This window comes from Onychostoma macrolepis, chromosome 03 (genome assembly GCF_012432095.1).
Source record: "Onychostoma macrolepis isolate SWU-2019 chromosome 03, ASM1243209v1, whole genome shotgun sequence".
In the NCBI taxonomy this organism is placed as follows: Eukaryota; Metazoa; Chordata; class Actinopteri; order Cypriniformes; family Cyprinidae; genus Onychostoma; species Onychostoma macrolepis.
In genome coordinates, this window is record NC_081157.1 from 14,626,587 (window position 1) to 14,770,765 (window position 144,179).

At 39.3% G+C, this 144,179-nt stretch overlaps 5 protein-coding genes and 1 long non-coding RNA gene across 6 annotated transcripts; 1 reads left to right on the forward strand and 5 right to left on the reverse strand.

The window, feature by feature from the left end:
* Window positions 1-497: 497 nt before the first annotated feature.
* LOC131537188 (gastrula zinc finger protein XlCGF57.1-like) lies at window positions 498-11,191 on the reverse strand. Its single transcript, XM_058770485.1, has 3 exons — window positions 11,078-11,191; window positions 10,712-10,950; window positions 498-2,323 (listed from the first exon to the last, which is right to left on the reverse strand). Exons 2-3 carry the CDS (start codon window positions 10,878-10,880, stop codon window positions 1,017-1,019), a joined length of 1,476 nt encoding a protein of 491 aa, XP_058626468.1. The 5' UTR covers window positions 10,881-10,950; window positions 11,078-11,191; the 3' UTR covers window positions 498-1,016.
* A 16,787-nt stretch (window positions 11,192-27,978) lies between these two features.
* LOC131537204 (trypsin Blo t 3-like) lies at window positions 27,979-35,243 on the reverse strand. Its single transcript, XM_058770505.1, has 6 exons — window positions 35,108-35,243; window positions 30,173-30,193; window positions 29,914-30,079; window positions 29,559-29,827; window positions 29,304-29,446; window positions 27,979-28,558 (listed from the first exon to the last, which is right to left on the reverse strand). The coding sequence occupies exons 1-6, from the start codon at window positions 35,160-35,162 to the stop codon at window positions 28,211-28,213; spliced, it is 1,002 nt and encodes a 333-aa protein (XP_058626488.1). The 5' UTR covers window positions 35,163-35,243; the 3' UTR covers window positions 27,979-28,210.
* Window positions 35,244-63,096: 27,853 nt separating this feature from the next.
* LOC131537174 (zinc finger protein 271-like) lies at window positions 63,097-80,181 on the reverse strand. The gene is made up of 2 exons (XM_058770466.1): window positions 79,676-80,181; window positions 63,097-66,203 (listed from the first exon to the last, which is right to left on the reverse strand). The coding sequence occupies exons 1-2, from the start codon at window positions 79,992-79,994 to the stop codon at window positions 64,645-64,647; spliced, it is 1,878 nt and encodes a 625-aa protein (XP_058626449.1). The 5' UTR covers window positions 79,995-80,181; the 3' UTR covers window positions 63,097-64,644.
* A 12,937-nt stretch (window positions 80,182-93,118) lies between these two features.
* On the reverse strand, window positions 93,119-94,632 carry LOC131537276 (uncharacterized). The gene is made up of 4 exons (XR_009270237.1): window positions 94,497-94,632; window positions 94,239-94,291; window positions 93,722-93,905; window positions 93,119-93,354 (listed from the first exon to the last, which is right to left on the reverse strand). It is a non-coding gene; the product is annotated as an uncharacterized LOC131537276 (long non-coding RNA).
* Window positions 94,633-98,468: 3,836 nt separating this feature from the next.
* LOC131537189 (gastrula zinc finger protein XlCGF57.1-like) lies at window positions 98,469-114,474 on the forward strand. The gene is made up of 5 exons (XM_058770486.1): window positions 98,469-98,906; window positions 100,385-100,913; window positions 103,841-104,046; window positions 109,848-110,963; window positions 112,851-114,474. The coding sequence occupies exons 3-5, from the start codon at window positions 103,908-103,910 to the stop codon at window positions 112,928-112,930; spliced, it is 1,335 nt and encodes a 444-aa protein (XP_058626469.1). The 5' UTR covers window positions 98,469-98,906; window positions 100,385-100,913; window positions 103,841-103,907; the 3' UTR covers window positions 112,931-114,474.
* Window positions 114,475-134,276: 19,802 nt separating this feature from the next.
* LOC131537251 (fucolectin-4-like) lies at window positions 134,277-140,694 on the reverse strand. Its single transcript, XM_058770572.1, has 4 exons — window positions 140,633-140,694; window positions 134,938-135,220; window positions 134,680-134,817; window positions 134,277-134,498 (listed from the first exon to the last, which is right to left on the reverse strand). Exons 2-4 carry the CDS (start codon window positions 135,060-135,062, stop codon window positions 134,495-134,497), a joined length of 267 nt encoding a protein of 88 aa, XP_058626555.1. The 5' UTR covers window positions 135,063-135,220; window positions 140,633-140,694; the 3' UTR covers window positions 134,277-134,494.
* Between the last annotated feature and the right edge of the window lie 3,485 nt (window positions 140,695-144,179).

Sequence of the window (144,179 nt, forward strand, 5' to 3'; positions counted from 1 at the left end):
TTTTCCCCTCCTATTTATATTTCTGTGAAACAGGAAGCCATGGCTGGATAATTTCATGTTCATAATCATGCTGGTGTGCTCAAAATTGTGAATATATTTCAGATATATTTTACTCATAAGAATTTCTAGGGGTACCAGTAATTGTGTCCGACATGTATTTGAGAAAAAACATTTATTTCATAATGAGATTTCCCCCCATTCTTATTCTCCAATGAAAGCTTAGATGTTTGTGATTTTAAAAAATAAAAGATCAAAAGGATTAACAATGCACTTTTTTTTTTTTTTCACAGCCGCCTTTGATCATATTTACCAAGGGTACCAACAATTCTGACCACGCGGGTACTAATATATAATTTTTTTTCTTCTATGCACATTCACACTGTTGTGTGAAATGTCTGTAAAAAAAATAAAAAAATAAAAAGTACTACTATTATTTATAGAATAAAAATATTTAATAAACAACGCAGATCATAAAATTCAGTCAAACCAGAAAGAACTGTTGTATAAAATATAATAACTATTTATTTTAAAAGCAGCAGTGAAAAACAAAATTAATTTAATCTCTCTTAAAAGTGTTATAGCTTCCAGAACAAGAACAGTTTGTAAAAAGCTTCTGCTTTCCTTCCTGAAAGAGTAAACAAACTTCAAATGACACATGAATAAGACAATTGAATGTAATATGAAACTCATAAAAAAACAAAATATTAAAAAGAAAACAATTATATCATTTATATTATGAAGCTAAATAATACACGATAATAAAACATTTTGACATTGTCCTTTGGGGATGAACTCCATCTTTGAGTTGATCTGAATCTCAGTTGAATCTGCTGGTTTTGAAGATGAACTTTATTCACTGTGAAAACTTAAACACTGTGATGTTTCTTTGTCATGTCACTTGTATTGACTGGATAGGACAGATTTATCCAGATGATATTTTATTGCTTGATGCATTATTGTGTCACATTTGGTGAAGATGCAGCATCAGACCTGAAAGTGCTGGATCTCAAGATGATCTACTTACTGTGATTGTTTTTTGTATGACGGCGTAGAGCAGATGAATTATTGAAACACTTCCCACATGCAGTGCAGTGATACGGTTTCTCTCCGGTGCGGATCCTCTCATGTGTTTTCAGACTTGATGACACACTGAATCTCTTCTCACAGTGTGAACACTTGTAAGGTTTTTCTCCAGTGTGAATCCTCTCATGCAGTTTTAAACAGTTCGCTGAAGTAAAAGTCTTTTCACACTCAAAGCACAGATACTCTCTCACACCAGCGTGTATTTTCTGAACTTTCAAACTTTGTAGACATGAAAAACTCTTTCCACACAAATAACATGAATGTGGCTTCTCCTTTGTATGAACTGTTAGGTGCTGCTTCAGGACTGAAGCCCAGAAAAACGTTTTCCCGCATTGATCACATGAGAACAGCTTCTCTCCAGTGTGGATGTTCATGTGATCCTTAAGGGTTGATGAATTTGCAAAACTCTTCTCACACTGATCACAAGGATACGGTTTCTCTCGAGTATGAACTCTCATGTGAAGCTCAAGTTTATATTTGCATTTCAAACTCTTTCCACACTGATTACATGTGTACGGTTTCTCTCCAGTGTGGATCCTCTTGTGTGTTTTCAGGTGTCCCGACCGACTGAATCTCTTTTCACAGTGTGAACACTGATAAGGTTTTTCTCCAGTGTGGATGTTCATATGATCCTTAAGGTTTGCTGATCGTGTGAAACTCTTTCCACACTGATCACAAGTGAATGGCTTCTCTCCAGTATGAACTCTCATGTGTGCTGTAAGGTGTCCTATTCGTGTGAAACTCTTCCCGCATTGATCGCATATGTGCTGCTTCTCTCCAGTGTGGATGTTCATGTGATCCTTAAGACTTGCCAATTGTGTAAAACTCTTTCCACACTGATCACAAGTGAATGGTTTCTCTCCAGTATGAACTCTCATATGCTCTGTAAGGTGTCCTTTTCGTGTGAAACTTTTCCCACATTGATCGCATATGTGCTGCTTCTCTCCAGTGTGGTTGTTCATGTGATCCTTAAGGCTTGCAGATTGTCTAAAACTCTTCCCACAGTGATCACAAGTGAACGGCTTCTCTCCAGTATGAATTCTCATGTGACGCTCAAGACTTGTTTTGTGTGTGAAACTCCTTCCACACTGAGTGCAGGTGAAAGATTTTTTGTCTCTTCTTTTTTGTAAATTTTTCTGTTTTGTTTGAGAGCAACTCAGAGGTATTTCTCCAGTTTTAATATGATTTTTTCCCTCAACTTCACTCAATTCTCCAGTCTCCTGATTTTCTTCAGTCGATTCTGAAATAAAATGAAAAATGGTTCTTTTTTAGTAACTCAGAACAAAACAGAACACTTTACTTCAATTATGATTATTGAATGATTTTATTTTTAATTACATTTATTTATTTCTTGCCCTCATAGTTCATTAAAGGTTCATACAGTAAATATACCCATTTTTTTTCCAATGAAGGAGTTCATTTCGTATCTTGTGATTTGAAAATAATTGAAGAAAATTAACTATGTATGGTCATTTGTTGAATTATGTTAAATATTTTTTATAGTTTAGTAACCGGGTCTGCACTCAGTTTGTGATATTCCTGTCAAGGCCGTTTCACACTGAGCGCGATGCAAAAAAGCGAGGCAAATCACAGATGAAAGGTGCTTTCACACCGAGGAGCACTGTTGTCTCACAGCAAGAAGAAGGAGGCCTTTCTGTGTGGAGTTTGCATGTTCTCCCCATAGATATCATATAGAGACTAGATACCCTATTGGCTGCTGGGCGCCGAGAAATACGGCTGCCATCTTGAACCGGTCGTACTCCTAGTTTCGTTGCGTAGCAGCAGTTAAGATGCCAGAGCACTGTGGAGCATTTTCTTGTTCTAATCGGCGAACCATCGCAAATAGGGTCAAGGGGATTACTTTTCACAAGTAAGTTTCAACATTTACCGCTCTATTGGTTGTATTTTGTGAATAGAATACTACCAGATAAATGACAAGGAGCAAGGATCTTTGACATTACTACTGGAATCGTAGTCAGCTAACGTTAGCTAGGCTATGTTTACTGCACCGGCATGGAGAGGTGGGGTAAAGTAATAATTACAAGAACGTCTTGGTTATCAGATACAAGCATTCAACGGCCATGTACGTTAGTATAAATATATATTGGTAATTTAATTTGTGTTTGTGCACGTGATTTCAGGAAGCAATGTAATACACACATGACGACGATACGCAAATCGAGTTACCCCTCCCACTTCTGCTAGTTTTATTGAGATATCTTATCCCGTGTGAATTGGCCATTAATATTACAGAGGTCCTGTGGTAAAATTACATTATTACTCCATCTACCCTTGTAAAGTTAATCCCGTCCGAATAGGGTTTTAGATTAAAATCGACACAATAATTCTATGTAGATTTTTTTATTATTATTATTGGTATATTAACATTGGCCAGTGAATTTTACACAAGTGTCATAGACTGTATTATCAGTCTTTATAAATATGTCTTATTTTTATTATTATTATAAGGTGCTGAGAGCTGCAGAGAGGGTGATCCGCTGAGCTTCAACAATACAAGCTCCTAAGGTGTCAACAGTCACGCACATTGTGCGGGAGGAGATTGGAACAGAGGATGTTTTCCTTCTTGGGGAGCACATTGAGGAGACCCAGTTTGGCATCGACAACCATCAGTCTGACTTGTTGTCATTGGTTGTGTCTGTGTTTTTAAAGATAAGGCTCCACCATGTTGCCAAACTCGCCTCTCTTGAACTACAGAAAGGGAGCACGAGAAAGAAGCTCTGCAAAACAGTCCTCTTTCTGGGGTTTTAGTGTGTTTGTGTGTGAGAGCGAGTGTGTGTGTGTGTGAGAGCGAGTGTGTGTGTGTAAGAGCGAGTGTGTGTGTGTGTGTGTGTGTGTGTGTGTGAAAGCGAGTGTGTGTGTGTGTGTGTGTGTAAGAGCGAGTGAGTGTGTGTGTGTGAAAGCGAGTGTGTGTGTGTGTGTGAAAGCGAGTGTGTGTGTGTGTGGCGTGTGTGTGTGTGTGTGAGTGTGTGTGTGTGTGTGTGAGAGCGAGTGTGTGTGTGTGTAAGAGCGAGTGTGTGTGTGTGTGTGTGTGTGTGTGTGTGTGAAAGCGAGTGTGTGTGTGTGTGTGTGTGTGTGTGTAGGCGAGTGAGTGTGTGTGTGTGTGAAAGCAGTGTGTGTGTGAAAGCGAGTGTGTGTGTGTGTGTGTGTGTGTGTGTGTGTGTGTGTGTGAGAGAGAGAGAGAGAGAGAGTGTGTGTGTGTGTGTGTGTGAGAGAGAGAGAGAGAGAGAGAGTGTGTGAGAGAGAGAATGTGCGAGGAGAGATAGTTTGTGTGTGTGAGACAAATCATAATAAATTGTTTCTTAAACTTATTAAAATACCTTACTTTACTGTAACTATCTGTTTTGCTTCTTTATCATATTTATAGTGTGTGATTTATAAAATACCTTATATCCTACATCACATATTTTGATTTTGGACGTCTGGTCACTTTATATCTCATATCAGAATGTTATATTACTGTTAAGTATATTAAATGAATATTAATTCCTGCTATGAATATTAAAATATGCCGAACCATGTGTCCTGTATCATAGCTACATATGACCTTTGCAGAAAAAAACCCGCGTGAAAAATCAGTTCGGTTTTAAGTGAGGTATGATTAATTAAATGCGCTGACAGCTCATTGCACCAGCCAAACACATTACAGTGAATGGAGCGGGTGACCGGTTTAAGATGGCGGCCCCACCGCTCGTCAGCGCCAATAGGCAGTAGTGGTCGATATGGCGTCTTTCTAATATGATGTCTATGGTTCTCCCTGTGTCTGCGTGGGTTTACGCCAAGGTACTCCATCCTGTTTCCTCCCACAGCCCAAAGACTTGCAGGTTAGGTGAATTGACTTTAAATTGTGAGTGTAAAGACAAGACTTGTGTATGGATTAACTGTTTCTCGTCATAGACATAGCCTTAGATGCTGGAATGCCATTAAGAAGAAAATAAACAAACAAACACACAGAGCGCAAAACAATAGTTTGCCTTCTGCTAATTCACACCTGCACACTAAGTGGTGCTAACCAACAATTTATTTTTCCTCCGATATGTATCTCGTATATGGATTTAACATCATCCACTGCTCAATATACAGCATTAAATTAAGTAAGTTTGGTTCTACACCAGAAACACATTTTTAATAATTAAAGGTACAATTAGCATCAAGCTATACTTGAAAATGTATACAACTTTGATGGTTTAAAGTGACTTAAATACATACAGAGTCGGACTTGTAACCCAAAGATCGCGGGTTCGAGTCTCAGGTCCGGCAGGGATTGTAGGTGGGAGGAGTGAATGACCAGTGCTCTCTCCACCCTCAACACCACGACTGAAGTGAGACCCTTGAGCAAGGCACCAAACCCCAAACTGCTCCCCGGGCACCACAGCATCGGCTGCCCACTAGGGCTGTCAAAATGGCTGAAAAACTCAATTCGAATTTTGTACTTAAATATGATCAAAATTAGAATTATATTCAAATTTAAAAGGCATAATTTCAGTTAGGGGGAAAAAAGCTTTTGGCTTCTCTCCTGAGGCCACAAGAGGGCGCATTGAACAAAATATTACTAATCCACGGTCCTTCAAAGCATAAAATAACATAACTATCTTTGAAAAATGTGCATAACGTTTAAAATAATGTTTAACCTTATATAATTAAGTTGCTTAAACAATTAGAAACAAAACAGCATCATGTATACAAGTTTAAAGAGATCTCTCTTTGTAGCAATGCATGTGGTGTTGCAGAGCAAAGAGAGCAGTGCTATGCAGTGAACAGCTATTAGCTGTTTTTAAATTGGGGTAGTCGTGGCCTAATGGTTAGAGAGCCGGGCTTGTAACCTGAAGGTTCGATTCTCGCGCCGGCAGGAATTGAAGGTGGGGATTGTGAATGAACAGCACTCTCTCCACCTTCGATACCATGACTAAGGTGCCCTTGAGCAAGGCACCGAACCCCTAATTGCTCCCCGGGCGCTGGAGCAAGGCTGCCCACTGCTCCGGGTGTGTGTTCACTGTGTGTGTGTGTGTGTGTGTGTGTGTGCGCACACTTGTTCACTACTCACTGCTGTGTGTGTGCACTTGGATGGGTTAAATGCAGAGCACCATTTCGAGTATGGGTCACCATACTTGACAATACGTCACAACTTAATACAAAGCACAGAAAACCAATCATAAAGAGTAACGTTACTTTTTTTCATTTAAAAACATGAGATGCAGTGGAATGGGGAGAGACCCATCCCGCCATAACGTTTTGAGACATGTTTTTTCAAAATTGAACTTACTATGATTTTAAATGGCTTTCTAAATATCCGACTCTCTTTTGCGAGACGCGAGTGCAACAATGATAGATGTCCCTCTAGAAAATGCGATAAATATGCGTTTTGTGTGAACGGTTTGGTTCCAGTTTTGACATAAACAACATAATCTCCGCATTGATGTTCTCTTTTTCAGCAGTATTTTAAATGAACAACGTATCCAGTTGGTTCATCATGCAATGATACCTACCTACATCTTTATCGCATCTCGTGTGCCAGATAAGGCTGCCTGACGCACCCCAAAAATTCGAATGCAACGTTTTGCATTCGAATGTGGATTTTTATTTTAAATTCGACGTATATTCAAAATTAGATTTTTTTTTTTTGACAGCCCTATTGCCCACTGCCCCTGGTGTGTGTTCACGGTGTGTGTGTGTGTTCGCTGCTGTGTGTGTGCACTTGGATGGGTTAAATGCAGAGCACAAATTCTAAGTATGAGTCATCATACTTAGCCACGTCACTTTATTTTTTTTAATTTTCTTTGTGTTTTGTATGCAGCTTATGGTATTTTATAACAATAAAGAAATTAAAGCTGCTAGCAGCACTGAAAGGGCCTTCACACCTGGGTTCACACCACCCAGTGGCTTTAGAGAAACTGCAAACGGTAGGCAATACGCTTTTGAAATGGTTAATATAGGAGGACTAAGTCATTTATGTGTGCCAAATTTCCTGCTGCCAGTGCTGGGGCACTATGACTATAACTAAATACTGATGTGTAGATGGCCAGAACCTTTATCAAATGTGAAGTTTGGTGCAAATTGAACAAGGTATGTTTGAGTTGTGTAAAAGTGTAAAACTTGACATTTCTTGTTGCCAGCAGGTGGTGCTGTGATTATAACTGAATAGTGACGTGTCGAAGTTTTCTGGGCAGTACTATTATCAAACATGCAAAGTTTGGTGCAGATCAGACATTGCATGTTTAAGTGTAAAACAAGTAAATTCCTGTTGCCAGCAGGTGTCACTATGATTATAACGGAATATTGGCCTTTTGATGTGTTTAGGCCAGGACTCTCATTGAACGATTGGACATTGTATGGCTGAGTTTAGGGGTGTCGCGATATACTGGTATTAACGATAACCGTGATATTCAAATCATTAAATATAGACATCGTGTTAATTTAGGGTGTGACGATATACCGCAATGACAATATTGGCAATAACCATGATATTTTAAACGAACAGGAAACTTACGATAATACGACATGCAAATAGCCTACTCCAACGCCAGTAGCTGGTTGATTTCCCAGGTGTCAGTATCGCGCCTTAACACTGACACCTGTCAAACAAGAAGACGCAGTGCATGGCCGTGCTACTCTGAGAAGAACCGTGCTCAATATTATACAGACAGCAAGTTATTTTACTAGTCATGGAATGAGAAATGTTACATTAACCTGTTAACAGCAGTTTCCTGTTTTCATATATTTAAATAAAAGGGTGATTATTTTAATAAGTAACGCATTTTCTTTATTCATCTAATTTTTGTATTTGTATTTGCAATCAAGTCATGGCCAATACTGCCTTTGTGTAGCAATTGATTTCTTTGTTCAAATCTATTACATGATTAAAGCTGATCTAGAAAAACTGAGCGACCACATTAAACTCTGTAAAATGTAAAGTTGGTCGCAGTGCCATGCATTTAATGCAGGGGTGTCAAACTCAATTCCTAGAGGGCCAGAGCCCTGCAGAGTTTAGCTTCAACCCTAATTAAACACACCTGATCCAACTAATCTGGTCCTTCAGATTTATTTGAAAACTACATGGTTTGTGTGTTGGAGCAGGGTTGGAACTAAACTCTGCAGGGCTGCGGCACTCCAGGAACTGAGTTTGACACCCCTGATTTAATGCCTCATCTGTGGCCATTCTAGGTGCACATTAAAACTGAATTAGAAGCATGTTAACTGCATGACTTCATTGGCACCGGAGCAACTATAGGTTAAAGAGATTAAAAACAGAGATGCAAGTTAACAGGTTAAAGTACCAGTTTTGATGTTAATATTTATTCATCATACTGTTGAACTTGACAGCATTTTCTCTCTTATTATTTCATAGAGAGCTTCAAAGAAGACAGAAAAAGCCAGAGTCTCAGGTCAGCTGTGACCTGGGGCCCGTTCTTCGTACGTCGCTAACTCAGTTAGCTGGATTTGATTGTTGACGATTTCACTTGATCTTGGATCATTTGGTTCTTCGAAGCTCATCCTAGACTTGCTGTCATAGCAACAGGTCCGTAAACTTAAACCTGCTCAGGAGCAGGCTTATTTCATGTAAACAGGATTAGATTGCATCTTTTTAAGCAGAATTGATATTTAAAATATGTCCCAGCCACCATTACTTTATTACAAGAGTATCCTACTGATCCAGGGACAATAATTTAAAAATTAATTTGAAAATAATATAACAATGTTGTGTAGTCTATAATACTATAGACACAGCCAGTATTACTCATTGAAAGATTTATTAGTGATGAAATAATTACTTTATAATTGTATAGGAGTCTTACACACATGCTATACCCGAGTCGTGCATTATTTTGAGTGGCAGCTATTATGGGAGTGGCTTGATGGAGCGCAGGAGATGCAGATAACTTGATCTCTAAGAAACTTTAATGCTATCACATAAGTGTCATAAACCTGCTTCAAAGATAACATTAAATGAATTGCTAATTACAGCATTGGAATAAAAATGTTAAGCCTGTACAAATACTAGAAATCATGAGTATAAATAATTGGGAATCATGTATGAATCATGAATTACAAATAAATTAAAAACAGTGCACATTTAATTTATCTATTAGGCTATAACATTTATGTAGTTTTGTACATTTGGCTGTTTCCTTAAAAAGGTATTGAAATTTGTCAACTTTTTCGTCAGGTGTGTTTTTTAATTATATGATGTCATTACGTTGCTGTCTTGCCGCCAGCCAATCGCTGCATTGCTGATCGCTGTTTCGGGTATCGATACATCTACCCTTTTCGGGGAACACGAGAACGCGATGTAATCTTAGACAACTTAATCCAGATATTTTAATCTAATATGCAAATTCGTTTGAAGAACCAAATTAGCTGGAAAGATCTGGAATCTTTCAAATCATCTCAGATGTAATAAGCGATGTACGAAGAACGGGCCCCTGAAGAATAAGAAGTTAAAATGCATGTGCCCTGTGTTTATCAGTATCCTTATGTTCATTGGGTAAAAAAGAAAAAAGAAAAAAAGTAAAAATTTGGCTGATTCCCTACAGTTTCTATAGATGTTGCAATATATCGATATTGTGAATTCTTTTGGACACAATAACCGTGGTGTGAAAAATCTAACATTGTGACAGCCCTAGCTGAGTTACAACAACTTCTATTTCCATGACGAAACATTGAACTTTGTTAGGCCGCCACGGACACACCCTTTAACAAAAACTCAAGATTGTCGCAATTTAATATCGCAAAGGCGTTTAGATTAGACTGACCAATTATAATGTTGATGTCATTAAATCTCTAGAAGTTCGTTACAGCATAAAACTTGTAACTTCCTGTTGCCAGCAGGTGGTGCTATGACAATAACTGAATATGAGCAAGTAGACCTCTTCAGGTCAGGAGTCTTATCAAACATGTGAAGTGTGGGGCAGATCGGACATTTCATGCCGGAGTTATAACATCTTCCGGTTTCATGACGAAACATCAAAATTTGTCAGGCCGTCACGGACACGCCCGTCAACGAAAACTCAAGTTTTTGGGTTTTCTCGACACTCGATAGGTTAACAAATAGCCTATGTACGGCATTAATTTTTCTCTTTCACCATGCAGCAAACGTAAAAAAATATATATTTTTTAAAAAAGTGGAATTTTTTTTTTTTTTTACCGTTTGAGAGTATTAATTCGGTTAAAATTCTTACTTTCAGTTAATGGTTAAACGGTCAATATAAGCATCCCTCATGCAGGTCGTAGAAGTACTGTTGTGAATGAGTGAGCATCATTTTCTAACAAAAAAAAGTCTGAACGAATGTTCTGTATGTGTTTCATGGCTTTATTTCAGTGACTTAAAATTGTTTGTTTTTCACTAACCACGCATAAATGCAAAAACACAAACATGTAAGCTACATTCATGCTACTCATGTATTATTATTGTAGCACAATTTGTGCTGATTACAGTGTAATCAGACTTTAACCATGAATATGTTTTTAAGATACTAAAAAAAACCACCATTGTCAGGGCATGTCAAAACTACTTAAGAGCCCCAAAACCCCCTCAGACCCCAAAGGGTTAAAGCTTTGTAAGCCTAATGTACCACAAACTGTCATTAAATATGAATGAAGAATAAACACCAACCTTCTTGTTCCTCCTGTTTTATTCTCCAGGTTTCTGGTTCCTCATCTTTTATTCTCCAGGGTTCTGGTTCCTCGTGTTTTATTCTCCAGGGTTCTGGTTCCTCGTGTTTTATTCTCCAGGTTTCTGGTTCACTCGTGTCCTCCTCTCTCTCCTCTTTAACAAACACCATCTTCACAGCAGATCTCAGTTCAGATGATACTCCTCCAGATATTCCTGCTTGCTTCAAAACTTAGTCACGACTGTGAGGATGACAATATTACAGGTATTTACTGACCTGATTCAAAAACTGCATTTTTCTACTTACAGAAACTACATTTCTAACAGTTTAATAGATATAATATAATAATACAACTGTATTAAACCAACATCACGTGAAAACAGCAGAGAGCGCGGTGAAACTAATCTTCCTCTGAGGTTTGATGGTGTTTGGCAAACAAACGCATGTGTTTTAGCGCCACCCGCTGGACTGGAGCGTGAAGCGTCGAGAGGAGGGAAATAATACGGGGAAAATTACTTAGTGCGTGTACAAGGTGCGCTGATTTGTTTTCCTTTAAAAAAAGGCGATCTGTATAAAAAAAGAACTTAAAATTATAGACTCGCATGGTATTTGATCAACACCAACAGTCTTCGTGAGTGAGGATTAGAAGAGAGAAACGAGATTCTCTGATTCTGATTCTGAAGTCAAATATTTCAGTGAAAATTAACTACACAAGGTTCTCTGATGGTTAAGGGGCATTCCACCAAATGCTATTTGCTTCGAGAACTCTTCCAAAAAACTTCATTTTTAATCTACTTGATCTACACTTAACTGTTCGAAATCTGTACTGGTCTCAGGTAACTATTTAATTTTGACACGGTTTTTAAGTGAAAGATGGGTACATTTTTCTCAGTTCTGTTACCAAAACTCTTATGTCTTTTAAAAAAGCATGTTTCAAAATATGTCAACAAGTTCCTTCATTTTCCCTCAGGCAGGTTTTTTTTTTTTTTTTTTAAGAAATTGATGGTTTCATGGTCAAAAAATTATACTTATCATCACTATCCCTAAATCACTATTTTTCTTCTAAAGTACACAAAACCTTTTTAAAGGCGACTGAACTTCAAGCCTGTCAATTTTCTATGATGCAATTTATTAAACAATGGGATAAATTATTGACCAAACTTCATTTAAAGGGCACCTGTTATGCAAAATCCACTTTTACATAGTATCTCTAGCAATACAAGTACTGTATCCAAGTATTACATAAAGTATATCAAATTTATACTTTGCTCAAGGAACTTCTTGATGAAAACAAAAACGTACAAAACAGTACAAATACAAAATATTAAGAGTAGTGACACTAGAAAAGACAACAAAAGTAAAACAGAGTAAAATAATAATAATAAATAAACTAAAAAAAAAAAAAATGCAATAAAGGGCCATTATTTTACATAAAATTTCTTACACAAAGATCTTAAAGTACACATGAAATCAAAATTGACTATTTATTTTGTTTGCACACATTGCTATTTTTGTGGTAAACAATACATCAGTGCAAGTCAATCCACCAAAAAAAATTGTTTGCTTTCGTAATCTTTAATCCAAATCTAAAAATGCACCTCCCCTCTAAAACGAGAGGCCTTCTCTGATGATGTCAGTTTGACGGCAAGGCATGAGCATAACATCCTTAATCACGCCCATCCAACTGTCAGTGTCCTGTGAGCTTTGACAGCGCACAGGAAAAACCACGTAACAAACACATAAATGGCGAGGAGGTGCGGTTTAGGTTGTGGTTCTCCCGAAACCCTATTTCCAATCCCCAAAACACCCTGGTTGCGGTCACAATGGCTCGATCTTTTGCATTTAGAGGAAGGAGGAATATCAGAGAGGTCGCGGTTGTGTTTGAAGCACTTCACATGCGAATGGGTTTTGTGAAATATCTGTCATTAACAGATACGGCTGTCCCGTCAGTCTACACCGTTGGCTCCTCACAAAGTTTGAAGGTAAGTGCAACTACCTAGCAACCAAGATTTATCAGACTTTAAACATAATATAGGTCTGCCAGCAGAAATTCTTGTCATAGTACGCACAATTAACTAAATTATTTTGGCGCGTCAGCGCGCTAACGACAACAGCACTAGTTTAGTACTGAGATTCATCATAAGGATAATCTCTTCCTCTTTACTACTGGTTATATCACTAAGTGCAAATGAATGAACATCAGAAGGTATGTTGAAGAATACAGTACAGCCTATTGAAATGTATAACCAATCAATCAATCAGTCAGTCAATCTATCAATCAATCAGTGTTTCAACCGCAGAAATCTTAAGAAAGACTTACGAATAATTCTTACTCAAAGTTTAATTCAAAAGCTGGCAGTACTGTCAAATGATATAATTTTGCATTGCACTCATATCAGACTGTGATGCAATTCCTGTTATACAGCCCCCAACAAGAGATGTGGCATGTCAGTGTGATGCACCATCTTTGTGTGTCAAGAGTGTGTCGATCCAAACAATAACACAAAAGCTGAAAAGACGGAGTAAAGGTAAAGTTATAGTATGCTATCTGTGTACATTAGCTGAGAATAGTTTTCTTGTGTTGTGTTTCATGGGTTTGATTGTCATATGTGTGTGTTGAAAAGTTTAGCGATTCAAGTGAAGCCTTTTGGGTACTCTGTTGGCATCTCTTGTTCCCGAGAGTGTTGGCACAATCTCGAACCACCATGTTTCACATCAACACCAATTAAAAGGCCACGCATGGAAGATACCACAATCAGTGACAGCTCAACCTGCACCTCAAAGCAATTGTCAGATGTCACCTATGAGCCTGATATCACTCAAGAAGGCAGAGAAAAGTAAGTGTAGTTTTATGTATACACAGGTTAGATGTCAGGGCACCTAGTGCAGATTTGAGATGATCAAAAAAGATCCCTTATTAGAAAGTATGATATGATTTTGGAAGGTATATCTGTTTGTCCATGGTTTGCCAACCACTCTACAAAGCCAGGAAATTCATGGTATATGAAGACAATTTGCTACAGCTATTTCAGAAGTGTCCAACATGCTGCCATACCTACACAGTTGACAAAGTTATAAATGGGACGTTTGTATCTATCACATAGGTGATGATAAATGTAGCACTGACAAATTGGTATAAAAATATTTTTTTATTTCATTATTTATTTGATATTGCCCATATAAATTCTATTTTTTCAATTTTGCGTAGGTCTGTTCACACTGCCTCCACAAAACACAATGGAACAGCCAGCCATTCATACAAAACACACCAGCTGGAAATCTGCATTTGTCAGCGGCAGTAGCCTTCAGTGGGGCATCTTACATACAGATCCACAAGGTTTGTCTTTTGTTAAAATGAACTATAGATGGAAATTTTAAAGGTTTAAAGGACCTCCTGCTGAGGTCATGTGATATCTTCCAGGTCCTGTCAGCTCTCTGTCTGGAATGTATTTGTCCAAGAACATTTTTTAATCACCAGAAGGTCTTTCTTGTGGCACTGGAGGTCTGAACAAAATACAATGTTGGAGAGGGCAAGGCATTCTGGAAATGATGTTGTCTTGGGTGGTGACATGAGAGCTGATTCACCAGGTTTGTTAATTTTGCTAATCTGTCAAACTGTTAATCGCATCCAAAATTAAAGCTTATGTTTACACTAGGGAGCTGTTTTTCTGACGTTTTTCTGACATATTAATAGAATATATGTGTATTTTTTCATGTAAATAGTCAAATTCTTCAAAATGTAATAAATAAGAAATCAAGTGTACAATAACAGTTCTTTAGTATTCACCACCCTCCTGGGGTGGTGCCGCTCTTCTCTCTAGAAATATGGCACATAGTCTTAGAGTTCGTACTTGACTAACTGGGGCCCAGGTCAGGAAGCAGACAGACTGGATAAACAGACCGTCTGCTAGCCTCCTCATGTCACAGAAGTCAGTTAATTCTCAGCACATAGAGACTCTTTCACCTAGATATCACTCTATAGAGACTGTGTCTGTTCGCCGAACTAGAAAATACAGAAAACATCCAAACCAAAGTAATAGTAACAATTTAACTGATGTTCAAAAAATAAAAAACAGATATAATACATATAAACACATGATAACACTTGGCTTATTGAATATTAGATCCCTTTCTTCAAAAGCACTTTTTGTAAATGATATGATCACTGACCATAAACTAGATGTGCTTTGTCTGACAGAAACCTGGCTAAAACCAGATGATTACATTACTTTAAACGAGTCTACACCCCAAGATTACTGTTACAAACATGAACCGTGTCCAAAAGGTAAAGGGGGAGGTGTTGCTACAATTTATAACAATATTTTCAGTATCTCTCAGAGGTCGGGTTTCAAGTATAATTCGTTCGAAGTAATGGTGCTTCATATAACGTTACCCAAAGAAACAAGTGTTAATGATAAATCCCCTGTGATGTTTGTACTGGCTACTGTATACAGGCCACCAGGGCACCATACAGACTTTATTAAAGAATTTTCTGATCTTCTATCGGAGTTAGTGCTGACTGCAGATAAAGTCCTAATCGTTGATGATTTTAATATCCATGTTGATAATGAAAAAGATTCGTTGGGATCAGCATTTATAGACATTCTAAACTCTATTGGTGTTAAACAACACGTGTCAGGACCTACTCATTGCTGAAATCATACTCTAGATTTAATACTGTCACATGGAATTGATGTCAGTGGCGTTGAAATTTTGCAGCAGAGCGATGATATCTCCGATCATTATCTAGTCTCCTGTATATTCCATATAGCTAAAGCTGTAAAGCCAACTCCTTGTTACAAATATGGTAGAACCATTACCTCTACCACAAAAGACTGCTTTATAAATAATCTTCCTGATTTATCTCAGTTCCTCAGCATATCCAATAGCTCAGAACAACTTGATGATGTAACAGGAACTATGGACTCTCTCTTTTCTAGCACTTTAGATGCGGTTGCTCCTTTACGCTTAAGGAAGATTAAGGATAAGAGTCCAACACCGTGGTATAATGAGCACACTCGCGCCCTAAAGAGAGCAGCCCGGAAAATGGAGCGCAGCTGGAGGAAAACAAAACTAGAGGTATTTCGTATAGCTTGGCGGGAAAGTACCCTATCCTACAGAAAAGCATTAAAAACTGCTAGATCTGATTACTTTTCATCTCTTCTAGAAGAAAACAAACATAACCCCCGGTATTTATTCAATACAGTGACTAAATTAACGAAAAATAAAGCATCAACAGGTGTTGGCATTTCCCAACAGCACAGCAGTAATGACTTTATGAACTACTTTACTTCCAAGATCGATACTATCAGAGATAAAATTGTAACCATGCAGCCGTCAGCTACAGTATCGCATCAGAGAGTGCACTATAGATCCCCTGAGGAACAATTCCACTCATTCTCTACTGTGGGAGAGGAAGAATTGTATAAACTTGTTAAATCATCTAAACCAACAACATGTATGTTAGATCCTATTCCATCTAAACTACTAAAAGAGCTGCTTCCAGAAGTCATAGATCCTCTTTTGGCTATTATTAATTCATCATTGTCATTAGGATATGTCCCCAAAACCTTCAAATTGGCTGTTATTAAGCCTCTCATTAAAAAACCACAACTTGACCCCAAAGATCTAGTTAATTACAGACCGATCTCGAATCTCCCTTTTCTGTCAAAGATACTAGAAAAGGTAGTATCCAAACAATTATATTCCTTCTTAGAGAAAAATGGTATCTGTGAGGAATTCCAGTCAGGATTTAGACCGTATCATAGTACTGAGACTGCTCTCATTAGAGTTACAAATGACCTGCTTCTATCATCTGATCGTGGTTGTATCTCTTTATTAGTTCTACTGGATCTTAGCACTGCGTTCGACACTATCGACCACAACATTCTTTTGAATAGACTAGAAAACTTTGTTGGCATTAGTGGAAGTGCATTAGCATGGTTCAAATCATACTTATCTGACCGCCATCAGTTCGTAGCAGTGAATGAAGAGGTATCATATCGATCACAAGTGCAGTATGGAGTACCTCAAGGCTTTACATGTTACCCTTGGGAGATATTACCAGGAGACATGGTGTTAGCTTTCACTGTTATGCTGATGATACTCAGCTCTATATTTCTTTTGCCCGGTGAAACACACCAAATTGAGAAACTAACGGAATGCATAGTCGATATAAAAACTGGATGACGAGTAATTTTTACTGCTAAATTCTGAAAAAACAGTGTTAATTATCAGACCTAAAAACCTCACATGTAATAACCTAGAACACTATCTAACACTTGACGGCTGCTCTGTCAATACTTCTTCATCAGTCAGGAACCTAGGTGTGCTGTTTGATAGCAATCTTTCATTTGAAAGCCATGTTTCTAGCATCTGTAAAACTGCGTTTTTCCATCTCAAAAACATATCTAAATTGCGACCTATGCTCTCAACGTCAAATGCAGAAATACTAATTCATGCGTTTATGACCTCAAGGTTAGACTATAGTAATGCTTTATTAGGTGGTTGTTCTGCACGCTTGGTCAACAAACTACAGTTGGTCCAAAATGCAGCAGCTAGAGTCCTTACTAGAACCAGGAAGTATGACCATATTAGCCCGGTTCTGTCAACACTGCACTGGCTCCCTATCAAACATCGGATAGATTTTAAAATCTTGTTAATTACTTATAAAGCCCTGAATGGCTTAGCTCCTCAGTACTTGAGCAAGCTCTTATCGCATTATAGTCCTCCACGTCCGCTGCGTTCTCAAAACTCCGGCCGTTTGATAATACCTAGAATATCAAAATCGACTGCAGGCGGCAGATCCTTTTCCTATTTAGCACCCAAACTCTGGAACAATCTACCTAACACTGTTTGGGAGGCAGACACACTCTGTCAGTTTAAATCTAGATTAAAGACCCATCTCTTTATCCTGATGTACACATAACACACTAATACGCTTCTATTATTCAAATCCGTTAAAGGATTGTTAGGCTGCATTAATTAGATCAACTGGAACCGGGAACACTCCCCATAACACACGATGTACTCGTTACATCATAAGAAGAATGACATCTACGCTAATATTTGCCTATTTCTTTCTTATTCTGTTTCTCAGTCCGTTTCCGATCAGATGGTGGATCAGCACCAAGAGATGATGTAATCGTCAGCGGAGAGCCCCTGAGACATAAATTTTAATTATAATAAACAAACAAATATATATTATAAAAATACACAGAGAAACAATAAATGCATTAAACTATACATTACAATTATAGCAAATGAATAAATGAAAAACTTCAAATAATGAATAATACACAAATATAACATGCGTAATCTCTTCAGAACATTTAATTCCTCCTCTGTCCCCTCCACCTCCTCCCTCCACCTCTATTACAGCTGATGACTTTGCCACTTTCTTTACAGACAAAACTAGATCAATCAGTGGTCAGTTTTCACCTCCACGCACACAGGACCCTCACCCTACCACATCCACTGCTAAAACTCCCATCTTTTCTTTCTGTCCACTCACTGAAGCTGAAGTATCCAAGCTTCTCCTCTCCAACCATCCTACAACATGTCCTCTTGACCCAATCCCCTCACACCTTCTCCAAGCAATCTCACCCACACTCTTACCTGCACTCACACACATCATCAACACATCCCTACTCACAGGTAACTTCCCCATTGCGTTCAAGCAGGCTCGGGTAACCCCACTGCTCAAAAAACCTACATTAAACACTTCTCTTATAGAAAACTACAGACCTGTCTCTCTCCTTCCGTTCATAGCGAAAACACTTGAACGAGTTGTCTTCAACCAAGTCTCACTGTTTCTTTCACAGAACGACAAACTGGATGCTAAACAGTCAGGTTTCAGGAGGGCCATTCAACTGAGACTGCGCTTCTCTCGGTCACTGAAGCCCTGCGAATTGCAAAAGCCCATTCCAAATCATCAGTCCTCATTCTGCTGGACCTATCTGCCGCTTTTGACACTGTCAATCATCAGATACTCCTGTCCACCCTCTCATCACTGGGCATCTCTGGCATTCCACTTCGCTGGTTTGAATCCTATCTCACTGGTAGGTCTTTCAGGGTGGCCTGGGAGGTGAGGTATCCAAAGCACATACACTGGTCACTGGGGTTCCTCAGGGATCAGTTCTTGGACCCTCCTCTTCTCCACATACACTACATCACTGGGTCCCATCATACAGGCACATGGATTCTCATACCATTGCTACGCTGATGACACACAGCTCTACCTCTCTTTTCAACCAGATGATCCAACGGTAGCTGCAAGGATCTCAGGTTGCCTGGCGGACATCTCGGCATGGATGAAAGAACATCACCTGCAGCTCAACCTGGCAAAGACTGAGCTTCTTGTCCTCCCTGCCACTCCGACTCTACAGCATGACTTCACGATCCAGTTAGGTTCATCAACAATAACCCCATCAACTTCGGTCAGAAATCTTGGTGTAATCTTTGATGATCAGCTGACCTTCAAAGACCACATTACAAAACTGCTCGATCTTGCAGGTTTGCACTATATAACATCAGAAAGATCAGGCCCTTTCTGACAGAGCATGCTGCACAACTTCTTGTCCAGGCCCTTGTCATTTCTAGGCTGGACTATTGCAATGCTCTTCTGGCTGGACTTCCGTCTAATACAGTCAAACCTCTACAAATGATTCAGAATGCAGCGGCACGACTGGTCTTCAACGAGCCCAAAAGAGCCCATGTTACACCTCTCTTTATCTCCCTGCACTGGCTACCAATCACGGCTCGCATCAAGTTCAAGACACTGATGCTTGCATATAGAACAACCACTGGCTCAGCACCCGTTTACTTGCACTCTCTATTAACAAACTACATCCCCTCCAGAAATCTGAGATCTGCTAGTGAGCGACGCCTCGTGATACCATCACAGAGAGGCGCAAAATCACTCTCTAGATCATTCTCATTCACCATTCCTGGCTGGTGGAACGATCTTCCCACCTCTATCCGAATGCTGGATCCCTGTCAATCTTCAAGCAACAACTGAAAACTCATCTCTTTCGACAGCACTTGACTTCATCCTAAACTTAAAAAAAAAAAAAAAAAAAATTATCTTTACTTATTCCTTCCTTTGGTAGTTTGTATTTATTTGAACAATGTCTGAGACTTGGTGTTGCAAGCACTTCGTATGTCTGATTGCCTCTTCAAGATTAATCGCTCGATGTATTCCCCAATTGTAAGTCGCTTTGGATAAAAGCGTCTGCTAAATGACTAAATGTAAATGTAAATGTAAATGTACTAAAAGAGCTGCTTCCAGAAGTCATAGATCCTCTTTTGGCTATTATTAATTCATCATTGTCATTAGGATATGTCCCCAAAACCTTCAAATTGGCTGTTATTAAGCCTCTCATTAAAAACCACAACTTGACCCCAAAGATCTAGTTAATTACAGACCGATCTCGAATCTCCTTTTCTGTCAAAGATACTAGAAAAGGTAGTATCCAAACAATTATATTCCTTCTTAGAGAAAAATGGTATCTGTGAGGAATTCCAGTCAGGATTTAGACCGTATCATAGTACTGAGACTGCTCTCATTAGAGTTACAAATGACCTGCTTCTATCATCTGATCGTGGTTGTATCTCTTTATTAGTTCTACTGGATCTTAGCACTGCGTTCGACACTATCGACCACAACATTCTTTTGAATAGACTAGAAAACTTTGTTGGCATTAGTGGAAGTGCATTAGCATGGTTCAAATCATACTTATCTGACCGCCATCAGTTCGTAGCAGTGAATGAAGAGGTATCATATCGATCACAAGTGCAGTATGGAGTACCTCAAGGCTTTACATGTTACCCTTGGGAGATATTACCAGGAGACATGGTGTTAGCTTTCACTGTTATGCTGATGATACTCAGCTCTATATTTCTTTGCGGCCCGGTGAAACACACCAAATTGAGAAACTAACGGAATGCATAGTCGATATAAAAAACTGGATGACGAGTAATTTTTTACTGCTAAATTCTGAAAAAACAGTGTTAATTATCAGACCTAAAAACCTCACATGTAATAACCTAGAACACTATCTAACACTTGACGGCTGCTCTGTCAATACTTCTTCATCAGTCAGGAACCTAGGTGTGCTGTTTGATAGCAATCTTTCATTTGAAAGCCATGTTTCTAGCATCTGTAAAACTGCGTTTTTCCATCTCAAAAACATATCTAAATTGCGACCTATGCTCTCAACGTCAAATGCAGAAATACTAATTCATGCGTTTATGACCTCAAGGTTAGACTATAGTAATGCTTTATTGGGAGGTTGGAACCGGGAACACTCCCCATAACACACGATGTACTCGTTACATCATAAGAAGAATGACATCTACGCTAATATTTGCCTATTTCTTTCTTATTCTGTTTCTCAGTCCGTTTCCGATCAGATGGTGGATCAGCACCAAGAGATGATGTAATCGTCAGCGGAGAGCCCCTGAGACATAAATTTTAATTATAATAAACAAACAAATATATATTATAAAAATACACAGAGAAACAATAAATGCATTAAACTATACATTACAATTATAGCAAATGAATAAATGAAAAACTTCAAATAATGAATAATACACAAATATAACAAATACATTAAATTATAAATTAAAATGCTCCATCGGGACAAGACCACGGGAATCAGATAAGCCCTTTACACAATCTGACATGGCTGCGGTTGGAATTGAACTGCTGGTTCGTCTGGCCAGAGGAGAACTGGCCCCCGACTGAGCCTGGTTTCTCCCAAGGTTTTTTTCTCCATTCTGTAATATAAATGTTATGTATTTCAAATGTTTAAGTTTTTTTAATTATGCAGTCATTTTGCAGTCATACAGTTTTAACTGTCTTAAGTCCTACTCTGCTGCTGCTTCATTTATAGCCTGGTATATAACATGATACTCATTCTGCACTTTTGTCACAAACCTGTCTAACCTCCCTACAACACAGTCTTTCAGTGTCCATGTTCTGGCAGCAGCCACAGGAGCACCTGAATGAGAGGCATAGTGATGTTAAGACAGTATAACTTGATAAATTAAAGTTGCTAATTGATCATGGGAAGCAAGTCATTAGTGGTTGTCACTAAATAATTTATCTGCCAGCTAAACAGTATTAGACAGTTCTAAGCTACTATTCTATTCTATATCCAATTAAAATGTAATTAAACACCGGTTAATTTAATATAATATAACGTTACCATTGGGAGACATCCAGATGTGCTTGAGGGTGAACCTGCTCCACGTCCAGGTGACCATTGGTACTCTCCTCTGACGTTAATAGTTCAAACATATAGGGCCTGATTCCTGCGACAAAACGGTCCTCTGTGTGCTCCTGCTCCTCATCTTCCTCCGACTGCTCCAAACACAATTCTTCTCGCTGGAACGAGACTGCTGGTGGTGTGTCAGGTGGCGAGTAATCCTTAACAACTGACTGCAAACTCGCATTCAAATCTGCCTCCGTTTCTGAATGAAACGCCTACTTTACTACATCCAATCAGTTTGCAGTAGAAAAAAAAAACAAGCCACGCCCTCTGTTTCTGTTTCTCTCCGAAGTACGTCACAATACGTAACTGTCGGTCACAACTTCCGGTTCACGCTGACTTTAAATGCGGAGCAAATTCTAACAGTCTTTATAGCTTTCTTATTAGATACTGAAATCACATTCAAATAATTCTCCATATCTCTTAAAAAGACCACAAAAACAGGTGTAGTAAATGAGACTCACGTCACCCAAGACGTTGTGAATTTTGGGTCACACGTCACTCAAGGTGCAGTTATGAGCATATCAGATGACCAATTCCCACCTCGCTTAGTTCAGCGCACCAGTCAAAGACTGTTCATTTGGCAATATGGGAGTGCTTCCCACAAGCTGTTCAACAATTTGAGATTCACAAACTAGAGGGAGCTGGTTAACTGATTTATCTGAAAGATTGGTGGTTTAGATACCTAGTAGAGCCTTGGATCATCAACACAAAGTAGTCACAATTGTAATAAGATTAATGAAATTTATTATACAATTGATATGCAAGAGTAAGTACAACAACTAGTAATGATACAAATAAATGAATATGCACTGCTAATAGATACCGTATTGACCCGAATATAAGAGGATGTTTTTTTCTTGGAAATACATCTGAAAAAACACGGTCGTCTTATATTCAGGGTCTAGACCAGTGTTTCTCAACCCTGGTCCTGGGTGCCCCCCAACACTGCACATTTTGTGTGTCTCCCTAATCAAACACACCTGATTCAACTCATTAGCTCGTTAGAAGAAACTCCAGGACCTGAAATGGGTGTGTCAGATAAGGGAGACATACAAAATGTGCAGTGTTGGGGGCGCCCAGGACCAGGGTTGAGAAACACTGGTCTAGACTTTGACATGTCAATAATACACCCACAACAATAGGTGGTGCCAAACACGCTTAAAATGAGTGTGCCATGAAATATGTAATGTAATATGTGTTTTAAAGATCGCGAGTGAAAGCAAAAGAAAAAGAAAAGCTTACAGCGGCATGAGTCGTGACTGTCATGTTAGCCTGATGGGACCAAACTTCCTCTGTAAGTGATTTTAAAACATAAGACAGCACCCAGATTTGAAGACTACAATAAGATTTCACTTCTACCGTTAATAAAATTTTGGTAGGCTACTACCAATGAGATGGATAGCCTAAATGTAATTTAAATATATGGATAGCCTGATATAATTAAGATGGGCTACCTGTTATTTTTATGGTATATCAAATATTTTTCAATGTCAGTGTTGGTACATTTTTCCAGTATTTACCATACTTTCAAAACAAAAATTAAAATAGGAAAAATATGCAATATGAAAATAATTTAAGAAAAAAACGTGTTTTACAGAGAGAAAAACAAACAAGATTTGGTTTTCAAAAAGCCTTTTTCCAAAAGGTACATCTGGAAAAAGGGGGGTCGTCTTATATTCGGGTCAATATGGTAATAGACAACTAAACAAGAAGGAAGGTACTGAATACATCGCAGAAACAAATAAATGGAATGAACAAAGAATGGCTGAATGCAATGCTGTTGAGCTGCAATGGAAGAGATTTCTATGGTAATGCTGCTTATGGGAAAACCACTTAATGGCTCTTGTAGAGTTAACGATAAATAACTGCTATCTTTGAACAAATAACATAGCTATTATTTGTAATGCTGACCCAAGCTAAATGTTATCTAAACTGATAGACTTTAGCTCCACGTATGTCATAAAAATATAATGGTTTTTGTTCGGGAGCTCCCTCTGCTACTCAGGTCGTATTTTTGATGGAAAAAATATAGAAATTATCATTCTTTCTAAATGTGATGTGACCACAAATAAACATAAACAGACTCGACTGAATAAGTAGGCTGACGTTATGTGTTCTCTTTCTTTTGCGAAATAACGGTTCATTCATACCGCTTTATTTCTGTGACTAATTTTCAATCCTGATAAATTAATTAATTATGACCAATGTACCACTTATTATTGTAAAACATGGATCCTTTTGGATTTAAATCTTTAACAAAACATGCAAACAAATGGCCGCTTTTATCATGTTCGTTTTGTGATCGTGCTAGTTCCAGTGACTTCATTCTTATAAGTTTTCTGATAACTTCTTTTTGTTCGTGAAATGATGGGGCTGCGTGACGTTGTTCCAGAGAGGCATGTAAAGGGGCGAGTTTTAGTAAAGTGCTGCGGAGCTTCTGGCCCAACAGTGGAAACGCATTGTGATTTTGGGCTTGGTGCTACAGGTCCGAGGTTATTAGCCCCGCCCGGCCGGTTTAAAGCACTGGCTCGCACTGGATCAACAGTGGAAAAGCGGCTATTGAGGAGCCGTGTGTTTCAGGCAGTGTCTGCCACTGCGGAGGTCCTTTGTGGACTGGGCTGCACTGCTTTTGGAGCGGCAATAGTCAGACGGGGTCCTTTGCAACTGAAGGGCAGCCGAATACAATATTGAAGGTTTACTCAAGGCTGAGTTTCACCTTAGTTATCTTGAAGTCTCTTTCCTCGTCAGGCCAGAAACTCAGAATGTTGTATCTGTTAGTGTCCTTTCCTGCGCGGGATTGGAACGTTGTTTCTGTTGCTGTCTTCCTGGTAACAGGACTCAGACTCAAAACAGGGAGTGTCTGTTGGAAGGATACATTTATCTCTTTCTAATGAGGAGGAGATTGAAATCTGGCGCCTCTCCATTGCAGAAATATGATTGGCCACTTGTGTCCGAAATGGCTATGGTGTAGCCCGCCCTAGTGTGGAACTCATTTGCATATAATGGAGTACAAAGTTAAACAGTGTCTTTAACATTTCACCCATGCAATATTTCTTTACCAAACCTCTTTCAAATTGTTACCAGCATCATGAGGAGCAAAAAGAGTCCAAACATGATAGGAAACTGTTGAACTATCACTTATTCATTCCATAATATGTTAATAGGCCTGCTTCCGTGAACTGTTATGTTAACAGTCAACGGCCATCAACATAAACTGAGGATGAACATTCAGTCTGAGGATGAAGTGAATCCCATGCAGTTTACGTCCATTTAAGTTCTCGAAACATGGGTATGAATGGATTTGGATAGATCTTTTGTGGCCTTTCTTTGTTTTGGCCACTGCTGTTGCATCCAGCGATCTGAAGGAATTTTTCTGGCAGTCATTTCTTAAACCTTAGGATTGGGTGTGATGGTGAGAGTAAACCCATAGTCCAATGAGAAGTCCTCTCTTAGGTGGTACACTATAATTACGAAACATACACCGTAACTTAAGTTTACTTACGCAGTTCTTTGTAGGTTTCATATCAAGGGCCTCATTTATAAAGCGTGCGTACGCTCAGATTTTATCTTTGTGTACGCTTAAATCCACACCAGCGCTCATATTTGTAAAAACTGTCTTTGACGTGGAAAAGTGCTTAGCAGACATCAGGGTCTGAGCAGACATACACACTTTTTCTTCTTTAAGTATTGCAAGTTTATGGAAATGTATGCTGTTTTGCAGCTCACTGTTCTAAATGAAAGAATCTGGATGATGACTGGTGATCTTTTATATGTTAATGACATTAATTAGGAGTCGTTTACAAGGCAGAGAGCTGGAACCATTAATTTGCGCGTAAGTTCAAGATCAGTTGCGACTCGTAGATTTCGATTTCACATCTGAAAGAGACGTGTACATGTGTTTTCTGTACGTACGTTCATTTTATGAATCACAGGTATGTTTTTTTTTTCTCATTTCATTGAGCATTTTCATATAATTGAAAATTTTATTAAACATGGACCTTTGCTTTCATTAAAAAGGCATGTTTCTGCTATTCTGTCTATATTCATATACAAGCTGGCTGACAAGTTGGGTGCTTAATGCAAATGTAATTGGCCACATTTACAAAATCAGGTGATTATGTTCACCCATCAATGCAAATGTCTCTTTATATATAGAGACAAAAGAATGAGGTTAATCACTGACTGTCATGTCAGTTTATGTGTATTTGCCAAGACACTAATGAATACACCACAAAAAAAAAAAAAAAAAATTAAGTTTTTTGTTTTACTTCTCATCAAACATAAAACAACTTTAAGCAAATAGTGTTAAATCATAAGGAATTCTGAATTTAATCCATTTTAATTATCTAAATTTAATCTAATTTCAATTGGCTCCGTTATCGAAGATGCACATTATTTAGTTTACATACGTGTATGCCTGTGCACTGGGAAAAACTCATTGGTTCACTTGTTTTACGAAAGTCCTAAAAGCATGCAGCATTATTTTTTCCCTCTTGATTTATCTTCAGAAATTAAAAGGAAAATAATAACAAATGGCCTCTTAGGGCTCTGTGCTTTTCTGATTGGATAGTTAAAAAGTATGAGCTCAACGGCTGCAGTCCTCGATTCGTGAGAGCTGAGCTAAGTAATAAAAGTTTGGGCATTTTGTGTAAATGTTGGTTTCTCACCAACTTTTTCCACCTTTGATATCATTTCTCTTCAGTTTGGCATGTCAAATCCATCCGAAATCATATTTACTGTCATCTATATAATTTTAAGTAATCATTCAATAGATCGATAAGCGAGCGAGTACGAGTAAACAAGTAAAACGAAATGACCGTTATGAAAGCGCGTCCTGGAGCAGCGCACCCAGATCAGAGGCACGCAGTAAATGAAGATGAAACAAACCCACGAAGTTATGATTTCTGTTATCACTCTCTGCTTAATCCTGGCTTAATAAATTAAAACTTGTTTTGATTTATATAATTTCTGTATTTTAATAAATGCTTCATTAAACGAATTTCAGGGCTGTCATTACACAAAAACATCTGCAAAGTTTTCATTGGAAAGTCTTACAGGGTTATAAAAACCTAAAACTAACCATTAGGGAACGTTCTATTTAACCTATTTTTAGGTTATTTTAAAAATAACCACCCTGCAACGTTCTGGGAACGTTATTTTATGGTTGCAAAAAATAACCTAAAACTAACCATTTGGGAACTGTCAGTCCTCTGTCGTGTGTGTCATGTGTTCCTGCCTCTTGTTTCCTTATTTGGTCTTGTTCCTGTCCTTGTTAAGTGTGATTATTAGTTAAGTCTTGTCCAGCCGTGTTTCAGTAATTATCAGTAATTGTCATGTGTATTTAGTTCCTGCCTGTTTAGTTAGTTTACGTCTGGTCTACTCGTTATTCCCCGGTGTTCCTGTCTGTGTGAACCTTGCCTTGCCTTGCCTTGTCTTGCCCTGTCCTGATGTCACCATTAAAGACTTATTATTTTGAAGTTTATCCTCGTCTCCGTGTTCCTCGTTCCTCCCTGCTGTGTGCACCGTGACAGGAATGTTCTCTGTAAGTTATTTTAAGGTTAAAAACCACCATGCAACGTTATGGGAACATTATTTTATGGTTACAAAAAAAAGTAACCTAAAAAGAACGTTTCCCCAACATTAGTATTTGGTTCCCAAAAAAGCAACCAAACGGGAACCAAAAACTAACATTAGGGGAATGTTAAAATATTTTTAAGCATTTGTTGCGTATGAGTATGATAACTTAGCCCAGTTATCATTTACTCCCGGAAACAGTGGTAAAATTGTGTTTATATATATATATATATATATTAAAAAGATTGACGCACGCTCACGTTTGGGGAAGGTTGGGCACCCACTGGCAGAAACAAAACGGCATCTATTCTCCAGACCCTATATCGGTTTTGTGCATTGATTATCAGACATATAAACATAAAAATAATTGGCAACAATAAAAATGAAAAATAAATGAATAGTAGAGATGGACCATATTGATTTTTTTATTTTATTTTTAAGATCCTGAATCTCAGAGGACATGCTAAACTTCATTATGATCTTATAATATCAATAAGAGAGCTTTTCAAGAATAGTACATTTATAGAATGATAAAGAATGAATGGTAAATACAACAATATAAGTGCTCTTTCTCATATTTATGAGAACATTTATAGCAGAACTGTCCTCTACATAAAACAACCCTGATAATTACTGTTCAAACTATCTTTAGGAAGCATGAATGAGGGAGAAAGGAATGATGGAGAATGTGAGAGAAAGTGGAAATAAGAGGAGGTTGGGCATGCTTCTGAAGTTGGAGTTGGATGATTGAGCTGGAGTTTTAGTTGTAGTTGGGGTTGTAGTTGTAGTAGGAGTTGATTGTTGAATGTCATTGTTGAATTCAACAAATCCAGGCTGGTTGCTGCCCGTGTAAGACTTGATCCAGTCCTGGTACTGAGAGACTCTTGCGAACACAGTGGGAAATGTGGGGTCAGCACATTCTCTACCAAAACTCACAATACCAGACTGAATCCACAGGGAGCCGTTCCTACTGACCATTGGACCTCCAGAGTCTCCCTGTATTGACAAACATTCAACATTTACCGTATTGACCCGAATATAAGACAATGTTTTTTTCTTAGAAATACATGTGAAAAAATGCGGTCGTCTTATATTCAGGGTCTAGTCTTTACATGTCAATAATACGCCCACAACAATAGGTGGCGCCAAATACGCGTTAAACGAGTGTGCCATGAAGTAATGTAATGTGTGTTGTAAAGATCGCGAGTGAAAACAAAAGAAAAAGAAAAGCTTACAGCGGCACGAGTCGTGACTGTCATGTTAGCCTGATGGGACCAAACTTCCTCTGTTAGTGATTTTAAAATGTAAGACTGTACCCAGATTTGAAGACTACAATAAGATTTCACTTCACTGTTAATAAAATGTTGGTAGGCTGCTATGAGATGGATAGACTAAATGTTAAATAATTCAGATGGGCTACCCGTTATTTTTATTGTATATCAAAAAGTGAATATTTTTAAATGTGATTGTTGGTACATTTTAACAGTATTTACCACACTTTCAAAACAAAAATTAAAATAGGAAAAATATGCAATATGAAAATAATTTAAGAAAAACTATGTTTTGCTGAGAAAAAAAAAAAGATTTGGTTTTCAAAAAGCCTTTTTCCAAAAGGTACATCTGGAGTAAAGTCGAGGCTTAATTATGCAACTGGGTTGGCAGTGTAAAGTTTGCAGGTGACAAAACTGGTGATTAGTGTTTTGGTAAATTGATCTAAATGAATGAATGACTGATGTCTTACCTGACATGCACCTTTTCCTCCCACATTTAACAATCCAGCACAAATCATATTGCTCGTGATTGCTCCTCCATAATTCTTATTACAGTCACCGTAACTCACAACTGGTATCATCACCTCCTGCAGTAGATCAGGAAGCTGGGTGGCTATGACACAGATCAGAGGACAATTTTATGGCTTTAAAAAACATTTCTTGGTAAACTGTTAAGGTTTACAGTATTGTTTGTATTTGGTTAATTGTCAAGAATGTTCGCACACCTCCTTCTTGCAGCCTGCCCCATCCAGTGACCCAGCTCTCAGTACCTCCGCTAAATACACTCCCAGCTGCTGCCAGACAGACCGGCCTAATGTAATCAGAGAAATTCACAGAGGAGGAGAGCTGGATCAGTGCTATGTCGTTGTTATAAGGAGGACTGCCATAATTAGGATGGTTGATGATTTGACTCGCTCTCCTGGATGTCCCATTAAGGTTTGAGCCGGATTGGCTCAGACGACCGAAGTATATCACAACTCTAGACAATACAAAACTGTAAATAGAGAAAGTCTGCTTTAATCCCACTGCTGTCAATCTACAAATGTACCTTAAACTTTAGTTCAGCCTTATACTTCATACCTCTGGAAGCAGTGAGCTGCAGATAAAACCCAGTCTTTAGTGATGAGAGTCCCGCCACAGTTATGGCTTAGGCCAAAGACATGAATGCTGACCTGCCATGGCCAATCACCTGCCGTCGCATTCTCCCCTCCAACAATCCTGTCTCTGACACGGGCTTGACCACATACTGATGATAGAAAGCAAGATTTCCTTCTTAAAGTGCCTCACAGGCACAGAAGATTCACATTCGGACAGTTTTATGGCCATTATTACAACTTACCATCTAACTGGCAGAGGGAACCTGTGTGGACAGACAAAATAAGCAGTCAATCATCTGGACAGAGCTGATAAACTGGTTTGTGTAGCTCACAATCACTTTTTTACATCAGCGCTGGTGCATATTTGTGTGAAAACAATATAAAATTGTTCACCTGAATAATGTTGTTTATGGATTTTAGCCAAAATACCTGTTAAATGATTTCATATTCATGACATGAATAAAGTAACTAATCAGGGCTGCGTTTCCCGAAACCTTCTCAATGCTACGCCATTCTTAAGTTGCACCTTAAGCTGTACCTTATCGTTAATACGTGTTTCCCGAAACATTCTTAGTTAAGTATACCTTCTGTAAGTCATACTTTCATAAGGTTGGTCTGGACCACTCTTAGCTATACCTTATCACGTTTGACAGTTCACATTTCTTTACATCTCATACTATACGAGTATAATAGTTGTGCAAAATCAAAGACGGCACCGTCCGTGGAGCCATATACTAAAACTTTAGAAAAAATAAGTAAATAAACCAATTCAGCAAATTCAGCAGCTTTTAGATCTATTTGGTCCGATTTTGTCGAGACAAATTCAGCTGCTGGCAGCTCTCCTCTTTCTCTCTTTTTCTCCGTAATAGCCTAGTAGATGTTGATTATGTTTCTCTTGTTGCGTTTTTATTGAGTAGGTCATCCAATAACAGAAACTAGTGATTTACACCAATATGTGATGCGGCTGCTGGACGATCAACCCTGGTTGTGGAGAAAATGAAGACACTATGGTAAATATATTATGATAATATTAATGAACCATTCAAAGGCCAGTGAAGGCATAGCCTACAGCCAATTAGTGATATAGGCTATGTTTGGGCATCAGGTTCTGGGTTCGCGTACTCATTTAAAAATTATATAAAATCTAATAAAATTATATAAAAAATTTTATTATTATTTTTCTCTCTTCTGTTAAAAGCTGTTAAATTATTAAGCAGTGTCTCGTGTAGGCTTTTTTTGAAAGTTGATGAATGTTGCAAAGTTTCAAGCAAGTTCTTTGCATTCTAACAGGAAAGAGTTCCGTGTCTTTATTTAAAATCAACACTTCTTTTATAAAGCTTTCTCACATAACGCAGTGAAGCAGCCCTTGCATAAAATGAATAATCGATTCTCGAGCCATTGATATCAACTAATTCAGCACCACCGCCATGGACAGCACCTGGTAATGTCGCACGTAAGAAGGTATATCTTAAGCAACCTCCTAAGGTATAGTTCGGGGAACACGCCTAGAAATGGTACACCTTTAGTTAAGGCATACCTTTAGAGTCTTCGTAGCGCGCTAAGAGACAGCGTTATCGGGAAACGCAGCCCAGGTCAGTTTCACATGCAGTCTGTTTGTGAATCAGATACTTCTGGGTTTCTATAGTTTCTATTATAGTTTTAAAATGGTCATAAACATTTAGTGAGAGTTACTAAATATAAAATAATTGTGTGCCTGTCTTGAGACCAAAATATTAAACAAATTAAAACACTCTTTTAGCTTCTTCAAAGTCACTCAACTGCATCCTTATTTTTGGCATCCTGGAATTTACATGAATTAAATTCATCCATTAAAATACATAAATTAAAGTGCGCCTATTATGGAATTTTGAAAATTACCTTTCATGCAGTGTGTAATGTAGCTGTATGTGAATGTAAAATGTCTGCAAAGTTGTAAAGCTGAAAGTGCATCATAAATGAAGTTATTGTCTCTCAAAAGAAAGATTCGACTGTGAACCGCCGAGTCATTTGTAATTCGAATCCCATTTCCGAGAAGTTCACAAGTCACAACGTAACACATTTGCATTTGCATAATGACTGCCTACTTTCTGCGTGGAAATCCCGCGAAAAGTTTGTTCGTGTGCATAACGTAATGTCAAGAAGATGTTGTGCTCTGAGCTGTGAAAGTGAATTCGCTTTATTTTCACTTCCAAAGGATGAGATGGTAAAGAATCAGTAGTTAAAATTCATCTTGACTCTCATACGACAGCAGTATAATCACCTTTTGCTGTGTTCCTGTCATTTCACTGACGACTGCTTCTCCAATCTTCGAGTTCAATGCGCGATTCGTAAACCGCTAGTCTTTGAAATAAGGGTCAGTGCCCAGTTTATTGGACCAGCTTGCTCCTCTGAATCACAAGTATGATTAATAATTGGGTTACACTTTATTTTGATAGTCCACTTTAGACATTTTGCTAACTTTAAGTAACTTTGCCACTACATGTCAACTAATTCTCATTAATTTGCAACTACATGTCTACTAGCTCTCAGAGTAGACTGTTAGGTTAGGTTTAGGGTTAGAATAAGTTGACATATACTTCCAAAGTTTCTTATAGTCAGTATGTTGTATGTTGTGGACCCATCAAATAAAGTGTTAGAAGATATTAAGCAGATAGTTTACTAATACTCTAATGACTGCTAGTTGACATAGTTTCAAAGTTACTTACTGTTAGTGGAAGTGGACTGTAAAAATAAAGTGTTACCAATAATTGTTGCTCTAATGTCCTCTCAAGCATGCAAAATATGTAGTTTTGTGTGTTGTATATAGTGTTACGTCCTGTGACGTATGTTTTTCTTTAATGTGTTTTTGTGTTCTGTGGCCTGTAGCACGAAGCGAGATGAACAAGAGTTGCAGAGTAAGTGTTCAGTTGACAAAACCGGATAAAGCCAACCTGGTTTTGATCAGGATCAGCGGGCTCACAAAGCTCGATATAAACATTATCTGACAACTCAAAGTTTTAACCAGAGTTTGTGATTGATTCTGGAGCGCGTGCACCTGAAAGTGTGACGTGTGCAGCAAACAGCCAATCACACGAAATGTGGAGAGCATTGACTCTCGCGAGAAGTGAATTCAAATTGCCAGTGCAATTCACTTTTCTGCTGAAGATTAAGAGATGTCCTTATTAAAAATTTAATAAATTTAAATGCATTTACAAGGCAGGAATAAACACTTCTGGTGCAGCAAACGTTTGGCAGCAGAAAGAAATTATATGACTATGCAAAGTAATCAACTGAATTTAATTATTTATATATAGTTTCACACAGAGCTCAAAAGGAAAACAAGTTTAGTCATTTTAAAAGTTGGATATATTAAAACTTATCTATCTATCTATCTATATATATATATATATATATATATATATATATATATATATATATAATTTAATTTAAATACAAAGCTTAAAGTCCGTGTAAAGTCAATATTAAATGTGTGTTCTGAGTTCAGCACACCACAGAAAAATGTATTAACCACCCAGCCAAATTTGAATGCTAAAAAAATCCACCAAGTGAATAAAATAAGGCATCAAAATCTTGAAAAAATAAGCAGTATTCTCTGCTCTCAAATTCTGGGGGCGTGTCCGCTGGTGGCGCTGAAACCACGCCCACTCGCGGAAAAGCTGCCATCTCTCTCAACTGTCTTCCTCTGCATTCTTATTTAAATGAGGAGACCGAGCTGTTTTGTAAATTATTGCAACCAGGTGTTATGCATTTACGTGATGAAGGCATAGCTAGCTAGCAACATCTAGGCCAGGGGTTCCCAAACATGTTCCTGGAGCCTCCCCAACACTGCACATTTTGCATGTCTCCTTTGTCTGACACACCTCCAGTCGATGGAACCCTCTGGCTCCAGGAATGTGTTTGGGAACCCCTGATCTAGGCTGTAGTAACGAAACGGTAACTCGCGATTGAGCGGGCAAACCACTGCGCTGTAGTTAGGTGTGTTCGACTTGAAGCAGGGCTGTGCAGAACGATCAGTGTATGACACGAGAGCGATTCGAAAGCAAGAGGAGCCGTCTGCTCTCTATAACTCTGTACTTTGATGTCACACATTGATCGATCTGTGGAGTGCTGCTTCAAGTTGAACACACGTCTTATAGTGTTAGGGGAGGGGCCATGCTCAGTGACTCCGTTTCGTCATCGAGGCATATTGTATTATATTTTCACTACTTACACTTTATTTGTTTCCCTTTTTGTCTGTTAAATAAAAGATCGCTTTATGGCTATCATTTTTTTGAACAACAAAACCTGGCGACGGATACATCAACGTCTCCCCTCCTTTTTATTATTTGTTTCTATTTTATCCCCTAGACTAATTTAGGAATGTAACAATAGACACTGCTAATCAGCTGTGGGCCGCTAATGTCTAGAAATGTGTCGATTAAAATAGAATGTCTGCTGTACTTAACTTTCTGTCTTAACTTTTATAAAGAATATATCTTTGGTTTTGAGACTTTAGTCTTTGCAACTTTAGGGATCTTATCTTGATGGGCGTTCATTTCCGACATGCGCTGTATGCAGTAGACCAATCACAACAGATTGGTTCATCTGACCAATCAGTGCAGAGTAGCCTCATGCAAAGGAGGGGTTTGGAAAGATGAATCTTTGAACAAATCGTCTGAGAGTCGTTGAGAAATAAGTTAAAATTAAATGCATATTATAAGAAAATGAAAGCATTTTAGACCTGTTGTTGGGTACTCCCAAAAGCATATTATGAACTTTTCAAACAAGATAATAAGGACACTTTAAGCATTTGTAAAAACATTCATACAAATGCAGAATCTGTGTTTATACAAAACCAATTTAAAGCATTTGACCATAGTCTTTAGATCCAAAGGTTTTTACATTAGTTGTTCAGGGTGTTTACAAAGGTTCTTAAGAATTAAATGGCTTGTCAGTTAATAAACAATTGAAACAAACATTATTAAATGTTTGGCTTTCCTGTAGCTCAAATAGTAGAGCATGGCGCTAGCAACGCCAAGATCATGGGTTCGATTCCCAGGGAAAGCAAGAGCTGATCAAATGTAAAAACTGTAACTTGAATGCAATGTAAGTCGCTTTGGATAAAAGCGTCTGCTAAATGCATAAATGTAAATGTACTTTTAATATTGTCATGTTGTAGGCTTTTTGTAAGATCTTACCTGCTATGTAGAGAAGTGTGACTCCAGCAGCACTCAAAGCGCTGTTGAACTTCATTCTTCTGTTCTGCTCTGTGATCTGACTGCTGTTTCTCCACTGTCAGAGATGGAAAGCAAGTTCCACTGCATTTATCAAGAGTTCCCTGTCTCCACCCACCACTACGTTCATCTCTGACTCATATTTTTTTCAGGGAAAAAAAAAAGCTTCCTGAGCTTTTCATAGGTGTCTTTTGTGGATGTTTGTGGGACATGTCATCACCACCTTTTACTAAAGTTGATTTTGTCCCCACAACTTTTTGAAAGAAAAAATAAATAAATGAATAAAAAATCTCCAATCCATCATACTTCATAATTTAATTCACACCTGCATCATGAAATACACACAAGGCATGTATATTTAATCCCCCATCCATTTACATGTTTAGCACCAGTAATTGGAAATGAATTGTGGATTAAATATATAAAAAATGTCTGTGAATGTTACATTTCATACATTTTCTTGCTATGTCTGTTTATGTTTTTTTTTCTCTTTTTTTTTCTTTAATTGCTTGTGAATCTTAGATTTGGTAGGGTCTGTTTTTTAAATTTGATAAAAAATAGTTTCATGAATAGCAACATCTGCTTAATGCTTGAAGTAGTGAAACTGTTTAAAATTCACTTGTGTTCATTTTGTGATAAAAGAACACTGAGTAATATGATATCTATCTTTAACCATCATGCTATGCACTGATGTTGTATTGCCCTGTTTATGAGATTGATGGTCTAATCAGAGAAAAGATCTGCACATGCTTTCATTATTCTAACCTACTTACATAGGCACCTGTATGGCCACAATGTGAGAAAAACCAGTATGTACAAACAACACTATTCATTCTTCCAATAGCAGAACAGTCGATTATCAATTAAGATTCGTCTGTTAACAGCATTTTAGGTCTGGAGATACATCACTGAAAATGACTACATTATGACCCTTTGACAAGAACTAGAACAATGAGAGTGGAATTTTTACAAGAAGTGGAAGATCCCTGGTTTCTTCACAGTCACACGACAGGTAAAACCAGTCGACTTTCTGCAGTTTCCAGTGAGTGATTTGTAAAAATGCATTTTATACTAAGAAAAACAGTTTTTCAGATTGATCAGACTTATGTATTAATAATGATGCTGAAGAGTGATGACTGGAAACTGCTAACCTGTCTCTATTTCTCCTGATTATTCAAGATTTTTAAATCTGTCCTCATGACTTGGCACATGTATCATGTTGTAACTCGCAACATGTATCATGTTCTTTACAAAAACTGTCAAAAAGTCACTTCAAGAGCTAATCATCTAAAGAGCTGAGAAACACAACAGATATGCTAATATAATATATTGTGATGCAGTATCTTTTCAACTCTTAATTTGTTTTCTTTAATTTGAGAAAAAAAAATTATTGCATTTTTTTTTTTATCTTTGAAGCATTCGTTGCCCAAAATCACAACATCTGCTTAATGTTTAAAGTTAAAAACTCAGTCACAATACCAAATGCTATTGCCCTGTTTATGAGACTGTTGCTGCATTACATTAACAGAGAAAAAAAACGTCATGTACTTTCATAATTATGATCTGCTTACTGTACACAGGCACCAATATATTGTCAAAATATGAGAAAAAGTACTGCGTCTTACTAGACGCATATAAGAAAACTCCTTTTTCTCCGATAACTGAAGCCTTTCTTTTTAATAACACAGTGTTACTGCACGGCCATTGGTTCATGCAGTGATTTAAAGACGAACCAATGACTCGGCAGCAGTGCTCCACGAGCCTATGGCGGCGATGCCTGCCAGAATGGGCGGGGCATCTGGCTATATAAGCAGCCGCATTGCCATAGGATCCTCAGGTTTACATCGACTGAAGCGACGACTGCGTCGTACAGCACCATAGCATGGCAAGGAACGCAGTACTCGTTCCCGTATCTCAGGGAACCGAGGTTACGATAGTAACCGAGTACGTTCCCTTTCGATACTTCACTCATACTGCGTCTTACTAGAAGCATATGGGGAACCAGTACAACCACGCCATGCTATGGTAGGGGAACGACTGAATAACTACCTTGCCATGGGCACCGAAGAGCCCAGGGGACAAGTAGTAGAAGCCCTTGAAGCAACGGGTTGAACTCCAACGTGTCCATGTCCTTCGAATAATAGGTCAGGCAATGAGATTTGTCTTTTGAGGCAAAGAGGTCGACCTCTGCCTTGCCAAAGATCTCCCAGATCTCCTGAACCACTTGCGGATGGAGCGTCCACTCCTCTGAGGGGACGTTGCTTTGTGACAGCATGTCTGCACCCTGGTTCAGTCTGCCTGGCACAAGCGTTGCTCTCAGCAAACGCAGGTTGTGCTGAGACCATACCAAGAGGCACTCTACTAGAAGGAGGAAGCGCCTCAAAGAGAGCCCCCCTTGGTGATTTATGTAGGCTACCACGGTCATGCTATCCGAACGGACCAGAATGGGGTGCCCCTTTAGGTCTGATAAGAAGGTATGAAGGGCTCAACACACTGTCAGCATTTCCAGGCAGTTGATGTGGAGACTTCCTTTCTCCGCCGACCACAGGCCGGTCGGCCCTCGCACAGAGCTCCCGAACCTGTGTTGGACGCATCTGTTGAGACCACCTTTCTCCTGCAGACCATTTCCAAGGGCACACCCTGATCCATTCACTGATGACACCAAGGACTCAGGGCTGCCACACAGGCCCGGTTGACCTTGATTCGCAGGCGTCCACGACGCCAGGCGTCAGATGGAACCCTCGATTGTAGACAGCATATGCTGCCCTCATTTGGGCTGAGTTGTAAACTGTTCCCAGGAACGATATTCATTGGCTGGGGGACAGTGCGCTCTTGGCAAAGTTGACCCTGAATCCCAGGTGCTCTAAGTGGCTGAGAAGGAGGGACTTGTGCGACAGCAGTTCCACCTCTGGGCGAGAACGAGCCTGTCGTCGAGGTAGTTGAGAATGCGGATTCCCATCTGTCTCAGAGGGGAAAAAGCCATGTCCATGCGCTTTGTAAAAGTGCGGGGAGCCAGGGACAGCCCAAAGGGCAGGACCGTGTATTGATAAGCCACACCCTCGAAGGCGAATCTCAAGAATGGCCTGTGATAGGGTGCTATCTGGATGTGAAAATAAGCATCTTTCAGGTCCAGAGAAAAGAACCAGTCCTCTGGGCGTATTTGCGAGAGGATCTGTTTCAATGTAATCATCCTGAGCAGCCGTCTCATGAGGGCGCGGTTCAGGAGCCTGAGATTGAGGATGGGCCACAGGCCACCATCCTTTTTGGGGACGAGGAAGTAATGGCTGTAGAAGCCTGACTCGCTCTGGGCTGGGGGGACCATTTCTACGACGCCCTTAGCCAGCAAAGTCATCACCTCGGAGCGCAAGACGTGTGTGTCTTTGCTCTGAACAGAGGTGGGAAGCATGCCGCTGAAGTGCAGGAGTCTTTGAGCGAACTGCAGTGAGTAACCTTGTTTTATTATCCCCATCACCCAATCTGACACTCCGGGGATGGCCTGCCAGGCCTTGGCCCGCGTGACAAGGGGTTGGATTGACTCGAGTGGTTTGTCGCCGTCCAACCGATGGCCGTGGGCGGGCAAAGATACGCGGCCACCGACTCATCGAGAGGTGAGGACGAATAAAGAAGAAGCACGCAGGCGGGCCGAGTATGGGGCGCGCTATGACCTGGTCAGTTCTTCGTGGACTTCTGGGATGAACGGCGAGGCTCCTCCTCCCAGCTCATCCACAGCCTTAGACAGGACGCGGAGCAGTTCGGCGTCCGTGCTCGGCTTGGGCACTCTGGGCTCTACAAACTGAAGGAGGGCGGGGTCACCAACCGAGCCCGACAGCTCCTCAGCGCCTGATGCAGCCAGTGACACGCTGTCATCCAGGACCTCGTCTTCACTTCCCCCGAACGAGACCAGGTCGCTCGCAGCCGCAGAAGGACGCTAGTCTGGACGGGAGAAAAAGACGGGTAGAACCTTTCTCGTGGGAGAGAGTGAGGTACACGGTGTAACGTCTGTGTAGGATCAGTGATGGCTGATTACACTTTGTTTTAAAAAACCCTTTTAGCCTTTTGACATTTGCATATAAATTACTGACCTGGCCTCACCGTTTACATTTATATGGGTGCTAAATTGCAGATGGTCTTTATCACTATCAAAAGGATGCTAAAACAGGTCGCCTCTGGGGTGTCTCTATCAAGCTTCAAACACATTCCACAGAGGAGGGAACGACCCCCGTGCCAGGCACTAGACCAGTTGTCTGTCTCCACAATTTACAATACACGTCACACACACACCTAAAGAAATTTTCTCTATTTAGGCCATAATTAAGCAGTTATAAATGTATCTGCTATATGCATGTGTTGTATGTATATTCCCTTATTGTATTAACTTAGTTAAAACCCTTTACTTGTATTAGTTAGACGTTAAATGCCTATATTCAAGTGTATGAGTGTATCTCTGCTTTAATATCGTCTGGAGGTTACTTTCTTGGTATCAAAATTATCTCCTCTTTATTTCTCACACAATGATGTACACTATGTGATCGTGAAATGCATCAAACAATTCTTACTATGTTTTGAATTAAAAGCTGCACTAGCGTTCCAGATCAGCAATAAAATGTAAATGGAACATAAACGGAGACAAAGGAAGCTTCTCCCGCTCAAAATGCATGCCTCTGATTGGCCACTCCACCCACAAAATGGGTGCGGCAATGAACTATCAAAAGTTCAGAACGCAGACTAATCAAGGCTCAAAACTCTTCTTCTTGAGACGAACACACTCCAAAACTCTCCTCTTGAGTTTAACCTTCTGGCAGTGTTTACCTTCAAGTAACTTTGTGGATTTGCTGTGGACTTCTTCGACTCACTCCTAAAGAAATCATCGAGAACCTCGAGAAATTCGAAATTTGCTCTTCGAGCGTTCGCCGGATGGCGGCAGGGGACCGTGAGACCGCGGCTGCTACGGGCGCTGAAGCGGTAAAGTAAGGGATTACTGTTAATTTTTAGGTAATTTAATTACAGTTACTTATAAAGTACTTGTGTTACATATAGGGATGTAACGATTAACCGCGAGCCGGTTGAAAATCGATTCAAATATGTGACGATTCAAATCGGTTGAGATGCAAAACAAATCGCGATTCAATTAGGGTAGTTTATATGAATGCATGTCTGAGGGGAACTTACTGTCTTTAGAAAAGTTTAGATGGTATTTTTCTTCTCATCTTGCCTCTGTATAATGCATATTAAAGTTCATAAGTGCAGCGCTGCTTTGTTTACAGCGGAAACCAAGGAAACGCTTAAAGCCCCACCTGCTGGCAGAGAGTGAATCTGCGTCTCATTCTATGTATAATTTCACAAAACTGAAGTCATACCATTCTGTTTTTGCTTCAAATTTCAAAATTATACAGTCTAATTTAGGTTAAAAACTGCTCCTGCTGCATGTATGCAGCATCTTTGTTTGGATCATGATTAAAATGCAGTGGTTGCCTCTAATTTTAAATGGAAAGAGCACAGACAAAGCCTTATTTAGTTTTTATGAAGAGATTTATTTTATTTATGTTACTTATTTATTTGATTTGGGGCTTGTTTTAAAATTTCAGTTTAGTTGTTATTTACATTTACATTATATTTACATTTTGTTATTTAGCAGACGCTTTTATCCAAAGTGACTTACAAATGAGGACAATAGAAGCAATCAAAACCAACAAAAGAGCAATAATAAGTGCTATATTAGTATATTATTATAGTGTTATATTTCAATTTCACAAAGAAACGTGCAGCATTTTGTCCAAGCAATAATAAAAGAACATATTTAATTTATAATTTGTCTTAAATCTCATTTTCTTAAAAAAAATCATAAATCGTGAATCAAATCGAATCGTGAAATCAAAATCGCAAATCGAATCGTGAGTTGAGTGAATCGTTACATCCCTAGTTACATACAGTAAATAATTTCAACAGTTCTAGACGGTGTTTAGTGTCCCACAGCAGCAGTGAGAGCAAGTGACTTCAGCACAGCTGAAGAGTTCTGCGTTCAAATGCACGCAATAGGCTAAAGCTTGCCGTAAAGCCCCAGCAAACATAACCATGAATGTGTCAAGGGGAAATAGTAAGGAGATATTTTAATTATTTACTAATAAACTAATGTTTTCTGAGTCCGTGTCGCAAGGATGAAGTTGCTGATCCTGACTCGCCGTCTCCTCATTATAGACACGCCTTTAGAGAGAAATGCATCTTTATTGATTATGATTAAGATTATAATAAAAGAGTTTTTATTTTCGATTTTTTTTTTTTTTCGTTAAGTGATCATTTAAAGCTTTCTATAGATATATTTATCATGTCTGTGAGGCAAGTATTCGCTCAGCTTCGGTTAGTTTTTGTGAAGCGCTCCTGTTCAAGACCAGACGGCAGAAAGCGCATCATGTTTGTTTTCTTAGTTTTATAAAAGCACAACGTTTTGTTGATATTGTGAGTGCACACAAATAAAAGTAGACCCTTTACAGTTCCGAATGATGTATTACTCTTACCTTTATCAGAAAAAAATTACGGTGCAGGCTATTTTAAGTTGTTTCCACTGGAAAAAAATGCAAGTGTTTGAGCTGGTGCCTCCATGTCCAGCGGAGCGCGCTTTAGCTTCCACTCTCCGCACAAACTTGGATATAGGCTATAGCGCACATTATTATTATTATAGCGCAGGTTTAACGTTTAAACATTGTTATATGCTTAAACTGTTTTAGTATATCTATAGATTTTATTTTAGGCAAGTCGTGATGATTTGAGAAGGCTAAATTGATCAAACATAGGCTATGATCAGCTCACTATGCCGCTGGCCGCTTGGTCGTTACTGTAAAAAACAAAGAGTTATATTTAACTAACAAAAATACTCCAAACGTTTTTCTAAATTAACTTAATAAAAAAAAAAAAAAAACATTTTGCCATTACATACAAAACTGAACTATTTTAATAGCCGAAACAGTAGTATAAGCTGTTTTGGGAGAAGGAAAAAAAAAAGAGGGGCTCGGTCGGTAATTCTGATAAGCTGTCGGACACGGGCCGGTTCCAGGGCCTCGCACTATCGCCAATTCCGTCCGTGTTTTGACTTCAGTAAATCAGTTTTGGTGAATACAAACAACTTGATTATTTTTCATGAGTCCAACATCCCGCCGCGCAAGAGACGTGGTCAGTAAGATGTCTTTCACTATTGTAATGTTAAATAAAGAAAAACATTTTATATTTAAGTAGGCTAACTAATAGCATAATTCTTAACCTTATTATTGAAACTCAAAATGACCAATAAAAAGGTGTCAAGCACCAAAAGCCTGTCTTTAAAGCTGTCTTTAATTGAAAAATACGCATTGTGTTGTGTGTGTGTGTATACACGGTCACTCAACCAACGCAAACGCCCACACCTAAATAAAAAAATAAAATAAAAAATCAAGATTAATCTAATTTTCATCATTTTTGAAAGAAGACCTGCTATGAGGAATTTACCTCATAAGAACAGCACGATCTGACATGGCTTTATTCAGCAGAGAATATCATTTCTGTAATTTATTCTTACCTACATTAGTTAACGTGTTATTTTTACATAAACCTGTATGGATTTTACTAGTTGGGCTTTTCCTGAACATCTTACCAAACTGAAATGTATTGTTTAACTTTTAAGCTTTTTTGTTATTCAGATATTTTGCAGAGTATTTATATTTGTTAACCAAAGAAGGTTAACATTTTTTTAAAAAATGTTTAAGTATTACAGTTGTGTTAAAGCTAAAAGGCTAAACTATTCTATGTTTGACTCAAATTGAAAGAATAAACAGTTTAATTTATATTAAGGTTTATAGGGATTTTAAGATGTAGCCTAATTAGCTTTTTGAATAATTAAGTTACTTATTGAGTAACTAAGTTACTTTTCAGACCGAGTAATCAGTAAAGTAATTTAAATACAATATTGATGATGTAATTAGTAACTGTAATTAATTACTTTTTGAAAGTAACTTACCCAACACTGCCCACAAGGCTGTGTGCTCAGCCCGCTGCTCTTCACACTGCTGACCCACGACTGCACTGCTAAGTCCAGCTCCAACCACATCATCAAGTTTGCTGATGACACAACTGTGGTAGGCCTCATCAGCAACAATGATGAAACGCACTACAGAGAGGAAGTGGCACAGCTGGCTGAATGGTGTGGTGCTAACAACCTGTCCCTCAATGTGAGTAAGACAAAAGAGGTTGTGATGGACTTCAGGAGAAACTCTGTTGACCACCCCCCACTGACCATCGACGGCTCAACCGTGGAGAGAGTCGGTAGCACTAAATTTGTGGGGGTGCACATCACAAAGGATCTCACCTGGACCACCAACGTCACGTCACTCAACAAGAAGGGACAACAGCACCTCCACTTTCTCCGCCAGCTGAAAAGGGCAAGTCTCCTTCCACCCATCCTCACCACTTTTTACAGGGGCTCCATTGAGAGTGTGCTGACCACCTGCATCACTGTCTGGTATGGGAACTGCAGTGCTGCTGACCGCAAGACCCTACAAAGGACAGTGAACACTGCCGCAAAGATCATCGGTGCCCTTCTCCCCTCCATCCTGGACATTTTCTTTGCACGATGCTCCAGCAAGGCCTCCAGCATAGTGAAGGACCCCACCCACCCCTCCCACAACCTCTTCCAGCTCCTGCCATCAGGTAAAAGGTACCGGAGTATCAAAGCTTGTTCTGTCAGATTGCTCAACAGCTTCTTTCCCCAGGCTGTGAGAGCTCTAAACTCCAATCTCCCTGTCCCCCTCTGAAACCATGAACACCTCAGCCCCCCAACTCATTAATAACTATTGACAATTTTCCTAAGTGCAACTTAGGTGCTTCACACAGGTGAGTGGGCTGTACAAACCACCTGTAGTAACGCACTCGTCCCACTATATGCACACTAGACACTTTCTATAAACACTCCCTGCTACAAAGACTCAATAAGATAATATGTTTACTTGAACATTGCACTACAAAAATAATATGTTTACTTGAGCATTGCACTACAAAATCTTTTTGCACTATGCGCTGCTTCCCACAAATCTCTCTTCTGCACAACAATTTAATGTACAAAATATATATTTTTCTGCACAATTTCATGTACAGTATTTATGTAAAGTTCTTGTACAGTCTCAGTTTGTGTATGTGTAGTCAACTAGGTATAGTAGTTATAGTATTTATAGTATATGTATAGTCAGATGGTTAAACTGTTGTATAGCTCTATTGTTTTTCCTATATTTGCATTGTTCTATGTTTATCTTATGTTTAACTAGGATGTAGCACTGTGGTCCTGCGAGACACGACATTTCGTTCCACTATATGTCCACACATTAAAGCTCAACTTGAACTTGAACTTGAATTTCAGTCTGGTCTGTGTCTTGGGTGCGGGGACCCACCTAACGAAGTCTCTAGCTCGTGATTTCTATCACAGATTTACATGCGACAGTCACACGGTGCATCTCTTTGACCATTAATCTTGATTACTTGCCCCAAATTTGACAATCTCCTTCCTGCGTTGGACTTATCAATAAGTATTATTTTGTCTTAATGTTGCAAGCTGTCCTGTGAAAGAGGTTTGCTTCAGACGGGCTGGTGCTAGGGATTTGATTTATGATGTTGTCTTGTTCTCCGGGGCCTCTCTGGAATTTCGGGTCCTCATGTTTCGATGTTCTGATCGAATCTTAAATTTGTCTGACTCGTTCTGATCCTACAGTAAGACACGGTACGAGTGAAGTATCGAAAGGGAACCAGTATATACAATCAGGTAAACAGACCATTTGATACAGAAACAGCAGTTTTCAGTAAATCACATTATACCAGGATGAACTATACCAGGTTATTAATGTATAATCTGCTGTTCTAGATTCAATTATATGGGGTGATTTATAATTTATAAATTTGATTATAACTAATCAAGTATGTTCAACAGCGTTCAGTTCAGTATGTTTTTTTGACATTACTGAAATTGTATTTGCATTGTGACATAATTGGAAGAGTTCAAAATGTAGAAATTGAGTATTATTTTACAGGTATGTGTCTTGGGTAAGATGAAAAAAATGGGGAGACTTCAATGCATTTAATGTTTAATTATGTTGGGATTTAGATCCATCTCAATGATACTGGGTTTGTTAGCATTTAATGCTAGCACTGTGGGAAGAGTGGAGCTTTTACAGACTTTGGGAAGGGAATGCATGATATTGCATGTTAGGTAGCTAGCTAGTATAATCACAATCGAAAATGTATGAAATTGAGTGAATATAACCTGTCAGGGAACCATGTGAAATCATTTTGAGACTAAGTTAATTCAATGATGTTGATGTAAAGTGAACAAATTGTGTTTGGGTAGCTTTTATTGTGCACTTGAATGAAATGCAGTGGAGAAGGGTAAATGTTTTACAATCTGTTGATCCTCTCTATAATGACCAGTAAAATAGCACAAGATCTTCTTTTTCCTTTAATGTTCTTAATATCTGGAGTGAACACACCACCACTGTGAAGGCCCTGTCATCTGGTTTTACCTGTCGTGTTACTGTGAAGAAACCAGGGATCATCCACTTGTAAAATTTCCACTCTCATTCTTTTAATTCTTGTCAAAAGGTCAAAATGTAGTCATTTTCAGTGATGTACATCTAGACCTGAAATGCTGTTAACAGACGAATCTTAAAAGATAATCGATTGTTCTGCTATTGTAAGTATGAATAGTGTTGTCTGTACATACTGGTTTTATCCCAAGTAGGTTGGAATAATGAAAGCACATGCAGATATTTTCTCTGATTAGATAAAGCATCGTCAATTTCATAAACAGGGCAATACAATGCCACTGCATAACATCTAATCTTGGGTGTTTATAATAAAGACTTTCTTTTCAGAAATTTCTGTGGTTATTGAAATATACTCCATTGTTTGCATTGCATAAATGATTGGCTCAGTGCGACACATTTTTATGTTCTCATCTGAAAGTACTGTTCTTTTATCACAATATCCCAATTAAGTGAACACACGTGATTCTAAACAATTTCACTACTTCAAGCATAAAGCAGATGTTGAACACCAAAACAAATTAACAGAGGTAGCAAAAGAAAAAAAAACATTGATCAATGTTTTTGATTCACACCAGTTCCCAGAAATGTAACATGACAGGAACGTAACCAGAAACAGAAACCGAGATATGCGGAGCCCAAAGCGACTCAATATCCAGTTTGTTGAATTTTACCCATATTCACTGCAGTCAGTCACAAAATCAACCAAAAGCTAGCATATAGGCTACTTGCCTCACAGAAATGAGAAAATACATCTATAGAAAGCTTGAAAAGTCTATTTTTAAGCAGTTCATGTAATAATAATAATAACAATTCATTACATTTATATAGAGCTTTTCTGCTTTTTGTAAGCACTCAAAGCGCTCTACATTGTCAGGGATTATCTCCTCATCCACCACAATGTAGTAAGTCTTAACAGCTGTTTCAACAAATGGTCAGTAAAGTGAGGTTTGAGAAATGTTCATATTGATTGTCAACATCAGGTCAAACTAAAAAATATTTTTTATGTATATTCCAGTGGCGTTCCGTCACGGGCTAATTAATATAAACTTGATACCTTATCATTTGAGATGTGACGTAAAGCTTTATAAAGCGTTGGGAGTAAGTACATAAAATTATTTATGAAAAACAGTGGTAATTTTCTGTAAATCTACGTCAGTGACGGAAGCTTCCGGGTAAGCGGATTCTCCGCAGCTTTGGCGCCTCCGCTCTGTGGCTGTGACTCGTCAGGATTGCAGCGCGTTCTCAGTGTTTTACTGGTATGTATGGAATTAGATTTGTGCCAAATAAAATGAATGTAATTTTTAAAGAAACGTATGAAAATATCAAGTGAAACTGAATAAAATGTCTTTGAAACTAAAAAATAAATAAATTACAGGCAAAATCTTTGACCTCGTTTTTAATACACTGCAGGTTTTGCAACTGTTTTCTCATCTTTCATTCATTGATCTGTACTTACAAATGCACTTCCAGAGTATTCATTTACGCTTCTAAAGTTTTCGTTTACGCTTCTGAAGTTTTCGTTCGCCATTCTGGCACAAAGCTCTCGTGGGGGCGGGGTTAACAGCGGTGTGTTCTCATTGGCTACTGAGTTTTTGATTGACAGCTTCTTGACCTGGAAGTGAAGGCGTCAGTATCGTTGCGCCTGTGTGGATGTGAGCGTCTGTTAGCGGCTTCCTATTTCATTTTAATGATATAAAATGATATATAAAGATTTTTTATTATTATTTTATCAGTATTTTTCTGCTGCTACACTACATTGATGAGATGATTTCTTAGGAATAGCACAGATGAATGATATAATCATCATGATCATCTATCATCGTTGTTATCAGGATACTCACGGTAAGTGTTCTTGATTTAGTCCAATCACAGGACCTGGTTATCTACACACAGTTACAGTCTTCAATTAGATCATATTTGCTTCGATTAGTTCATATTTTCCCCCAGCACATAGAGTGTACAGTACTAAATTTACTGTATCTGACAATAACCAATGCTATTTTACAAGCCCGCTGTCAATCACTGCGCTGTCAACTTTAGCAAGGTAAGCCTTTTACAAACAAACAAACAAACTTTGACAATTAATGCCTAAATATATATCCAAATGCAAAACCTAATACATGCAAATAATTATGACTGAAAACAGTTTCCAGCAACTAGGGTATACACAGTCATGATTATATAGGGCTATACAGAGCCATCTAATGGTTACACAGCGGTATTACAGATGATTAATGGTACATAACTTTGAGGTATTTTAGTACCAAGTTAATACTAATATATATATTAAATAATTATATTGTGTATTTATTTGTTTGAAATATTTTAAGTTTGAAATGTGCCATGGGAGTTCAAAGCAGTTTGTATTGTTAGACTATGATACGTGTCCTTTCTCTGTTTCCAGAGAGAAGAACAACTCTTCCATAAACTTCTGATGCTGACCCAGAGGATGTAGTGATAGCACCAGAGATCCACTGCCCTCATCAGACAAGAATCTTATTGTGTTCAGACACATCACCTTTGAATGACTGGGATCTTGATCTTCAGGCACCTGATATTATGCAAATATTTTTACTTCTTTGGAGATCTAGATAAAACAAACACTGTTCACAAGTACACAAGAGGTTGCACTTTATTCTTATTAGTCTATGCTGATCTTGAATTGGCATACCAACAGCATATGATTGTTAAGGGGATAGTTCAAAAATAAAAAAATATATGTTTTGAATTTTACTCACCCTCATGCTGTCTCAAATGCATATTACTGTACTTTCTTTCTACTGGACAGGTAAACACAAGTTAAGATTTTTAGGCAAATAATTAATCTCTGTGAGTCCTAAAGATGCTTTAAAAACCACACACAGCGACCATGACCGTAATCCATCTGACCTTAGTTTTTAAATCAGTATCTTTTGAAGTGAAACAACAGATAAGAAAAACACTAATAATATAAACTTTTGACTATTAATAATCGCTTCCACTCAACTGTCAAATGTGCATGGGTTACAGTTCACTTGTGTTATGTGGATTCTCAGAAATTGATTATTTTCTTAAAAATCTTTGTGTCAAGAAAGAAAGTTATATACATCTGGAATAGCATGAAGGTGAGTAAATGAAAGAATTTTCTTTTTTTGGCGTGGACTATCCCTGTAAAGACTGATATTGCACTCCAGTACATTACATACTCATTCACTGTTTTGTAACTTATACTGTAACAGGAACTGTTGAAAGGATCATTGCAGTGTTTAAATCATATGAATTTTAAACATTCTGTATGTTATGTTCTTGTGCATTTTGTGTGGTAATGTAAATTATAATAGTACTGTGCATTATGTATATATGCAGTTAGTGTTTTGTGGATTCTGGTCTTTCCTGTCACAACATAATTGCATCCAAGACTTTCACTTTGATACTTGTGTATATGCTATAGTGACAATAAAGAATGTCAATTTATTTGAATTAATTCATATTTTCATTTACATTCATTCAACTGGTTTATAAAAGTCACACTTGAAAGAGTTGATGATTGTTAAAATGTATTTCAATTTTAAATGTTAGATGATGTTAACTAAATAAAATAACTAAACAAAATGATCAGCATGATAAAAACAATTGGCAGCAAGAACATTGTGTGGGATATGTAATAAAATGAGTTTGATTGCCTGGTTGGAGTGAGACTTTCTTGACGTCTGAATATCACAGTATAGTATTGTATTTCAAATGTAACAGCTCAACCTAATTAGACCCTATAATGCAAAAGAATCAAGAGCAATAAACACATATAATAAGAGAACACTGGACATTATACGATATTTCCAGTATTACAGTACTTTAATAATTAAACCTCAATATGACCTTTTTCTCTCGCGTTTTCTCATGCTCCTAAAAGCTTATGTTGACAGAGTAGTAGCAACAGATGAATACAGATTGAATTCAAAAACAAAACTCATAACTTTATATCATTAAAATGAAATAGGAAGCCGCTAACAGACGCTCACATCCACACAGGCGCAACGATACTGACGCCTTCACTTCCAGGTCAAGAAGCTGTCAATCAAAAACTCAGTAGCCAATGAGAACACACCGCTGTTAACCCCGCCCCCACGAGAGCTTTGTGTCAGAATGGCGAACGAAAACTTCAGAAGCGTAAATGAAATCTTCAGAATCGTAAACGAAAACTTTAGAAGCGTAAATGAAAACTCTGGAAGTGCATTTGTAAGTACAGATCAAGGAATGAAAGATGAGAAAACAGTTGCAAAACCTGCAGTGTATTAAAAACGAGGTCAAAGATTTTGCCTGTAATTTATTTATTTTTTAGTTTCAAAGACATTTTATTCAGTTTCACTTGATATTTTCATAAGTTTCTTGAAAAATTACATGCATTTTATTTGGCACAAATCTAATTCCATAGGTATGCGGCTGATTTCATGCGCGAGGTAAGCTGTCTGCGAAGCGCTCGCCCAAGCAGAAAAACGCGCTGTTGCTGCCAGATCTCGATTGCCGAAAATTACATTGCGTTTGATAGAAAACTAACCCGACGAAATCATATGAAAAACAAACAAACATAATAACTGTATATTTTCATGATTTCTCAAGCAAAGCAAATTTTGAAAGTCCACTAAAAACATATCTGGCCATAGACAATGTTGAAGACAACATATTGTCAACATGCCTAAGTAGTAAATGAATAAAAAAAGTTTATAAAAATGTATATAAAATTCGAAATAATAACAAACATCAGGAAAAAAATAGGAAACAATACCTTTGTTTTCAGTATACTTGTGTTGCTTACAGTCCTTCTGTGATTTTATTGTTGTTTGGTACTAGGCAATTTTTTAAAGATATTATTATTATTTATTTATTTGTTATTCTATTTTATTTTTGGGGGGTATTTTGCATGGTCTATTATTGTCACCCGGGTGGGAGTTTTAACTGGGAATAAAAAAAAATACAAATAAAAATTATTCAGTTGATGCAGAGAGGTATAGACCGGGGGAATCCGGTTCTTAATCTTAGCACTCAGCATACCCGGTTAAAAAAGTCACCACTCGCCACTGGTATATTCTATATCTGGTTCACAATTTTTTTGCAACCACATTACCAAAAGATTGAACATTTCTCAATATAGTTTGTGATTATTATTATTTTTTTTTTTTCAGCTATAAACTCTAGACACAAAAATGTATCAGGTAATGACTTAAGCAAAATCTGATTTAAAGTTACTGATAGTTATATTTCTTGTAAATTATCAAAGTTATATTTATAGTTACAGAGTTATTTTTTTTTTACTTTTAATTTGTTTAAAAACTGAGACAATGGATTGAGATTTTCTTATCTATTTTCTTGTTTTCCCATCATGCTGCAGAAAGAGCACAAATGATGTCACAATTTTAAGAAATGCTCCATTTTTTAAAAAATGAGGAAAATCATGTCATGATTAACAGTGTAAGGTTGAAAGAACCTCAGATACTTTGATCTGCTGAGATATGGACAATATAAACACACAGAGACATCTGTTTTCACAGCCCACAGAGTGAAGATATGGGACTGTCCTACAAATTTCTCTCTCCCTCTTCCTTCCCTCAAAGTTCACTCAGAAATTATTGTATAAAACATGATTATACAGGTGCATCTCAAAAAATATTTTTTTTGTAACATTTCAAAAAGTGAAACTTTCAAATATTCTAGATTCATTATATGTAAAGTAAAATATTTCAAAAGTTTTTTTGTTTTAATTTTGATGATTATAGCTTACAGCTCATGAAAGTCAAAAATCCAGTATCTCAAAATATTAGAATATTTCCTAAGATCAATCAAAAAAAGGATTGGCAAAACATAAAAGTTCAAGTTCTTCAAAGTATGTTCATTTATGCACTCAATACTTGGTCGGGGCTCCTTTAGCACAAATGACATCAGCATCATTGAGGTGTGGCATGGAAGCGATCAGCCTGTGGCACTGCTGAGGCATTATTCAGCCTTCAGCTCGTCTGGATTGTTGGATCGACTGTTTCTCATTATTCTCTTGAAAATATCCCATAGATTCCATGTGGGGTTCAGGTCAGGCATGTTGGCTGGCCAATCGAGCACAGTAATATCATGGTCAGCAAACCACTTGGAAGTGGTTTTGGCACTGTGTGCAGGTGCTAAACACTTTTGACCAAATGCCTTTTCGGCATCTAACGAAATTATCATCTCAGAGGAAACACTATTTTGTCTTGAATATAAAATATTAAAAAGAGTACGAAGAATGAATTAGAGAATGAATACCGTCCTTTAATGAATCCAGTTTGTTCCTCTGAGATAATACTAGGAAGTACCGCCTCTAAACGAAAGGCCAAAATCTTGGCTAAAATCTTAATATCAACATTGAGGAGGCTAAGAGTGAATGTTTACCCATAAATCAGTCTGGCCAAAAATTAAAACAGAATGACTTACCTTTCCACTTGGAGAGTTCTAAATTCAAGTATCTTGGTGTAAATGTTACGCTTTCTTATTCTGCCTTAAAAGAAGCAAATTTTGCACCGTTAGTTTCATATATGAAGTCAGCTTTTTTAAGATGGACGGCTCTTCCATTATCTCCACTAGGTAGAATAAACGCTGTAAAAATGAATATTCTCCCCTCTTTCAAGCTATTCCTTTGTTTCTACCCAAATCTTTCTTCAAGAATATAGATAAATTAATCTCCTCTTTTATAAGGTCAGGTAAAACTCCTAGAGTTTCTAAAATTATGCTTAAAAAAAATCGACTAAGTGGAGGGCTTTCCCTGCCCAATTTTATGTATTATTATTGGCAGTGGCGGATCTAGGGGTGGGGCCAGAGGGGCACCGGCCCCGGTTGAAATCTGATTGGCGCCTGAAGTGCCCCTGTCCCGGCAGTCATCGCTGATTTACATCAAAGCTCTCTATTGGCGGCATCGGTGTGTCGGTTCATCATTTGAAAATCAACCTGCTTAACGGTTTCTGTCTACAGCTGCTAGTGCTTATGTTTTCAGTCATGGTCTTCGTCCCCTTAACGGTAAGTACCTATTCAAAACTTTAAAGTAAAAAAGCATATTATGGTTGATGTCACTTAAGTTCTCTTTGTCTAACGTTAGAAAGCTAATCAGCTCAGGACTCGATGAGTGCCCGATAGCCAGTGTAAAATACACGGGAAAGTTGACGGATTTTTACCTAAGCTTTTGATTTGTTTAGCAGCTAAATCCCTATAGGATTCGGTCATACCAAACAGCCAGACATTAATTGTTGTAAATAAATGTAATGCAAACAAAGTGTACAGAAAACATTGTATTACTTAAGTTTTTCTGAAGTGTAATACTGAAGTGTTTAAAATCAGCAATTTTTGTTAACCACAATGTTTGGCAGAGGTAGAAATCATGAAGAGGAAGGATAATGCGAAGGACATTTTATGGTTTCTGAATAAAAAGAAGCCTATGGCTGCCGCTGAGAGTGACAGCAGTGAGAGAGGGATAGAGAGGGAGAATCAAGTAGCAGTCAGCAAGGAGCAATGCAGCTCCCAACCATTTCCACCAGGTTAGCAAAATTTAGGCACATCAAGATGAGGACAACAGGCAGAGGTGGGTAGAGTACCCAAAAACTGTACTCAAGTAAAAGTAAAAGTACTTGAAGAAATATTTACTCAAGTAAAAGTAAAAGTAATAGTCTGAATAGTTACTTGAGTAAGAGTAAAAAAGTATCGGATAAAAATTTTTCTTTTAATTTTGATGATTAGAGCTTTCAGCTCATGAAAGTCAAAAATCAGTATCTCAAAATATTAGAATATTACTTAAGACCAATACAAAGAAAGGATTTTTAGAAATCTTGGCCAACTGAAAAGTATGAAAATGAAAAGTATGAGCCTGTACAGCACTCAATACGTAGTTGGGGCTCCTTTTGCCTGAATTACTGCAGCAATGCGGCGTGGCATGGAGTCGATCAGTCTGTGGCACTGCTCAGGTGTTATGAGAGCCCAGGTTGCTCTGATAGTGGCCTTCAGCTCATCTGCATTGTTGGGTCTAGTGTCTCTCATTTTCCTCTTGACAATACCCCATAGATTCTTTATGGGGTTCAGGTCAGGCGAGTTTGCTGGCCAGTCAAGCACACCAACACCATGGTCATTGAACCAACTTTTGGTACCTTTGGCAGTGTGGGCAGGTGCCAAGTCCTGCTGGAAAATGAAATCAGCATCTCCATAAAGCTTGTCAACAGAAGGAAGCATGAAGTGCTCTAAAATCTCCTGGTCGATGGCTGCGTTGACTGTGGACTTCAAAAAACACAGTGGACCAACACCAGCAGATGACATGGCAGCCCAAATCATCACAGACTGTGGAAACTTCACACTGGACTTCAAGCAACATGGATTCTGTGCCTCTCCACTCTTCCTCCAGACTCTGGGACCTTGATTTCCAAATGAAATGCAAAATTTAATTTAATCTGAAAAGAGGACTTTGGACCACTGAGCAACAGTCCAGTTCTTTTTCTCCACAGCCCAGGTAAGATGCTTCTGACATTGTCTCTGCTTCAGAAGTGGCTTGGTAGCCCTTTTCCTGAAGACGTCTGAGCGTGCTGACTCTTGATGCACTGACTCCAGGTTCAGTTCACTCCTTGTGAAGCTCTCACAAGTGTTTGAATCAGCTTTGTTTGACAGTATTCTCAAGCTTGCAGTCATCCCTGTTGCTTGTGCACCTTTTCCTATCCAAATTATTCCTTCCAGTCAACTTTGCATTTAATATGCTTTGATACAGCACTCTGTAAACAGCCACACCTTTCAGTATTGACCCTCTGTGTCTTACCCTCTTTGTGGAGGGCGTCAATGTTCGTCTTCTGGATCATTGCCAAGTCAGCAGTCTTCTCCATTATTGTGGTTTCAAAGAACAAGAGATACCCGGAATTTATACTGTAGGGATGGTCATTTATTGAAACTCAAATGTAAATATTCTAATATTTTCAGATACTGATTTTTGACTTTCATGAGCTGTAAGCTCTAATCATCAAAATTAAAACAAAAAAAAAACTTGAAATGTTTTACTTTACATGCAATGAATCTAAAATATATGAAAGTTTCACTTTTTGAAATAACCTACAAGAAAAAATGAACTTTTTCACGACATTCTAATTTATTGAGATGCATCTGTACATGTTTTACCAAATAAAAAGAACAACACTTTTAGAGTTCATCCCACTCATTGATGTGAGCATAAGTATTGGGACAGTTAAACATAAGGCAGATATAAAAGATTAAAAGCTATTATTTAGTTGCAGATCCCTTGCGCACAATCACAGCAGTGAGTCAGTGACCCATAGACATCACCAGACTCTTGATCTCATCGTTTGAAAGACTTTTCCCAGCCTTTAATGCAGCCAATTGTTGCTTGTTTTGGGATTTTCTGCCTTTACTCTCCTCTTCAGCTGGTGAAATTCATGTTCAATCGGATTTAAATCTGGAGATTGACTTGGGCAATCTAAGACTTTCCATTTCTTTGCCCTTATAAACTCCTTGACTGAACTGGCAGGGTGTTTTGGGTCATTGTACTGATGCAATATGAAGCACTTCTCAATGAATCTGGTGGCATTTTCTTGAATATTGGGAGGCAAGATGGTTTTGTACCCTTCCAAATTCATTCTGCTACTGTCATCATACATTAAGTCATCAGTAAAGTTGAGAGGGTCTGTTCCAGAGGCAGCCATGCATGCCCATGCCATGACACCACCTCCATCATGCTTTACAGATGAGGCTTGGGATCATTTGCAGTTCCCTTTTTTTCTCCACATTTTTGCTTTCCCATCACTTAGATAAAGGTTCATCTTTGTCTCATCGGTCCATAAACACAGTTCCAAAACTCTTCTGGCTCACCTTTGTGCTTTTTTGCAAACTCTAATCTTGCCTTTCTATTTTTGGTGCTGGTCAGAGGTTTGCATCTTGCTGTGTAGCATCTGTAATTCTGTGTCAAAGTCTCCTGAGGACAGTAGATTGTCAAGAGCATCATCCCAGCTTTCTGGAAGTTGTTGGTGATTTTACAGACACGTCTTTTAGGGTTCATTTTCACAGCTTTTATGATTTGTCTGTCATCAGCTACTGTTGTTTTCTCAGCCGATCAGGTAGTTGTTGGTTGCTGGTGGTTTCCAAACTCTTGATTTCTCCATGCCCTTTGTTTTTGCTATGGCTCTAATTGACTTCCTCTTTTCTTTTAGCATCCAAATTGCTTGCTTTTCTTTCAAAGTCATCTCCCTCATCTTCCTCCTGGTTTGTGTGTGTCATCATCGAATGCAAGATTCAGAATACAGAAGTAATGGATATAACTGATACGACACATTCCCTGCATTTAATATCTGAAGAATTAATGCAACAGGACACAGCTGATCACTTAGAAAGACCTGTGAGGCAACTGTTCCAATACTTATGCTCACATCAGATAGAGGGATGAAACTCTAAAAGTGCTGAACTTCTTAGCTGGTAAAACATGTATGTGTTGAAATGGCAAATAATAAAATGTGACATTCTGTAGTTTTGACTCATATTCATCTTTTAATCATATTTGTAAATGTCTTGACTCCATAGCCAACAGAGCAATTTTGTCTTTACTGTTCCAATGCTTTTGGAGGGCACTATATATATATATATATGCACACAGTATCTCACAGAAGTGAGTACACCCCTCACATTTTTGTAAATATTTTAATATATATTTTCATGTGACAACTTTGCTACAATGTAAAGTAGTGAGTGTTCAGCTTGTATAACAGTGTAAATTTGCTGTCCCCTCAAAATAACTCAACACACAGCCATTAATGTCTAAACCGCTGGCCACAAAAGTGAGTATACCCCTAAGTGAAAATGTCCAAATTGGGCCCAATTAGCCATTTTCTCTCCCCGGTGTCATGTGACTCGTTAGTGTTACAAGGTCTCAGGTGTGAATGGGGAGCAGGTGTGTTAAATTTGGTGTTATCGCTCTCACTCTCTCATACTGGTCTATATTGTTTGCTCTATATAAAGATGGCATAGGATATAAGAAGATTGCCAAGACCCTGAAACTGAGCTGCAGCATGGTGGCCAAGACCATACAGCGGTTTAACAGGACAGGTTCCACTCAGAACAGGCCTCGCCATGGTCGACCAAAGAAGTTGAGTGCACATGCTCAGCGTCATATCCAGAGGTTGTGTTTTGGTTGTGTTTGGGTGAGGAGTACAAAGGCAAGTGTGTCTTGCCTACAGTCAAGCATGGTGGTGGGAGTGTCATGGTTTGGGGCTGCATGAGTGCTGCTGGCACTGGGGAGCTACAGTTCATTGAGGGAACCATGAATGCAAACATGTACTGTGACATACTGAAGAAGAGACTGGGCCGCAGGGCAGTATTCCAACATGATAATGACCCCAAACACACCTCCAAGATGACCACTGCCTATCTAAAGAAGCTGAGGGTAACGGTGATGGACTGGCCAAGCATGCCTCCAGACCTAAACCCTATTGAGCATCTGTGGAGCATCCTCAAACAGAAGGTGGAGGAGCGCAAGGTCTCTAACATCCACCAGCTCCGTGATGTCGTCATGGAGGAGTGGAAGAGGAATCTAGTGGCAACCTGTGAAGCTCTAGTGAACTCCGTGCCCAAGAGAGTTAAGGCAGTGCTGGAAAATAATGGTGGCCACACAAAATATTGACACATTTTCACTTAGGGGTGTACTCACTTTTGTGGCCAGCGGTTTAGACATTAATGGCTGTGTGTTGAGTTATTTTGAGGGGACAGCAAATTTACACTGTTATACAAGCTGTACACTCACTAATTTACATTGTAGCAAAGTGTCATTTCTTCAGTGCTGTCACATGAAAAGATATAATACAATATTTACAAAAATGTGAGTGTACTCACTTCTGTGAGATACTGTATGTATATCACATATCCTTCAGATCATTGTGTATATTATTACTGTTCTTGTGTATTGTATACTGCTTTATGCATGCTTATGTTAGATCACTAGTTAATATCACCTCACTTATACCATGTTTGGTCTCTATCAGTTTGTTAAATTTGCTAAATCTTCCGATTGCTGCCCGTGTGCTTGGACTCACGGAGCGCCTGAGCCGGTGCGGGCGCGCCCAGCAGGCCCCAACATATAGAGACGTGTGCAATCTCCCTAGCCTGAGGAGATGGCTCTTGACCACAAAGAGTCTTAATACCACTGGAGTTCATCTTCACTCAACCCTGGAATTCGCCATCATGGAAATGCCCTTGCTCAGACATTTCTCTCTCCCCGCTCACGGCAGTCTCTGCATCTTCATCTCTGGATTGCGGCCTGCAGTTCCACTGCAGCCCACAGGGCCAGCAGACCCCATTTTACACCCAGCCATGTGCTTACTTAGGAGAGAGGACTCTCAACCACAACAGAGTCAAGAACAACCTCGGAGTTTCAAGAGATTGCAACTTCGGCCATCGAATGGAACCATTCAGACTTTCTTCAGAGGCTTCACGAGACTCTCGTTCCACAGCCAAGTCAAATGAGGATGAATACTGACTATATTTGATGAAGCCCCAAGAGATGGGCTCAATGTGGTGCACACTCTGGGTTCCTATGAAAGAGTGCAGAGAGATCATAATAATACAGATATCACTTCAATAACCTTATCATGTACACAAATTCATTCGTGAGCACAAAATGCTATCCAATACTTACCTATGATAGCTCTTACATCAGTCCACAGACGCTCTAGCTGGTGTTCATGTGTGAACGTCTGGATGTTCCTTTCCATAAGTTTAATATTGATGTTCGGGTAGTAATATGCAGCTGTTTCTGTGAAGGACTGTGCATTGTTCACAATAACCTTGCGGCTTAGCACAGCTGAACTAACGCTCCTTTTCACTGTGCCACCTATTCCATCAACAGCTCCCTTTCCATGACTTGTGGCAAAGAAGTGCCATTCCACCTGGATTAAACAGTCAAATGAGTATAATTGAAGAACAGCATATGTAGCCTTCTAACACACTAGTCCAGAATGATATTAAAACATTTGAATAAATAGTCATACCTTAAGGCCTGGAAAGATGTCCCCGAAGATTGTGGACATGAATGACCAAATGAATTTGTTTTTAAACTGCGATGCTGCTCCATCACTGAAGATGTGCAACTTTTCCATGCTTGGATTTTTTTTCATGAGGTCATCCACCACCTTGGACAGAAATGTTACAACAGCCTTCTTTTCATGCTCCAGTCAATCACTAACAATAGCATAGGATTGCACCTCTGCTTTGCTCCATCCAACAGCAGTGAAGAGTGTGACTTGTCTGCTGGTCCAGTGGGCTGCCTGGATTTCATCTTGATATGCAGTAGTGTAATTTTCTGCAAAATCAATCTGTAACACCGCTGTAGTCTCACTTGTGTCTGTTATCTTCTGTTGGAAAACTGCACTTTGTTTTCTTTTTATGAAGCAGTGCTTAAGAAATTTAGTTGCTGATGCCAGAAGCAATGTGAGCACATCCCCCAATACTGCACTCTTCACTTTCTTCACCTGAAACCCCCCTTCAGATTCCCATGAATACCACATTGTTTGGATGTTCTTATCTTCATCAGGGATGTTGCTAATGAAGTTCTGAAGGAGAATTGCATCACAACATGTTTCACACCCATTTAACACACTCTGGAGAATCAGAACTGCAGACTAGAGCTCTGATAAATGCTGATATGCTTTCGAAGGCATGCCGTGGGATGTGTTTATGTACACTCTCAAGAAGCATTTGTGTATTCTCATGGTATTTACAGAGACAAATATTACGAGGAGTTTCTGCCTTTGTGAAGACCTCCCCTGGACGAAGCGCTGCAAATTTTGATTTTCCTATTTTAATCTCTGGGTTTTCTTCCTGGAAGACTCTATATGCCTCTAACGACAGACATAGTTAAGTGCCTTCTTTTGGTAAGTCTTCTTAACTCCATCTTTTATGACAACAGAATCTTTCCTCCCAGGTGCCTAAAACTGCTTGACCTTTTCTTTAACGTGGTCTGTTGTAACTGACAGGTCTACTTGTTTCATTTCACTGTGCTCAACGAATCCAACTGCATCAACAACCTTTTTTATCACTGCCTTTTTTTTGTTTGGACTTTGAGGAAGAGAAGTAATGACTTGTTTGACTGCCCTCCAAAGAGACTGCTTACTCTTGTATGCCAGGACAGGAGACACTTGTACATTTAAAGTTTGACATTTAAGACGGAGTCTCATTTTCCTCTGTCTCTCTTTTGCAAGAGTGCACACTCTTTCTTTCTCCTCATCAGTTTGCTTAGTTTTTTTTGTTTTGTGTCTTTCTCTGAAAGCTTTCTGATGTTCAGCATTGGTCATAGCTTTTACCTAAATTAAAAAGTGTAGCAGCCTAGTATTAGGTCCATTGAATAGGCATTTATAAATTTTATATTATACAGTGGTGGCCAATATATATATATATATATACCATAAAATCTGAGCTTACTTTTTAACAGCAGATGGCGCTCTAGGCTAGTTTTTAACCGCACACTCAAATGCTCACGAAGAGGAGTTGAGGCATGTAAGTGGTTAACTGTACTTGCACCTCGTCTTTTATGCTTTTATGTCATGAGATTAATGTAAACACAGCCCACTATGAACACACTTGTAATTCGCTTCAACCTTTTTGAACTTTATGAATGATTATTTTAGGTTCAAGTGGTGAGTGGGTGTAAGTAACTGGAAGCAGGCACCAAGAGGTCCCCGCTGCAGCCTGTAGCACGAAGACGTACTGGACTATATCCACTACGTAGTGGATGTTTTACGCGCATGCGCTGTATAGGTCTCGAATAAAGTCATATTTTTATTTACATTTAATTTTTTGCAGACGCTTTTATCCAACGCAACTTAGTCTAAGTGAAGTATAACACAGTACATGTAGCAAGGGTTTTTGACCTACATTACAATACGCGATGACCTACATTACATTACAATGTAATGTCTAAATTCATCCACAATGTTTTTGTCTTTACTGGCGACTTCAAAAGGTTTTTTTTTAAATTTCATATGTTATCGCCAGGATGCCCACATATGGTGCTGTATCCATTATTATAAGGATACAATGTTGTTTTAATTAGCTGTTTTTTAAGTTATGGAATGCACAATGTTAACAGTTATCTGTTTTTGCAAATGAACTCTTCATATGCAGACGTTGCACTGTAAATAGCTAATTATAAAGATATAGCCTACACCACTCTGACAGAGTTAGCCTAAATGTCTTTTTTGATTGTATCTGTCATTGAATTGGGGATATTAAATTAATGCCGATCAATTTTGTTTATTTAGATTTTATATTATTCTAATATAGATATTACAAACATTTACAATAGGCTAATAACATAATATAAATTTAATGTTTTTTTTGTTTTTTTTAAGACTTTGCCTCGCTAATAACGCCTCAGTCAGGTAAAATAAATGTTTTATTACTTGCTTTTCACACATCGTCTGATATAAAACAATACAAAAAAAGTCTCCATAGAGAAAGAGAGCACTCTCGTAATGGAATGGATGGTATGTCTAGCCATTAGGTCTATCTATCTCCAGGGATTTAACTTGCATATGAATAACACACAAAAAAATAGAAAAGGTCATCTTTGTGTTAGTATACCTTGTCCCTGACCGTGTGTGTATTTATTTGTTGGACATAGGATTGACTGTAAAACCCGGTATAACTCGGGATAACGGGTCTATTGGCTAACGGAACCCCGATTGACAGGATTGTTTTTCTTCTTTTTATTTTTAAACTGTATAAAAAAAGATGTCCGCATATTTTAGTAGGCCTATAACTTTTATACTCTGTCACGTAGGCCTATATAGCAGAGAACGAGAACAAAAAAAAAATGTGATTCATGAACTAATTATTGACAGAACTATAAGACTATTATGGAAAAATAAAGACAATAGAACCCTTTTTTTTCCATCAAGAACAAACTAAATTGTAATTTGTATTTCCCAAACGAATCAAACTAATAAAAAAAACTAAAAAAAAACTTGTTCATTCAAAACTACGCCATCCTTGCTTAAATAAAGTTTGAATAGCCTGCACTACTGGTTTAAAATCACAGTATACTATAATTTGTGTAAGCCTATGAAACACGTATATATTTCGTAATTAGTTTAATTTACATTTAATACTAGCTTTAATGACAACCCCACTTTGCGCATTAAAATCCAATACTGCGCATGTGTGTCAAACATCCACTACGTATTGGATCTGATCCAGTACGTCATTGTGCTACAGGCTGCAGCGAGGACAGACTCGCAGGCACGGCTGTTTCTAAAGAACGCAGTGCCATCTGCTGGTAAAAACTACACAGAATCAATTCAAGAAAATTGTGATGCATTCGGAAAACAGTAGAATCGATCCACAGATCAGTTGACAATAACAATATACATGTCATTAAAACCCATCTTATCTGAGGTGATGAAAGAATAACTAACTGGGCTATCTCAGCTGCAGAACTACATGATATGAGACATTAACATAACTAGATTTCTATTAACTTATTTTCCCTGATTGTGTGATGTTTTTAGTGTCATCTTACCATTTTTCATCTGTTGTGTAAAATAATCTTCGAGCTGAATGACAGGTAGCGTGAGCAAATTAGAGTGCGCCTAATCCAATCAGGTTCCTCCTGCACTTTCTGGATGCCTCTCTACTAGGAAGTGAATACTATATAAACAGACAGGACGGTCACGGAACATTACAGCAGAATTGATAACAGAAGATGCTTTTCATTATTATTTGAGATATCGATCCCAATCAAATTTATTTACAACATCATGAACATCCAGTAAACGACCATTTGTTTTGTTTGTTTAATTACTTATGATTGCACTTATAGCCTAATGACCTTAGACTGTTACATTTCACTGAAACACAGAGGAGTAACGTTTTTATCACTGCCATGCCGCCAGCGGCAGGAACGCGCGTTATATCACATGTGTGTTTAATTTTTAACATTTTCGTTTAACGAAACTGGAACTCACAGACACATTTAACAAGAGGCTTATAAATTTATAGAGCTTTGCTGTTAAAGTAAGCTATGTGTACACAATGCATTATCATTCCCTTCTTAATCAGGAAATTGCCAAGTGATAACATTTTATTGAAACATTGAGTCTATCTGTTCACTTTCTTGAAAACAATATAACACAGCCTTTTTAAAAATGCAGCTTGTATTGGCACACACCTTGTATATGATGTAACAAAACAGCAAATATCTGTAAAATTCAATGAGAGTGGTTACATGCAATAAAATATAGACCTAAGTGAACATTTTAAGAACAGGTCTGTTTGTGTGTGCCCAACTTTATTTTTTCATGGTAAGGATGACCTTTGCATGGAATTGCCCATATACACACACACACAGGCAACATTAGGGGGGGCAGTTGCCTCCCAAATGTTTAGTTGTGGCATCCCCGATGTCAGCTCCACTGCAATTGGAGCGGATAGCTAATCCCAGGCCCGGTTGTACAGGGGTACTAGGCAGTGCTAAAAACCCTCAAACGAAAGCAAAAGCAATTGAAAATTCACTCACCGCTGAAAGCGCTGGATCGGTTTTTATTAACTGCAGTTTTGTGTGCTCCTGAATCATCTCATGACTAAGTGCAGACGCAATGTAAATAAGAGATATTGTGATATTATACAATATTATGACATAGTCACTTGTATATACCTTTATATTTCTACTGTACAGTCTATAGTCTCATGTATTGTCTGTGGTTATGTGTTTGTTTTCTAACACCAGTCAGGAGCAGTGCTCCTAATTTCACTGTATGCAGAAAAATACAATGACAATAAAGGCTTTCAATTCTATTCAATTTAAAAGCTTTATTTAGAAATTTAAAACAAAGCTCAAAACATCATGGCATTCAACCATTAAAACTAAAATTATGAAATTACTTTTTCCTTATGCAAATACAATCAGCAGACCATAAAAGTTGTTGATAAAATCTAAAAAGTAATGAATGTATTAATAAAAAGGTAACATTTAATAATTACTCAAAGCAAAAGTGTTCATTACTGAAAAGTAAAAATGAAAACTAATGAGATGGATCTCTCTCTCCTACTGACTTACAAGTAGGGATGGGTATACATATACATGGCAGATCAGTATGTGACGCTGTGATTCTGCCACAGAGATACACTAAAAATGGAGAAGACGACTTGCAGCATGTTCATAAACCTTGCACGCTGTATACAAACCCAACACAACAACAAGAAAAGCTAATAAAGTTAGTAAAGCTAATAGGCTCAGTAGGTTCTGCAGCACGAACACAAGCATGTTCTCCACCTTTGTTATTGTTGATGCTGTTACGTGATGTGACTGGGGTCGAGACGTGGGGTGATGACTTCATCATTTCACAAAATATACGGATTGGCTGTACACACGAAAATGCAAAGGTGTCATTTTCAGATTTATCCACTCTAAGAAAAAAAGCAATTTCAGGCTCCCAAAACGCTGGATCCATTTGGACAAAATGCCGATATGATACAAAATATTTACATATACAGCTAAACGCATCTCCGTTTGTGCCTTACTGTGATTGTGTTTTGTATGCCTGTGTAGAGCAGATGAACGACTGAAACGCTTCCCACATGCAGTGCAGTGATACAGTTATTTTCCAGCGTGGATCCTCTCATGTGTTTTCAGATTTGAAGAATGTCTGAATCTAGTCACAGAGATTGTTATAAGATCTCTGTATAAGATCTCTCTCCAGTGTGGATCCTCTCATGTGTTTTTAGATGTATTGACTGACTGAATCTCTCGTCACAGTGAGAACACTTATGAGAGGATCCACACTGGAGAAAAACCTTATGTTTTCAGATATGTTAACTGATTGAATCTCGTCGCAGTTAGAACACTTTCTCTCCGTGAATCCTCTCATGTGTTTTCAGGTCTCCAGACTGATTGAATTTCTTGTCACAGTGTGGACACTTATAAGGTTTCTATCCAGTGTGAATTAACTCATGTGTTTTCAGATGTGCTGACCGACTGAATGTCTTGTCACAGTGTGAACACTTATAAGGTTTCTCCCCAGTGTGGATCATCTCGTGTGTTTTCAGATGTGTTGACCGACTGAATCTCTTTTCACAGTGTGAACACTTATAAGGTTTCTCTCCAGTGTGAATCCTCACATGTGTTTTCAGGTCTCCAGACTGATTGAATTTCTTGTCACAGTGTGGACACTTATAAGGTTTCTCTCCAGTGTGGATCATCTTGTGTGTTTTCAGATGTGCTGATCGACTGAATCTCTTGTCACAATGTGAACACTTATAAGGTTTCTCTCCAGTGTGGATCATCTCATGTGTTTTCAGATGTGCTGATCGACTGAATCTCTTGTCACAGTGTGAACACTTGTAAGGTTTTTCTCCAGTGTGAATCCTCTCATGTGTTCTCAGGTCTCCAGACTGATTGAAACTTTTGTCACAGTGTGGACACTTATAAGGTTTCTCTCCAGTGTGAATCCTCCCATGTGTTGTCAGGTCTGCAGACTGATTGAATTTCTTGTCACAGTGTGGACACTTATAACGTTTCTCTCCAGTGTGGATCATCTCATGTGTTTTCAGATGTGTTGACCGACTGAATCTCTTGTCACAATGTGAACACTTATAAGGTTTCTCTCCAGTGTGGATCATCTCGTGTGTTTTCAGATGTGTTGACCGATTGAATCTCTTGTCACAGTGTGAACACTTATAAGGTTTCTCTCCAGTGTGTGTCCTCTCATGTGTTTTCAGGTCTCCAGACTGATTGAATTTCTTGTCACAGTGTGAACACTTATAAGGTTTCTCTCCAGTGTGGATCATCTCGTGTGTTTTCAGATGTGTTGACCGACTGAATCTCTTGTCACAGTGTGAACACTTATAAGGTTTCTCTCCAGTGTGGATCATCTCGTGTGTTTTCAGATGTGCTGATCGACTGAATCTCTTGTCACAGTGTGAACACTTGTACGGTTTTTCTCCAGTGTGAATCCTCTCATGCAGTTTTAAACAGTTAGCTGAAGTAAAAGTCTTTTCACACTCAAAGCACATGTACTCTGCCACAGTAGAATGTATTTTCTGATGTTCTTTCAAATTTTCTAGACACAAAAAACTGTTACCACACAAATGGCATGAATGTGGCTTCTCCTTTGTATGAACTTTTAAGTGTTTCTTCAGAACTGAAGCCCATAAAAACATTTTGCCGCATTGATCGCATGCGTGCTCCTTCTCTCCAGTGTGGATGTTTATGTGATCATAAAGGTGTGCTGATTGTGAGAAGCTCTTCCCACATTGATCACAAGTGAACGGCCTCTCTCCAGCATGATCCCTTATGTGATGCTCAAGACTTGTTTTGCCTGTGTAACTCTTTCCACATTGAGTGCAGATGAAAGATTTCTCGGCTCTTCTTTTCTTTAAATCTTTCTGTTTGGTTTGAGAGCAGCTCTTAAAATTTTCTCCAGTTCTGACATGATTTTTCTCCTCAACTTCACTTGATTCTTCATTCTCCAGTTTTTCTTCAATCAACACTGAAATAAAAGTAAAAATGGTTCATTTTCAGTAATTTGAAAATAGCTGAGAAATGTGAACATAAAAGTTAACCCTGATGTAACAGTGCAGGGCTCCAGACTAACATTTGTGAGCAGCATGGTGGCACCAGAAGCCGATTTGGTAGCGCTGGGTAGAGCCCTGCATGGGCCTTAAATATAGGCTGTAGCCCGGCCCTTGTCCAACAGCTTATCAGAATTCTTGGGTTAGACCCGAGCCCGTCTTCATCCCCCTTCTCCCAAAACAGCTTATATACTGCTGTTTCAGCTATTAAAATAGTTTTTCAGTTTTGTATGTAATGGCAAAATAATTATATTTTGATTCTGTTTTTTGTTTTTTATTAATTTAATTTCAAAAAAACTTTGAGCATTTTTTGTTCGTTAAATATAAGTTTTTGTTTTTTAAAGTGATGACCAAGTGGCCAGTGGCAGACAATGAGTTTATCATAGTCTGTTTGATCAATTTAGTCTTGTCAAATCATCATGACTTGCCTAAAATAAAAATTAAAAAGTAAAAAATTATATATATATATATATATATATATATATATATATATATATATATATATATATATATATATATATATGTATGTATGTGTATGTATGCATGCATGTATGTATGTATGTATGTATGTCAACGTTAACACATGCGGTTAATCCAAAGAAATTTAACGTTAATATTTTTTTCACGCAGATTAATCGTTTGAAAAGGTTTGACCCCAACTTCTTCCCGTCATCGCAGCGCGGAAGGTTATCTATCATTGTGTGATGAGGGTACAGCGAACCAGTGTTGCCAGGGTAACAGCACAAGTGGTTTATTTTGAAAATACAGTCACGGGAAAAAATTACAGAGCCATGGGTTGCGGTTTTTGGGCTACTTTTTTAATGTACCGTGGCTGCCCAAAGTGTATATAGACAAATAAAAATTAAAATAGATCCTTTTACTAATGTGTATTATACTTGGATTGTATCCCTGGCAACTTAAGAACTGAGAGGCTGTTGTAACATCACAAACAACGTGAGTTTCAGCAGAGCACATGTTAAGGCTTTACACAGCAGAAATAAACATGACAACAGCCACTATAGATTATATAAAATAATAAACACATGATTACGATAGATAGATATTCTTGAGATAAATGTGTGCATCTGAAATGCTAATTTGTGAAGCGACATAAAAGGCTATAAATAGCATCTTTTAACAACAGTAAACGACCAAATTGCACGTGATCGTTGTTACAAACACTCGATGGTGGTTTGAAGTGAGTTCTGAGGAAAAGTGTACTATTAATCTCATAAATTGTCTTATGTAGCATGATGCTAATGTTAGCTCTAATGCAGCTGCAGAACAGGTCCAATTCTTCTTTATAATGCATTTTGTCATAATACTTCACGTAAGGTCGCAGGAAATGTTTTGTTGTATTTATTTAGAAATACTTTTGATAATAGTTGGGTAAATGTATGCTGGGATTGAAGTGATGTGGCTTGGTATACGTTTTATTGCCAGTTTAAAGGCTGATAATGGCTGAATGAAAACAAAAGAATAATAATAAAAGAATAATAAGGATTCAGTCTCATACCTGGCGGAAGTGTGAAAGGTTCTGTTTCCTTAAACTAGTTTGTCATGCATTTCTTTTTCAACACATTTACAGGTAAATCCTAGTATTTAAAATTTGCGATTAATCATGATTAATCACAGTCCATGACTGTGATTAACATGATTAAATTTTTTAATCGATTGACAGCACTTATATATATATATATATATATAATATATATATATATATATTTTTATGCCATGGTCTGTCTGAATACTCGATTCTGATTGGCTGGAAGGTGTTGATTAAATTCGTTGAACTGCACAGGTAGTTCCAGGTCAGTTTAATCACGTTCTATATTAATGCGCTTCCTATAAACATTGGTAACCATAGTAACATACAGTTACAGTTAAATAGTAATACAGACAAAAATAACCATCATTTTTATCGTTCTCTGCTTGCTTGGCAGTTGCAAATTGCCCACAGGTGGTGCTCATCAGAGAGTGTGCTGCAGACGGTGTTGCTACAAAAGAGCAGAGTGAACACTGACTACGTTTACATGGACATCAGTAATCTAATTATTTACCTTATTCTGAATAAGACAATATTATGATTAAGGTGTTTACATGAGTTGCTTTTAGTATAATCCTTTCATGTTCCCGCTTTACATGTTATAGTACATAGATCGATTAATGGCATGCGTCATTACGTCACCACGCGATGCTATCTGATGTCCCTCCAGAATTTCATGTACAAACATATAGTTCGTTTTCGTGATGATGCCATATACAGTTTTGGGTGATTCATTTTTAATTTTATGAAAGCTTCAAGTGCAGTTAATTATTTGTACGTGCATACAGTACGATGGTGTTGAAGCTCTTTTATTTGCCGTCAAACGGTTGATCGCTGCCATGTGTGTGTATCCTGTCGCAAAATGTGGCGAAAAGTCCTACATGACGGTAATAGTTTGATTAAGGTGTTCACATGTCTGTACTGCACCTCAATAACGCGACTAAAATAGGAATACTCCACGTCTTAATTCGATTTGTGTTTACTTCGATTATGACTTTAGCCGGATTAAGGTAATCAAAAATCTGTTTACATGGTAGACTCTTAATCGGAGTATTGTCTTAATCGTATTAAAATCGGAGTATTGATGTCCATTTAAACGTACTGTTTGGAGAGGCTCACTTCTCCCCTGCTCCAGACTTGTGTTTTTTTCTTTAAGAGATCTGTTGATTGTGGTGTGAAAACAAATAATTATCTGTTGAGTGTTAACTTCTGAGAGTAAGTTGTATTTCTGAAACAACCAGTGTGCATGTAAATTACTTTAAACTACTTATCTTGTTAAGGTATCAAAAGGTATTGTAATTTCTTTTCTTTATTTGATTCATGGTTAGATTGGAAGCTGTAGGGGGAGGGTGCCATTTTGTTTTGTACTTCTGTTTTTGGTTAGTGAGGGAGTTGAGGAAAGCTTTTGTTGTTTATTTCTTTTCTTTTGCCTGTATAGGTTATTTAGTACTCCTCTTGTTAGTTAGCTGCTGTTTTGTTTGTTGTTTTGGCCAGGCCCTCTCCTGAAGACATTTATTGCTTCCTTGATTCTTACTTTCCTAAATAAATGGTTTAAGTGGTTGTTGCATTTCTGGGGCAGAGGACTGAGGTGACTCCTCCTTGTTTTATTCATTTCTTCCTTTTATAAATATTAGTTAACCTGTTACTCCCACTCCTAACTCTAGACTGGGGAACGGGAACGTAACACATACATATGTATATATATATATATATATATATATATATATATAATAAAGTTAAAGCATATAACGATGTTAGTTTACAGGGTTAGTTAACCCAAAAATGAAAATTCTGACATTAATTACTCACCCTCATGTCCTTTCAAACCCGTGAGACCTCCGTTCATTTTACAGTTGAACCCCTGATGTCACATGGATTATTTTACCGATCTCCTTGCTACGTTTCTGGACCTTGATTGTGTAAGGACCCTTGCTGTCTATGGAGGGTCTGAGAGTTCTCAGATTCCATCAAAAATATCTTAATTTGTGTTCCGAAGATGAACGTAGGTCTCACGGGTTTCAAACGACATGAAGGTGAGTAATTATTGACAGAATTTTAATTTTTGGGTGAACTATCCCTTTAAACATTAAACCAAGATAAATGTGCACTATTAGGCACATAACAGATCATGTGTGGGGAGAGTGGAAGCTGAAATGTGCTTTGCAGGACATGGAGGGACCAGCGCAATCACCTGCATTTTTTCAGTAGAAAAACTACTTAAAAAATGGCATCATTTTTGCTCATAAAGATAAGAATAATACATCTGTAAAGGGTCTACTTTTATCTGTGTGCACTCACAATATCAACAAAATGAAAATGAAAAAGAAAACAAACATGATGTGCTTTCTGCTTTCATCTCGGTCTTGAACAGGAGTGCTAACTCAGCAAATACTTGCCTAACAGACATGATAAATACAGTGGGGCAAAAAAGTATTTACTCAGCCACCAATTGCGCAAGTTCTCCCACTTAAAAAGATGAGAGAGGCCCGTAATTTTCATCATAGGTATACCTCAACTATGAGAGACAAAATGAGAAAAAAAAAATCTAAAAAGAATTTATTTGCAAATTATGGTGGAAAATAAGTATTTGGTCAATAACAAAATTTCATCTCAATACTTTGTTATATACCCTTTGTTGGCAATGACAGAGGTCAAACGTTTTCTGTAAGTCTTCACACACTGTTGCTAGTATTTTGGCCCATTCCTCCATGCAGATCTCATCTAGAGCAGTAATGTTTTGGGGCTGTCACTGGGCAACACGGACTTTCAACTCCCTCCAAAGATTTTCGATGGGGTTGAGATCTGGAGACTGGCTAGGCCACTCCAGGACCTTGAAATGCTTCTTACGAAGCCACTCTTTCGTTGCCCGGGCAGTGTGTTTGAGATCACTGTCATGCTGAAAGACCCAGCCACGTTTCATCTTCAATGCCCTTGCTGATGGAAGGAGGTTTTCACTCAAAATCTCACGATACATGGCCTCATTCATTCTTTCATTTACACGGATCAGTCGTCCTGGTCCCTTTGCAGAAAAACAGCCCCAAAGCATGATGTTTCCACCCCCATGCTTCACAGTAGGTATGGTGTTCTTTGGATGCAACTCAGCATTCTTTCTCCTCCAAACACGACAAGTTGAGTTTTTACCAAAAGTTCTAGTTTGGTTTCATCTGACCATATGACATTCTCCCAATCCTCTTCTGGATCATCCAAATGCTCTCTAGCAAACTTCAGACGGGCCCAGACATGTACTGGCTTAAGCAGGGGGACACGTCTGGCACTGCAGGATTTGAGGCCTTTGTTACTTTGGTCCCAGCTCTCTGCAGGTCATTCACTAGGTCCCCCCGTGTGGGTGAGAGGGGTGAGATCTTGCGTGGAGCCCCAGATTGAGGGAGATTATCAGTGGTCTTGTATGTCTTCCATTTTCTAATAATTGCTCCCACAGTTGATTTCTTCACACCAAGCTGCTTACCTATTGCAGATTCAGTCTTCCCAGCCTGGTGCAGGTCTACAATTTTGTTTCTGGTGTCCTCTGACAGCTCTTTGGTCTTGGCCATGGTGGAGTTTGGAGTTGGACTGTTTGAGGTTGTGGACAGGTGTCTTTTATACTGATAACAAGTTCAAACAGATGCCATTAATACAGGTAACGAGTGGAGGACAGCGGAGCCTCTTAAAGAAGAAGTTACAGGTCTGTGAGAGCCAGAAATCTTGCTTGTTTGTAGGTGACCAAATACTTATTTTACAGAGGAATTTACCAATCTAAATGTGATTTTCTGGATTTTTTTTCTCATTTTGTCTCTCATAGTTGAGGTATACCTATGATGAAAATTACAGGCCTCTCTCATCTTTTTAAGTGGGAGAACTTGCACAATTGGTGGCTGACTAAATACTTTTTTGCCCCACTGTATATCTATAGAAAGCTTTAAATTACTACTTAAAGTTTTTTTATTCGTTTTATTTCATTATGTTATCCATAACGACGCATTTCTCTCTAAAGGTGCATCCATTGAGGAGATGGCGAGTCAGGATCTATGGCCTGCTATCAGTCCTGTGGTGGCCTGTGAGGTATCTGCAGAGGTGGGCAAACTACGTACGTTTTCATCCGGCCCCTGAAGCAGTTGTTACAAAATGGTTAATTTGATGCAATATCAGTAAAATTCATAGCGCCGCTCCAACACAACCACCGGAGCTGATCGCGGCCACTCGAGTCAATGCTTGTGTTTACAACAGCCACGGCGCGGCACGTTTCAAAAGCGGCTCTCTGCGCCACTTCACTAAAGATAGGCGCCTAGTCTATTTTTGACAGACGTCGCGTCCAAGCCGCACAGCAAATACAGAATAAAATGTCAAAATATATAGGCCTACCCTACAAAACTGGCACAATTGTGAATAAGTTGCTTGTTTTAAAAATGCGAAAAATGCCTTGTATTGGTACTGTTTTAAAGATTCTTAAAACGCTCTGTAGACTTGTCAGTATCAGAACAAATGCCAGTGTTATCCTCCTGTTCACGGGCACTGTAATTTCGTGAGGAAAACATGGAAATAACTTGTCATTTTGTCTTGCAAAGATATGCTTTCTTCTGTTTGCCACACACATTTTTACGAAAATGGATATAGTACTGTTTTTTTCTGAATTATAATTTGCCAGGGTTTTTTCATCTGTAGTATGGAGCTAATTTAGTTCCTCTAAATGGAGTTCCTGGAACTAAAATCTTTCCCAGTTCCTGCAGTGCGAACACGCCAAAAAGTGGGTAGTTCTACAATTAGTTCTGGTACTATGAAAAGGTTCCCGCGATGCGAAAGGCCCTATTGACAGTCAATATGATTTGGAGTGTATTCGGCAGGGCGGGATCTCTTCGCATCAGCGGACACACTCTCCCCTGGGAGTGGATGCACTAGCTCACAGCTGGCCGAAAATACGGAAGTATGCCTTTCCTCCAGTGAAACTTCTGCTTTGCAAAATCAGAGAGGAAAAGGAATCTGTTCTGTTAGTGGCACCGAAATGGCCCAATCAGCCGTGGTTCCCAGAACTGGTGGAGATGCTGGTAGCCCCACCAGTGGACTATCCCACTGAAGAGAGACCTCCTCTCTCAAGCACAAGGAACGATATGGCACCAAAATCCAGAGTCAGGGAGCCTTCATGTCTGGCCACTTGACGGAGCTTGCCAGTAACAGATGCACTTCCTCTGCGCATGTTGAACACTATCTCTGAGGCTAGGGCTCCTTTCACGAGGAGTCTTTGCGCACATAAATAGAGAGTTTTTACAAGTTGATGTGTATCGCGGGGCGAAGACCCATTCAACTGCCCAATACCAATAAATCTGGTCTTCCTTTAAGAGCGATTTGATAGTGGTCGTATGCCTTCCACATTGAAAGTATATGTATATATGATGTCTATAAAATATAATAAAATACCTAACTACATAATACTACTATTGTTAGAAATTGTAACAAAATTAAAATAGAAATATAAACTTTTGAACTGCGGGTTTCGTCTGGTCAGAGGAGAACTGGCCCCCCGACTGAGCCTGGTTTCTCCCAAGGTTTTTCTCCATTCTGTCACAGAGGAGTTTTGGTTCCTTGCCGCTGTCGCCTCTGGCTTGCTCAGTTGGGGACACTTAATTTCTAGCGATTATCGCCGATTTGATTGCACAGCTACTATTTAAACTAAACTGAGCTAGACAATGACATCTCTGAATTCAATAATGAAATGCCTTTAACTGAAAATTGAAAATTGAGTGTTTAATCTTATCATTATACATTACTGACACTCTATCCTCCAATTTGATACTGTTAAGTGCTTTGACACAATCTGTATTGTAAAAGCGCTATATAAATAAAGGTGACTTGACTTGACTATATGTGGCCGCTATAACAGCCTTTCACACGCACGTCGATAATCGCCCAATCAGCGGAAATTACCTGATCATATGATTTTTAAAATGAGCAAGAAGGCTGAGCCCTCCTCGCCCTTCCACTCTACCCATTTGGGACTTGGCGCTTGCGCTTGATGCTCTCACAGGACCCAATCAGCGACCCCCGTTCGAGCCCATACAATCAGCGAGCTTGCGAGCGCTCTCTCTCAAGACAGCGCTCCTGCTCGCACTGGCCTTTGTTAATCAAGTTGGAGACCTGCAGGCGCTTTCAATTGACGACTCGTGTATTGAATTTGGACCAGGTGACTGCAGACTCACCTTGAAGCCTAGAAAAGGTTATGTGCCTAAAGTGCTTTCCACTCCAAAGTGCAGGTCATAACACTAGCTGCTTTCCGCCCCGAAACACCAGCCGGGACGGAGCCGCTTAAGACACTCCACTTATATCGAGCGTTCTAAACAGTTCAGACTCTCGGAGCAGCTATTTGTATGTTTAGGAGGACGCACAAAAGGCCTGCCTGTGTCCAAGCCAAAGCTGTCACACTGGATCGTCGACGCAATTGCTTTGGCTTATAGCGCTAAGGGCGTGGAATGTCCTTTAGGGGTTCGGGCCCACTCAACCTGCGGACTCGCGTCCTCGTGGGCCTGGGAAAATTGTATTTGTATGGCTGCAGACTGGTCGTCACCCAGCACTTTCGCAAGGTTTTATAACATAGATGTGTCAGCACAGGCCTCACATGTGCTGTCAGTGTGAGCAGCGCACGCGCCTACTCAGCCTCAGTTATGATCTGAGATGCTCTCTACTAGCCACCGCCATTTCACATTCTCTGTTTCACTGGAGTTAACTCGCCCCTGGTGTGACGCAGCATTGTCTAGTTGCCGGGCCCCCCCTTGACTTTTACATGGTTTCGACTAGGTCCTGTAGACCCGAGCTGTGTTTACAAAGAGCGCCAATATCATTGACGCTTTCATTATGGCTCCGAATGTGAAACTTGACATACTTAGTCGAGCCAGGCTCCATCGCTGTGACATGGCAGGATTTTACACGTTCCCATAGTGGTGTAGAGTGACTGAATCGAAAGGGAACGCTCTCGCTTACTCACGTAACCTCGGTTCCCTGAGATGAGGGAATGAGACATTGCTCTTATTGCCGTGTCACCTAGCTCAGGAACTTAGAATGCCAAGTTGCTTCAGTCAAGATTCTGAATGGATGACGTACTAGCGCTGCCTTATATAGAGTGGGACTCCCGCTCATATTTTGCGCGCTTGAATGCCATCGGCCAGTTTCACTGCCGTGATTCAATAAGGCTTCAGTAGTATTTGAGGAAAGGGTATTTCCCATAGCAATTAAAGATGGTCCGATACCCTTTTTCCCTTTCCGAATTTAAATAAAACAATTAAATGATAAAAATAATCATTACAACCACATTAACAACTTAATTGTAGAAAAAAATACAATTATTATTAAAACTTTTTTAAAGGTATATTCACACAATTTTTCTACCATGTATTAATTTTAACAGTAACCTCTGTTTGTTTGCCAAAAAATAAAAGGGTTTCATTTTGATTTGATTTAAAATAAATAAATGTTTCATGCCTTCATTTGATTATCAGAAAAAAATAAAACAAGTATTTCTGGAAGAAAAAAAGGGGAAAAAATCGTAGGGTCCTATTGTTCAAAATGTTGAAATTGAGAGTTTTGGACTTATTTTTTCACTGAAATAAATGTTTTTGTTATTACACAGAGAGTAAAGTACCGAAAAAAGGTACCGTTGGGTACCGGTACCATACCGGTTCAAATGTGAACGGTACCCAACCCTATTAGCAATTAGAATTAAAACTTGGTAACCATTTATGAATGCATATTAGTCATTTTAACTGAACTTAGGACTGGTGGTGGTGCTTTTTTGGTCATTCAGTGTTTCTGTAAAAACAGGGAAAAAAAACTATCAATAATACTGATAAGATAATAATAATCATACTATCAATTCTACTAAGAACAATATAAACGCACTAAGGATTAACGAGCTGCTGGATTCATGAATATTAATCACGTTGTCTGCATTGGCTCGAACTGATTTGCTGAAATCAAAACAGAGACGATAATAGGTGAGCGCCAGCCAATGAGATTGTCGTTTGCGACAACCGGAGAACCCGGCAGTTAAGCTGAAGAATTCCAAAGGAACTCCATTATTTTGACAGGAAAATACAACAAAGAATATCGTTTACATACCATTCGGAATTTACGCACTACATATAAAAGACTCTCTCTCTCTCTCTGCGTGTGAGAAAAAAGCAATGCGACAGCGAGTCGTGTGCTTCACACTAGAGTTCACGGTACGTCAAATACAGGTGCGCTGCGCATTCATTCAGATGAAATGAAAAATAGCACAGATCGTTTGACAGAGAGTGAAGCGCTCAGTCAGAGTGTTCGGAGAGTGACAATATATCTGTGCTAAACTTGTACATAGCCTCCAACTCACACACTGGCGAGTAAAATCTGATTATTTATTAGCCAGTGGCTAATATTAGACATCATTTAGTCACCCAGGTGAAGATTTAGTCGCATATGCAAGTGATTTACTGGCAATGTGCTAGCACGTTTGTACTTCTTCGCTGCTCTAAATAGTGGTTGCTTGTGGAACACAGCACAGCTTCCTGTGTTTGCATTCTGAGCACCGAAGAATAATTGATTTCCGATTTGCAGCGTTGAGCAAAGCTAGCGCGCATAACTATAGGTCTGGTTTAAGAAAATGGTATCGGATCGGTACATGGGTTCACAAGTACTCACCGATACCGATGCCAGAATTTTTTGTCGGAACAACCCTATTAGCAATGTCTCGTTCCCTCATCCCAGGGGCGTTTTTTATGTTGTTTATTTGTCTATGTGGTGTTTTTAATCTGCTTTTAGACAAACTATGTGCCAATCCATTAATCAACACCATTGCTAAGTATTTTCTCCTTAAAACTGTAGTTTCCCAAAGGCTGTCCCAGAAACACAGTTTGAAATAGCCCCTTTTTTGCTACGTCACAGTTCAATAACTGATCACCTCAAGGGACAGATTCCTATCATTAGCATCCAAAATATACCAATACGATTACCAGCACAAAACCAAAAATAAATCAGAGCAAAAAGACCCATGAAACCATGGTTTAATGTGAATTTACAACCGCTAATTTGAATAATAACCTGCGGCAACAGTGTAAAAGCCAGACCCACATCTCTCGCATTGGCATCTGCATGTCACATGTGTATGCTCGCAGGCGCAAATTGGAGTCACAAACATTTTGAGGACACAACATTGTCAAGTAAGTAACTTTAACTAATCTTACAGCAGGGTTTTTTGTTTACATCTAAGTGTAGATACTACGTGACAGCAAAAACATGGCAAGTGTGAAGTAAAGAAAAGTGGACACAGAAAATAGATGATTCAAATGTGAATGGACTGAACAGTTTTGAGTGAGTGAGACCATTTTTGTTATGGATGTTGGTTCGCAGTGAGTTCAGTTTTAAGGCAAGTTTGCTTTAATTTATTTTCAAGATCGGAAGTAAAATATCTATTGTTGCTTTCACTATGCCAATAAACCTCACGCAAATTAATATTCAAACTCACATTAGACACTTTTAACATTGAATAAAGCACATAATCATTACCTGAGATTATCACTGTCATATTTTGTATGTTGCTCCTACTGCGACGTTGCAGAAAATAAAAAAACATTTCTAAAATAGAATTCCGTGTCGCTTATTGTTACGTGTCACTGTCGCAGGTGGTTAAGACAAAAATTACATGGAAAAGATACTTTTTAATCACGTCGCGTCTGGTTGGGACACACAGTGTTACAGTTTGATCCCAGAAGTGTAAAGATATTAATGCTGACAGATCTAATAATTGAATCTGCAATTAGAGAAAGTGGAGAGAAGAGATCCAGTCTGCAGATGAGCAGGAACAGTTGATTTGCATGGCAGACATGGAGATCCAGATTTTTTGTTTGTTAATTTGTTTTTAATATTCAACAGGCAAAGTTCTTTTGTATCTAAATGCAAAATTGTTCATAATTGTTTGAATAAAACAGACTACTGGGGGAAAAAATCTGAACATTTATCTTGTGACCATCTTGTGACTATTTTAACAAAAGCAACAATAATATAATAATTGTAATAAGAATTATATATATATATATGGGTCATTGATGTATAAGGTTTTTCGACAGGCCAATTTTAAAATACAAAAAATAATATCTACTGTAATTGTAGTGTTTTTTCATCTAGATGAACTGGCCGTAGCCTTAAAAAAAAGTCATGTGGCACGACCATGATTTATATTAAAATTAAATAAATTAACATGTTTAACATTTTTTAAAATGTTCTCAGTAATTAAAGTGAACAATGATCTCTTATTTTTGTTCTATAATTTCAGAGTTGCCTTCTTAATTGTAGTTATTATTTTTCCTGCAAATTGCATAAAACTGATCAAAATTTTAAAAATACCATTCACTTAAGCATACTGTAGCAGGGATTCATATTTCAACCAGAGAAATTTGATATTTTAATTTTAATACAGTTATTGCTATTATTGGTTGCACCACATGATGAGTGGTCGCTCCAAATGACAAAAATACCTTATATCATTAAAAATCTATTTAAAGAGAATGTGTGAAAAGTGCAGCACGTGACATTAACTGCAGGCATTTCTTTAGACACCCAGTTGTTTCTGTACTTTACCCAATATTGGCTGCTCAGTTGACCCTTTCGCCGGGAGTTTGATTAACAGGCAGTCTGACATATTATAACACCGAAAAACAAACCAGACAGGAGAGTAAATTAACGCCGGTGGACTTGAACTTGAAAAAATCACGATAATTTTGGTCAATATTATCGATTATTTAAAATGATTATTAGTGGGCCATATGATCAAAATATTATATGAAAGATTTATTTAAAGATATATATCAAATATATATTTTCTGTAAATAAGGTTGCTAAGACATCTACATTTTAGAGACCAGCGAAATGTCACAATTCTCAATACCACAGGAGAATAGAGTAACTAATATTAGATTTAAAAAAAACAACAACAAAAAAGGTCATCATTTCTTATTAAAGCTACAAAAGTCCTTCAGTCAAGAGCAGTATGTGATTTTGAATTTGTCTTTTGTTGTTCTTGTCTTTCCTGAGGAAGTGCAAGTTCTCTTTCACACTTTTAAAAACATGAACAAATCTAATCAACAAAAATAAATCCATTTTAAAATAAATCAAAACAAGTCCCATTTTGCAAAAGTCTTGTTACATGATTTTACTGATTTGCATGTGAAACTGGGCTTTTATGCAGGAATGAAAGAGCACCGCTGGAAAGGGGGCAGAATGGGGCGCAATAATTGTTTTATCTCAATTACTGTATTTTCATAATCGTTGGAGGCCGAAATCGAAACTGAATTTCGATTAATTTCACAGCCCTACTTTGAAGTGCTGGAAATAGTTGTGTGGAATACTTGAAAGTCATTGAAAAGTGCTTGAATAATAAGTGCTTGAATGGAAGTCTGTTCAACTGTTTGGCTACACACATTCTTCAAAATAACATTTATCATAACATCATTTATTGTTGTGAATGAGTGAGCATCATTTTGTAGCAAAAACTCAACACTAAACAAAAAAAGTCTAGCACATCCAGTTCTCAAAATTCTTGTGAACAAATGTTTCACTAACCACGGTGCATTTAAACATGGTTGTTTTCTCAAAAACACAAACATGTAGGCTACATTCATGCTGCTCATGTATTATTGTAGCACAGTTTGTGCTGATTACAGTGTAATCACACTTTAGCCATTAATAAAATACTGGAAAAAAAACCCACCCTTGTCAGGGCATGTCAAAACGTCTACAGAGCTCCAAAACCCCCTCAGACCCCAGAGGGTTTAAGCTTTGTAAGCTGTACAACAAACAATCATTAAAAATTAATGAAGAATAAACACCAACCTCCTTGTTCCTCCTGTTTTATTCTACAGGGTTCTGGTTCCTCATCTTTTACTCTCCAGGGTTCTGGATCCTCCTGTTTTACTATCAAGGGTTCTGGTTCCTCCTGTTTTACTATCAAGGGTTCTGGATCCTCCTGTTTTACTATCAAGGGTTCTGGTTCCTCCTGTTTTACTATCAAGGGTTCTGGATCCTCCTGTTTTATTGTCCACGGTTCTGGTTCCTCCTGTTTTATTCTCCAGGGTTCTGGTTCCTCCTGTTTTATTCTCCAGGGTTCTGGTTCACTCGTGTCCTCCTCTCTCTCCTCTTTAACAAACACCATCTTCACAGCAGATCTCAGTTCAGATGATACTCCTCCAGATATTCCTGCTTCAAAACTTAACTCACGACTGTGAGGATGACAATATTACAGGTATTTATTGACCTGATTTAAAAACTGTATTTTTCTACTTACAGAAACTACATTCTAACAGTTTGTATTAAACCAGCATCACGACCAAAAAAAAAAAGAAAACACAGAGCGCGGTGAAACTAATCTTCCTCTGAGGTTTGATGGTGTTTGGCAAACAAACGTATGTGTTTTAGCGCCACCCGCTGGACTGGAGCGTGAAGCGGCGAGCCCTACTTGGAGAGGAGGAAAATAATACGGGGAATATTTTTACTTAGTGCGTCTATGAGGTGCGCTTATTTGTTTTCCTTTAAAAAGGCGATCTGCACAAATAAATTAAAAGAACTTAAAATTATTGGCTCGCATGGTATTCGACCAACACCAAGTCTCCGTGAGTGAGGATTCAAAGAGAAAAAAGACATAAGTCAAACATTTCAGTTCTTTAGATGTTGTTCTGGGTTCTTTTATGACCTCCTGGATGAGTCGTCTTTGTGCTCTTGGAGTAACTTTGGTAGGCCGGCCACTCCTGGGAAGGTTCACCACTGTTAAGTTTTCTCCATTTGTGGATAATGGCTCTGACCATAGTTTGCTGGAGTCCCAAAGCCTTAGAAATGGCTTTATAACCCTTTATAACCCTTTCCAGACTGATACATGTAAACTATTTTGTTTCTCATCTGTTTATGAATTTCTTAAGATCGCGGAATGATGTGTTGCTCTTTAAACATGCTTCACTTTGTCAGACAGGTTCTATTTAAGTGATTTCTTGATTCAACAGGTCTGACAGTAATCAGGCTTGGGTTTGGCTAGTGAAATTTAACTCAGCTTTCTAAAATAATGTGGTTAATCACAGTTCTTTCATGATTTAATAGGAGGGGGCAATTCATTTTTCATGTAGGGCCAAGTAGGTTTGGACAGCTTTTTTCCCTTACTAAATGAAATCATAATTTAAAAACTGCATTTTGTTACTTGCATCATTATCTTTGTGTAATATTAAAATTTGTTTGATGATCTGAATCTTTAAAGTGTGACAAATATGCACAAAATTAAAAAATCAGGAAGGGGGCCAACACTTTTTCACACCACTGTAAATGATGACCTATAATTGTTGTCACTGTTTCCGTGGCCACAGACGAGAATCAGAGATTGTGGATCACATTCAACAGACAGGCACAAGCACACTGTATGTTTATATTTATTTCAACAAATGATAACTAAAATTAAATCACTGGAAGCTTGTGAACAGTTTTGTAGCATTTAAAAATGCTGGTTTAATGTACACTGATGATAAAAAAAAAAGCATACAGACGAGCCCAGAATATTAACGCAACTTGTTTAAACATTAAGTGTTCTCCTCCCTTTGGAAAATCGTAATAAACGCTTATGCATTAAGACAAACATTATTTAAAGTTCATATTTTGGGTTCGTCAGTTTTTGTGCAAGTAGTATGCTTTATTAGCAAGGTGTGCATGGTCTTTAATACTGTCTCGGTGCATGAGAGGAAAACGCGTTGTGTTCACATTTCGGTCTTATGTGTATTTGCACATAATATGCTTTACAATTTTGCCTTATCACAATCTTGGCACATTAAGCAACATTTGTATTACGCCTTATGTCACTGTTCAAGTTTGTTAATTCACAAGCCGAGTTAGAATCATACTCGCAAAGGTGATGTTAATTATTAAAGTAAACAAAATCAAAACTCAAAAACAGGCAGCAATTTGATTCTTTTATTGAGTGACAGGCAGTGGGTTAATCGGTGACATTCAGGGCCGTTTCTAGCCAATTTGACGCCCTAGGCGAAATCCCTATTGACCCCCCCCAATATATATAGTCTTTTCAGACACCAGTTTCTTGTTACATTCAAATTGTTTGTCATAGTAACGATACTAATTTGTGGAGACTGAATGCATTATTTGTAAATTGACTTAAAGGGATAGTTCACCCAAAAATGAAAATTCTGTCATCATTTACTTACCCTCAAGTAGTTCCAAACCTGTATGAGTGTCTTTGTCCTGCTGAACACAAAGGAAGATATTCTGAAGAATGTGGGAAACAGAGCAGTTCTGGGGCACAATTTACTTTCGTAGTATTTTTTTTTTTCCTACTATGGAAGTCAATGGTGCCCCAAAACAGCCTGATTACAAACTTTCTTCAAAATATCTTCCTTTGTGTTCGGCAGAAAAAAGAAATTCATACAGGTTTGGAACTACTTGAGGGTGAGTAAATGATGACATAATTTTCATTTTTGGGTGAACTATACCTTTAAGAGAAAAATTTAACTTATTATCTGTAATATCATTGTGTTGCCACTAGATGCCTGTATAGCCCTGTGTAACAATCCCTAGTAGCTAAGACATTGCACATAATTTACACATAAATCACACATAAATTAATTTGATTACATATGGATTTGGATACGTTTATATACTATCAATGGCTATTTTTTGTCTTTATCTGTTTTGTTTGTTGTTTTTTGTTCAATTGTTTTGTTGTTGTTGCTTGAAACATTGATTTAAAGTGTCAGTTATTGCATTATTATTTCAGTCAAACCTATAAAACCCTTTGTTGCCCCAAACTACAAATAAAAGCCTGATCAGTGGCATAAAAGTAATCAATACAGCTACTTAATCCTTTGCTACTCATTTACCCGTGAACTTCCCCTTTAAATAACATGATGCTCTGCCCTCTCTCTATGTGTATGACGCTTCTCCCATTAAGTGCTGTGTTAGAAGTGAATGAATCGATCAGCATTTCAACACCTCCATAAGGATGAATTAAACTCGACAAAGCAGTTTAATAAAGGATGTATTGATCTTGTGAATTAGGAAATTTTACTACACCAATATTTTTTAATTGGCTGTTAAAGTTTATATGGGAATATTACATGACACGCTGATCCTTTAACAATGCACACCTTTTGGACAAATCTCGCTACACTATTTATCAACTGCCACAAATACTGCCTAAACAAAATACTGATTTTGTGCACTTTATTTACTGTACCAATATTTTAAATTGGAATTTGAACTTAGCTTTATTGCATGGCAAAAAAAAAAAAAAAAGCATTACCTTGCCAAAGCACTGACAGAGCCCATTGATCTAATGGCGTTGATGAGCGCTCCAAATGCAAGCATGCAACGATCAGGCAACAATTGACAGTGCTCTGATCCAATGGCATACAGGCATCGTCAGATTGACAGTACTCTAGCCCAATGATGTTAGGGATCCAGTGGGGGCGGCAGTCATATTTCAGGGTGACCGTGCCACTCTTTATCACAACCCTGCTAAAATGTAGTACCAGTACGTGCCCCTTCATCTGGTGGTGCTCTAGGCGACCGCCTAGCTCGCCTATGCCTAGAAACGGTACTGGTGACATTATTATTAGATTTACTATCTGGCATCTTCTCGTCATCTCCGCGACCTGCTTCCCTTGGGGTTTTTACACGGAGAAAAAAACTGCACTGTCCAGTTTTCTCTCTGAACGAGTACCGGAGTTAATTTTGCAATTCTCAATGCAGCATGAATGACATACCATGGTAAAAAATGTAACAATCACAACAGAAAATCAAAATACTGCTCTAAGCTCAATAGGGGAACTGCAGCGCATTCCTCTCAGTATGGTGGATAAACAAAGCAGTTTCCCAGAACTCAACGCGTGACGTCAGCTTCACATTCTCTGTGTAGCCTTTGCTCAGTCTAGCGCCACTGTTCCCACAATGCTAACTAACCCAGTGTAAATAAAATAGATCTAAATCCCAACATAAATGAAGATTAATCACTCTCAAGTCTCCCCCTTTTCTCATCTTACTTACATACCTGTAAAATATCACTCAAATTCAACATTATATACCCTCCCCATTAATAATTCAATGCAAAGCACAATGGTAACTACAATACACAAAAGTGATGGCAAAACATTTTTTTATTAAAAAAAAAAAAACACTTTTTAAGGGCTGCTGAACATACTCAATTAACTCATAATGACCCTATAATTTAATATACTGTCAGTTTTACAGTAATCAAGAAAATGAAAGAAATCAAGAACAGAAACACAGTTTCGTTGTGTAGATCACAAATGTGTGCAAATCATTGTGTTTTCCTGTTTGTTTCTTATTTATTTCACTGTGCATTTATGAAGAGCAGAGTATTCATTTATAGCCTATATGTTATGTTTCAGCCCGATATAATGTGACTTACTGAAAACTGCTGAGAAAGTGGTCTGTTTTTATCTGTCGTGTGTCTGTCACCACACATCCACTTCCTAATTCCTATTACATTCTTCTCATTTTCTCAACGGGTCATAACTACACACTGTTTTGATGGCTCTGCACGGCCCCTGGCCCAGAAACCTGATAACGCAAGAATCCTTAAAGATAATTGACTGTTGTATGGAAGTATGAAGCGTGTTGACTATGTATACTGGTTTCTCACATTCTGGCCATATACACTTACGTGAGCAGGTTAGAATTATGAAATGTCTCATAAACAGGGCAATAGCGTCTGGTCTTGGGTCTTTATAAATATAAATACTTTACTTTTTAAAGGTCATTGTTTGTGGAAATTTGCTCATTGATTGCATTGCCTCAATGCAATACATTTCTATGTCCCCATATGTCTGACTTTCAAAGATAGATTAGTCAGTTTTCTTTTATCACAATATCACAGTTAAGTGAACACATGTGATTTTTAAACTTTTACGTTTTTTCAAATATTGAGCAGATGTTGCAATTTTTGGAAACAGGTGCTTTAAAATATATTGCGATTCATTTTTCTTCATCAATTTAAAATAAAAAAAGCATTGAACAGATACTGCATTACAATATATTATAGCATAAAGGGATGTAACGTTTGACAATAAATCATGATAAAATTCCCCACGTAACCGTATACTAACGTATTACCGTTCATATTTTAATTATCATTATAACCATATTCGATTACTGATATTTGAACAACTGAATATTGTTACGGGACTGACGAGACGTGAGACGTCCGGATCCATATGCAAGCTTTTAATGAGAAGAGACGTGGTCATAACAGGCTGGGTCGAACAGTGGCAAACAGGTATAACACGGGCGAGACAAAGAGTAAACAAAGACAAGCGTGGGTCGATGATCGGCGAACAGTATCCAATAGAGCAAGGCAGAGAGATAATCCAGGTACGAAGCAATAATCCCGGCAGGGGAAAAACACAATCTGAAACAGGCAATAATAATAATAATAATAAATAATAAGTTTTATTTATATAGCGCCTTTCCAGAGCTCAAGGACACTTTACAATAAACATCAGAAATGGAAGGAAAACATCAAACAATAAACAGAAAGAAAAGAACAAAAGAAATCCAAAGAGTAATATACAACATAAAACAAAATAAACAGAAGTTAACTAAGAAAGATAACATTCTGAAAACAAGTGAGTTTTGAGCAGCGATTTTAATTCAGACAGGCTATTGGCAAGACAGAGTGATCTGGGTAGAGAGTTCCATAATTTAGGGGCAACAACACTGAACGATCTGCCCCCCATGGAAGAGAGGCGATATCGAGGGATGGTGAGAAGGCGAGAATCAGAGGACTTGTGACGATCAACTGTGACTTGACTTAGCTTGTGAAGATCAGCTGCGACTTGGCTTGACTTGCGAAGAGAAGCTGTGACTTGGCTAGACTCATGACGATCAGCGGTAGCTTGACTGGATTCATGAAAATCAATGGTGACTTTACTGGGCTCTTTAAGATCGACTGTGACTTGACCTGGCTTATGACTGGCAGCAAGAACATGACGGGGTGTTGTTGTGGCCGCCATTTTGTGAACGGGCTCCGCTGTCACCGCCATTTTGTGAGCGTGCTCCTGCGCGGTTGCGACCACACAATTGAGTGCGGTGTCACGTTCCTCCATGACACCCACAGTGAACGATGAACCAACAGTCAATAGAGCATAGTCCATAAAATCCCTTAGAGACGAACGGGGACCTTCAAGGGTTAATAGTGATTTGCAAGGCTGGTTAATGCCCTCACAAAATAAATCTATGAGCAGAAAAGTCCGGCAGATCAGAAAAATATGCGAGCTCTAAGTACTCTTGTACATAATCCTCGAGTGATCGCAAGCCCTGCTCGAGGGTTAATAACAGTCTTGTAGTGTCCATACCTGGCCAATATCCACATGAAAAGCCGCTGGATCCTTGTGCGGCCGAGTCAAATATCACCTGTGCATCTTTCAATTGGTGGTTTGTATAAAACTCTCCAAATAGGTTTAACTTTGTCAACTAGTCCCAATTTCTCTCTCTACACTGTATCACTGCGTTCTTTTAAAGTTGCTTTATTTAAAACTTTTACAACACATTTATATAAAACTTTACTTTGAACATCCTGCAAGCTTAACTCTTCATGCCCCCTCAGGTCCAGAAATGGTCCAGAGAGTCCTTTGAGATTGGGACTAAAAAAATACTTAGAAAGGGATCTGTATTATTAGGAACCTATTGCCCATTATAAAAGTCATTTAACATATTGATTTCTTCCTCTGAGTTTCAGTTTAAGAGTATGTGCTGTATATTTTAAGAGAACAGGTATTGATTGCTTTGTGGTTTTGATTACTATGAGCTTATTTTGTTGTTTTGTAAAAGGATGGATAAAACTAGGAGATGCATTTTGCAACAGGTGTGCAGGATGGACCTTCTAGTAGAACCAAAACGTAACATGTTGTTCACGCTTGCTAGGGGTGTGATGTTGAGGGTTAGACACATACATTCATAATTTGTATATGTTAGGAAAGGTGTTGCAATTTCCATATAGTTTGAAATAGCAATAGGCAAGCTTGCTACTTAGAGATGTTACAATGTTTCCTGTTGAACTTTTGACTCGGTCTCATGCAGTCTCCATGGCAAAGGTTACATTTCCTGCCTGCCTGAGAGCAGGGGGGCGAATTTAGACAGAGGCAGAAGAGGAGGTTTTGAATGAGATTAATGCAAATGATATGCAAGGCTATAAAATGCTTATGAAACAGATGTACGAGGTCGACATTCCGTGGTGAAGACTACTCGCTGTTATTTTTGTATTTGCTTATGAGTTATTGTTTTTGAATAAAACCAAAAAATGTGGTCGTGATTTCCAGCGTGGAACGTTTGTGATGGCCATCTCTGTGACCATCAGTCTTGATTACTTGTCCCAAATTTGACGATCTCCTTCCAGCATTGTACTTATCAATAAGTATTCTTTTGTCTTAATGTTGCAAGCTGTTCTGTGAAAGAGGCTTGTTGGTTACGCTTGCTCCAGACTCATGGCGCCAGAGTACTATGGACAGATTTATGATGTCCTGTTGGGCTTCTCTGGAATTTCGGCTCCTCATGTTTCGATGTTCTGATCGAATCTTAGTTTGTCTGACTCGTTCTGACCCTACTTACTGTTTCTAGTTAAAGTGAGCAGTGCATCAAAACTCTGGAGTGGTTCACACCAGAAGCACTCAGGGTGGTTTATGAGAATGATATTTCAAACGCAATTCATTCAAGCCCTTTTGAGCTCTATGCACGTTCTCTCTCCTGCTAGAGATGCTAAAGCATTAAGGGCTGTAGATGATGCGGTCAGGGGCGGACTTAGTGATTTGCTCTTGTACATTTAATAAATTGTAAACTTTTCCGATCTTTTTACAAACATAAAATTATCCCAGGCAACTCATTCCATATTCCAAGTGTTCTGAAGGCATGCTGTAGGGTGTCTGCTGTCGAAAATGAAACCTATTAGCCTATTAAGGGAAAATCTCCAGTCATTGCATTCGTGCATTTATACAAGTACGCGGCAGTTCCTAGGAGAAGCACACAAGAGAGTCATTTTGAAACATCAAGATAAAATAAAATTGTGACTTGAAACACAATACTTTCTTTACTGCGGTGAATATCTGTTCTGAGACGGTCAGACAGCCTAGAATGCACGCAAAGAGCGCTCCCTCATAATCACTATAGCTGTCACTCACTTCAATTCATCGCAATCTCACGACGTTCCGTTAATAAGCTCTAAACTGCACAATGAATCTCTTATTTACATCGTATCTACACTTTGTTATAATGAGAGGATTCCCGAACTTGCAGAACTCAGCACTTGACAAAAACTCTGCATTTTGACCGGTAAGTGGATTCTAACTTAAACACTTCTGGTCACTGTGTTCAAGAAATCAGCGGATATGTCTGTGAACAGCTACACTGCTCAACGCTGCAAAAATGTTTCGCCAATATCAGATGGGGCCCCCTGATTCCCCGGGGCCCTAAGCGGCCACTTACCTCGCTTATTGGTTAAGTCCGCCCCTGGATGCGGTTATTGTAACAGCAGCAAAAAGACAGTGAGCAGTAAAATTATAGATACTTTCACTAAAACTCTGTAGAAAACAACAATGCTGCAAATACAGTTATTTTTTTACCTGTCATACATAGCCTGGGACTCTGAGCGTTCAAACCAGGTTTGTGTTGACTTTCATCTACATTTAGCATTTAATCAGTGTTCTAAGAGCATTTCAAAATAATTATATAATTGTTACAATTGGTAAAATTATTGGTAGATGGCAAGGAAAGACAACTTAAACTTTGGAATTGCTAGTTAACTTTGTTTTCTGCTCATGATGAGGGTGTTTTGATTATGTGCATTGTATTTAGTGGATACTTAATTTAAGCAAAATATAAAAATGGTCCAGACTTCAGGAGGAAAACGCTGAGCCCCACAGAAAGGACAACATATCTTGTTAGGTAATTGTAATTGCCCTTAAAGCTGGAAAATTTGCCCGTCATTATCAGTACCCTAATTTGGGCTGTTAAATGGTATATTTCTGTTTTTGACCAGCAGGTGTCACCATCGCCTCCTTTTGTTTAGTGGTAATTTTATGTTGACAAGCATCAAAGGTCAGTGTGAGAGTAGAGGTTTTGTAGGTCGTCGTGTTCGTCCCCATCATACCTTGAGGACATTAGTTTTTTACGTAGTATTTCACGCCCCCTTCGAAGGCTGCCCTATCTGAAGAGGACTGTGTGACATACACCTGACCACCAGTGGACAGCGCACTAAGTATACCAAAAATGTGGAAATCAGCAATGGTTATTCCATTATTAAAGGGGGGCGATCCTGCTGATCCAAACAATTATCAACCTATTTCTAAATTGCTGGTCTTAGCAAAAGTCTTCGAATCGCTGATAAACGATCAATTAAAACTATTTTTGTCAGCTAATAATATTCTTCAGGATTATCAGTCAGGGTTCAGAAAGGGACATAGCAACATTACTGCAGCTACATTAGTCTCAAACGATATTATAACTGCTCTAGATAGTAAAAAGTCTTGTGCCGCTTTATTTATTGACCTGTCTAAAGCTTTCGATTCAGTAGATCACAAATTAATGTTACAGAGACTTGGGTATATAGGTCTCAGTGAAGCTGCTTTAAAATGGTTTAAAAATGATTTCTCAGAACGCACTCAATGTGTGTCAATGTGTGAAAATTACAACTCACCTTTTCTTCACGTAAATACTGGAGTTCCTCAAGGATCTGTTTTAGCCCCTTTGTTATTTTCTATTTATATTAATGATTTAGGTCATGGAATAGATTCAGTTAAAATACATTTGTATGCAGATGATACAATTATTTATACAGCAGCGTCTTCTTTAGAACAAGCTTTACAGCAATTGCAGGATGCTTTTCAAGTTTTGCAGTGCTCGTTTGTAAAGTTAAAATTGATTTTAAACTTAAATAAGACAAAATATATGATTTTTAGTCGTGGTCGTTCTAAGATAACAGACCTTATAATTACAACCTTGAATGGTTTATTTATAGAAAGAGTCAGCTCCTATAAATATCTAGGTATTTGGTTGGATGAAAGATTAGCTTTTGATATACATATTGATAAGTTGTTGAAAAAGCTTAGACTAAAATTAGGCTTCTTTTATCGTCTCAAAAACTGTTTCCCTTATAAGGCCCGTAAGAAATTGGTAGAGAGTACATTTTTATCCATAATTGATTATGGTGATCATCTATATATACATGCAGCTACTTCTTTACTTAGAAAATTAGACTCTGTTTATCATGCAGCATTACGTTTTATTACAGGTGCCGAGTCACGGACGCATCACTGTATTCTGTATGAATCTTTGGCTTGGTTATCTTTACATCAAAGGAGAAAGTTACATATGTATTTATTCATCATAAAGGCTCTCTTAGGTAAATTACCATCTTATATTTCTAATTTGTTAACGTTACATATCAACAGTCGTTGTACTAGATCAGGTTCTTGTTTTCGGTTAACAGTTCCATGGGTATTGTCAAAATTTGGTAAATGTGCTTTCTCTGCTTATGCTCCTTGGGCCTGGAATGAAAAAATGTAATTAATCTGGATACACTTCCAACATTGAGTACTTTTAAATGTCTTTTGTATAATGTTTTAAAGGATACTTGTAATTGTTTTTCATGATCAGACTTTATTTATGAATTGTGATTGTGTAATTTGTGGTACTGTCTTTGTGACTCTTTTTATATGAAACTTTATGTGCTGCCGTCTTGACCAGGTCTCACTGGAAGAAGAGATAGTAATATCTCAATGTGACTACCTGGTTAAATAAAGGAAATAAAATAAATATATATATATATAAAAAAACTAAATTATTTCTTAAAATAAAACCATTATGTAGTTGCCATGGAAACCAATTTATGTCAGCGCAAACTGTCAACAATAGTAATTCGTTTTATGAAAGGAGAGTAATTAAAAATTAGACATGCCCCGTATATGTGCTGCTTTATGCTGCAAAAACAAAGTAGGCTGTGGACGCTCATTTTTTGATTTCCCCAAAAATGATAGAAGGTATGGAGTTTCAAAAAGGGGCTGAAAAATAATAATTAAATAATTTGCATAGAGTTATAATTAATAATTCTACATCTTATTAATGTATTGCTCTGCTTGAGCAGTCTACTGGTTTAAATGTGTTAATATTTTTTATGTTCTGACCTACATGTATAAAACTCCTGTAATTAACAAAATATGATCAGTAATAGCACAATACATGTACTGACTCCAAACCGTTTATACTTTCAACAAACAGAGCCAACAGGGGAGGATATGTCATCTGTGAAGATCATTTTTTACCAGAAGAGATCATCATACAAGTACATCCATTTTATTCTTTGTATGTGTGACATTAATATAATAATAAAAACACTAGTAATACAAAATGCAATTTCTTTACGTTTTTAAGGGGAAGAGGAAACGTTTGTCCCCCACAGCCAAACCAACCCTTAAATTGTGGAAACCAGAACAAGAGAAAATAGGTAATTGAAAAGATTTTAGAAATACCACACATACAGAATGGAATTATTCAAAACTATTTATTTATTATTAATTATCACATTTTGTTCTAGAAATGGGTACCAACCCACTTTCAGAGTCCAGTCGTGAGCTCTTGGTCTCTCCGACAGAATTACCATTGGACGGTTCTCCTATATTAGATGTGGCTCAAGAACCTCTTTCATAATCCAGTCCTGAGCCCATGGACTGTCTGACATCATTTAGGATGATGCTAGATGACAAAGACAAGGTTAAACAACAGCACCTGCAACATAACATGTGATCTTGGAGCACAAAACCAGTCTTAAGTTGCTGGGGTATATTTGCAGCAATAGCAAACAATACAGTGTATGGGTCAAAATTATCCATTTTTCTTTTATGCCAAAAATCATTAAGATATTAAGTAAAGATCATGTTCCATGAAGATATTTTGTAAATATCAAAACTTAATTTGATTAGCAAATTAGTAAGTCATTTTATGTAGTTTTAAATGTTAAGGATTAGTATTATTACTTTAAATGTGATTCTCAATATTTAGATTTCTTTGCACCCTCAAGATTCCAGATAGTTGTATCTTGGCCAAATATCGTCCTATCCTAACAAACCATACATCAATGGAAAGATTATTCATTCAGCCTTGTATAAAATTCAGCCTTGATGATGTATAAATCTCAATTTAAAAAAAAATGTACCCTTACGACTGGTTTTGTGGTTCAGGGTCACATAAATAATTCAAAATCATGGGCTTCAAACTAAATTTTAAAGTTATTTCCATCTAGAAAATTGACGACCTTAAAAAGCTGCTGAGCAGGGAGAGAGCTCGTACAAGGGTAATACGACACCACCTTAATCATAAAATCAGCAATCTACAGAAAAAGTAGGTACAGTAGCAAAAAGCATAAATGTACTATTGACTTCAATCACACTCAAAGCTGAACATGAACTTTATTTACAGAATACAGAACTTGCAGTAAAAGTTGCATCAAAGTCCAGAAGTTGATCAACCCCAAAAGCCACACATTTATAACCAGTCAAATGCATCTGGACAAATATAAAAAAAAGGGGGTCAGAGATACAGTAACCATATAAAAGACCTGGCTTTACCCAGCTAAATCACAGTCACAGGTGTTACTCTGAACTACGCAAGATCTTTCACCTGCCATCACCAGCAACTTTGAGAAGGCACCTAATGGTCTGTGTGGGAACATTTACAGTAAGTTAACATTTCACTATAAATAAATATAGTTTAAAATGACACCAAATTCTTCCAACCTTAAAAGTTTAAGGCAAACCAAATGTTAAGTATAACAAAAAGCTATTAACTCCCTAGCCTGGATTCCTTGATGGAGTGCTAGCCCGGATGAAAATAAAACTAAAGACAATGACTGCAGAGCAAAAAAATGTGCTCACTTGTCCTGGATGAAATGGCCATAAAAAAAAAAAAAAAAAAAAAAATCACCTGGACTAAAATAAAAGGACAGACTCAATAGATGGTCTGTGTTCTGATGGCAGCCCTGCTCGCCAGGCCATGGTCTTCATGATTAGGGCTATAAGTGGCAAATGGAAACAGGTCAGAGATGGAGAAAAAAAAAAAAAAAAGTGTTTTCAGCAAGTCTCAATTACAAAATGAACTGCATGTGCTCAGGAGGACACGTTTCCTTATTTTCTAGGCAACTGCATTCTTCCTCTGCAAGTCCACAATGCCAAGTGATGAAAAAGGCAAAAATATAAAGGAGGCAGTAATCCAACTGAGCAGCATAGGATTAAATGTAGGCCATTCTCTATGCAACAAAATGATTTTTGAAAAACAAATGTATAGGTAATTTACACTCTAATTTAAATTTACACTGCTGAATTTAACTCTTACTTTCAGGTCAAATGCATTGTCTGTGACCAGGGATCCAGCAATGTGAAGGCCATGAAGGTCCTTGGTGCCTCCCTGGACATCAGTTACTCTGGCGATGATGCTCACTGTGTTGATGTTGGCAAAAAAAACACCTGTAATTTTCGACATCCCACATGTCATGAAATCCATCAGGAACAACTTGGAATTGATGTAATGTCAATATATTGTTGCTTTATTTTAGTATAATCAAGTAACGGAAAAAAAATATTAAATTGAATGATATTAATAGTTAACATTACTTTAACACTTCATGGATTAACACTATTTTATGGTGTCATCGTTACACATACAATAATAATCCATAATCATGCATAATTATGCAAAGCGTCATGCAGCATAGGAAAAAGGAGGATAGTAAATACATGTGTTAATTTTTACTACAGATAATTTAAATGCAAGTATTTAAATGTATAATAGCATACAAAATGTCATTAAAGTTTTTTTAAATATAATCCTTACCTCATAGGTTGGAGGCCATCAAGTGTCATGGAAACACCTTGAGGACTTTTTTTTTTTAAACAAGACCAAAGAACTTCCATCCGCATGGCTCCAAAGTTAACTGAGAAGCACATTCACCTGCCTCCTTCCACAAATATGAGGGTGAAACTGGCAACTCAGTCGCAGCTGGTATACATCATGCAACCTTGATAACACAAAAAAAATAACACATGGATATTAAAATTGTTAAACAACAGCCTTAATTTCATACTCAACATAGGTATACAGACCATGGTGCATCATCAGAAACTTCCAGGAGGAAGCTATACACACTGCCAGATTTTTAGAGGAAATGGATCGACTCTTTGATATTCTGAACTCCAGGTGTGAGATTATACATTAATGTGCAAATAAACCTAGATATTTTATGCTTTCCTCTACAACCAGCAAATGCATTTGTGATTTTTGTAGATGCATGAAAGACACCAAATGGTGGAGAAGGCCACTCTCCTCTTCAAGCACCATTTGCTTGGATTACCTGAAGAACAGCATCAGATGGGTACAATCCTGGAAATTTGGGTAAATAAAGATCTATTTGAGGCCAAAAGAAACAATGGCAGTCAGATACAGCTCAGAGTGAAAATTCAAAATTTCAATGTGTCTATCAAAATTGGAGACTAAAAATAAATTGATGTGGTTAAAGTAAAGAAAACATTCCCTTGTTTAAATTATGTAACTGGATCTTAGCTAAATAATGAACACATCTGATAAATTCATTACCAATGTGGTGACTTACTTCCATCACATGGGTGTACGTCAATGTTTTAGGTCCGGCAAAGTACCACCATGCCAGAGTGGATGTCACAGTATGGGTCGGACACAGGATGAGTATATAAAAATATAGATTTATTAGACACAATGAGTTTTAGAGGAAAAGGCAAGGAGGTAGAGATGATCTTGAATCCACACACACTATATCTTGTTCCAGGCGCGGAGATCGGGGCTTGACAGACGGATCCGGGGGAGAACGATCTAGGAGGATGAGAGGAACACAAGGAGCAGACACAGAAGGTAAGACTTTCGAGGTAGGTAGAATTTAAAGGATATTGTTCTTTGTCTCAACAGGTAGCTGAAGAGGAGTCCAGGTCGTGTCGACGAGATCGGACGGTGAGTGTGTGTGGAGATGGTGTTTATATCTTGAGTGCTGGTGATGAGTTGATGAGGTGCAGGTGGACGTGATCAGTACCCAGGTGAGGTGGAGCGTTGTGATTGGTGGAAGGTCAGGCCTGGCCGATCCGTGACAGTACCCCCCTCTCCACCGCCCGCTCCTGAGGGCCGCCCTCGGCGTCGTGGTGGTCTGCCCGGCCCCGGGTGCTGGCTGATCCGGGTGTGCTAGGTGGAATTCCTCCAGGAGTGTGGGATCGAGAATGTCTTCTCTTGGCACCCATGAGCGTTCCTCCGGACCGTAGCCCTCCCAGTCCACAAGATATTCTAGCTTACCACCACGGCGCCGAGAATTCAGGATTTCCTTCACCTTGTAGATGGTTCCGTCTTCCACGATGAGAGGAGAGGGGTTCCTCCGCTTGGCCAGGCCCTGGGGAGAGGAGGAGAGAAGGGTTTTAGGAGTGATACGTGGAAGGTTGGGTGAATTTTGTATTGTGGTGGCAGTTGTAATTTGTAGGTGACTGGGTTGACTTGCTCCAAGATGGTGAAGGGGCCAACGAATCTGGGACTGAGTTTCCGGCTAGGCAGGCGCAGTCTGATGTCCCTGGTGGAGAGCCAGACCTTTTGTCCCGGTTGGTAAGAGGGATTGGCGGTTCTTCGGACGTCCGCAGCCATTCGTTGTCTGCGCACTGCCTGCTGGAGTTGGTGGTGTGCTGCGTCCCAGACCCTCTCGCTCTCTCGGAACCAGTAGTCGATGGTGGGTACCTCAGATGGTTCTCCTGACCAGGGAAACAGGGGAGGCTGGAAACCGAGTACGCACTGGAAGGGCGTGAGTCCAGTGGAGCCTTGACGCAAGGAATTTTGGGCGACTCGGCCCAGCCCAGGAACTGGTTCCAAGAGTTCTGGCGGCCATGGCAGAAGGTTCGTAGAAAACGCCCTATTTCCTGTATCTTACGTTCGGTTTGCCCGTTGGATTGCGGATGGTACCCAGATGAGAGGCTGACGGTCACACCTAGGAGAGAGAAGAATGCCTTCCATACTCGGGAGATGAACTGTGGTCCTCTGTCGGATACTATATCTTCTGGAATGCCGTAATACCGGAAGATCTGATTAAATAACATCTCTGCTGTCTGTAACGCAGTGGGAAGGCCTGGGAGAGGTATGAGGTGACAGAACTTTGAGAATCGGTCGACAATGACGAAGATGCAGGTGTTACCGTCGGAGATGGGGAGATCTGTAATGAAGTCTACTCCTAGGTGTGACCAAGGACGGTGTGGTATAGGTAGTGGGAGGAGTTTGCGGTTGGAAGATGACGGGTGCTTTTGAGATGGCGCAATCCAGGCAGCCCGTGCGAACCTTCTCACGTCCCTGGCCATGTTGGGCCACCAGAAGCGGTCTTGTAGCAGCGAGAGGGTGGCGTTGGCCCCTGGGTGACCAGTACCTAGGGAGGTGTGAGTAGTGTGAATGAGAGGGATTCGTTGGGTACGTGGAACGTATTGGTGGTCAGGTGGGCAGCCCGGCGGATTGGGAGGAGGATTGGTGGAGGCGACTGGAGGAGAGGTCCATTGGATGGGGCTGCTGATTATTTCTGTGGGTAGAATGGTTTCTGGTGATTCTGGGTCTTCTTCGGGTTGTGTAGGTGGGATAGGGCGTCTGCTTTTACATTCTTGGGTCCTGGACGGTAGGAGATCTTGAAATTGAATCTAGTGAAGAATAAAGCCCAACGGGCTTGCCTGGGGTTTAACCTTTTGGCGTCACGAAGATACTGGAGGTTTTTGTGGTCAGTTAATACCAGGAATGGATGAGCAGCCCCCTCCAACCAGTGCCTCCACTCTTCTAGGGCAAGTTTGATGGCTAGAAGTTCCCTGTTGCCGATATCATAATTTCTTTCCGCCGGGCTGAGTTTCCGGGAAAAGTAGGCGCATGGATGGAGTTTGGGAGGCGCCCCTGCTGCTGTGATAGGATGGCCCCGACCCGGTGGTGGATGCATCGACTTCGACTGTGAAGGGTATGTTGGGATTAGGGTGGACCAGGAGTGGTGCGTTGGTGAATGCTATTTTCAAGGTGTCAAGGCTTTCTGGGCATTAGAGTTCCATGATAGTGTTCTGGGGTTACCTTTTAGGAGATCGGTGAGGGGACTGGTGATGGTACTGTAGTTTGAGATGAACCGGCGATAAAAGTTGGAGAATCCTAGGAACCTTTGGAGTTCTTTAATGGTGTTGGGTCGGGGCCAAGAGGTGATGGCTTCCACCTTCCCCTTGTCCATGCGAGTGCCACCACTGCTGATGATGTATCCGAGGAAATGAACGGTAGACTGATGGAAAGTGCATTTCTCAGCTTTGAGGAAGAGATGGTACTGGCGGAGGCGCTGTAGGACCTCCGCAACGTGTTGGCGATGTTTGGCCAGGCTCCGGGAGTAAATGAGGATGTCGTCAATATACACAACCACAAAACGATGAAGAAACTCCCGGAGCACCTCATGCATGAAGCCTTGGAAGACTGAAGGAGCATTGACCAGCCCATACGGCATGACCCTATATTCATAATGTCCAGTAGGAGTGACAAATGCGGTCTTCCATTCATCTCCTTTTCTGATGCGAATGAGGTTGTAGGCGCTGCGGAGGTCCAATTTAGTGAAGATGGTGGCACCGCGGAGTTGTTCCAACGCTGTGGGGACAAGGGGAAGAGGATATCGGAATTTAACTGTGATCTCATTTAGTTTCCGGTAGTCGATGCATGGCCGGAGGCTGCCATCTTTTTTGGCCACGAAGAAGAAACTGGAAGCAGCAGGGGAGGTTGATGGGACTATGGCCTTGTGCTCGGGAGGTGAAAGTGGATAGATTCTCCCGTGTGGTACTGGTTCACCCGGTAGGAGGTCGATGGCGCAGTCCCATGGCCGGTGTGGTGGTAGCTGGGCAGCTTTCTTCGGACAGAAGACGTCATTAAAGTGGGAGTAGCAAGCGGGGATGTCCACGGATTGCTTCTCTATCGGGCTCTCGATGGATGTTGAGTGAACTGGAATGTGAATTGGGTCGTCGGAAACTGGTGATGGACGTCTGGGGAAACAGTGAGGGAAGCAACTCTCACCCCACTTTAAGACTTCTCCTGTCCTCCAAGATAGATGAGGGTTGTGCTGCACCAGCCACGGGCGCCAAGGATGACGTCCGCAGTGGAGCCCTCCAGAACCAACAGATGTATTTCTTCATGATGCAACTGACCAATTTGTAGACCAATTGGCCAACACTCTGACGGACGCAACGCCTTGTTAGCGGTTGTCCAGTTATTGATTGGACCTCATAGGCGTTCTCCGTGGTCGAGGTCGAGAGCCCGAGCTGACGGACGAGGGATCCGGAGATGAAATTCCCCGCTGAGCCGGAGTCGAGGAGGGCGGATACTGAAAATATACAGGAGCCGGCAGTAAGTTGTACGATTGTGGATAGAGGATTCAGTTTAGGTATGTGAGGACGGATGGTACTCACCACGGCTCGCTGGGGTCGAAGTGGGCACTCCAGGATCCTGTGCCCGCCTCGCCACAATACAGGCATAACCCTTGAGTGATTCTCCTCTGTCTCTCTTCATCGATAGACGAGTTGAGTCAGTTTGCATCGGTTCTGGAGGGTCACTGGTTTCTGGCGGTTGCGGAGGAGGAGATGCAATGGCATAGGCGGTCTCATTACTGCAGGATTGAATGCGATTAGAGCATCGAATAGCCAGTTGGATAAATTTTTCCAGGCCATAGGTGTCGTCATATGCCGAGAGGTGCAAGCGAAGAGAGGGATTAAGCCCTTGTCGAAAAGCGGTTAGGAGAGAGGGCTCGTTCCATCCGCTGGCTGCTGCGAGTGTGCGAAATTGGAGAGCATATGCATGAATGGGTGTTGTACCCTGACGTAATCGATATAATTGCTCACCCACAGTCGAGTCTCCAGGGGAGCTACTGAACACCTCTCTGAAGTGGTGCAGGAAGTTCTGGAACGTTTGCGTAGCGGGTCCCGCCTGGTGCAAAATGGTCTCAGCCCAACGAAGTGCCGGTCCAGTTAGGGAGGTGACTATGAAGGCTATCTTGGACTGATCATTCGGGAACATCTGAGGTTGTAGGCGCTGCGGAGGTCCAATTTAGTGAAGATGGTGGCACCGCTGAGTTGTTCCAACGCTGTGGGGACAAGGGAAGAGGATATCGAATTTAACTGTGATCTCATTTAGTTTCCGGTAGTCGATGCATGGCCGGAGGCTGCCATCTTTTGGCCACGAAGAAGAAACTGGAAGCAGCAGGGGAGGTTGATGGGACTATGGCCTTGTGCTCGGGAGGTGAAAGTGGATAGATTCTCCCGTGTGGTACTGGTTCACCCGGTAGGAGGTCGATGGCGCAGTCCCATGGCCGGTGTGGTGGTAGCTGGGCAGCTTTCTTCGGACAGAAGACGTCATTAAAGTGGGAGTAGCAAGCGGGATGTCCACGGATTGCTTCTCTATCGGGCTCTCGATGGATGTTGAGTGAACTGGAATGTGAATTGGGTCGTCGGAAACTGGTGATGGACGCCTGGGGAAACAGTGAGGGAAGCAACTCTCACCCCACTTTAAGACTTCTCCTGTCCTCCAAGATAGATGAGGGTTGTGCTGCACCAGCCACGGGCGCCAAGGATGACGTCCGCAGTGGAGCCCTCCAGAACCAACAGATGTATTTCTTCATGATGCAACTGACCAATTTGTAGACCAATTGGCCAACACTCTGACGGACGCAACGTCTTGTTAGCGGTTGTCCAGTTATTGATTGGACCTCATAGGCGTTCTCCGTGGTCGAGGTCGAGAGCCCGAGCTGACGGACGAGGGATCCGGAGATGAAATTCCCCGCTGAGCCGGAGTCGAGGAGGGCGGATACTGAAAATATACAGGAGCCGGCAGTAAGTTGTACGATTGTGGATAGAGGATTCAGTTTAGGTATGTGAGGACGGATGGTACTCACCACGGCTCGCGGGGGTCGAAGTGGGCACTCCAGGATCCTGTGCCCGCTCTCGCCACAATACAGGCATAACCCTTGAGTGATTCTCCTCTGTCTCTCTTTCATCGATAGACGAGTTGAGTCAGTTTGCATCGGTTCTGGAGGGTCACTGGTTTCTGGCGGTTGCGGAGGAGGAGATGCAATGGCATAGGCGGTCTCATTACTGCAGGATTGAATGCGATTAGAGCATCGAATAGCCAGTTGGATAAATTGTTCCAGGCCATAGGTGTCGTCATATGCCGAGAGGTGCAAGCGAAGAGAGGGATTAAGCCCTTGTCGAAAAGCGGTTAGGAGAGAGGGCTCGTTCCATCCGCTGGCTGCTGCGAGTGTGCGAAATTGGAGAGCATATGCATGAATGGGTGTTGTACCCTGACGTAATCGATATAATTGCTCACCCACAGTCGAGTCTCCAGGGAGCTACTGAACACCTCTCTGAAGTGGTGCAGGAAGTTCTGGAACGCTTATGCGTAGCGGGTCCCGCCTGGTGCAAAATGGTCTCAGCCCAACGTGCCGGTCCAGTTAGGGAGGTGACTATGAAGGCTATCTTGGACTGATCATTCGGGAACATCTGCGGATGTAAGTCCATGGTGAGGTTACATTGTAAGAGAAAGCCATTGCATTCCTCCGCCGCACCAGAGAAGGGCGCTGGCCTGGCCATGGGACTGGCGAAGACAATCGGAGAAGAGGTGTCAGAGGTGGTGCGAGTGGGTGATGATGGTGGAGCTGATGGCACTGGTGGTTTGGGTGATTGCAGCAAGACTCTCTTGAGGGAATCCACCAGCTCCTGGAAGGGATCCGGTGCACTCATCTTGTCTGTGAAGCTGTGTTGGTCCGATCTTCTGTCACAGTATGGGTCGGACACAGGATGAGTATATAAAAATATAGATTTATTAGACACAATGAGTTTTAGAGGAAAAGGCAAGGAGGTAGAGATGATCTTGAATCCACACACACTATATCTTGTTCCAGGAGCGGAGATCGGGGCTTGACAGACAGACGGATCCGGGGGAGAATGATCTAGGAGGATGAGAGGAACACAAGGAGCAGACACAGAAGGTAAGACTTTCGAGGTAGGTAGAATTTAAAGGATATTGTTCTTTGTCTCAACAGGTAGCTGAAGAGGAGTCCAGGTCGTGTCGACGAGATCGGACGGTGAGTGTGTGTGGAGATGGTGTTTATATCTTGAGTGCTGGTGATGAGTTGATGAGGTGCAGGTGGACGTGATCAGTACTCAGGTGAGGTGGAGCGTTGTGATTGGTGGAAGGTCGGGCCTGGCCGATCCGTGACAGTGGACTGGTTTTCAGTGTGAGGAGTATTTTGATGATGCACAAAAACCTGATGGCTGAAGGGCTGAAGTACCTCTGCACCTCCAAATTAAACCAGGATTGCCTTGAGGTATTTATATTTATGTTTTAGCAAAAAGGTACTAATAGTGAAAAGTACAGACAATTAGCACTACACTTCTACACTTACAAATTCATTGTTTCTCTGTTTAGAATCTGTTCTCTGTTATAAGAGGCAAAGGAGGGCACCGGTTTCACCCTTCAGCCAGAGAATTTTCAGCTGCACTAAGAAGTGCATCAGTGGCAAATATCATTGCTTTTAATGATAGTCCCACAAACTGTATGCCAGACGGCTGCATACAGCTTCTTCAGTCTCCCACTGTGGGTTGTAGTGAACAGGTAATGCAGAAGCATATTTTACTCAACAGATTGACATGTAAAAACTAATTACATTTAAATTACTTACCTTTTCTACCATGCTTTACCTGCATAACAATTCCTTTATTTTCCTCCTCGTCTGCATTCCTCTTCTAACAAGAACGAGACTGGTCATGATGATGATGATGATACAAATGAATTGGATGCAAATTAACAAGTAAACTGAAAATAATAACTGAAAGACATAACAGCATGCTCACACTCATATCCTAGTGTTAACCTGCTGTTTTTAACATGCTCTTGAATTAATTTAGAATGTTAACACCTATTCGTTATTATTCATTTCAGTAATACACAAAAATACAATGAAATAATGCAGTTCTTCATAATATGCATAAATTACTCCATTTGTACAGCAGGATGAGCCACCTGAGCAGCCTGACATTGGTGAAGTAGAAGCACTTACCTATGTTGCTGGGTGGGTGGTCCGCAAGTTGTCTGAAGACCCTGCCATAAACGCCTGTGAAGCTTGTGAAAAGTTGTTGGTTATGTCCAATGATATGGACCACAACTACCACCGAAACCATGAAGCTGGTCACTTCATCAATGCCAAAAAATACACCAGCTCTTCAAATCTCATCAGACCTTCTGAACTAATAAAAAAAGTGTTGGGAAGCTGTGAGGGTAAAATAAAAAAAGTCCTTCCCAAAGTATGGATGAAAAAAGACATCACAAAAAAAACTGGAACATTACCTGAGAGGTGGTAATTTCTTCAGTGATGTTGAGCACTACCATCCAAGACATGCAGAGGATATCGAGAGGATAGTCCTGAACAAATATGTGATGTGTCGGACTGGGGCCGAGCTGTCCAGACGAAACCAAGACGCGCTGGCAAAAAGGAAAAGGGGGACCAAACAAGCAAACGGGAAAAATGACCTTAACATGAATGTCTTTATAACACTTCGTGTAATCTAACCAGTGTGATTAAGTTATTAGTGTAATTTTTCCACTACCCGGACACAGTGGTGCGTTGGCTAACGTTAGTTAACTTACTTTGTATATTAATTTGTATATTTATCTGCATACTTTATTACTTGCAAACTGTTATTATTTAACAACATTTATTGTAATAAAAATATTCAAAACTTTACCTCTTTGCAGCCTACTATATATGAGCCTGTTTACAAAACAAAGGGAAAAACGAACATACAAACAAACAAACAAACAAGCAAATACATAAACAAATTAATTAATTAAAAATAGAGGAACCAAATTTGCTTGTCAGCATTACTTTATCAATGTACCTGGTCGCTCGACCTAATCACCGAGACAAGTAACCAAATGCACCGTTCTTTGAAATAACCCTCTCATTATAATGCATTATAATATTAAATTCAAATCTAAACATGATGCTGCTGAGCTCACTGTGGAAATTTCCCGTTCAAATTTTCAAAATTTCCCTTTTGAGTTAATCGAATCAAATCAAATAAAATTATCGAAACTGAATAAATAAGCTTTCCATTGATGTATGGTTTGTTAGGATAGGACAATATTTGGCCGAGATACAACTATTTGAAAATATGGAATCTGAGGGTTCAAAAAAATTTAAATATTGATAAAATCGCCTTTAAAGTTGTCCAAATGAAGTCCTTAGCAATGCATACCAATCAAAAATTAAGGTTTGATATATTTACTGTGGGAAATTTACAAAATATCTTCATTGAATATGATCTTTACTTAATATCCTTATGATTTTTGGCATTAAAATTTTTTTTAATTTTGACCCATATGTATTTTTGGCTATTGTTACAAAGATCCCGTAAGACTGGTTTTGTGGTCCAGGGTCACATATGTCAGCTGACTTGGTTAATTTTAATTAGGCTACAGCTTATCATTGATCAGTGTTTTCATTCATCTTAATTTCCATATGCTGTAAGGCTGTGTGATTTCCAATGAATTATTTAACTAATAATTCGCTCGTTTATCTCTTCTAATCCTCATTCACAAAGACTGTTGATGCTAAACAAATACCATGCGAGTCTACAATTTTAAGTTATTTTCATTGATTTGTAATTTTCCCCGTATTATTTCCCTCCTCTCCAAGTTCTCGCTGCTTCACGCTCCAGTCCAGCGGGTGGCGCTAAAACACATACGTTTGTTTGCCAAACACCATCAAACCTCAGAGGAAGAAGTTTAGTTTCACTGCGCTCTCTGTTGTGGTGCTGGTTTAATACAACTGTTAGAAATGTAGTTTTTGTAAGTAGAAAAAATACAGTTTTTAAAAAAGGTCAGTAAATACCTGTAATATTCTCATCCTCTCAGTCGTGACTAACGCAAGCAAGCAGAAATATCTGGAGGAGTATCAGCTGAACTGAGATCTGCTGTGAAGATGGTGTTTATTAAAGAGGAGAGAGAGGAGGACACGAGTGAACCAGAACCCTGGAGAATAAAACACGAGGTACAAGAATCTTTGAGAATAAAACATGAAGAACGAGAACCCTGGAGAATAAAACCGGAGGAACAAGGAGGTTGGTGTTTATTCTTCGTTCATCTTTAAAGAGTTTGTAGTATATTAAACATAACCAAGATTTAAGTTTGCCTGCCGGTCCCTAAAAAGTTTTACATTCTTTAATGTAAAAATAAAGGCTTAGTTATCATTAAAATGTCTTCAATCCACATTTCAAAGGTCTTAAAAATGCGATGGAACTGGCAACGAGAAGATTTATATTTTATTTTTGCTCACTGCTTTTTTAGAATTGTAAAACTGTTTAACTCAGAGTGTTTAGATTCATTTTGTTTTTACATTAGCGTAATCGCAAACATTTTGTGGGCAAAGGTTTAGCTGTTTTTCTGCTGTTTTCTGCTTAAAAATAATTAATGTATATTTTTGACACTGGTACTTTGTGTTATATTACCCTGGCACAAGAAAAGTAAATATGACCTGTTTTATCTCTTTTGTCTGCCTTTTTCTTTCACTGTTGGACCAAATGGTAATGGAAAAATTATATTTGCTAAAGTCTCGCATATGCATCTATACATTTACGCTGCTTTAGTTTACTTCATCTCAGAAATGTTCCATTGTTCATTCGTAAATGGTTTAAAGATGAGACATCACAATTTTGGTGTCCGCATCAAATTACATTTATAAAACTAAACTTAAATGCATTTTAAAAAATCATCTTAAAGGGGTCATATGACGTTGCTAAAAAGAACATTATTTTGTGTAATGCAATGTGTTTATGTGGTTTAAGGTTCAAAAAACACAAAACAATTATTTTCCACATACTGTACATCAGGCATCCTCAAATCTGGCCCACTCCTGCAGAGTTTAGCTCTAACCCTAATCAAACACACCTGAGCATGCTAATCAGAGTCTTCAAGATCATTAGAAAATCACAGGTAGGTGAGTTTGATCAGGGTTGGAGCTAAACTCTGCAGCAGATTGACCCTCCAGGGAAAGATTTGAGGAACCCTGCTGTACATTATTGATGCTCCTCTATGCTCTGCCTTTCTGAAACGCGTCGATTTTTTTTTACAAAGCTCATCGTTCTGAGAAGCGAGGTGTGCTCTGATTGGCCAGCTATCCAGTGTGTTGTGATTGGCCGAATACCTCAAGCGTGTGACGGAAATGTTATGCCACTTACCGTATTGTGATGCTGTGTCCCAGCACGACGAGATAAAACAATAAAACCCATTATAAGCAAGGCATTTGTTGCATCCAGTGGGGACATAATAACTGATTATAATGGCTTATACTGTCTTTTTATGCGTCGCGTTGCATCACGCCACGTAAACATTACCATGTCTGCATTTGTGATCGGAGAAACGACAAACAACAAGTGCTACTCTACACTGCTCAAAACTCGTGTTTGAATAGTCAGTGGAAAATTCTTTAAATATGAAAACATACTTACAGGCTGTGAGTCAGAAGCGCCAGACTGTCCCTGCAAAGTTGGAATTGCTCCACTTTATAGAAACAGCCTTTGTGCACAGCTGACATTGTAGGTTAACATTACTCTCCCGGGTTCAGGAAATAGTCCTCTGTAAAATGTCACCACCATAACAGACCGGTGTGTAAAACTCTTGGACGTATTTTAAAGATTCTATGCCACGAACTATTTCACATACTTTTGAAAATCCAGCGTTTAGTTGATTCAGATAAGCTGTAAACTCGATGGCTTTCTTCTTTCATGAAGGGGTTTGGCGTCACGGCATCTTTGTTTCCAGGCGGAATGTTCAAGAACGCGACACGCATCTCCCGGAAATCCTGTATAATTCAACCAATTTGATGACGACTTCGAAACTCCTGAAGTGTTTGCACTTTTGTGTGCCATATGCATCAGACATTTAGCCAGCGGTCCATGGGCGTGACGTCGGCGGCTGAGACTAGGGGGAAGTCAATCCAAAGAGCTTGTGATCGTGATTACCATCATGGATTTACATGTGATGGTCATGCTGTGCATCTTTTTGAACCATCAATCTTGGTTACTTGCCCCAAATTTGACAAACTCCTTCCTGAGTTGGGATAATCAATAAGTGTTCTTTTGTGTTAATTTTGCAAGCTGTTCTGTGAAAGAGTTGGTTGGTTAGGCTTGCTTCAGACTGGTGGCGCCAGGGTATCGTGGACAGATTTATGACGTTGTCTTGTTATCCCGGGCCACTTTGTGGAATTTGGCTCTTGGGTTGTTCCAACACCAATCTGATCAAATCTTAAATTGTCTGATTCGCTTTGATACCCTACAGGTACTTGAAAAATCCTGGTACCGTAACATTTACGTTTTTTTAGTACCATCTTGGCACCGAAGTATCGGTTCTTTTGACAACACTACACTGATGTTATTTTTAAAGATTTCATAGTATTTTAAGGTGAGCTTAAAGGGTACACTACTATGAAAATCACACAGCTTCATTGTGACATCAATAAGAAAAAGTATAATTTCTTAGAGGTTGTTAATAATAGTTGTTCATATTAAAATATGTATGAAGTTAATACATGGCCTAGTTTATTTTGTAAAATCTAGTAATTTAATAAACACAAAGGAAGATATTTTGAAGAAAGTTTGTAACCAGGCTGTTTTGGAGCACCAATGACTTCCATAGTAGGGAAAAAAAAAATACTATGGAAGTCAACGGTGCCCCGGAACTGCTCTGTTTCCCACATTTTTCAGAATATCTTCCTTTGTGTTCAGCAGAACAAAGACATTCATACAGGTTTGGAACTACTGGAGGGTGAGTAAATGATGACAGAATTTTCATTTTTGGGTGAACTATCCCTTTAAGCTCTTCCACATTGAACATCTATGTAAATCAGAGGTCTCAAACTCGGTTCCTGAAGGGCCACAGCTCTGCAGAGTTTGTCTCCAACCAGCTCCAAATCACACCTGCTTGGAAGTTTCTAATGATAATGATACATAAAATCAATTCAAGTTTGAACACATAGAGAAATTATGAAAACACATAAGAAACTGTACTTGCATAAGTAGAAAACATGCAGTTAATTATTCATTGTACGTTCTTGCCTGCTCCTGTTGAACATTCACACAAAGAAGAGAATTCAGCAGTCACGCTTCACAGGCTAACTTTCACGCAAACAACGTCACACTGCATTCCCTTAATTAAAACTTCACTTTTGCAGATAAAAGGACTTTAAACTCGGTTCTAAGAAAACGCAACACATTCATGTAACTCATTTAAACATAGTAACAAAACACAGATCAAGTAAATAGTGATTATTACTCTTTTAACACGTTTTAGAATAGGACTGAAGCAAGAGCGCGCCAGTGACATCACAATGGTGACGTGCACGGAACTCATAAAGAAATAAAATACATCTTTTCTTTTCTCACATATATACATTAATTACCAACGATTTTGAGTGAATTTGTAATAAAACAATTTAAAAAAAAATTTCCTCTCGCGGTACATAACATAGGCCCGTCAATTAAAGATTTTTTCACCGGACACAATGATAGCACCAGTTCTTTGTTTGTGGATATCAGCAAATCATCCGCATTATCTAGACTGCGTGTGTTATGCTTTACAGTACCTTTGAATGGCAACATGACTGTGTTTTGCTCCTGGTAGGGATGTGCCAAACGAGGCTTTTACAACAAACTGTGTCGGTGCTTCAAAGCTTTTGACACAGTGCTCTGCTCTGCTATCTGGTGGTCAATAAAAATTCCTACACCAACTGTGTCATTCAGAAGTTTTGTTCATTGGGATGTCATTGTAAGTTTTATTTGTATATTTAATAAGCATATTGTCGTTATCAAGTTACTGGCGCACGTGCGTGCAGAAAGTTTCCAAATTTAATTGTAATTTGCACAATACAATGACATTAAAGACTTTCTGTTCTTCATTTTTACTCACATCAAACTTGTCTTTTCACTTGAACTTGTCTTCTAAAAAGAATGCTTTATACGCCAATAAATTAGGCCTATGTGATTTTGTTGCACCATTTTTTGTGTTCCTTAAAACACAAACATGCACATTGTTAAAAACAAATTCACAAATACAAATGCAATTACGTATTATTCAAGAATATAGATGCGAATAGTATAGAATAGAAGAGCTTTATTTGAGCCTGCCGTGACGTGTCAGTGAGGTAACGAAGCTTCATTTCAACAGGTCACGTGACAGCCTCATTTCAAGCAATGCTCTGAAACACTGTTTTGAAGCACCAGTGTGTCGAAAACTCGAAATGTTTAATTTCACATTTAAAGTAGCCTTTCTTTTGATTTTTAAATAATTTCAAAATAGTTTAAAATATCTAAACATTATTTATGTATTTGTAACTGCAGGTTAAAGCATTCCATGTCCCTCTGAGCTGCAACTTGAAACTTTCCTCTGCATTGCAAAGATTAATTTTGTTGATACTGATTTCATTTGCTTGGTAACAGGCCAAATGTCTTATTATTCTAATTGATTGGTTAAATGTAAGAATTTGACTCAAAAGATGATGCACACTTTTTAATTGACAAAAAATTGGCTTTTTAAAGGTAAAAATGCCCATAAAATGTAAAAAAAAAAATGTACCACTGCAAATTCAGGAGTCAATGACACAGAAATATATTACATACTGTAATAAAAGCTGCTATATCGATTAGCAATGGTTTATAAATATACTTAATTGGTAAATACTCAAGGTGGTTTTATGAACACAGATAGACATTGTTGCAGTGGAGAGTTTGTCTTAATGTTCTTTTTGAATGTCATCATTCAAAGTGTTTCTGTCTCCTTTGATTCAGTTACAGCAATAGCTGGATACTTTTGTCCATATTAAGGATTTCCTGGAGCATTGTGAAGTTCTATTTCTTCTGTAATGCATGTGGATTTTCTGCATGACGGTGCCCTCTAGCATCCAGTATGAATGAAACGACATTACATGTGTTCATAGCACAAAATAATGGCCAATCCATAAAAATAATACTGAAGGAGACATGATATTCCATGCTTTTTAAGTGAAAGTGAAATGACGTGTGGCCAAGTATGGTGACCCACACTCGGAATTTGTGCTCTGCATTTAACCCATAACCCAATTTAACCCATCCAAGTACACACACACAGTAGTGAACACAGACCCGGAGCAGTGGGCAGCCATATTTCTGCTGCGCCCAGGGAAAAGTTGGGGGTTCTGTGCTCAAGGGTCTCACCTCAGTTGTGGTATTGAGGCTGGTTATTCACTCCCTGCACTGACAATTCCTGCTGGTACTGAGACTCAAACACGCGACCTTTGGGTTACAAGTCAGACTCTCTAACCATTAGACCCTAAATAGCCATAATTCCACTATTATATCATGGTTCATTTTAACAGAAGTATAGTGGAGTGTGTTGTATTTTTGCATCCCTACAGTTTACTCTAATATACTGTATAACAGGAATATTACAAACTCAATGTCACAAACAAGAGCGTGCAGACTCTGAGTACTAGCCTATGAAATATATTTAACATAATTCAACAGATAACAATAAATATTTTGTGATTTTAAAATAATTGAAGAAAACAAACTAAGAAATTAACTCCTTCATTGGAAAAAAAAATCCCACATTTAAGAGTTGAGTATATTTACAGTATGAACCTTAAATAGACTATGAGGGCAAGAAATAAATGTAAAAAGAAAATGGAATAAAAACTAAAATGATTATTCAGTAATCCTAATCAAGGTAAAGTGTTCAATTTATTGAGGTTTTGATTTTAGGTCATATCATCCAGCCCTATTTCCACTATTATATCATGATTCAGTTTTATGTCCTATCACAGTTCTTTGTTTTGTTTTGTTTTTTATTTTTTATGAGTTACTAAAAATAACCATTTTTAATTTTATTTCAGAGTCGATTGAAGAAATGAGTGAAGTTGAGGGAAAAAATCATATTAAAACTGGAGATAAACCTCTGACTTACTCTCAAACCAAACAGAAAAAATTAGAGAAAAGAAGAGCTAAGAAATCTTTCACCTGCACTCAGTGTGGAAAGAGTTTCACATGCAAAACAAGTCTTGAGCGTCACATAAGAGTTCATACTGGAGAGAAACCATTCACTTGTGATCAATGTGGGAAGAGTTTTACACAATCGGCAAACCTTAAGGATCACATGAACATCCATACTGGAGAGAAACTGTACTCATGCAATCAGTGCAGGAAGAGTTTCACAAGAAAAGGACACCTTACAGCACATATGAGAGTTCATACTGGAGAGAAACCATTCACTTGTGATCAGTGTGGAAAGAGTTTTGCGCACACAGCAAACCTTAAGGATCATATGAGCATCCACACTAGAGAGAAACCTTATCAGTGTTCACACTGTGACAAGAGATTCAGTCGGTCAGGACACCTGAAAACACACAAGAGGATCCACACTGGAGAGAAACCGTACACATGTAATCAGTGCAGAAAGAGTTTTGCACAAATAGGACACCTTACGGCACATATGAAAGCTCATACAGGAGAGAAACCGTTCACATGTAATCAGTGTGGAAAGAGTTTGAAATGCAAACATAAACTTGAGCTTCACATGAGAGTTCATACTGGAGAGAAACCGTATCCTTGTGATCAGTGTGGAAAGAGTTTTACACAATCATCAACCCTTATGGACCCCATGAACATCCACACTGGAGAGAAGCTGTTCTCATGTGATCAATGCGACAAAACATTTTTCTGGGCTTCAGGCCTGAAGCAGCACCTGACAGTTCATACAAAGGAGAAGCCACATTCATGTTATTTGTGTGGAAAGAGTTTTTCATGTCTACAATATTTAAAAGTACATCAGAAAATACATGCTGGTGTGAGAGAGTACATGTGCTTTGAGTGTGAAAAAACTTTTACCTCTGCAAAGTGTTTAAAACTGCATAAGAGGATTCACACTGGAGAGAAACCGTATCACTGCACTGCATGTGGGAAGTGTTTCAATAATTCATCTGCTCTACACCGTCATAAAAAAAACAATCACAGTAAGTAGATAATCTTCAGACCCAGCACTTTCAGGTCTGATGCTGCATCTTCACCAAATGTGATACAATAATGCATCAAGCAATAAAATATCATCTGGATAAATCTGTCCTAACCAGTCATTACAAATGATATGACAAAGAAACATTAGCTACATTTTTCAAAGTGAATAAAGTTCATCTTCCAAACCAGCAAATTCAACGGTGAGATTCAGATCAACTCAAAGATGGATTTCCTCCCCAAAGAACAATGTCTTAAAGTTTTATTCTTGTATATCAGTTTGTTTCATAATATAAATGATATCATTGTTTTTTATGAGTTTTATATTACATTCAATTGTCTTATTATTCATGTGTCACTTGCAGTTTGCTTACTCTTTCATGAAGTAAAGCAGAAGCTTTTGACAAACTGTTCTTGTTCGGGAAGCTATAAGACTTTTAAAGGTCCCATGACATGCTGCTTTTTGGATGCTTTTATATAGGCCTAAGTGGTCCCTAGTACTGTATCTGAAGTCTCTTTCCCAAAATTCAGCCTTGGTGCAGAATTTCAGCCACTACGAACCAGTCCCACAATGAGCTTTCCTTCGGACGTGCCATTTCTGTGTCTGTAGCTTTAAATGCTAATGAGGAGGAGAGAGGTGGGGCAAAGTGGAGGGTGGGTGTGTGGCCTTAACCAGCTTGCGCTACCATGCGCTAATGTTGACAGTGGATGTATCGCAATGGCTCGTAGACACACAGTCCTTCAAGCTTTTCAGTTTGACCCAGAATCTGATCCGGATGGAGAAGCACCGGATGAAGAAGTTGCAACTCAGCGGCTACAGCAGGACGTCTCTGAATGGTTAGTTTAAAATATTGTGTCTCGATACGGTACTTTAGTTGGTTGGTTTATGTATGCTGTTACAGTTATTATCATGTAGCTAATGCTAGCCATAGGCTCGGATGAAGGGACTCAAAAAATACTTCGGTGTATATTTGTACATCCAAACACTGAGCAACTGCCATGCTTCGCTCGTTTGCAAGCCATGATGTCTCTCGAGGGGAAAAAAATATTGCGCTCGCCTCGCACGGTAGTAGCTCATTTTTTCATGGGCGGGCAAAGCAGAGAAAGGGGAGGTAACCTTTCCCCGTATGACGACATAAAAGGAAGATTCCAGATTGGGCCATCTGAGCTTTCATTTTCTCAAAGGAGAAGCAGGATACCCAGGGCTCGGTTTACACCTATCGCCATTTCTAGCCACTGGGGGACCATAGGCAGGCTAGGGGAACTCATATTAATGTTAAAAAACCTCATAAAGTGACATTTTCATGCCATGGGACCTTTAAGAGAGCTGAGATTTATTTTTAATTTTGTTCTTCACTGTTGCTTTTAAAACAAATAGTTATTATATTATATAGTTATTATACAGCTCTTTCTGGACTGAATTGCCTAATAACTTTTATGATCTGTGTTGTGTTTATTACATATTATTCAATAAATAATATTTTATATAAGTGCATGTGCATAGAAAAAAAAAAAAGTAAATATATATATATATATATATATAATATGTATGTATATGCCAGGGATTTAAAAAAAAAAATTATTAACCAAATTAAAGTTACATATTACATATCTTTTCTGTTTCTAATTTTGTGCAAAGTAGTACTATATTGTTTAATTTCTTTTACAAAATGTTCACAATCTGGCTTAGCTTTATTTAGCCCATTCTTTACATGAATATGATATTTTTCAAGATGGGGAGTAAAGTTCAAACAAGCTTTATTGAACACAGCAGAAATTAATAGATATGAATGGCAGATAGAGAAGGAGGATGATTAGATAAGATGCCACACACACACATACAGTAACTGAGATGGTTAGACAAACACTTTCATTCCTTTTCTTGCAAGGCAAACACACGACACTTGGAGGAGGAGACATGGAGCTGGTGACTGAAGACAAGGAGCTAGAGACTGGAGATCGGACATAGGAGACTTGCTTGAGTGGAGAAACAAACAACAGGTGTTCACAGATTGGGACACCTGAAGAAATGTGTTTTTGCATCAACTTTCATTAATTTACTTCCTTAATTTACTTCCATTGCTTCAGAATAATCAAAGAAGGTAAAGACAAAGTTTAGATCAGCAAAACTAACAGCGAAAATACAATTTTCAGGGATAAAGTAATGAGTTAACAACTCCAGGGTATTCTGCAGCAATGGAAGTAAACGAAGCCTTGGAAGTTGATGCAAAAACACATTTCTACAGGTGTTCCAATGTGTAAACAGTTTGGAACAGCCCATGTTAATACATCCTCAGAAGTTTATTTGTACAATATTGCAAATAAAAAGGCAATTAATGAAAAAGGACAGGTTATAAAAATATAATTATTACCTGTTTGTTATATGTACATGACCTGATCTCGTCTACATTCAGATTGTGTCTACCTTTTACATTGTTTTACATTGGGACTCATATGCAACTATTACAGAAGGTTCAAACGCTCACTGACACTCCAGAAGGAATAACCATGCATTAAGAGCCGGGGGTGAAAACTTTGAATAGAATGGAGATGTGTAAATTTTTCTTATTTTGCCTAAATATCATATTTTTTCATTTAGTACTGCCCTTCAGAAGCTACAGAAGATAAGAAGACAAAATAAGATACATTTACAGGGGTTACATTTACTGATGCACCCCCCCTATCAGTGAACGTTTGAACCTTCTGTAATAGTTGCATACGAGTCCTTCAGTTGTCCTCAGTGTGAAAAGACGGATCTCAAAATCATACAGTCATTGTTGCAAAGGGTTCAAATACACAAAAATGCTGGAAAACCAAGGAATTTGTGGGAGCTGAAGGATTTTTCTGAAGAACAGCAATAGGGCTGTAACGTCCCAGTCGATTAGTCGATTAATTGGTCAATATGGTCTGGTTCGACCAAAATTCTGATTGGTCGATTTTTTGCCGCGCTCATTTCATCAGTTTGGCCGTGAGTAGCCATTTGTTTATTTAATTGTTTTTACATTATTTCGTTTTGGACATTAATCAAATGTTATAATTTTGCACATTTATTTAAAGTATTATTGGATTTGGGCACTTTATTTTTATTTGTTGTAGCCTAACGCGCAATTGCGCTGTGCACACTGTTTGTTTTAGTTTTGAGCCTATGCTTTATTTATTTTTTGCACTTTATTTCGTTTTGGACATTAATAACATTTTATAATTTTGCACATTTATTAATTTTAAATACTTGTGGATTTGGGCATTTGATTTATTTATGTTTGTATTTGTTCTGAGTGTTGTTGTATTCACTTTATTTGGTTTCGTTTAAAATTTGGATGATTAACATGTTGTAGTAGCCTACTTTACTTTTATGGTTCCCTTTTATTATTGTGCAAACTGCAAATTTATTTCTAGTATTAATTATTGGATTTGGGCACTTTTTTTATTTTTTGTATTTTTTATTTGGAATGCGCAAATGCGCTGTGCCCACTGTTTGTGTTAGTTTTGAGCCTAAGATGTTTTATTTTTCAGTTATGCACTTTATTTGGTTTCTGCTCTTGTTTGTTTAATAAATATTCTTTTTTTATTAAAGTGGACGCGCCTTTTGTGTTTATTAAGAGTAAAAGCTTTAAGTCTATTCGTGTCTCAGCCGCTGGTTGAGTTTTATGTTCAGCCTCGCTCTGTGCGAGCTGCGCAGAGCGGCTGAAATGATAGTGTCTGACAGTTATACTTATATGACAAAAATAATTTTCTAAATTATGTTGCACATTCCTCAAAAGTTCTTGTGATATCACTAGTTGACAACATAGTACTGTTTTCAGAAATCACAGGCTATGATATTGCGCAGGTGCACGTAATGCACCGCTGTCAGAGACGACATACTCGTGTGTCAGACTCATTTCAGTGCAAAATAATTAGGTCAAAAACGATTTAATATACTGCAAATAGCCTATTAGTTTTTTATGTTTATTTATAATTAATTTAGGCAGACAACTGAGCACAGTGCGCATCTAATTAATGTAACCTACGTTTTTTTTTTCTCCACAACGTCATTTTTAGTAGATTTTTAGTCGAAAGTTTCAGGACTTCAGTCGACCAAGATTTTCTTTGGTTGATTACAGCCCTAAACAGCAAGCAGTTTAACTGTCCAAGACAAACAAGGGACTCATGAACAGCTATTTTATTGTTGCTTGTAACTGTTTTATGTGATTTTATTTGCATGTAAGGTGACGTTGAGTGTCATGTAAGGCACTCATAAATAAAATGTATTATTATTATTATTATTATTATTATGAACAACAATCACTAAACCAACAACAACAAAAAAGCAGCTCATTCAGGTAACAACACAGTCTGTAACACAATTAGCTATAAAAGGGATGTCTTAGAGAGGCAGAGGCTCTTCAATCTGTGAAAGAGTGCGTAAAAAGATTGTGGAATACTTTAAAAACAACGTTCCTCAACATCGAATTGCAAAGGCTTTGCAAATCTCATCATCTACAGTCCATAACATCATCAAAAGAATCAGAGAAACTGGAGAAATCTCTGTGTGTAAGTGACAAGGCTGAAGACCTTTGTTGGATGCCCGTGGTCTTCGGGCCCTCAGACGATACTGCGTCACTTATCTGTCACAGTCTTTACTAAATGGGCCCAGGAATACTTCCAGAAACCACTGTTGGTAAACACAATCCGCCGTGTCATCTGCAGATGCCAACTAAAGCTCTATTCTATTGTGAAAAAATTATTGGCTCATGTGATTTGAAAGTCTTTTGGTTTATATTTTATTTTATTCTAATGTAAAAATGTCCCAACATTTCTGGAATTCGTTTTTTTTTTTTTTTTTTTTTTACAGTTTAAAGTAACTGTTCTATGTGAATATCTGTTAAAATGTAATTGATTGCTGTGATCAAAGCTGAATTTTCAGCATCATTACTCCAGTCTTCAGTGTCACATGATCCTTCAGAAATCATTCTAATATGCTGATTTAATGCTCAAGAAACTTTCTGATTATTATCAATGTTGAAATCAGTTGTTTATATTTTCCCCTTGGATTCTTTGGGGAAAAAAACAGCATTTAGCTGAAATATAAATCTTTTGTAACACTATACTACAATTCAAAAGTTTGGGGTCAGTTTTTTGTTCAGTACACACAACATAAGGTAAACACACAAGTAAACACAGTCAACATTGTCATTGTTAACAGATCCAATAGTCACTTTGCATAAACGTGCACTATTCATTGATAATGAACTGCTTTGAAACTGAGAATTAGAATGAGTATTAGCACCATTCACAAATGTGCATCTAAATATATTTTGCAGTTCACATTGTCTATTTAGTCACAAATGCAAGTGAATCACTCATGCTGTCGAGGCCTGCAGATTTTTTTAATGGATTAAATCCGGATACAAAGCAGAAACAAATAACACAACATTTATATGCCAATGTCTTCACTTAAAATGTAATAACCTTCAACTTAACCAATCCAGATATGCTTCCACAGTTTTTCCAGTTCCAAAATATAACAATTAGGTTTTCATTTCCAACTTGGGTCTTACTGTTTACCAAGTGCAATGTCGTTTATATAACAGATTAAACCAATAATTTAAAAAATGTATATATAAAAAAATTATAATAATAATTAAAAAGAAAAATCTTAGTAGCAGTAACTTTTACATTAACAAAAAAATGAAGTTTTTACTTGCCTACAAATCATTAAGGGCTGATTTTGATTTAGTGATTTTATTGAGATATTGATTTTATTACAAATGAACATGCTTAATTGTTTTTTTATTAAAATATTTGGAATATATAATGTCAAGTAATTAATGATAAATAATAAAACGCAAATAACAATTTAAAATCCAAAGTGACATTTCAGATTACTGATTTGTTTAACTAATATCTAAACTATTCTAGATGGATTTAGTTTGGTTCTATACAAGTATTTACATTTGATGCTTTCTTGCCGTAGGTTTGGACCACAATGGGCTCGCTACCTTCAGCATGCTGTTAAGACATGGAGAAATGGCATACCTACAAATGTATTCCTGTATGGAAGGAGTACATACTTTGTCACAATCTCATCCATTTTAACAAATTTGAGTTCCTGGCACAAGTCTGCGAGAAGGAACACCCCCAACTGGCTTGAATTTATCAGGTAGTCAAAGAAGCTTGAATAATGATTAAACTCATTATACACAAAATGCAGAACTCCATCAACCTCAATGATATTCTGGACTATGCCTACTACACCATTTTGATATATGCAGTTATCTCCCGTGGATATCTTGACACAAAAGTGTGGGAGACTAGCTTCTTTGTACTGCATGACTGGACATGTGATGTAAGATGGTAGAGAACCCTCATTATGTGACTTTTTGAGTTTGGTTTTATTTTGTTCATCTGCACTGCATTTTCAAGCTCTGACATTCGCCTCACAACTTGAGCAACTAGGAACTGAGGGCTGCAGATCATTTTCTTTATTTGCCCAAGATAGTTCTCATAGGGAAACCCAGAAATGTTGTCTAGACACTGACCGTGTTCTTTTACATCATCACTGAGATGAATAAAAGGCCATGCACATTTTACACAAGATTTTCCCTGCCATAAAGCTGTCCTACAAAAGACACTAGCAAGGTTTTTGCAAAGTCACAGAATGTCACACAGAGATTTGGACATGCCAGTATAGATATGGTCACATAGAGCAACATGAAGTTGCTGTAAACTGGGGAGGCAAGAACATCTTACACAGTAGTGCAAGTTGCGTTCTAGCAAATTCACTTGGAATGTGACACTTGAAAGACAAAAAAGTGTTTCTGACAGCTGAGCTACTTTATTGGAAGGCAAGCGGCACCTAATCTGCCACTGGTACCTGCCCACAGCTCTAGGAGCTTACTTGTGATTCCAAGGCAAACAAGATGCATATAATCATGTGGAAACATGGAAACCATTCCAATGTTTGTCTCAGCAAGTCGGGAGATGTCTCTGTGATGTTCCTTATCTATCTGAAGTCTAAAACTCTCATCTGTTCTTGCAGGGCATTTGCTGTCTGGAAAAGCCATCCGACCATCTAAATGAACCCCGTATGATGTGCACTTGTCACAACCTGCATAACCTGTGTGGGATTTTATGGCTTTTATGTATGCTCGTGCAGGACATCACACATTACTGATGTTATTTTTATGAACAATGTTTTGCCTTTAAATGCAAATCCAGCTTCTAAGTTTTTTTTATCTCCGTCACTAGATCTCTTAAGTAGTCTCCCAGAGGATGCGGTTTTGACCGTCCACTAAACAAGGCAAAATCCTTGTACTAACCCCAAAAATGGCTATAACTGGACACCTGAACTCTTACAAAGAGGAAGCCCATCAAAATTTAGTTGTAATTTGATTGTGTGCCTGTCTGGAATTTTCAACCAAGCATTGTTCAAGAAACATGACAGAATAAAAAATTCCAAAATAAAGGTATGCACCACCTGCAACTTTCTTGATAATGTCATTTCTATTTGTATGGAGGAGTGTCTTGGCATCTTTTGGCAGGGATGGGGGGTGACACCTTAATATTGACAACAAGGCAGTCAGTGCAATCAAAGTGATACCATACTCTACGGCCCAGTTCATCAAACTAGTAGTCAGAGATGGCTGTTCAATTTCTTCATCGCTCTCATCCCTCTTTCCACCTTCACCCACTGTCCAAGGATAAGCTTCTGCTGTGCATTCAGTTTCCATGATTCTCTCCAAGTCCTGCTCAATAAGATCATCAATTTCAGCTCGACCACCATACTCAGCAACACGATCACCACAATCAGCAACTTGAACACTACAGTCAGCAATTTGTTCAGGAAGCTGACTTTCAGCAGGATCAGTAGCTTCATCTATTAAGACACTTGTGTAGAGAGACTGCCTTGACTGTAGCTGTTGCCTTCCTTCGCAGATTTGAGATCCTTATGTACTCAGAGTAACGGCCAAAAGGTGAAAAAAAATAAAAAAAAATAAAAATTTCTGGGCTAACACTGCAAATTTTTACAAAATGCTGGACTAACACAAAGTTTTAAACTCTATATTTTATTTATTTATTTATTTTCCAGTGCCTTAATAATTAAAAGTTGATTGCACTTTTGTAAGGTTTACTCCCATTATTTTGTTGTCACATTATCATTATATCAGGGACATAAAATAATCTTAAAATGACCATGACATTTATCACAATTAGTTCTGGAACAATGAATTGTCCTCCAAAAATTAGATGTTGTGACAGACCTACCCAGGTGAGAAAAAAGTTCTATTAGTTCTGCTCTATTATCACACTCTAGTTTTGTACTTAATATACTAAAAATTATTCTTTAGTACTTCTTAAGATAAACTTGAGAACATCTAAGTGTACTCAACTGTGCTATTTTGAGACACCGTGAATATGAACTATAATGTGCTTTTAACATATTACCTCTGTATTAAAACATATTTAGTTACCACCTGTAGTACACTTGAGTGTACTAGTGTATAAAAGATGAGTTAAAGTGCACTACAAGTGGTAAATAGTTGGTGCATTTTGAATAGTTGGTGCTGGTCTCCAACGTCAATGTCGCAAACGTCACACTCAGAAAATCTGATGCCTAAGGCACAAAAAACAGGAAAAACTTTGGGAGGTTCAAATTAGTGAACTGATTTGAATTCTACAGGATTTCTGGTAGATGTGTGTTGTGTTATTTAATGATCTGCCTAGAAACAAAGCTGTTATGATGCAAAACTCTCTCAATATAAGAAGAAATCCATGTTTACAACTATGTCAATGTTTGCATGCCCCATTGTTAGGAACATCAGCTTTACATTTTCATGCTTTTAAACAAGATGCTAACCAAAATAAACAGTGAGACTGGTTGCTTTGTATGTCAGTCAAATGGCCTCTTGGCCAATGAAAGCTGCTATTGAGTCGAGACCTTCTGCCGTCAACCATTACGTGAGACTAATTGGGGTTCAATTTTCTAGGACATTATACTGTTGCTGTCTTTCCTATCAAAGGTGGTTTGAGTGAGCAGTACATAAAAACTACACCACACCATTGGCACGCAGACACTGTAGACAACTTCATTTATTCTAAATATGAGTAAAAGTCTTGTATCAGTGTATGGCTTGCTAGTAGTGCATGCGCAGCTGTTTTCACATCATATTGATAGAGTTGGAACACAATACAGATTGTGCGGTTGGAACAGATTGTGAAATCTCCTTGTCAGTGTTAAGACCTGTCGAACAGACACAGATAGGCCATCGAATCAACTCATCACGAGGTCGAAACTAATCACTATCACGCGATGTCAATATTCTGAGTGGTTTCCTGTCAGCGCTTTTCTTATCTAATCAAAAGAGAGACTAACTCAATCAGGAAAACGACAAAGATCTCTTTGTATCAAGAAGTACCTCGTGATCAGGCAATGTATGGAACTATAGTACATACAACAGGAAAAGGACAATTAAATCAACTGACTTGTGTTTTAGCAATAATTTGGTGCGAATGAAATGTTGATTTTCAGTATCATATGCATGATTATGACACTTTATAGAAATCTGCTAGGATATTTTTCCACGTGATAAATTGAGTAGTATGTTAATTTGTGTCCGAAAAGAACAGTACGGGGCGTGGCTCCACCCTGCAGGGACAATTTGATTGGATCATTCGCCATGGGATGGACCGAAATCAGCCTGCTTAAGACTGGACACAAAGTGCTCTTGGCTTGCTTGCTTGCTCTCTCGATCTTTGGCTCTCTCCAAAGCACTCACAGCTATCCTCCTTATCCTCCTTATTTTTCTAACTATAATGTGTCAGATTTCCGGGAAAGCACTTCCGCTAATAGTAGTTGTATTGTGATTCCGTAGTTTTGCGTTGACTGTATAGATTTTACAGGCTAGTTAACTTTTAATATGGACTACAGAAAGACTGGCATACTATGCGCAGTTAGGGGGTGTCATAATAGCTGGTTCAAACGTAAAAAACACCTGCAAGATATTTGTTTTGATCATAATCCACGCACCAGAGCTGAATGTGGATGTGGGTCACCCTATGATTTGCACGCCCCTCCGAAGGGTGAAGAAGCTTGTCGGCTTTGGTTAAAAGCCTTAAACTTAAAGAAACCACCGGAATTTCCGTACGTTTGCTCTTTACACTTCGTTGATGGCAGACCCACGGACGATCATCCATTCCCCGAGAAATGGTTGCGCTACGATGCTTCATTAAATACTTCATTGAGGCGACAGCTCGTCGGGATATATCCACAAACAGGTACAACTTCTTGTTAAGTTACGTACTCTAATAGAAGACATTGTTTAAACTATTTCTTTATTGATGACACTCCTATTGGGCATGAATAATATTTAGTGATAAGCTGAAGTTGTTGATAACAGTGGATAACTTTAAAAAAAATATATAGCTAATAGCTAAATTTAAACAAAAAATAATTTACTCACTCTCGAGTTGTTCCAAACCTGTATTCATTTCTTTGTGCTGCTGAACACAAAGGAAGATATTTCGAAGAATGTATGTAACCAAGCAGATACATAGTAGGATAGTAGGAAGAAATAATACTATGGAAGTGAATGGGACCCAAAATCAATTTGTATATTAACATTATTCCAAATATCCTCCTTTGTGTTCAGTAGAACAAAGAAATTTATTCAGGTTTAGAACAACTCGAGGGTGAGTAAATGATGAAAATTTTGGGTGAACTACGGTATGCCTTAAAGGTACTGTGATTGTATTGAATGAAAATACCACTGTACTGCAACTGGTCCCACGTACGAAATACTTTTGCTAGTTTCTCCTGAGGATTTGATTGTCTTCAGTGTTGTGTTTTGCAGACGATGAGCAAGGTGACCATGATACTGCACAAATAGAGCCATTGCAGCTGCTGCTTCAGTACAGTGATGCCTGCACTCAGTGGGAGGTCCAGGCATTGACAGACCACACTTACTGTATGCCTCAGGGGATAAAATAATGTTACACAAGGCAACACAGTTCCACAGTGAAGATCCCTTATCCCTTGCCAATCTCAAGAATGACACTAGCTCTTTATTGTACACTGGCTTCACCCTTAGTGTCTTTAACACTAGAACCGCCATGGGGTAAATTGTACCGTAAATTTTACATTTTTCAAATGTACATAACAGATTTTCAACAAAACATTCAAGTCTCCCAGTCATTGACTTTTACTAAAATTATGTAATTTACAATCCAATGTTGTTAAAAATGATTTAGATAAAACTAGATCAAATAACGGAGCATTTATACCTATAAGAGCCATGCGGGTCAAATTTACCCGCTATATAATGCATGTATTTTCACGCTGTCATTTTCTTGCCGCTTATGTTTTAACATTGTACATTTCTAGGCAACACCTTTCACTCACAGATTTAGCGGTTATCAGTTTCATAAATAAGGTCAAAATGACTAAAAGAAGGCGATTTATGGAAGGTAGCTATTAGAAAAACTAAATGCAATGAGTGTTGGAGAGTCTGATGGTAAGTTATGCGTCCTGGGTCAGCTCAGCATCTGACAGTGATCCAGACATCATATTTAGATGTTTTAGCCTAACGTTACTCATAATTGGTCAAACTTTGGTTTTATTTTTTAATTTTTGTCTTGCCATATCGTATATTGTTTGCTACTGTGTTCCTGTTTCCTGAAAAAAAATATATATATATCCGATCTATGATGTAATGAACAAAATATTTTTTTTTGATTACCCAAAGTTTATTGGTGTTGTTCTCTTATTCAAATTATACATGATATAACTAAACAAATTAATAATTGGGCCTAGGTGAAGTTGTGCGCTTGAATTTGTCATAGCATCATCCTATGCAGTGTGGTTAATTATTATTGCTCATTATTGTCTATTGGCTATTTTAGTAAATTAAATAACATGGGTTATCGTAATATATTGATTAATGACATTGTATTATAATATTACACCACCCAAATATTTACTACCTTCTAATTTTCGTTGTCAGTGCAGTGTTTTTTTTGGCTTACTGACCATTATGGATTAGTGTAGGCTGCATTAAAAAGTCTTGAACATAAAGCAACAGGGTAAAAATATAGTTGACGACTAGACATAATCATTTGATGACTCTAGACACTTCTTTGTGAAGACAGTGGCATAATACAGTGAAATAATATGTTCTTTAGCCATATAAAAACAGTTGCCATGTGTGTGGGTAAAATTTACCCGCTGGTGCTTTTAGGTATACAGCGACCTCTGGTGGTTCTAGTGTTAAAGAACATGTTAAATATCTCCAGCAGTTATACAGCTCCAATTTTAAGATGCACATAATGGATCAAATTCTGATAACCATTATGAAGCTGAAGTTGAATTTACTTCAAGGAGATCTTGCTGAGCGCTTTGATGTGTCCCAGAGTGTTGTAAGCCGAATTCTCTCCTACTGGATTGATACAATGGAGGAGCACATGAGAGTCCTGTGGACTCATTATGTTCATCTCCCCTGCTTATGGGGGAAGATGCAGTGACAAGTTCATTACCCAAGAATCTGGCTTCCTGGACTATCTCCAGCCTGGTGATGAAGTGATGGCAGACAGAGGCTTCACCATTCGTGATTTGCTGTTTGAGAGAAAGGTAAACCTTATCATGCCAGCATTTACTCACAAAAGTGGGCAGTTGTCTGACGAGGATGTTACAGGCACAAGGAGGATCGCAATTGTTCGCATACATGTGGAAAGAGTGATCAGACGGCTCAAAGTGTTAAAAATTGTCTCCCAGACTGTCCCTATTAACATGGCACACAAAATGGACAAAATCCTCAGATTGTGTGCAGCGTTTGTGAACATGCAAGGTGACTTCATCCATGAGGATACAGAATAAAAAATTTATACATTGTTCACTGTCTGCCCTGTTTGTTAAACTTATGTATATTATGTAAATAGTTTACACTATTAGTTGTTGAGCTCCACTGATTTGACAGTGGTTCAAGAAATAATCAGTTGTACATTAATAATGTACAGTATTGTGTATATAAAACCACAAATTCATTGCTACTAATTTAGTAATTTAATCATTTCTAATTTAATTTTGGATACATTGTGTAGTTGTTTTGAATTATTCAGTGTGGTTTCCTCAATGCACAGACCATTAAAAATACTATTTATGCACAAATATTTTCAAGATCTTATATTACTTTTTTCTCCCTATATATGCACACACACAAACACACAAATCATAATGTCAAGATGCAATTTATTTTGAATTGCATCTTGCATCCCCCCCCCCCACACACACACAGACACACACTGAAAATGATACAGTTTAGCAGTGCTAGATAAATAAACACCAATTCGTCACTTTTTCAAAACTCATGGAACAAAAGGAAACACATATTTAAGTTATATTATAACTTTTATTTTGGATGCTATTAATCAGCCCTAATTCTGCACAGTACAGTAATCAGTTTACGGATAAGGACCAAAAAATTGTCATTACTAATTTAAAACTATCAACAAGTGCTTTCACAGATGAAAGAGATAACAAAACATGTCATCATTTACTCACATCGTTCACATCAGTGGAACAAAAAAGGAGATATTAGTCAGAATGTTAGCCACAGTCACCATTCACTTTCACTGCGTATTTTGTCCATGAAATGAATGGTGAATGCAGCTAACATTCTGACTAATGTCTCTAGTGTTCAAGTATTGGAATGACATGAGAGTGATTAAACAGTAACTTTTTCCATTTACCAGTTACTTAAATCCTCAATGCAATCACATTAAGTTGACAGTACTTACTTGCACGTCAGTATACTTAAGGCAAAGCTGAAGTCTTCCGCAGTCAAATTCATCTACAATTCTTGGAAGCATATGGGTAAAATAGAAAGATTTCAGTTTAGAGATTACTTCAGTACAATCGAATGGCACATTAATAACAAGTTGATCAGTTGGAGCCCAAACAAGCAACTTGCATTTCTCTAAGCCAGTGCAAAACATACCTAATTGCACTTGGAGGTAGTACCCACGGGATCCTTTGGGTTGTAGCTGAGGAATGCCATTGACCATGTTCAAATCGCTGAGTTTGCCAGTGTACAGTTCTGCACGATGTGTGGAGTTTCTGCTCAAAAAGGACACTTGATTTCTAGCAGCTCTGAGGAGTTTAATATTCCATCTGGGCTTGCAGAAAGCCATGGCTCCTTACGGCTAACCACCATTCTTCTCTTCTCAACAGCATACCCAGTGCTCTCAATCCATGCACGGAAAAGTTCACCTAGTAAATGCCTTCAACTTTGTCACAACAACACATTATCGAATGCCAATAAGAAACATTACTTACTCGGTATAAAATATCTCCTCCTCCACCGGCTCCAGCTGCGCTCGCGTTCTGTTTGTGAGGTAAACAAAGCTTTTTCCTCTCAGCGCGTCTTCTGGGGGTAAATACAACTCTTTTTCATCTCAGCGCATCTTCTGGGGGTAAATACAAGGCTTTTTCCTCTCAGCGCGTTTCTGAGGTAAATACAAGGCTTATTCCTCACAGCGTATTCTTCCAAAACTGAAAAGTATCCGAGATGAACACGTTGCTGCTTTGTTTACAGTGGTGTGGGTGTTTACATGCCGCGTGGCTCACGTGGAGATTTGTAATAACAATAGCGCGAGCAGCGCGTGGGCGTGACCTAATTAGAGATAATGAGACCAGACGGAAAAACTGGACATGTCCTTGGTTTCATACCGATTACTTTATCACAGAATATTTGTTTTCAGTAAGACTTACTTCATTTAACAGTAGTCATGTCAAGCTTTCTATAGATATATTTATCATGTCTCTGTGTGAAGTATTTGCTGAGTTACAGTTCATTTTAATGACGTGTTTCAAAAAGCAGTTCGCGGAGAGAGTGAAGACTGAGAACGCACCCTGTTTGTTTTCTGTATTCTGTGAGTGTACACAAATAAAAGTAGACCCCTTAAAGATTCGAATGGTGTATTGCTCTTATCTGTACGATCAAAAATGGCAGAGTAATTCAAGCTCATTTCGGCCTTATCAGGAAAATCTGCCTCAAAACGCGTATACGCGTTTGTCGACCCCAGAGGGTTAAATTGTGGGGTTAATTTGAGCCGCACCGTCACCGGACTGAGCACCTTGGCAATCATAAACGGTCCAACAAATTTGGGTCCCAGTTTACGTGAGGGAAGTCTGAAATTGATGTCCTTAGAAGACAACCAGACCTTCTGACCACACACGTAAAGTGGGGGCTTGGTACGGTGATGGTCTGCTGACGCCTTGTTCCTCTCGCCAGTCCGAGTGAGGGCTTCTCTGGCGACCCTCCAAGTACGGAGGCATCTCTGAATAAACGCATGCGGAAGGAACAACGCATCGGATTCTTGAGAGGGAATAATGGTGGCTGGTAGCCTAAACAGCACTGGAAGGAGATAAACCCGTGACGACACAGGGGAGTTATGCGCGTACTCGACCATAGTTAACCTGGAACTCCAAGATGACGGTTCGGCCGACGCCACACAGCGCAGAACACTCTCCAAATCCTGGTTGGCACGCTCAGCCTGACCGTTGGTCTGCGGGTGATATCCGGAGGATAGGCTCGCAGTCGCCCCCAGCTGTCGACAGAACTCTGTCCAAAATTTAGACACAAACTGGGGACCCCTGTCAGAAACCACGTCCACCGGGAGGCCATGATTACGGAACACGTGATCCTAGACAATAGTCGCTGTCTCCCTCGCTGAAGGTAATTTGGGGAGGGGAATAAAGTGGGTCGCCTTCGAGAACCTGTCCACCACAGTGAGGACTACTGTCTTGCCATTAGAGGGGGGCAAGCCAGTAACAAAGTCCATCGCTATGTGTGACCAGGGTCGCGAAGGGACTGACAGCGGCTGGAGTAGCCCTGCTGGGGGTCGATTGGAACTCTTACCTGCAGCGCAAATCGGACAGGCCGACATGAACCGTTGAGCATCCCTCGCCACGGACGGCCACCAAAACCGCTGCTTGATTAACCTATAAGTGCGAGTTGCTCCAGGGTGGCAAGCTAGGCTAGAGGAGTGGCCCCACTGAAGGACGCTAGTTCGGACCAACTCGGGCACAAACAGCAGACTCTCTGGGCATCCCGCAGGAACCGTAGCGTTGCGCGGACCCTGGACTCCACCCCACAGGTGACAGCTGCCACAACCCGTTCGGGATGCAGAATCTAGAGCTGGGAATCGATTCCAAAAAGAATCGATTCCGAGGCGTTGGGAATCGAGAGTCGATTCCAAAGGTTGGAATCGATTCCATCAAGAGGAATCGACTCCTCATTCAGAGCTTTTTTCAGTTCAACAAAGCTTATCTATGGGAGCCTCTCAAACGGAGACTGCATCCTACGAAGGCTGCACACATTTAAATTCACGAAAATAAACTGAAAGAAAACGAGTCGGTACTGCATCATCATAATTTGAGGATGCAGCCTTCCGTTTGAGAAGCACCATTCACCTCATGCTCGATAAAAGCGGTAATTACGAGAGTTGTGAGATAAAAGATTATTTTATATATATAAAAGATCTATTTCATTTTTATATTTACCCTTTGCCTCATGCTCGCTAAAAGTGATTAGAAGTTTCTTTCGGATAGTTTTAATGAACCAGTTAAAAAAAAAAAAAAAAAATATATATATATAAATAAATAAATAAATAAATATTCAGGGGTTATTTTACGGTGGAACTGGCTTATGTTGTCCACAATTTTGAGCGCTGCACGGCAGAATAGATCATGACGTGATTGAGGATCTTATTTCCATCTAAAATTCTATTTTTATTTCTATCAGCCAATGATAATTCTAAAAGAAAACGTCACGAGCATCGATCAGTGACTGAGAGCGCATCTGACTGACAGATAAACCACGAGCTCTATCAGTGTTATTGTTAATGTTCTGGTTATTTTGTTTCAATGTACAGTTTGTTAATTTTATCCAAAGCATACAGTCAAAGAAAACTTCATCATTCAGCTGAACTGTGCACATTTATTTTAGCCACTTCATGTCTTGTTCAATTCATGCGATAAATGCATGTCCTTGCTGAGCAGTGAGCTATGACTAATTTCACGGGCAAAGCAGACAAAATTACAATTTAAGAATCAATCATAACTATAGAAATTTATTGTCTTTTTTCTTTTTTTTCTTTTTTACAAATAAAGCTTCATATTATGAGAAGGATACTTTCTACGACCTTTATATCCTGCAGTCATGGCGAGATTAGGTTCCTTTCGATCAAAAAAAAAAAAAAACTAGAATCGAAAACAACAGAGGAATCGATTCTCGGAATCGACTCCCATCGATTCCAGAACCAGGAATCGGAATCGATTCCAAAAATTTCGGAATCTTACAGCCCTAGCAGAATCGCCACAGTGGGGGTGAGACTGGCCTTAGCTTCAAAGATCCGCGACAGTGCGTCAGGTTTACCATTCTTAGAGCCCGGGCGATAAGAGATGGTAAACCTGAAACGTCCAAAAAATAATGCCCAGCGAGCCTGCCTGGAATTTATTCTTTTAGCGGTGCGGATATACTCCAGATTTTTATGGTCAGTCCAAACGATAAACGGAAACCCCGCGCCCTCCAACCATTGACACCACTCCTCCAGCGCCAGCTTGACAGCTAGTAACTCCCTATTCCCGATGTCGTAGTTCCGTTCCGTGGGGGTTTGACGATGGGAGAAAAAGGCGCAGGGATGTATTTTCTCGTCTGAAGGTGATCTCTGAGACAAAACTGCCCCAACCCCCACCTCGGACGCATCCACCTCCACAATGAACTGCTGGGACGGGTCAGGGGTCGTTAAAATAGGAGCCAAAATAAACCGACTCTTCAAACTCTCAAACGCAGTTTGGGCCTGCGACGACCAACAGAACCGTTTCTTAGTGGAGGTGAGATCCGTCATAGGAAGGGCGACCTGACTAAAGTTCTGAATGAACTGCCTGTAAAAATTGGCAAACCCCAGAAAACGCTCGACCGCTCTACGACTATCTGGGGTGGGCCAATCCGCAACAGCTTTTACCTTGGCAAGATCCATTCGGATACCTTCAGGCGAGAGAATAAACCCCAGGAACGGAACCGACCGTGCGTGAAACTCACACTTCTCCACCTTGGCGAATAAACGATTCTCCAGCAGCCGCTGGAGCACTCGCCTGACGTGCTGGGAGAAGATCAGGATGTCATCGATGTAGACAAACACAAACCGGTCGACCATGTCTCTAAGCACGTCGTTGACAAGTGCCTGGAAGACCGCCGGGGAGTTTGAAAGGCCAAACGGCATGACCAAGTATTCAAAATGCCCAGAATGTGTGTTAAAGGCAGTCTTCCATTCGTCCCCCTCCCTAATCCGAACCAAGTGATAAGCACTGCGGAGGTCCAACTTCGTAAAGATGGTTGCCCCCTGCAAGAGCTCAAAGGCCGATGACATCAACGGCAAAGAATAACAATTCTTTACCGTGATTTCATTCAATATACAGTCTATACAGGGACGCAGCGAACCATCCTTCTTCTCCACGAAGAAGAACCCCGCCCCAGCTGGAGAGGAAGAGGGATGTATAATGCCTGCTACCAGATAATCGTGAATATACCTCTCCATGGCCTCCCTCTCCGGGCCGGACAGAGAGTAGAGGTGCCCCCTAGGCAGGGAAGTGCCAGGCAACAGGTTAATCGCATAGTCATACGGGCGGTGCGGAGGCAGAGATGAAGCTCGGGACTTACGGAACACCGCTCTCAAGTCATGGTAAGCCTCCGGTACATCCGCCAGGCTCACCGGCTCCTCCTGTAACACAGAACAGGACATAACCGGGGAAAAAGCAGCACCCAAACATTGGGCTAAACAGAAAGGGCTCCAAGCCAACACGGAACTGCGAGCCCAATCAATGTGGGGGTTATGTTTAACCAACCAGGTGTGCCCTAACACCACTGGAGCGGTGGGCAAGTGAATAAGGAGGAATCGGATCTCCTCAGCATGATTACCAGACAGAGTTAATGTAACATAATTAGTGATATGAGTAATATTAGTAAGTAGGGTGCCACAAAGAGTCGACGGACGAAATCCCCAGGCGCGTGGCCAATCTAGAATCCATAAAATCGCCCTTCGCTCCAGAGTCAATTAACGCCGAGACCTGGAAAGCAGCTCCACCGAACCGTAGTGAAGCTAGAAACTCAGCACGACCACCAGATGGCAGTCGAGTCATAGTAACGCTCACCATATGCTCCTCCTTGCGTGATGAGCGTCGCCCCGCAACAGGGCACGCAGCTGCCACATGCCCTGCCTCACCGCAGTAGAGACACAGCTGATTGGCCAGGCTCCCCTGCAGTTAGCCTTGCTCTTCCGATCTGCATAGGCTCCTGCATGGTTTTCTGGCCTTGACCCTTACGCACAGAGATTGTTCCAGATTCTCTGAATCTTTGGATGATATTATGCACTGTAGATGATGATAACTTCAAACTCTTTGCAATTTTTCTCTGAGGAACTCCTTTCTGATATTGCTCCACTATTTGTTGCCGCAGCATTGGGGGAATTGGTGATCCTCTTCCCATCTTGACTTCTGAGAGACACTGCCACTCTGAGAGGCTCTTTTTATACCCAGTCATGTTGCCAATTGACCTAATAAGTTGCAAATTGGTCCTCCAGCTGTTCCTTATATGTACATTTAACTTTTCCGGCCTCTTATTGCTACCTGTCCCAACTTTTTTGGAATGTGTGGCTCTCATGAAATCCAAAATGAGCCAATATTTGGCATGACATTTCAAAATGTCTCACTTTCAACTTTTGAAATGTTATCTATATTCTATTGTGAATAAAATATAAGTTTATGAGATTTGTAAATTATTGCATTCCTTTTTTATTCACAATTTGTACAGTGTCCCAACTTTTTTGGAATCGTATATATATATATGGTTTCCTCATGAAATATTAACTTTTAATTATTGTATCAGTGTATGGTACTATTACAGTAAGTACTTTTTAGTAAGTAAACTGTAAAATTAATAGTAAACCACTGGCAACTCCTGCTTCCGGTATTTTACTGTAAATTACACTACAATGTAAATGTTACTGTAGTATGTGGTCAACATACATTTTTTTCCTGTTTGTCTTAACATGTTATTTAAGTTCATGGTCTGTGACTGTTATTGCCATTAATGCAGGGGTGTCAAACTCAGTTTCTGGAGGGCTGCAGCCCTGCAGAGTTTAGCTCCAACCCTGCTCCAAAACACATACCATGTAGTTTTCAATTGAGCCTGAATGACTTGATTAGCGGGAACAGGGGCTTGTACCAATCCGGCTTTGCTGGTACCATGAAGCTGATCAACTTTCTCTGTCAACTCGGGCTTGATTCTGAGTTAAAGGTGGGGTATGCATTTTTAAAAAAACGCTGAGTCAGGGCCAGTACCAAAACAAACTTGTAGCCAATCAGCAGTAAGGGGCATGTCTACTCATGATGCAGAGGAGAGAGTGCTCATCAGTTCCCATGACGGACATTAGCCGAGCAGAGTGACAACAGAAAGATAGAGATGGCGGATACAAAACAGAGGAAAATGTCTGTGGAACAAAAGAAGGCTTACACCGTGTCTACATCACGACAGGACAGGACAGGACAACTGGCACAGTCTGTTTACACTGGATGTAACAAAGCGACCGTTGAAAATCATTTGAAATTTGTGTCAATATGTCATAAATAGAACACGGCAGCAGTGTACTGTTGGGGATTTGTCGTGTCGCAGCGCGGCATTCAGTGTAGACCGCATCACTGATTATAATGAGTTCTATAGCATTTTGTTGCACCGCGCCACGCTGCTCGCGTCCAGTGTAGACATGGGGTTATGATAATGCAAGAAGTAGGACCCGTGTAAATATTGGATCAGCTTTCCAGCGCAGGAGAGAACTCGATCGGTGGTTGCTTTGTTTCTTCGCGATAGGTGAGTAACATTGGTTTTGCTTTGTTTCACAGAACTAATCGTGCTGTACGTATGTGTGGGGTGGAGCTATCAAAATAGGGGTGAGACACTTTTGGGGTAGGGGCGTGTTTGTTTTGGTGATTTCAAATGTCAACATTGGCTACCAGAAATCATTTACCCCTCCTTTAATGGAGTATGTGCACATGAAAGTGTGACATCATTAATGAACAGCCAATCACATGCCTTGAAACTGTGATTCACTTCTCGTGAGAGAGTCCATGCAATTCACTACCAAAGATTAAATATGAACAATATGAAGAATTTAAACACATTTACACAGCAGTATGAAATGATCTATCCTTGAAAGAGGAAAACTTAAAGAAAACATCATGCCATATGTGACCCTGGACCACAAAACCAGTCAATAGCCAAAAATACATTGTATGGGTCAAAATTATTGATTTTTCTTTTATGCCAAAAATCATTGGGATATTAAGTAAAGATCATGTTCCATGAAGATACTTTGTAAATTTCCTACTGTAAATATATCAAAACTTAATTTTTGATTAGTAATATGCATTGCTAAGAACTTAATTTGGACAACTTTAAAGGCGATTTTCTCAATATTTTGATTTTTTTTGCACCTCAGCTTCCAGATTTTCAAATAGTTGTATCTCGGCCAAATATTGTCAGATTCTAACCATACATCAATGGAAAGCTTATTTATTCGCTGTGGAGCATAAGTTACTATGGCGATGAACACTGCTAAAAGCCAAGCCACTTTCATGGTACCTAAAACCCAGAGTTGGTGCAAACTAAACCGAAACTTACCTGGCTAGCCAGCTAAACCGGCTTCATGGTACTGTAAAGAGTAAAATTATTTCCTTTATGAAAATAACTCCTCGTGAAGCCAAAACTTAGGAACTCTTACAATTCAAATGTCAGGCCACAAAACAAACTCTTCAATCAGGCTTTGATCTCTTTGTGAAGCCAAACACCCAGGAACCCTTACAATGCAAATGTCATGCCGCAAGACAATTAACTCTCTAATCAGACAAGAAGATCTGAGAGAAAGACCATTTGGTCCACTCACCCATCCTTCCACCTTGGGCTCATGGTACTGGTCACTGAAAGAACTCAAGTTGCTACTCTTACATAAATATTTACTATATCTTAAGAATTAATGATCTTAACCCTTTCATGTTTGGTATCATTTTAAAGGTCTCGGTGCGATGGGTAAACTGGTCTCAATTTCACAGTAGTTACTTATATTATGGGAAATATTGGAAACTTAAGTGAATTCTGTACCTCTGTTGTGGGGGCGGCCTCCTTTCAAAAACTGATAAACATTGCTCTACAGGTGTGACCATTTGGGGCACGAGAACAGCTCCTAGAGAGGTTTCTCATCCCCCATACATAGATCTAATCTGTTTTGGGGCAGAGAATAAATGTTTATGGGCCTTTTGTTCTGGTAGTATTTAAGGGTAAGTTGCAAATCAGTCGGCGCGATTTGTAGCCAGATCAGCCCGTAGTGTGGAGGATATTTAATGTTCCATACTATGTATCTTCTTCTTGAAGCCAGGTAAACATTTTATTCTTAGATTCATCTTTGAACAACTGATGTTATGTATTTTCTTATTTTTGAATTGGCTTATTGTTTTATGTAATTGGCACGACACGTTTACCTGACCAATAATAAATTGTTATATTTGACTTATTCTGATCTCTTCTGAAATAATTTTTTCTAGTAGATTAGAGTTGTAGTCTAGTGTTTCCACAAATCTGTGTCCAGGACAGATCATACTGAAGTACCAATGAATGAAGCGGGGGCTCGTCCTTAGGGATCTTCTGATTTCTGTCTGTCACTGACTTAACAAGTTACAGTTTTCGTAATTATAGAAAAAATACACTTTTTATTATGTGCTAGCAGGGTGCAGCCTATTTAAAGGTATTATAGTCACCCTGTATCCTCTGAGTAAGATCAACTGGCGAGTTTGTGCCGTGCGTTCGCAGTTGGCCAGTGAATTGCAAAGCGACATTAGGTCGCTAATGAACGAATAATTGAAAGTATGGGATTTTCGGAATAATCAAATATCTAAGTTAATTTACAATCGATATCTGTGATCAGTTTAATTATAAATATTGTCTAAGTTTAATGATCACTTGAAATTGGAGTCAGATCAAGCACGGAGTTAGACTAAAATTGAAACTACTGTAGATCCTGACAAATTCAGAAGCGCAAGTAAAAGACAGAATACGCGTTCAACCTTCAACCAGGCCGCTAGATTCCGTTGTTTGGGCTAGCGGGTGGAGTCTTACAGTACAGGCCCCTGGTGTGTTTAATTAGGGTTGGAGCTAAACAGCCCAGTTTAACAATTATATTTCCTTCAAGATTTGATCATATACCCTTTGTTATAACACAGAACTGCACTACAACAAGATCACTCACATTTATTTAGTACTGAAAAACAACACATACTATAATGCAACAGCTCTTCAGCATAAAAATTGCATTTTCAACAGATATATGTAATGCACTTTACATAGCCTGAAAAGTATTGTACGTGTTTTTTTTTTTTGTTTCTAGGTTTGTTTCTTTTTCCCCTTCTAGGATCTCAGTTGACTGTGGTGCTTCATCTTCATCTCATCCCACTTCAGCTGACAAGGAAATCAGAAAGTCATTTGTAATAGTATTTCTCAACAAAAAATAAGAAATAAACTACCAATCAAAAGTTTTTGAACAGTAAGTGTGTGTGTGTAAATAAAGCAGTAAGAGTTATTCAGATATTAATATGTACAGAATAAATTAAATCACAGAATATTATTTTTTCTTATTTACCTGCGAAATACTTCAACCTCACACAAAATGAGAATTCTAAGACGCCCAGGTAGAACAATGTTGACATATCGTCCCTTAATAGGCTTAAATGTATATGTTTCTGTGCCTCCATTTGGGATGGACCAAACTGTTGCAGCACTGTAAAAAAGCACAGAGAAATAAGGAAAAAGTCACATGTTAGCTCTGTAAAATGAAATGCCTTTAAAGGTGTAATGCCTTAAAAGAATTGTGAGAGCAAATAGTTACAGCAATCCTTACAGCATATTGTTGTTGCCGTTGCTATGCAGGCTGTTGCCAATACGGATCTGAGCACCAGATAGCCACTGTCCACAACAGTCTCCACGATTCGTGATGGTAACCCTGGATATCCGGTAGACACCCATCAAATCCACTCTCCACCATGGATTATTCTCAAGGTTAGTATGAGTGCATGACCCATGCAAATAATTGGAATTACGGTTTCCATCTACAGCATGTTTAGCCGATCCAAGGAAAGTGAATGTAGAAGACTGGGCAGTTTTGGCTCCGAGAGCAAGATCCCCTGTTTACCAAAGAACACAATCATATATATATATATATATATATTTTTTTTTTTCCCCCTTGGAATGGAATAAATATCAATATTATGGGTAACATTATGCAAAGCTATGCTGTCAGAATGATGGATTATTTCAAATGTTTGACATTGTTATGGTCAGAGCCGGACACAAAGGTGAGTGTAAACAAAGGTGAGTTTATTGAAGTGAGTCCAAGCAAGGTGAGTATTCAAAAGGTGCAGTGACAATCCGTGAATGACTGGTTTCTTGTTTCAGCAGGTTAGGAAGACGAGACGAGGGGAACCACACAGACTCACACTTAGACACCGTCGACGAAGGATCTGGAAGGGGAAGACAACAGAGGCAAATGGAGAACAACAGGAATGGATCTTAAAAGGTAAGTCTTAGGAAGGTAAGGATATCTTAGTTTTTCTTGAGATGAGAGTCCACGTAGCAATGAACGAGATCGGACGGTGTAGTGTGAGTGGTGCTGGTTTAAGTAGCCGGGTTGATTACTGAGGTGATTTGGTGCAGGTGCGGGTGATTAGTACTCTGGTGACCTGGAACACTGTGATTGGTGGGGTGAAGGGCCTGACTGATCCGTGACAGTACCCCCCTCTCCACGGCCCGCTCCTGAGGGCCGACCTCGGCGTCGCGGTGGTCTGCCCCTGCCTCGGGGTGCTGGACGATCGGGATGAGTCAAATGGAACTCTTGAAGGAGTGTTGGGTCCTGGATATCGTCTCTGGGTACCCAGGATCGTTCCTCCGGGCCGTAACCTTCCCAGTCCACGAGATATTCGAGTTTTCCACCACGACGCCGGGATTCCAGAATCTCTTTGACTCGGTAGACAGTTCCTTCGTCCATTAAGAGCGGGAGAGGGGGTTCCTCATTCTGGTCAGGCCCTGTGGAGATGGGAGGAGAGAAATCCTGAGGAAAGGCTGACGGTCACACCTAGGAGAGAGAAGAATGCTTTCCAGACTCTTGAAACGAATTGGGGTCCACGGTCTGACACTATGTCCTCCGGGAGACCATAATAGCGGAAGACATGGTTGAAGAGCAATTCGGCTGTTTGAAGTGCTGTGGGGAGACCAGTTAGGGGGAGTAGTCGGCAGAATTTGGAGAATCGATCCACTATGACAAAGACACAGGTCTTCCCGTCTGACTCGGGGAGGTCAGTTATGAAATCAACTCCTAGGTGTGACCAAGGGCGTTGAGGTATGGGTAGTGGATGGAGTTTACCGGTAGGGAGATGACGGGGGCTTTTGGAGATGGCACAGTCCGGGCAGCCTTGCACAAACCTTCTCACATCCCTGGCCATGTTGGGCCACCAGAAGCGATTGCGTAGCAGCGAGAGAGTGGCGTTGGCCCCTGGGTGGCCTGTACCTAGGGAGGTATGAGTGGTTTTAATGAGTTGGTTACGTTGAAGGCGAGGAACATACTGAAGGTGTTGTGGACAGCCGGCGGATTGGCTGGAGGAGTATTAGATGCGGCTGGTGGAGAGGTCCATTGAATGGGATTAGTGATGAGTTTGGTGGGGAGAATGGTCTCAGGTTCCTCATAGTTATCGTCCGGGTGTGTATACGAGAGGGCATCTGCCTTGGTGTTCTTGGTGCCGGGTCGGTAGGTGATCTGGAAGTGGAATCTGGTAAAGAATAGGGCCCATCTGGCTTGTCGGGGGTTGAGTCGTTTTGCGTCACGGAGGTATTGTAGGTTCTTGTGATCGGTTAGGACGGTGAATGGATGTTTGGACCCCTCAACCAGTGCCTCCATTCCTCTAAGGCGAGCTTGATGGCCAGGAGTTCTCGGTTGTCGATGTCGTAATTCCTTTCCGCCGGGCTTAGTTTGCGGGAGAAATAGGCACATGGATGGAGTTTGGGAGGCTTCCCTGCTGCTGAGATAGGACGGCGCCTACTCCCGTGGTGGAGGCATCCACCTCTACCACAAAGGGTAGTTCCGGATCGGGGTGAGTGAGGAGAGGTGCATTGGTGAAGGCATGTTTGAGTTTGTTGAAGGCGTCTTGGGCTCTCGGGTTCCAGGAGAGCGTTTTGGTGAACCTTGAGCAGATCTGTGAGGGACTGGTGGCGGTGCTGTAGTTGGCAATGAACCTTCGGTAGAAGTTTGAGAATCCGAGAAATCTTTGTAATTCTTTAACAGTGGATGGTGTGGGCCAGGAGGTGACTGCTTCCACCTTCCCCTTGTCCATGCGGACGCCACGCTGATCGATGATGTATCCTAGGAAGTGGACGGAGGGTTGGTGGAATAAACATTTTTCTGCCTTGAGGTAAAGTTGGAACTTTCTGAGCTGTTGGAGGACCTCCGCAACGTGATGGCGATGTTCGGCCTGGCTCCGGGAGTAGATGAGGATGTCATCTATATATACAATCACAAATCTGTGTAGGAACTCCCGGAGCACTTCGTGGATGAATCCTTGGAATACGGAGGGAGCGTTGACAAGTCCATACGGCATAACTCTATATTCGTAGTGGCGGTGGGCGTGTGAAAGCAGTCTTCCACTCATCTCCCTCTCGTATCCGGATGAGATTATAGGCGCTGCGGAGGTCCAGTTTGGTGAAGATGGTGGCGCCGCGGAGTTGTTCCAAAGCTGCTGGGACAAGGGGAAGGGGATATCGGTACTTGATGGTGATGTCATTGAGCTTACGGTAGTCGATGCAGGGTCGTAGGCCACCGTCCTTCTTGGCAACAAAAAAGAAGCTGGAAGCAGCAGGGGAGGTAGATGGAATGATGTAACCTTGTTGTAAAGCCTCCTCAATGTACTCCTCCATGGCCTTTTGCTCCGGTGGGGATAAGGGATAGATCCTTCCTCTAGGTACAGGCTCACCCGGAATGAGATCGATCGCGCAGTCCCATGGCCGGTGAGGTGGTAGCTGGGCAGCCTTCTTCGGACAGAAGACGTCGCTAAAGTGGGAATAACAGGTAGGGATTTCGATGGATAACTTTTCTTTAGGGCTTTCTATGGAGGTGGTGAGGACCGGTATCACTTCCTGGGCTCGTCGTAAGGGCTGTGGTAAATTGGGGAAGCATTGAGGAAAACATTTTTCACCCCACTTTAGGACATCTCCTGTCCGCCAGGAGAGATGGGGATTGTGCTGCACCAGCCACGGACGACCCAAGATGATATCCACCGTGGAACCCTCCAGAACCAACAAATGCAACTCCTCTTGATGTAGCTGCCCAATTTGTAGCCGAATAGGCCCAGCGCTGCGGCGGACGGAACGTCTTGTGATGGGCGTTCCAGTTATGGATTGTACCGCATAGGCGGTCGTCGTGGTCGAGGTAGGGAGTCGGAGCTGCCGGAGGAGGTATCCTGCGATGAAGTTGCCCGCTGAGCCAGAGTCGAGGAGGACGGTAACTGTAATCATATGGGAACCAGCAGTAAGCAGCGCATGGGTGGACAGAGGTTTGTATTCATGAAAAGAGGGGAGTACAGAACTCACCAGGGCTCGGCAAGGTCGTATGGGACACTCCAGGATCCGGTGTTTGTCATCCCCACAGTATAGGCATAATCGCTGGGTAATTCTCCGATGACATTCTTGCAAGGTTAATCGAGTGGAATCGGTTTGCATTGGTTCTGGAGGGTCAGTTGTCTCTGGTTGGCGAGGTGGTGGAGATGCGGTGGCTGAGAATGGATCCTGGGAGCATGACTGTAAACGATTGGAACATCGAATGGCCAGTTGAATGAATTTTTCCAGTCCAAAGGTGTCGTCGTATGAACTCAAGTGGGTGCGTGGCGGGGTTCGAGCCCCTGTCGAAGGCTGTAAGAAGGGATGGCTCGTTCCAACCACTGGCTGCAGCGAGAGTGCGGAATTGCAATGCATATTGATGTATGGTTTGATTACCCTGACGAAGATGATATAATCTCTCCCCCACGGAGGAATCCCCTGGCGAACTGCTGAACACTTCCTTGAAGTGATGAATGAAGTTGGCGAAGCTGTGTGTTGCGGGGCCGGCTTGATTGAGGATGGACTCCGCCCATTTCAGCGCAGGTCCTGTAAGGGATGTCACGATGAACGCGATCTTTGCTTGATCTGTGGTAAAGACGTGGGGGTGAAGATTGATGGTTAATGTGCATTGCATTAAAAAGCCATCGCATTCCTCAGCCAAACCAGAGAAGGGTGTTGGGCGGGCCATGGGACTGGCGAGTATGATCTGTGAGGAAGGATTGGTGATCGTTGGAGGTGGTTGTGGTGATGGTGGAGCTGGTGGAGCTGGTGGTGTGGGTTGCTGTAGCAGTACCTTTTTGATGGAATCCACCAGCTCCTGGAATGGGTCCGTAGTGCTCATCGTGGTGTTGTCGGTTGGGTCCGATCTTCTGTTATGGTCAGAGCCGGACACAAAGGTGAGTGTAAACAAAGGTGAGTTTATTGAAGTGAGTCCAAGCAAGGTGAGTATTCAAAAGGTGCAGTGGCAATCCGTGAATGACTGGTTTCTTGTTTCAGCAGGTTAGGAAGACGAGACGAGGGGAACCACACAGACTCACACTTAGACACCGTCGACGAAGGATCTAGAAGGGGAAGACAACAGAGGCAAATGGAGAACAACAGGAATGGATCTTAAAAGGTAAGTCTTAGGAAGGTAAGGATATCTTAGTTTTTCTTGAGATGAGAGTCCACGTAGCAATCAACGAGATCGGACGGTGTAGTGTGAGTGGTGCTGGTTTAAGTAGCCGGGTTGATTACTGAGGTGATTTGGTGCAGGTGCGGGTGATTAGTACTCTGGTGACCTGGAACGCTGTGATTGGTGGGGTGAAGGGCCTGACTGATCCGTGACAGACATATTTGTAAGGATATTTGCTATATGAAAGCACTTTTAATGTTATGGACAACACTCACTTGAAATCTTTCTCTTTGATCTCCACATGCCTGCTAATAAAAGAGTTATTTACTTATTAATATGAACCAAACTGAATCACAAACTAGGAGGAGTTGGTCTCAGTCAGGTGTCTTTTCTCTCACAAAGCAAAGTACTAAACAACAATCAACCAGACATTGTGGCCTTCAACATAGTAAATGCATGCTGTTACACTAACTAATATACATGAATTATCCTAAACTTACCCGTCAATCTAGTATCACACAGCCCCGGCAGAAGCACAAGCAACAAAATCACAAGTACATCCATCCTGACCTCAGAAATAAGAATACAGCAAGTTAAATCAGCACATGGAGAAATTACTTAGTGTTTCATCCTCCTTTAGATGAACTGATTAGTGGTCCTAATATCAAAGAAGTCCATCAGTTATACATGACTTGTAATCCCTTTGCTGCTTGTTATCAGTCAGATTTTAGCAATAATATAACAGTTTTATGCCTTGAGAACAGGCACCAACAGTTTTTTAATATCCAGGTTGATGCTGTATTTTAAAGCATCATCTTTTTACTTCCAGCATGATCCTTACCTGTCGCCTCTTCAGGTGTAACTGAACCTCAGATCAAAATGACTTGAATGAGTAGAGTGATCTCTCTCTCTCTCTATGTATATATATATATATGTGGTCTCTTCTGTTGCTGTTGTAAGCACGTGTTTGTTTGTGTGAAGGATGTGTTGCAAAATCAGAAAACCGCTTTTAAAATGACTGGGCAGTATTGACTTCTCTTCTAAATAAGTATAGGAAAATAACAGCCTATTCTGTTTCAGGTTACAGTATTTCTCAGTCAAAACAATTTGTTCAACCTCCACATCATCTTGTCACTTGTGCAGATCATAAAAGCAATTTCTCATCCTTTTGAACAACTTGCTAATACTTTGGTTCATATGCAATTTATTATGTTTATAATTGTCTGCTGTTCTCTACATTATCAAATGCTTATGTCATGTTGATCAAAATATATATATTTTTTTGTAAATGTGTCTTGAATTGATGAAATTGTGCAGGCGAATCTTGACTTTCACTAATGAAGGAAAGTAAAGCATTAGATAAACCAATGATCAACCAGTTGTTCCAAGGTGCATCTCATGAACCTTCAATTGGAATATATATATATATATATATATATATATATATATATATATATATATATAGTAAACCTTATTTTAGGGTCTCTTAACTAGTTGCTAATTAGCATGCATATTAATGGAATATTAGCCATTTATTAGTAGTAATTAAGCACATATTAATGCCTTATTCTGCATGACCTTATTCTACATCCCTAATCCCACCCAATACCTAAATTTAACAACTACCTTACTAACTATTAATAAGCAGCAAATTAGGAGTTTATTGAGGGTAAAGTCGTAGTCACAGATGGGCACAAATACATCAAAATGTATTTAAAATAAAAAATACCAAATATTGTGTGGGAAAATGTATTTAAATACAAATACGGTATTTTGAAAATACACAAAATACATGTGAAATTGGCCTTCCAGTGAAGTAACACTATTAAGGCCCGTTTACACTAAGAAAGATAAAGATAACTATATTAGTTTATTCTAAGTATACAATGCAGTTGTGTCATCTGACACTTTAAATGCGCAAGGTCTTTAAAGCAGAAATGAATCCCATTGGCTGTCAATGTTTTTTATAATTCATCATTTTTTGTGCTGTTATGGTTATAGTTGTGGTGTGCTATCTGCTATTCACTTAGATTTAGGATGTACTCACACTAGGGAATCTGATCCATGCTTGAGAGCAATTGACCCCCAAAGTCCAGTTCATTTCACAAGTGTGACTGCTCTGTACCATGTCCAATGCGGTTCGTTTAACTTTGCCCTGGCCCGCTTGAAGAGGTGACTCGGGTGCGGTACACATGTAGTGTGATTGCTAACTGTGCCGGAGCATGGAACAGTTAATTTACTATTTTTGTATGCCCTATTGTTATCATTATGACAGCAAAAATCTTTACTACTTGGATATCACACTTTTCAATTATTTTGAGTACATTTATATTTATAATGGGTCTGGTTCTCATCTTATTGATGAACAGTTATTGTAGTTTGTGAATAAAGCTGCAAGTTCCACCTTTTTTTTACCTGCTGGGACAGGTATGCTTTTTTCCCACAAAAGCAAGATCACCTTGTTTTAATGTTAAAGTCATGCACATAGTAGTGCAATAACCATTTTGTATGGTTTATACACAACAAAACAGCATGTATTTGACTAAAAATCCAGAATCATCAACAAGCTAACTGTAAAGATAGCACTGTGAATAATGATATAGTTGTCAACAAATGGGATGCTACATTTTATTCAAAATTTTGGCTTTAATAAGATTTTCCCAGGAAACCTGGTGTCCTCCACGATTTCTATTCTTTCCAACAGCAAAGCACTTGAATGCGACATGATTGTAATCAGGACTAAATGGGATGTGTCCCACTCCCAACCTATATAATGGGCTTCAGATAGGTGTTTTGTGGACACAAGGCTTTTAAGACCTTTCATGATGAAATATTTTAATAAAACCTGTTTTAACAGCACTCAGCAGGCCTCCCTGAGTGGAAAACCAAGTTTGGTGCCGAAATTCCACTGTCAAGGAAACTCCTATCTGAGGATCATTACATAGGTTGGAGATGGGACTTGTCCCACTACCAACCTAGTGTATGGTCTCCAGATAGTAAGTTTTTGGACACTTGCGTTTTGGCACCAATGCTGATAGAATAGTACCTTCTAAGTCTAATACATACTAGGCGAGAAAGTAGAACAATCAAATATATATATTTATTAAAAACAAGGTCAGAACATCATTAAATCATACAAGAACACCTTTGAAACATGAGCCTTAGAACAATATTAAATCACAAATTGAAACATCAAACATCAACAACAAGTGGAACAAGTGAACACAGAAAACATCAGAAACAATACTGGGGGCCTAGCTCATAGAGTGGGTTTTGAGAGGCTTGGATATCAGAGTTTTCTTTGCTCTGCCAACTAGACGCTGTGCCAGCCGCACTTTAAGCGGGGACTTTTTGAGTTCAAAGGGTGATTTCAAGGGCGAGAGCAACACGACAGCCTTCATCTTTCTGAGCTTGGTGGTGGTTCAGAGTAGCAGTCTTTTTGGTGTTTGAGGGGGATCTTTGCTGGTTCTGGGGCTAGGCTGTGGGTCAGCTTTTTCACGGGCGGTAACTGCCTCCTCCTCTGTGCCCTCCTAGAAAGAATTAGAAGGTAATCAGCAATTTGTCTGAACTTTCAAAACTGTTAAAGCAGACCAGAAAGAGATCGACTTACCTGGCTGGTCTCGCTGGCTGAGGAAGATGATGGGCTGGGAGCCTTGGCAGGTTTCTTTCTGGCTTTGGTGGCAGTGGCGGCGGCCCGCTTGCGTTTGGTGGGTTTTGGGACAGCCTCCCCCTTGACAGGGGAGGATTCAGGTCCCTCGAGGGCTTGCTCGAAAAGCCTGCGTCGGGTTGAGGTTAACCGCATAAAATCTGTCAGCAGTGGATGTGTCGTGACACATGAACTGTGAGATTTTGTATCGTTCTTCCGGCTTGTGGCTGTTCTTGGCCTGGACAGAGAGAAGAAAGCATAGCCAATTACTTAAGAGTGTAGACATACACAAAGACACACACACACACACACACACATACAATATGCATCAGAACTTACATGGGTGGCGATGGCAGTGCAGATGGCGGTAAATGTTGGAAACCCGGGCAACCCCATCGATTTCCAAGCCTCTTGGAAATAGGCATTTAAGTTCTTACAGGGGCTGGGCTTGGATGTTAAAAAAAAAACATCTTTGCTGCCGTCCCACCCAACAGCCCGGACCTCAGTGCCAGAAACTGCCGGAACCAGTCATACTCCTCCTCCTTAAGCGCAATCTGCGCAGCCCCGAACTGCTGGTTGGTCTTGTGCGATGAGATCTGTGGAAACAGTGAAAATAAATTGCGTAACCGCTTGTGGAAATTTCAACAAGAGAACTGTGCAGAGACTGAGAAAAACACTTACGTTGATGACATAGGAGTCTTTAGTGGAGCTCTTCTTTGCCCCCTCCACCTGCTCGATTAGC

What these genes read in the sequence shown, in the direction of transcription:
- LOC131537188 (XM_058770485.1), bottom strand. Translation starts at nt 10,880, where the DNA reads ATGGTGTTTGTTAAAGAGGAGAGAGAGGAGGACACGAGTGAACCAGAA. An exon ending in AAAACAGGAGGAACAAGAAG is followed by an intron (nt 2,324 to 10,711) that starts GTTGGTGTTTAT and finishes ATTTTATTTCAG; the next exon opens with AATCGACTGAAGAAAATCAG.
- LOC131537204 (XM_058770505.1), bottom strand. Translation starts at nt 35,162, where the DNA reads ATGAAGTTCAACAGCGCTTTGAGTGCTGCTGGAGTCACACTTCTCTAC. An exon ending in CACACTTCTCTACATAGCAG is followed by an intron (nt 30,194 to 35,107) that starts GTAAGATCTTAC and finishes CTGTCCACACAG; the next exon opens with GTTCCCTCTGCCAGTTAGAT. An exon ending in GAGGAAAAGGTGCATGTCAG is followed by an intron (nt 28,559 to 29,303) that starts GTAAGACATCAG and finishes TTGTCAATACAG; the next exon opens with GGAGACTCTGGAGGTCCAAT.
- LOC131537174 (XM_058770466.1), bottom strand. Translation starts at nt 79,994, where the DNA reads ATGGTGTTTGTTAAAGAGGAGAGAGAGGAGGACACGAGTGAACCAGAA. An exon ending in AAAACAGGAGGAACAAGGAG is followed by an intron (nt 66,204 to 79,675) that starts GTTGGTGTTTAT and finishes CTTTTATTTCAG; the next exon opens with TGTTGATTGAAGAAAAACTG.
- LOC131537189 (XM_058770486.1), top strand. Translation starts at nt 103,908, where the DNA reads ATGGTGTTTATTAAAGAGGAGAGAGAGGAGGACACGAGTGAACCAGAA. An exon ending in AAAACCGGAGGAACAAGGAG is followed by an intron (nt 104,047 to 109,847) that starts GTTGGTGTTTAT and finishes ATTTTATTTCAG; the next exon opens with AGTCGATTGAAGAAATGAGT. An exon ending in TCATAAAAAAAACAATCACA is followed by an intron (nt 110,964 to 112,850) that starts GTAAGTAGATAA and finishes TTTTCTTGCAAG; the next exon opens with GCAAACACACGACACTTGGA.
- LOC131537251 (XM_058770572.1), bottom strand. Translation starts at nt 135,062, where the DNA reads ATGGGTGTCTACCGGATATCCAGGGTTACCATCACGAATCGTGGAGAC. An exon ending in AACGGCAACAACAATATGCT is followed by an intron (nt 134,818 to 134,937) that starts GTAAGGATTGCT and finishes GCTTTTTTACAG; the next exon opens with TGCTGCAACAGTTTGGTCCA.